General features: G+C 47.6%; 4 protein-coding genes across 4 annotated transcripts; 3 read left to right on the plus strand and 1 right to left on the minus strand.

Moving 5' to 3' along the window:
- The first annotated feature begins 19,605 nt into the window (after positions 1 to 19,605).
- On the plus strand, positions 19,606 to 86,788 carry Myo7b (myosin VIIB). Its single transcript, XM_035439059.1, has 46 exons — positions 19,606 to 19,623; positions 26,368 to 26,481; positions 27,327 to 27,479; positions 28,947 to 29,131; positions 31,919 to 32,040; positions 33,593 to 33,735; positions 35,422 to 35,535; positions 37,299 to 37,452; positions 39,770 to 39,846; positions 41,037 to 41,156; positions 41,323 to 41,465; positions 44,691 to 44,901; positions 45,290 to 45,425; positions 48,650 to 48,813; positions 49,652 to 49,789; positions 52,601 to 52,753; positions 53,311 to 53,409; positions 54,363 to 54,457; positions 60,772 to 60,856; positions 62,594 to 62,812; positions 64,341 to 64,511; positions 64,620 to 64,826; positions 64,979 to 65,134; positions 68,152 to 68,279; positions 71,084 to 71,210; positions 71,817 to 71,936; positions 73,013 to 73,186; positions 73,993 to 74,220; positions 75,178 to 75,345; positions 76,410 to 76,527; positions 76,619 to 76,745; positions 77,737 to 77,900; positions 78,782 to 78,963; positions 79,654 to 79,784; positions 79,940 to 80,097; positions 80,524 to 80,677; positions 81,157 to 81,312; positions 82,274 to 82,379; positions 83,616 to 83,729; positions 84,021 to 84,108; positions 84,396 to 84,502; positions 84,708 to 84,893; positions 85,136 to 85,252; positions 85,935 to 86,018; positions 86,138 to 86,257; positions 86,638 to 86,788. Exons 1-46 carry the CDS (start codon positions 19,606 to 19,608, stop codon positions 86,737 to 86,739), a joined length of 6,336 nt encoding a protein of 2,111 aa, XP_035294950.1. The 3' UTR covers positions 86,740 to 86,788.
- Positions 86,789 to 87,474: 686 nt separating this feature from the next.
- Positions 87,475 to 104,678, minus strand: Lims2 (LIM zinc finger domain containing 2). The gene is made up of 9 exons (XM_035439061.1): positions 104,508 to 104,678; positions 102,006 to 102,072; positions 101,644 to 101,764; positions 91,760 to 91,909; positions 91,017 to 91,167; positions 89,858 to 89,950; positions 89,138 to 89,186; positions 88,824 to 88,899; positions 87,475 to 88,269 (listed from the first exon to the last, which is right to left on the minus strand). The coding sequence occupies exons 1-9, from the start codon at positions 104,661 to 104,663 to the stop codon at positions 88,122 to 88,124; spliced, it is 1,011 nt and encodes a 336-aa protein (XP_035294952.1). The 5' UTR covers positions 104,664 to 104,678; the 3' UTR covers positions 87,475 to 88,121.
- On the plus strand, positions 98,074 to 99,093 carry Gpr17 (G protein-coupled receptor 17). Its single transcript, XM_035439060.1, has one exon. It carries the CDS (start codon positions 98,074 to 98,076, stop codon positions 99,091 to 99,093), a length of 1,020 nt encoding a protein of 339 aa, XP_035294951.1.
- A 26,203-nt stretch (positions 104,679 to 130,881) lies between the features above and the next one.
- LOC100753859 (small ubiquitin-related modifier 2) lies at positions 130,882 to 131,199 on the plus strand. The gene has a single exon (XM_027400526.2). The coding sequence runs from the start codon at positions 130,882 to 130,884 to the stop codon at positions 131,149 to 131,151; it is 270 nt and encodes an 89-aa protein (XP_027256327.1). The 3' UTR covers positions 131,152 to 131,199.
- The last annotated feature ends 6,424 nt before the right edge of the window (positions 131,200 to 137,623 follow it).

Here is a 137,623-nt window from a genome sequence, read left to right on the forward strand (position 1 = left end):
TACTCCTTAATTTTGCCAATATTTAAAGATGAACAGCCTGCTGTGGTGGCCCATGTCTCTAATTCCAGTACTCAGGAGGCATCAGTAGTTGGACCCCTGAGTTTGAGGCCAACCTGGTCCACAGAGCAAGTTTGAGGACAATCAGGACTATGCAGAGAAACCCTGTCTCAAAACAAAACAAAACTAAACAAAACCACATAAAAAACATTAAAAAAAGAATCACTACCAGTTTTCCTCAAATTGAAAGGAAAGAACCATTACAAGCTCATTTTACAAAGACAGTGTTACCCTTATTCCAGAACTGGATAAGGACATAATAAAAGAAAGCAAATTTAGAACAATTTCATTGATGAAAACCGATGCAAAATTCTCAATGAAATATTTGCAAATCAAATGGAAGATCACATTAAAAAAAAAAGTACACACCATGACCAAGTTAGCTTTATTCCAGGTATGCAAGGAAGGCTTAACACATGAAAATGAAAATCATAGTCGGAAGTACAGAACCACTGACCAGAAAGTGTAGTCAAAACATAGAGCTATAGATTCAGTAAAAGAGACTGTTACAAAACCAAGATGGAGGGCAAGTAAGATGGTTCAGTGGGTAAAGAAATGTCCCTGCCTTCAATGCTGACAACCTCAATTTAATCCCAGGGACCCACACAGTAGAAGAAGAGAAGTTACTCCTACATGTTGTTCTCTGACCTCCACACTCATACTGTGCCCTCTTTCTCAACAAATAAATAAATAAAATTAAAACAAAAGTATTAAGTTTAGTTCCTTGTGCATTAAGTTCTTTCAACCATGTTACAAATAACAATATTTTCATGACAGCTGCTATGATGATTAAGATGATATTAAAAGTGATTCATAGGATAAAGCATACATTGTCAACATTATTTAATTAGGTGCAATGAAGATACAAAAAAATCTAATTCATGATTCTTGTATTAGTATGTTTTTCTTTGCCATACTAAAATGCCTGAAGCTGGATGCTTTATTAAGGTAATTGTTTATATCCTAGGATAACCTCAATCATGTTATATGGCTAAAGACGATCTGATAATCTCCCAAGTGCTAGAACTAAAGCAGTATCATGTTTATTCAGTGCTGGGTATTGAACCCAGGCCTCATGCATGCCAGGCAAGCACTCTGCCAACTGTGCACGGGAGGTGAGATATCTGTCCTATAGTTACATTGTTGTGTTTACCAAAACCATGAGATTCAGTGACTTGTCATTAAAAGTTTAGTTCTTGCTCTTGTCACTAACATTAGTTTCACTAACAGGGTGGAAGTGACACTTGATTTTCTATAATCCAGTGGTCCTCAACCTTCCTAATGATGTGACCCTTTGATATAGTTCTTCATGTTATGGTGACCCCAACTATAAAATCATTTTGTTGCTACTTCATAATGGTAATTTGCTACTGTTATTAATTGTAATGTAAATATCAGATATGCAGGATATCTGCTATGCGGCTCTGTGAAAGGGTTGTTGTACTCCCAAAGGGGTCACAACACACAGGTTGAGAAACACTGGTATAATTAGTCAAAGGTTCCATTTCTTTCCAGTGGCTCTGCTATTTGCAAAGGAGGATTTGTCTCTACTACTGTATGCTAGCACATCAAGGAAGGGAGGGAGCAGGTTGGCACAGGTTTTAAATGAAGCTGCTGTGGCTTCAATCTGGTTTGTCCCCTCTGAGAGTAATGTTGAATTTTGATGGACACTGTGGCAGACTTGGGGGGTGGAGCCTTTAGAGACAATTAGGTCTATAAAAGAATTGTAAAAAAGCAAGGCCAAGTCAGGGCACGTCCCTCAGTCTGTGCTCCCTGCTGGTCCGAAGGACTTCCACCTTTGCCCCATCGTCTCAGTGGGTGTCTCTTTTTTCCAGCATGCCTTCTGTCAGAACACAGACCATAGTGTTGATGAGCATATCAACAAAGGGAGTCTTGAAACATATAAAGTACAAGTATGAGAACAAGAAACAATTCCTCACCTGGTAGGGGCCATTGGAGGTCCACTTACTAGCTGTTGACCTGGAGCTGGGGGCTCAGCCTGAGGCTAAGTCTCAAGTTACCCCTCATGGATGGCCTATAGCTATTGGCAAGCTATGGCTCCACCAGACAGACTCTTAGCTTCTGCTGGGTTTGACTAAAGTTATCAGCAGATACATGTACATTGCTCGTGATTTTTTTGAAAAAGACATGTCCAGGAGGGTAAGAGCACTGTGCAAGCATGAGGGTCAGAGTTTAGATCACAGCCCCACATAAAAACCTGGGTGTGGTGGCACAAACCTGTAACCTAAGTGAGGTGGGGGGCGAGGGAGGACAGGGCAGAAGGGTTGCTGGAGCTTGCTGGCTGTTAGCCTAGCTCCAGGTCTCAAGGGAATACCGTGGAGAGTGATAGAGCAGGGTACCTGATGGTCTCCTCTGGCCTCCACACCTGCCTCCCCATGAGCGTGTGCCAACATCACACACACACACAGCGACCCTCATGAATTGTGTGGTTCATCTCTTCCCATGCTTGCTTTCGCTTTCCCTTTCGCTTTCTGTCATGCTGTGGAGCTCCTGCCAAATGTCATGGTCATGCCCTTGAAATTCGCAGACTCCAGAACTGTCAATCAAGACCAGATTCTTTCCTTTCTGAATTCGGCGACAGAAAACAGAGCAGAAGACAGAGTGTGCTGCCTAAATGTGCTCTATGCCTGCTCCTCAGCATTCGAGAGGCTGGCAAAAGATTTACAGCTGTAGACCAGGAGGAACTGGAAATTGATCTTTTTGTATACAGCAAGTGCTCTAGGGAGGGGTAGGAAATCTATCCCAGGGCTTGGTGGCAACTCAGTGACAGTGCTTACCTAGCAAGTACAAAGTCTTAGGTTCTATCCCAGCACCACAGATGACTATGGTGACAAATTAATTAGTTACATGTAATCAACTCTCTCTTAGCAACAAGCCATGAGCACAGCAGTGACATTTGCCTCGTGTGGAGTTTTCACACCGCCAAGCTTGGTTCCTCTCTCCCAAGTCTTTCCAGCTCTTTGGAGCAATAAGATCAGACACGGGATGTGGCTTTGTTAAGTGCTTCCTGCCTAAGACTGGGAGCCTGAGTTCAGCTCCCCAGCATCCACGGCAGCGCTGGGGAGATTGAAATGGAGGGGTCTTGGGGGCTCTGTGTAGAGAAGAAAGTGATTCTTTCACACCGAGTACCTCTCCCCCACCCCCTGTTGTCCTGGATGACCCTCTGAGTGGGCATCTCAAAGATGTTTCGATACTAAACCACCATTAGCAAAGGGTTCTTTCACCCCAAGGATACTATCAGGACTTTCGTTCCCATGTCCATCCTTTCTAGAAGGGCTGTATCAGAGCTGCTGCGCTAGAAAGATATGTCCTGTGCATGAGTACTTCAAAGTCCTCTAGGAACATGGGTGATCCCCACCATTCCTATGCCATCCCTTCTTGATGAACTTTCCTACCTCCTAAGTCAGCTAAGGACAGGGTTCACATTCCAGAAAGACATTTACCTGACCCTGTTGGCCTCCTCCTTATCCTAGCCTTTATTGCACCTATGATCTATACATGGTTTCCAACTAGGTGTGCCTCTGTCATTCCAGAGATGCTTGGCAATCATGTCTGGAGACATTGTGATTTGTCACCACTGGGTAAGGCACACTAGTGGGTGTATTAGTTACTTTTCTTATTGCTGAGACAAAACAACCCAATAAAATATTTGACATCATATTTTAGAGACTTTCAGAGAAGGATATGATGGTCAATGTTTATTGTTAACTTGACTGGATATATCCAATCACTTAGACAAACTTCTGGGTATGTCTATGGGGGAATTTGTTGTTTGCTTTTTGTTTTTTGTTTTTCAAGACCGGGTTTCTCTGTGTAGCCCTGGATGTCCTAGAACTCTCTCTGTAGATCAGGCTGGCTTTGAACTCAGGGGTAAGGGATTTATTTTTAACTCCCAGTTGGAGGATGCAGTCCCTCAGTGGGAAGCTAATGGCAGCAGAGCATGAGCTAGCTAGTCATACTGTATCCCCAGTCAGGAAGCTGCTGCTCAACTTGCCTTTTCCCTTCTAGGAAGTCTGAGGCCCCACAGCATAGAATGGTTCTGCCTACAGCAAGGATGTGATTTCTCACCTCAACTAACCTAATCTACAGCTCCCTTACAGACATACCCAAGGTTTGTCTCCCAAGTAACTAGATCCAGTCAAGTTGATAGTCAATGATAACTGTCACAGTCTCTTCTAAAAGCCTCTGAAATAGGATATCTCAGGCTGGACCTGGTGGTACAGGCTTGTAGCCTTGGGAGGCTAAGACAGGATTGTAAGTTCAAGCCAGCCAGGGCTACAGAGTGAGTTCAAGGCAGATAAAACGATGCCTGGGGCTTTCAGTGAGAGAGTCTGTTTCAAAATATAAAATAGAAATGCATCTCCCAATCCCTTTAAAGTAAATTTCTACTAAATAATGCATACAACAAGCTCAGAACAGAAATGTCATACATATGCTTTTGTACCACACAGGTATATGTTGGCTTCTTGTTTATCTGAGTGCAGTGGAGGAGGGCCACGGAAGTCTAATCTATAGCAGGAAAGTAAGGGGTTCGTCATCTTTGGGAGCTCTGATGAAGGCAGCCATAATGCCAGAGGAATAAAATGGTCCCGTTGTAAACCAGAGAATCCCCCAAAAGTGAAACTGAGGGAAAACAATAAATCCTCTTGCCTTTACTCACTTTTGTCTTAGTTTTATTTTTGAGGCAGCCTCCAGCCAGGCCAGCCTCCAGCTCCCCATTGCAGTCAAGGATACCTTGAACTTTTGATCCCACTGCCTCCACTTTGCTGTGTGCTGGGATCACAAGCATATGTTACCATGCCTAGGTTATGGGATGTTAGGGATGGACCCTGGGTGCTCCCTGTACGCTGGGTAAGCATTCTGTCGACTTAGCCATATTCCAAGTTCTCATTCATTTAGTCACTTTTATTATCAAGTCTAGAGATTGTGAAGTGAAGCCTGGTGCTGTTAGAATCCAGATAGCATTGCTGAAGAAAATTGTAGTCAGACTTTCTTTTGGGACTGCCACTTCCCAAATAATAACACAGAGACTTATTATTATTTATGAAAGCTTGACCTTCAGCTTAGGCTTGTCTCCAACTAGCTCTTACAATTTAAATTAACATGTTTTTTTAAAGGTTTGTTTTATTTTATTTATTATGTATACAACATTCTGCTTCCATGTATATCTGTACACCAGAAGAGGGCACCAGATCTCATAACGGATGGTTGTGAGCCACCATGTGGTTGCTGGGAATTGAACTCAGGACCTCTGGAAGAGCAGTCAGTGCTCTTAACCTCTGAGCCATCTCTACAGCCCCAAATTAACATGTTTCTATTAATGTACGCCACATGGCTTTTTGACTTCTCCTCCTTCTCTTTATCCAACTTATTCTGTGTCTTGCTGGCATCTTTCCCACACCTAGAATCATCACACTGTATTCTTATCTCTGCCTGAAAGTCTCTCCTAACCTCTCCTGCCTCTTTATTGGTCATTCAGCTTTTTATTAAACATGCCAGGTGCTTTAGGCAGGCAAAGTAAAACAGAGACACATCTTCACACAGTGTGATCAATCTCTTGCAACAGAAAACACCTCTGCATGTGCTCATGGTGGGAATGGTTACTAGATGGCTTTCCAGGACTTGGAAGTCACTTCTGTCCATCTCAGTCAAAATGACTGCTCTTCACTTGGATCTTTGCAACTATCTGATAGGTGGATTCTTTGACATCAGAGTCCCAAAACAGCACTTTCAGAGCATACCAGCCCTTCCATCTTCTAGATATGGCACCATGAAGAGCCATGATGCTCATTAGATGGGTACACACCTGGGTACTTCATTTTCCCTTCCTACCAACCACCTCTCTCAACTCAGCTCACCTTGATTCTGCAGTGTTATACTTAGGACCCCAGGAATAAAAACGTCACTAAATATGGTTGCATCGTGCCTGAAATTTAAGCACTCAAGTATAGAGACAGAGACAAGACTAAAAGCTTGCCTTGCTTCATAGTGAGTTCAAGGACAGCTTGGACTACATATGACCCTGTCTCAAAACAGAAGTAAAAATGATTGGATAGGTTTTGTATGTAGTGTATTCCTGTAATCGATCTCATTGATTACAAGAGGTAAGAGGTAAGGCATCAGTACCTCAAGGTTATCCTTGGTCACACAGAAAGTTCAATACTTGTCTGGGCTTCAAGAAACTCTATCTGAATTTTTTTATTCTTCAGGAAATCTCATACTGGAGTGAGATTAGCCTGAGTCCCTGGTGCCTGGTGAGAAATGGCTGGGGTGGATCTGCAGAGGAGAAACTGTTTCCCAGGAATATATTTTGGGAAATAAGTCTTCATATGTGTATTTTCTGGGTTTTCTTTCATCATCTCTATAAATCATAGCACTGCTGCTGGCAAAGCAGAGAGAAACAGATTTCTTTCTTTCTCTAGCTCTGGCCCAAACTGGGACTAACCCTCGTTTCCCCTACTAATTCATAATTCCTAATGATTTTAGTAAAGTGAGGAACATCAGACTTCAGATTCAGGCTGCACTTCTTTACATCTTAGGGTCCCTGACCCCCACCCTGAGGAGGGAGATGGGGTGTTTCTCCTTTATCTATCCTTGTCTAATTTGTGGATAAACCCTTTGCAAAACCAATCAACTCAGTGCTTAGTATGGAGAGGGCTTGTGATGGACATAACAAAAGTGCAGTGCTGAGCCAGTAACCAGCCAGGAGTTTGGGTGGCTAAGGCCAACTCCAACTTATTCTGTGTCTTGCTGGCATCTTTCCCACACCTAGAATCATCACACAGTATTCTTATCTCTGCCTGAAAGTTTCTCCTAACCTCTGAAAGTCAGAGCAGTGGTGCACTCTGAAAGCACTGGCTGGGTGAACAGCTGACAGCTTTTTCCAAGTACTTGGGTCACTTACCAATTCCTTGTTCTGGCCGAGGGATGTCTGGTGGAAAGACCTGGACATACTTCTGAAATAGGAGCACTTTTTTGTTCTGTTTTTAGGGGTTTTGTTGTTATTTATATTTTGTTTTGTTTTGTTGAGGCAGGGTCTCGTGTAACTCAAACTGGTCTCAAACATACATTGTAGACAAGGATGACTTGCAACTCCCAATCTTCCCGACTCAGACTATAGAAATGAGTCAATATGCCCCATTTAGACAGGGCTTCATGCTTGCTAGGCAAGCACTCTAGCAACTCTACCAAACAAGTTACATACCCAACCCTTCAACAGGAATATTTAGATTTTTTTTTTTCAGAGTCTGCCCTGAGAGAGCACAGAAAGTTCTCTGGCTGTGGACTTCTGGCAAGTCTCCACCCAGAAGCCCATCCCTTTACCTTTTTCTTTCCTACTAAGGCTTAGCTTATGTTCTCAGTAAAGGTCAATGCAGTAGTTCTCTATTGCGGGGTTGCAACTCCTTTGGGGTTGAAAGAACCTTTCACAGGGGTTACATATCAGATACCCTGCATATTTGATATTTACATTATGATTCTTAATAGTAGCAAAATTACAGTTATGAAGTAGTAATGGAAATATTTTTATGGTTGAGAGTCACCACAACCTGAGGAACTGTATTAAAGGGTCACAGCATTAGGTAGGTTAGGAGCCACTGGGCTAATGGTTCTGGCTGCTACCCTGCCTTGACCTCAATTTTCTCTCAACTGTGACAGCTCATTTCCAAGTCTGTGCCTTCAGGACCAAGTGCCTTCAAAATCCTGAGAGAAAGTGGGGGAGGGAAGGAGGGAGGAAGGAAGAGAAGGAGAAAGAGAGGGAGGAAGGGAGGGAGGGAGAGAGAGAGAGAGAGAGAGAGAGAGAGAGAGAGAGAGAGAGAGAGAGAGAGAGAGAGATGATTGGCTCTGGTTCAGCCAACTACAATGACTACTGTGGCTTCTTGTTATCCAAGAAGCCTATGCCTTTATGCTGCCTGCCTGACTTTATAGATGTGCACAGCCACTTCTAGGGTCTGCCAGTCCTGTACTCTGGCCCCTTCCAGGAAACACTCCTCCATCCTCTTCCCTTCACAGTGTCTATATTTGGAAGCTATGGATGTGGCTCAGTTGGCAAGACTGGTGCCTGGCAACACTTTAATGATAGATGTCCAAGCAATTCTCTAACTGGGTCTCCTATAATACAGTTTAATTCTGTCACTACCTGGACTTCCTCCTAGTTTATTTTATCGTTGTAGTGTATGTCTGTGTGAGTGTGGTTGTGTGGGTGTGCCACAGCACATATGCTGAAGGTCAAAGGTCAGAGGACAATTTGCAAACGTTAAGTTCTTTCCTTCCACCACAGGTTCTGGAAATCAAACTGAGGATGCCAACCTTATGTAGCCATCTCTCCGGCCCCTTCCTCAGCTCTGTTAGAGGCGGACTCTCAGAACCAGGTAAATGCTTAGAGAGACAATTGTGTTATCAGAGTATGGAGACAAGGGTGGCCAGAATTAGAACTTCCTGGGGTATCTCATGCTAGGAGAAGGCTGAAGCACAGTGCCAATCAAAAGAGGAGCTTGTCTCCACAGGAGATTTCACTCAGAACTAATGAGTTCTGATAACTTGTTAGGCCACCTTGCAAGAGAGAATAGCTGAGACAATGGTGGGTCAGTAGTGGGCAGTACCACACCCTTGACCAGGACTGCTTAGCTATCCATACCCACCTCTTATCCTCTGTTTAAACCTAGACCCTATATCAGGATCTAGAAGGTGGACTTGGAAGGGTCACTAGATCTTTGTCCCTCTACACAGCATGGCTATAATGAATGTGGGGATTTGAGAATGCTGCCCCCATAGATTTGAATATTTGGTCACAAGGGAGTGACACTATTTGAAAGGAATAGGAGGTGTGGCTTTGTTGGAAGAAATGTGGTACTGGGGTGGGCTTTGGGTTTCAAAAAGCCCATTCCAAGCCAGATCCAGATATAGATCTCTTAGCTACTTCTCCCCACCATGCCGTGCTCCCCACCATGACGACAATGGACTAAACCTCTGAACTGTAAGCGAGCCTACAGTTAAATGCTTTCCTTTAAAGAATTGTTGTGATCATGATGACTTTTCACAGCAATAGAACACTGACTAAGGCAATAAATAAACCTCCTTTTTCTGTTTTTTGATTATTATTATTTTTTAATTGGCCTGTTGAGGATGAGTGGCTTAGCCAAGCTGCCTAGGGCTGCCAGGGCCCACCTAGGTTCTGGTTCCTTTTTTTAAAAAAACACTTTATTTTTATTTCATATTCATTCATGTTTTGCCTGCATGTATGTCTGTGTGAAGGTGTCGCATCCCCTGAAACTAGAGTTGCAGACAGGTCTGAGCTGCCATGTGGCTGCTGGGAATTGAACCGGGTCACCTGGAAGAGCATCGAGTGCTCTTAACCACTGAGCCATCTCTCCAGGTTCTGATACTTACAACTCCAGTATCACACTGTATCTCAGCTCCTAGTCAGTACTCAGATGCTTGAGAGCAGAGGCCTTGCCTGGCTGCCTTGGAACCTCTACCACCCTTTGAAGACACTGAACTGTCTGGACAGTCAGCTGATTGTCATCCAGGGCTTAGCAGGTGATAAGCAGAGCTCTTCAGAGGACAGACGCTGAGGCCCCCAAGAAGAGATCATCCACGGGGCTGCTGAGGAGCAGACAGTTTCCAGGCTGCGGGCTGGGGCTACAGGAGGCCTGTGGGAGTGGATGTTCCTGAGACAGAGGACAAAGTCCTGTAATAAATTACATATACCCACAGTGCTTAGCCACTTCCTCTTTGGGCCCTTCTACCTCTTCTGTCCTTTCTCCCTCGCACTGCCAGGAGCTCGGAACCTGTCTCCCTACCTGGCTCTTTCAGGTGCCCAGGGTGGAGGGACAGGGAGTCAATAAGACCCCCATACCTGGATCTTGACAAGGTAAGAGAGTCCTGGCGAATGGGAAGGAGGGGCTCCAGGCAGAAGGTGGGTCTGGAGACATAGATCTGGGAACAGGGTGGGGCATGCCTGTGGAGTAGAGGGCTGGAGCTGCCCCTTCGGACCTAGGAAACCCCAAACCTCTATCCAGAAGGTGAGGGGGGCGGTTGATTGGAGCAGCAGGCTTACTGTGGGAGGCTGAGAAGGGTGAAGAAGGGCTATCAAGTCCTATGCTACAGGAGGACCGGCACCACTCAGGGAAGCGGCCACTGCTGCCTCTCCCCTCTAGTCGTCTCTCTGATGGAAGACCTCCCACAAAATCCGAGGGGCTGAGGACAGCACAGGTACCATACTGGGTCTGTGTTGTACCGTATGAGAAGGCTCCAGTGTATTTATGAACCGCTCTGGTGATGTTATCTCCATTTTATAGGGCTGAGGTGATTCAGCAAGAGCACAGATGGTCTTGACTTCTACCTAGATACATCCTCTTGACCCGCAGAGGCAGGTTCCTCTGTTTAGTCAGCTCGGGGTGGGGGGCGGGGCGGGGGGCAGAGGCATTGGTTTGTGGCAGAACAGGCACTCACTGGCCTCAGAGTCTTCTCAAGTTTTGAGTGTTGGGTGAATGAGATGGTAAAAGAGACAGATACAAGGCTGTGAGTGCCCCAGTTTTGGGCTTGGTGTGTAACATCCCCATCCATGGAGGAGGAAATTGGAGACAGAAGTCAGTCAAGACCTGCTGAGGTTTGGTATCTTGTAGTGTGTGGGTCCCTACCCTGACTCTCCTAAGTTGGGTATGAGTGTTTCTTATTGCTAGGCCTCCACTTAGGATCTACTTTATATCTGTGGATGCCAACTTTGTTCTAATTCCTAAGACCTCTGAACTCTGTTCAGGATTGAAGCTTTTTTAAAAAAGAAAACCATGAGGATCGTGAAGTTCTCATACTTGTACAGTAAGCGCTTTACTGACTGAGTGGTCCCCCCACCCCTTCCTTGTGCTTGAGCCCTGATAAAGTTCATTCAGTTGGTATTGCTTATTCTTCTTGTTTCCTATTTCAACCCAGCAAAAGAACATTGAGACAAATGGCATCAGCATACCTGACGCATGCATCCGCCAGTCTCTTCTCTGACACAGTTTTTTGGTGTTTGTTTATTCCTCTAGAACTGTCTCTAGCTCCTAGAACAAAGCCAGCTGGGATTCAAACAGGAACTGTAATGAAAGTTTTCTGGTACTATCCTATTAACTTAATCTGCGTCCAGAGGTACCTACTGAGATTTCCAGGTTCTGTGTCCCAGAGCAAAGAGCTGGACCAGGAACACGTGGCTAATGATGGAAATGGAGACCATTTATTAAGAAAGAGAAAGACACTCTCATACAAACACCTTCATCATTGAAACAGGAAACAAAACGGAGGCTTTATGTAGCTTACATATACACAAATAATGGAACAGGATTAAAAATAAATGAGGGGGCAAGATGAAGAGAAAGTCAAGGTGGGAAAATACAGTGCAACTGGGAAAAGAGAATGGAAGTGGGTCAGAGAGCTAGGAAAGTTCCCAAGCTCCAAGGCCCCAGTCCACGAGTCTCCATCTTTCACAGGCCATTGATGTAGCCTCTGCCTTACCTGGGATATGGAGACCTCAGGGCCGTTCTTAGCATATTCTTCATTTTTCATTCTTCCCTCTTTTCTCCCTCCATCTCACTTTCTTCTGCCTTTGTCTGTTGGGCACACAGGCTCTGGTTTCTCACCAGTGTGTGATCTTGGGTAAATCTCTTTACTCTGCCAAGCTTCAGTTCTCTCAAGTATGAGTGATTATAAAAACATTTACATATAAATGATTATCTCACAACTAAAGGGAATATTGTATCTGCAACTCTTGAACTAATGAATTCCGTAGCTACAAAAACAACTGGGGTGTGGCTCAGTTGGTAGGCTGTTAGGCTAGTATGAACTGAGCCCTGGGTTCAGTCTCCCTCAATGTATAAACTAGATGTGGTGATGCATGCCTGTAATACAAGTACTTGAGAGAAGGAAGGAAGATCAGAGTTCAAAGTTATCATTGGATACAGAGTGAGTTTGAGGACAACCTAGGATACATGAGACCCTATCTCAAGATAGGTAGGTAGGTAGGTGGATAGATAGATAGGTAAACAGATAGACAGATAGAAGGGAAAGAAAGAAGAGGAAAGACCGGGAGGAAAGCAGGAAGACAGGAAACAAGTTTGCTCTTGTGTGAGAGAAGCATAACAGCTTTTGATTCTTGGACTCTGGCAGGCTCTTTCCTTAAGGCTGACCATTATAAGGTCACTATTTATAGTGGCCTACTCTGGGCTTCCTTGGGGCCACTGGCCAGACTGGGTTAGTCCAGAATGCAGGCTTGTCTGGCCTAAATCTATCACCTGCTGAAGTGGACTCCTTGATCTCCTGGTCTGCTTGTGGCTCTTCCTCCTGCATCAGTCTTCCTTTCCATTGGGTGGTGACTCCCATGTCCTGGACCCTGTCTCTGGGGCCATGTGGAGAATAGTCAATCTCTGGTGACCTAGGATAGCGTCTATGACTTACTCAAGTCTTGGCCAGTCACAGATGTCCTTTCTACCCAGAGAATACTCATATCCTTTTGGCAGGCAAAACTCTGATATCCTTGGGGCTGGCATTTCACAGGCTAGGGTCAATGCTGGATTTTCTCTTTGGAACCTACTTTCCTTGCCTATGAGGCAAGAGGTCTCCAAGAAGAGCATAGACTCTGTGGCTTACATGAGAGAATCTGTACAAAGTTCCCACATGCTCTGACACAAGCCCCCAGCAATACCCCCCCTTCCTTCATCACCTTGACCTCCTCCCAGCCCCATTTCACAAGTGTTTTTCTACTGTTCAAGTTCAGTGACACCTGGGAGAGGTACTAGTGTGGTAATTCTGTGAAAGCATTGAGAGCCAGAAGTTCATACTCCATCCCCTCAAGGACAGACACTCTAACAGTGATTCAGGTTATCTGGGATGCCTACCCTATGTGTTCAATTCCATTTTTTTTCAGAGTTTACAAGGGAGCCTAGACTAAGATGAAGGTCTCACATTCCCAAAGGGCAGAGACTTTCAAATATAATAGTGTTCCCTTCAGGACAGTGCCTCATCTGCCTTCCTGGGCAGATCTATCTATCTATTTACATATCTATCTATCTATCTATATCTATCTATCTATCCATCCATCCATTTGTTCATCCATTCACCCATCCATCCATCCACTAGTGTATTCATCAATCTGCTCTCATACTCTCCTCAATCCATTTGCCTATCCATCTATTCACTGGTCCATGCATTCATTTAGAAAGCTGAGTTCTGCACAGTGAGTTCTTAAGTCTCACACAGTTGTGGGAGAGCCATTCACAGTGCCATTTAAAAACAGGGCCAAGTGCTAAGGCAGAAAGTGGCATCTTCTGCATGTGATGGGACTAGGACTATGTGTATATGTAAATGAGTGTGTGTTCCAAAAGCAGATCAAATACACAGACACAAACGTAAGAGAGGGACAATAAGGTACTTCAAGGCCTGCATGAAATCCAGGGTATCCTGTGTATAGGGGTGGCATGTGAGATGGACTATAAAGTAAAAAAGCACGCAGGTTATGATACTGAAGAGTCTTAAAAGGCAGCTGGTGTATTCAAATCTATGAGTCTATGGGGGTCCTTCTTATTCAAACCTCCAGATTCCACTCCCTGGTCCCCATCAACTGGTTTCAGAGTTCTGCCTGTCTCAGCCTCCCCGTCTGGGATTACAAAGGCCATACAGTTTCCATCCCTGATACTAACAAACTGTGTTTTGTGCTTTTCATAATTTTATGTATTTTTGTTTTGTTTTGTTGTTGCTGGTGTTTTTGTTTGTTTGTTTGGTTTTTGTTTTTTTTTGGGGGGGGGATCAGGCTTCTGGTTGTATTGAGTTTTCTTTTTTAATTTCTTGGTGTATTTCTGACCTACTTCTTTCAAAAACTTACTTCTTTTCTCCTCTTACTTTAGGGTCGTATTCATCTTCTTTCCACAGCTTGCTAGTACAGATGCTCAGGTCATAGACCTCAGGCCTTCCTTCTTTTGTAGCTCTTAGTGACCTACATTTCCCGTGTGGATTTCCCTCTTTGGATTTCACAAAGTTTGGTCAGTTGAATTTAGTAGGCATTTATTTAGTTGACATTGTTTTACTTTTTTTCTTGGGACTTTTTTTTTGGCCAATGTGTCTAGAAGTATATTTATTAGTCTCTGAATATATTAGGATTTTTCATTTGTTTTTCCAAGACAGGGTTTCTCTGTGTAGTCCTGGATGTCCTGGAACTCGCTCTGTAGACCAGACTGGCCTTGAATGCTCAGAGATCCACCTGCCTCTGCCTCCCAAGTGCTTCGATTAAAGGCATGCACCACCACCACCCAGCAACTTTTCATTTGTTTGTTATTGATTTCTAGCTTAGTTGCATTGTAGTCTGAGGAGATGCTTTACATGATTTATTTTTAAAAATTTGGTAAGGTGTGCATTATGGCCCAGAATGGAACGTGATCTCTCTTACTGAATGTTCCATGCGAAACTGAAAAGAATGTCTATTCTGCCATTTGTGGACAAAATGATATATAAAAGTCACAATTTGCACAGGGGTGATGTCATATTTGGTTGGTGGTGGTGTTGCTTGTTTGTTAGCCATACTGACTTTCTGCACGTTGATTCTGACTGTTTCCAATAGAGCCACATCCAAGTCTCTGACTGCAATGGTGGATTATGTTACTTCCTCTTACAGTTCCATCTCCCCTTTGCCTTATTATTTTAGCACTCATGGCAGGGGTGAGTGTCAATGCAAGTGATTACATTTCATGTCAGGAAGCAAGGAGAGACTAGATGGATGAGACGAGGTTGCATATTTCCATTCAAGGTCATACTGCCCTCCGTGACCTAAAGTGACTGCCCCATGTCTTAAAGTCCACAGATGCTCTCAGTTCTACCACTGTGAGGATCAAGGTTTTCATTTGTACCTATGAGGGACACTCAAAACAGAGCAGTATGTCAAAGAATTGGTGAACTCTTTTAGACTACTGCAGTAGCTAATAAAACTAGAGTTCTCACCCGGGCGTTGGTGGCACACGCCTTTAATCCCAGCACTCGGGAGGCAGAGGCAGGTGGATCTCTGTGAGTTCGAGGCCAGCCTGGACTCCAGAGCAAGTGCCAGGATAGGCTCCAAAGCTACACAGAGAAACCCTGTCTCAAAAAGCCAAAAAAAAAAATCCCCCAAAATCTAGAGTTCTCATGTAGGAGGCCAGAAGGATGAATGTGGACCACTGAAGCCCCTTCATGTGGGATGTCACCTCAGCATGCAGAGAGTGGAAAGCAGGGAGTGGTGGAGCTGGAAGCTGAGGGTGTCTTCTCTCTGTTTTTGTTTGTTGGTTTGGTTTGGTTTTTGAGACAGGGTTTCTCTGTGTAGCTTTGTAGATCAGGCTGGTCTCGAACTCACAGAGATCTACCTGCCTCTGTTGGTATTAAAGGTGTGTGCCAACACCACCCAGCTTGACTGCTCTCTTTTTATATGTATTTATTTATTGTATATGGCAGGGAACATACGGTGCCACATGTAAAGGTTCAGAATAGCTTTCGGGAGTCCATTTTGTCATTCTACAGTGTGGGTCTCCAGGGATTGAACTCAGGTCACCAGGCTTTGTGGCAAACATCTTCACCCTTTAACTCACTAGTCCCTGTTGGTTTTCTTTTTGTAACACAAGTTATAATGTACAGATTAAATAGCAGGAAGGAGATCTGTAAACAAGACAGTTCTTATTTTGTTTATTGAAAAGGACTGACCAAGGCAGGGTCAGGTTCCTCTAAGTCTTTTCCTTCCATCATCTCCCTGGGTTTTGTGAGATGGAAAGGGGCCAGACTCCCTTCAAGACCTCGGATTTGTTGAAGGGCTTCTCAGCATTTTGACAGACATTTATCCCCATAGCAGAGGATATGGGAACAAGAGCTGATTTTAGGATGAGGGAGAAGATTCTCCTCCTTTGCTAATCAGATGAAAATCTTGGCAAGCAAGGGAACTCGGTAAAGAATTTGAAACATGAAGTAGACCCCCCCTTCCCTGTACCCAAATCCTGCATTACAAAGAAAATCTGGCAATTAACACTTGTAAATTCTGGGAAGCTAGAGCTCCAGGGGTCCCCGAGGCTCCCTTGCCAGCCAGTCTTACCTACTTGCCAAGTTGTTCCATGCCAATGAGAGACTCTGTCTCTCAAGCCCAAGATGGATGGTGCCTGAGGAACAACGTCTGAGATTGTCCTCTGGCTCCTGTTGTGAGACAAGCTTCCTGGGAAGATGTGAACAAACGTTCACTCACCCAAGAGAGAGAGAGCCCACAACAGACCAAACGAATGATGCCACCGAAATCCAGCTTGGTGACCAGTGAGTTTTATTGGGGTTACTTACAGAAGTAGAAATAACTCAAAGACAGCTGCATTGCCATAGCCTGTCCCAGCATGTGTGACAGCTCACAAAAGCTAGAAACTGGGAGCACACTGCACAGCCTGCAGGAACTTGACAAGTGGGAGTGTCTTTTCCAAGCAGCTCAGTTAGTCTGAGACTCTTCCTTCCTTCCTTCCTTCCTTCCTTCCTTCCTTCCTTCCTTCCTTCCTTCCTCCCTCCCTCCCTCGCTTTCTTCCTCCTTTCCTTCCTTCCTCTCTTTCTTATTTTAGATTTTATTTTTTGTGTGTATCAGTGTTTGCTTGAATGTATATCTGTGCACCCTGTGCTTGGAGTGCTCCCAGAGGGCAGAAGAGGGTGTCAGGTTCCCTGGGACGAGAATCACAGATAATTGTAGTGCTGGGAATTGAACCCAAGTACTTTTGAAAAGTCGCCCGTGCTCTTAACTACTAAACCATCTCTCCAAAGCCCGTGGTCTGGACTGCTCTCTGCCTCTTCTGGGTGGTTCAGTTGGCCTGAGCCTGCTCTAGGTATCTCAGTTTGTTGAAAGTCTCTCCTAGTAGCTCTTATTGTTTATATAAGTTGCAGGATCTAGTGAATCTGATGTGAGTGTCAAGGACTTCAAGAGGCTATGTATTGTTTGCTTTCTGTTTAGCAGGACAGAAGATGGAATGTTTCATCTCCCTTTAGAATGCCCTGCATCTTAGTGAGCTTCCCTCCAAAGATGAAATGTTTTTGTTGTTGTTGTTGTTTTTGAGGAAGTCATTAAACAACACCTTCACCACACACTTGCACACATACTCATACTTGCGCACACATACATGAACATACACGTGCCAAGCTTTGGGAAAGTCTCAGCATTCCTCAGCTCTCACGTTCTCCAGTAGAATGGTTGATGCCATTTATTTTCAGAGCTGCCCCACTACTGGGCATCCTTACCCAACCATATAAGCCATTATTGTAGCAATATCATTTTCAGGGGTTTCCTATGCTCCTTCAGTAGACAGCTAATGACTGTATCCTTTCTGGCACAGGTCTATGCTAGAGGCAGGCAAACAGGAAATGAGCACCACAGATTTAGCAACTGCCTTGCCTGCTAACATAACATAAAGGGAAAGACAATAGCACTCAAGTCAGAGCAGCAAGAAGGGCATCTCCATGAGTGGAAAGATTAGGGACCTGACTTCTCCTGTCCACCTGAGTGCTTCCATAGCGCTTGAGAGCAGCCAAAAAGCTGGGACAGTTTGGAACGTGGTTGACCTGGGCTTAATTCCCAACTATATTGTTCATTAACAAACTGACTTTTCCTTTTTTGAGCCCCAAGAAAAATCAAGTGGTCAGGCCTGTAATCCCAGCAATTGAGAGGCTGGAGGAATGATAGCTAGCTCAGGACCATTCTGAGCTACAGAGTGTGATGAAAAGGTTTAGTTAGATCAAGTACTGTCTTAGTCAATGTTCTATTGCTGTGAAGAGATGCCAAGACCACAGCAACTCTTATAAGAGAAAGCATTTAATTGAGGGCTTACTTACATTTACAGGGGTTTAATCCATTATCATCATGGCAGGATGCATGGCAGCAGGCAGACATGGGGCTGGAGAGGTAGTTGAGAACTACATCCTGATCCACAGGCAGAGAGAAAGCTTGACCTAGCAAGGGCTTTTGGAACCTCAATGTCCACACAGTGATACACTTCCTCTATACCTACTCCCACAAGGCTGCACTCCCTAATTCTTTAATCCTATCAAAGAGTTCTACTCCCTGATGATTAAGCATTCAAATATATGAGCCTATAGGGGTCATTCTTATTCAAACCACCACAAGTAAACAAACTGTGTATAGCTGAGCCCTTCCTGGGACATATAGTGAAGACTACTTTGCATAGATATGGGACCAGTTAGACTCCTGGATTAGGTGGGCATGGTAGCACATGCTTGTAATCCAGAACTGGGAGGCAGAGACAGGGGAATCTCAATGACTCACTGCTTTAGTCTACTTGACAACCTAGTCTACTTGGTGAGTTCCAAGTTCCAGTGAGAGACCTTGTCTCAAAAAGCTTGTCTCAAAAAACAAGGTGGGTACTGAAGAAGTAGCTAATTTGCTATACAAATATGACAACTGGAATTCAGGTACAAGTACCTACGTCTATACCACAAGTATAGGGCTGTCCACCTGTAACCTCAGTCCTTGAAGGTGGAGACAGGGATCCCCAGGAAAAATTGCCTAACTAACAATCTGAGTCAGTGAACTTTGAGTTCAGAGAGAGACCCTGCCTCAATACATAAAGTAGAGATGACCAAGGAAAACATCCAGCACAAACTTCTGGTCTCTACATGTATGTGGGCACATGTATGCACCCCTCATCACACACATATACCACAATACACAAAAGGAAGAAAGAGTGAAAGAGAAAGGGAAAGAAAGAAAGAAAGAAAGAAAGAAAGAAAGAAAGAATGTTGATGGATAGTGTCTTAGTGTTTCTGTTGCTGTGAAGAGACACCATGACAATGGCAACTCTTATAAAGGAAAACATTTAATTAGGATGGCTTACAGTTTCAGAGGTTTAGTCCATTATCATCATGGTAATGTGCAGGCAGACATGGTGCTGGAGAAGGAACTGAGAATCCTCTATCTTGATCTGCAGGCATCAGAGGAGTCTATGTCCACACTGAGGGTAGCTTGAGCATAGAAGACCTCAAAGCCCACCCCCATGGTGACATACTTCCTTCAAGACCACACTTACTCCAGCAAGGCCATACCTCCTAATAGTGCCACTTCCTATGAGTGTATTTACATTCATGCTACCACAGTTTGCTCCTGAGAAATAACTTCCAGGTTTGACTTCTATCTTCCACATGCATGCACATGCACACACCTGCACACTCAGGAATACTCTCTCTCCCCCTACCTCAAAACTTGTGCTTCTGGATGATAAGGCACTGCCAAACTCCCTGAATGGAATCCAGAGCCAAGAGCCAAGTGTTCTCTGAAGGGGACATAAGATGAAGAGGACAAGAAGCACCTTCTTGTACACAGGCTGGGAATGTGGCTCACACATCCAGCTATTCAGAGCTGTTTCTGGAGCCAAGCTCCAGTCAAGATACTTGGGGACAGGACAGGATGACAAACTCACACAGCTCCTGTTCTTCAGGGGATCCACAATGGCAGGCTGTGGGGCTGACATTCTTTTTTTTCTTCTACAGGCTACAGGGAGCTGCTGACCTGGGATGTCGGTGTTCCGGTTGGTAAGGATGGTACTTACTGTGGAAGTTTCCCAAGGCTCAGTCAATCATCACTTTCAAGGAAAGAAGAGAGTCAAAGAGACCCCAGAAGGCAACTGGGGACTGTGGTTGAGGACTAGGAAGGGTTCTAATACTGGAAGAAAGTAATCATGGCTAATATTTACATCTCTGCCAAGTGGCCACTTGTGCACAGAAATTCCTCACTTGTATTTTGGGATTTAGAAGGGAGGTTACTGAGATGGGAGACAGCTCAGTCAGTAAAATGTTTGCCTTGTAAGCATGAGTATCTGAGGTTGATACCCCAGAGCCTACCTTGAAAAAAAAGAAGAGAATAAAAGAAAGGGGGGGGGGAGCAAGGTATGTTTGGTATTTGCTTGTAATCCTAGCTCTGAGGCTGTTGTCAGCCAACCTAGTTGAGTCTGTTAGTACCAGTCTGTGAGAGATCTGAGCTCAAAAAATGTGGTGGACAGCCCTGAGGAGCAGCAGCTGAGATTCTCCTCTGGCCTCCACATGCATGCACGCACACATACATCCACCTCTGCCCATACACTTTACACGCTTGGGGCAGGAATGGGGAGTTCCCATTTGTTGTCTTGTATGGAGCTTCCAAGAGCTTGCTCCGGGATAACAGGGTAGGAATAAGCCTGGGCCTGGGTAACCCTTGTTCTGTCCACTCTGTAAATGTCTATGTTTGTGTGGCTTGGCTAGGTAATGACTCCGTGTGTAGGAGGTGGAGTGAGAGCTTGTTAATTGTTTGAATCCAGAAACACAGAAAATGCTAGAGCCTGAGAATAATTCAAAAGTAAAACAGAGAAGGAGTGTGCTTTTATTCTCAGGTACTGTGAAGTTCAGATCTCAAGTAAACTGTGTATAGCTGAGCCCCTCACGTGACATAGAGAGATGGCTTATTTTTTTTTATTTTTTATTTTTTTTGCCTCAGAGGACAGTGATATGCAATACTACCTTAATAAAAGAAAGCTTAATTCAAACTACATACTTAGGGCAATGTACTACATTAGTATTACCAGTGTACACACTGTTAAACTATATGGCTTTGTAAGTAACCAGGTAAACCTTTTAGAAAATACAAGGTACTCTTTATATGGTACAGAGTGGTGTCATTACCGTGCTTCTGGTTTTGAATGAGTGTAAGTAGCCAATAGAGAGAAGCAGCAGATACATAGCAAGCATCATCCAATTGATGGTTATAGCATCCAGAAGATTGCAGCTGAGGAAGCCCTGACAAAACCATGACTCTGGAGTTAAAAGAACTTAGAAAGGGATGACATTGTCCTGGGAGGGTCAAATAAAAGCCAAAGCACCCAGGACTCAATGGGGTAGGTGTAAGCAGACAGACAACATGGAGCAAAGGGACAGACTATTCTACCTAAGGGAGAGGTAAACAGGCTTAGAGGTAACAAGCAGACCAAGCAGGCACAAAGGGTGAGCATCTCCTGGATCTCCAGCTTTCCCATGCGGGCTGACTTCTTTTTGTACCCAGCTATTGTAGCTGCCCCTAGCAGCAGCTTGTCTGGCACCAGCAATCTCTTTTAGATTTTGGCTGGGCCTGTGCCTCCCCAAGTTTTTCCTGAGTTGCTCACAGAAACTTTCCAAGCCTGGACATCTCTAAGTGTCAGGTCCTGTTGGTGCTGGCTAGTGTTGAAAGCACGTGGCTAGGAACACTCTTAAATCCTCTCTAGAAACCAATAAATATGTGGTGTAAAATAATGCCTCATAATTAAAACAAACATAATCATCAACAAAAACAAAGAAAAGCCACCATGAAGGTCTGGCATTTCCTCTTTAGTCTGATATGAAAATACCTTGACTCTACCACTCTGGAATACAGCCTGTGTTGAAGTCTCCTCTGGGCCTCCCATTTCCTTGATCCCAGTAGTCATCAGAACAGTGAAAATCAAAAAGTAAAGAAAACAATTAGGGAAGAGCACTGGGATATGTGACTGAATGCCTGTGGTACAGGAAATTCTAGGGGTGTAGTGATCCCTGGAGGGCCATTGGTAACCAAGAAGCTTTATGGGTGCCACCCATGTGGTACATTAACCAAGATAGCAGTAAAGTCACATGGTGGTCAGCATCTTAATGATACCACTAACCAAGATGGTGACCAAGTCACATGGCTATCTCCATCTTGATGAGATCACCAGCCAAGATAGTGACAAAGGAACATGTTTGCTTTTTTCTTATGGTGCAATAGAGGTTTCTCCAACTCCAATAACCAATAAGACTCTCACCCCCCACTTGAACTGAAAAACTCACTGACTCAGCTAGTCTAGCTAGGCAGCTTGCTCTGGGATCACATGTCCTTGCCTCCTGAGCACTGAGATTATAGGCAGACTGCCATGTAGGCACTAAGGATTGGAACTACAGTACTCATGCTTGTGTGGCAAGCTCTTTGCCCATTGAACCATTGTCCCTGACCTCAACCCACTCTTATCAAAGTTTTCTGAGAAATTATTGCCAAACAATTTCGTTGGGTAAACATAATGGAGTGCATTTGTACAAATGAAGATAGCTACTATAACTAGATGGTATAATGGGACCACCATTGTGTATGTGTCCATTAGTGACCTAATTGTTCTTACGTTACCTAAGATCATATGTGAGATTTCCTTTGCTGTATTTTTTAATTGCCTTTTGTCTGTGTGATAGTTGATATTGGTTGTCAACTTGATAGGATCTATGCCCTAGTTTGCTTTTCTGTTGCTGAAATAGACATCATGACCCAAGCATGTTGGGGGAGAAAGGGTTTATTTGGCTTACAGGTTACAGTTTATCATCAAGGGAAAACATGACAGAAAGCTCAAGACAGGAACCTAAGGCAGAAACTGAACCAGAGACCATGGGAAATTTTTACTTAGGTCTTCCTCCCCATGTCTAACTAAATTGCTTTCATATACAACCCAACATAGGGCTAAACCCTCCCACATCAATCATTAGTTAGGAAAATACCCCATAGATAGTTCCACTGGCCAATTTGATGGAGGCAATTCCTCAAGTGGGTTCTCTCTTTCAAGATAATTAGTTTATGTCAAGTTGACAAAAATAACTGGTATAATTTAGAATCTAGAGACAAACCTGTGGGTTTTTGTTGTTGTTGTTGTTGTTGTTGTTGTTGTTATTGTTTCCGGATGTTTTATTTGAATTAGAAACAAGATTGTTTTACATGTCAATCCCCGTTCCCTCTCCCTCCCCTCCTCCCTTACCACCCCTGCAACTAAACCCTATCGTATATCCTTTCTGCTCCCCAGGAAGGGTGAGGCCTTCCATAGGGGGTCATCAGAGTCTGTCATATCCTTTGGGATAGGGCCTAGACCCACCCCCGTTTGTCTTGGCTCAGGGAGTGTCCCTCTATGTGGAATGGGATCCCAAAGTCCACACCTATGCTAGGGATAAGTACTGATCTACTACAGGAGGCCCCATAGATTTCTGAGGTCTCCTCACTGACATCCACATTCCTGGGGTCTGGATCAGTCCCATGCTGGTTTCCCAGCTATCAGTCTGGGGACCAAGAGCTCTCCGTTGTTCAGGTCAGCTGTTTCTGTGGGTTTCACCAGCCTGGTCTGGACCCCCTTGCTCATCAATTGTCCTTCTCTGCAACTGGATTCTAGTTCAGTTCAGTGATTAGTTGTGGGTGTTGGCTTCTACTTCCACCAGCTGCTGGATGAAAAGCCTGTGTTTTTGAGGAAGTTTCTAAACTGGGTTAACTGAATGTAGGTGGCAACACTCCTTGGGTTGGAGTCCCAGAATAAATAAAAAAGAGAAGTCGAGTTGAGCATCAGTATCCATTTTCTTGGCTCCCAGACTACAATCTTTCATTTTCTTGGTTTACTGCCTTGTTTTGATCTAGCATGCCCTGGAGTAGCTTTCTAGGAAAGGATGCATGTTTGAACAATTCCTGTGTTCTAATATAGTACAGGCATGTGAGGTCATTGGAACACAACTTTTCCTGAAAATTAGAAAGCCACTTACTGTTGTCTTCTGCCTTCTGACATTGCTGTTGTGAAGTTTGATACCATCCTGTCACCCAAATCTTGATCTCTTTCGTGAAATCGTTTTTCTCTCTTTAAATGCACCTTGTGATCTTCACATTGTCCCTAGGAACTTTGAAACGTCACTGTGATGTGTCATTGTTGACTCTGTTTCCACTCTGTGCTGTTTACTGAAGTTCTCCTTGAGTTGAGTTGTCTGTTTTAGAAAGCATATGGGAATAGCAGCGGCTCTTCAAAACTATTTGTCCTGATCAAACAAATTTTCTATACACACATAATTTCTTCCTTTCCTTTAAAAGTGCACTAAAATGTAAAACATTAAATTCATTATTGTAACCATTGTATCATACACAGAAGTGTTAAGTATCTTCACATTGTTGTGATTCAGATCTCTAGGAAAACCGAGACTCTAAACCCATTGAACACTAATTGCTTCTCTTCTAGTCCTTCAGACCATCTTAATTTCTGTTTCTATTATTTTGGCTCATTTATTTATTTCTTGAACAGAGTCATTTGGTATTTGTCTTTTTATGATTGGCTTTTTAAAAAAGATTTACTTACTTTCTGTGTGAGTGCCTGCACGTATGTACATGCACCACATGTATGCCTGGTACCTAAAGACAGAGAAGGTATTAGATTCCCTGGAACTGGAGTTACAGATAGTTGTGAGTTGCCATTTGGATTCTGGGAACCAAACCCTGGACCTCTGCAAGAGCAGCCAGTGCTCTAACTGCTGAGCCATCTCTCTGGCCCCATTGTTTTGCTTCCTCCATTCCCTCCTGAGCTCTGGCAGCTCATGTCTCGGCTTCTCGGTTGTCTCCTGACCCCTGAGCTCTTTTGTGTCTGACCTGCACCTTAGTACACTTTATAAATTACATTAAAACACTGGCTCACAGCATCCAATACTCAGCAGTGCTTTCCTCCTTTGCTGATCATTTCTTCCCTTTGACAACAGTGAAAGCGCTCGATGAGAACACATGAGGACCTGAGTTCCAAACCCTGGCACCCATGTCAAAAAGCCAGTGATCCCAGCCCTTGGAAGGCAGACATAGGATGGTCCCCAGAGCTTGCTGCCTAGCTAGCCTGTCCAAATCAGTGAGCTACAGATTCAATCAGAGATTCTGTCTCAAATAAAATAAACAGGGCAGAAAGCAATTGAGGAAGACATCTGATATTGATCCCTGGCCTTCACATACACACACACACACACACACACACACACACACATGAGCACACAGAGACATGTACACAACACCTTCCTATGTTGGCCCCTTTGGTATCATTTATGTTGCACCAAGTTTTCTTACATTAGAAGGAGGTTTCTATGGTGATGGTGGTGGTGGTGGGGTCAATGTGATATAGTGGACTAGCAATAAATCTGATGAGTCCTTTTCAGCCCATATTTTCCCAGCCAATGACTGCGGCTACAGGGAAGATTTCCACTAGGGGACGCTCCTCCTTTCCTGTCCACAGACAGATTGATTCATGCAAATATGGATCCACTCTTAAAATGAAGGCAGGCCAGGAAGCTTCAGCTGCTGTTTCTAGTCCTGGCCTGGCTGTTGCTGCTGCAATAAGATATGTGCCTGTCAGGACCTAGGCCCAGTGAACACTCTGGCTCTTTCTGGACTCTGGATGGCAGGGGATGGGGGGAGGTGTCAGTCTCCTCCTGCACTTTCCCTCCTGTCTGCTGTACTGCTCAGCCACCTCCCAGTATCACGAGGGATGGTTTATGTCTCTGATGCTCACCCTCCTAGTTGCTTATGGTGACTCCTGTGAGAATGCAAGTGGAAAAGCTGACTCCACTCTTGGTGCCATTTTCAAGATGATTTATTTTTACAGTTACTTTCACATTTTGTGAACATGCGTATGTCTGCGTGTTGAGGGGATACGTGTATGTGCTTGAGCGCATGCATAAGCACGGGTGTAGAGGCCAGGGCACTATCTTGAGCATCTCTGCTCAAGTGCCATCCATCTTTTTTTGTTTAGATTTGGTTTTTATTGCATTTATTTTGTTTATTTATTTGTGTGTGTGTGTGTGTGTGTGTGTGTGTGTGTGTGTGTGAGCTCACACATGAATGCACACATGCATGTGCATGGTGTATGTGGAGGTCAAAAGACATCTTTGGTTTTCTTCTTTGACCTGTGAGTCCTGGGGGTGGAACTTAGGTCACCAGGCTTGGCAGAAAACACCTTTATCTTGGTTTTTGCGATGGGGTCTCTTACCGGCCTGGGACTCACCAGCTTGACTAGGTTGGCTGACTAATGAACCCTATAGATCCTCCTATTTCCACTTCCCTAACACTGGGGTTATAAGCATACACCAGCATGCCCAGCTTTTTTTAAAAAGGTGGGAGCCAGGGATTGAACTAATCTCTCCAGGACTCCATTTTCAAGTTTGAAACAATCTATTCTTAGTCACCTTACCTCACTGCTTTCCATGATTATGTTAGGATGCTATTTGTTTCCTTTGATATTTCACCTCTTAGTAAGAGGTGCTATGGGCAAGGCTGAGCCCTGGCCCTGCTGAGTTTATTGGTCTAGACAGGATGGACATAGGCAAACTTGACTAGTACTGAGGAACCTTATGAGAACAGACGAGGGAGAGGACAAAGAGATGGAGCGAGCTCTAGCCACCTGGGGGCTTGGGGTTGCAGGTGACAGCCTGAAGACATGTAAGTCTCTAGTGGGAAAGGGAAGAATAGGACTCAGACCACTGTCCTTCTCTGCTTTATAGGGTGACCATGTGTGGCTGGACCCTCCCTCCACCAGCAAGACCACTGTGGCCATAGGGGGCATTGTCAAAGAAACAAAACCGGGAAAGGTCTTGATTGAAGATGATGAGGGCAAGGTTTGTATGGGGGTTCCTCTCCAAATCCCTCCCCACAGGGCTCAGGCATTTGCTCACTAATACTGTCAAGGAAATCCATTTATCCCTGGGGTGGGATAGACTGCGATGGAGTCCTGCCCTGTCTTGAAATGTTTGGAGAGTAACAGTTGAGAACTATTAGGGGAGTAGGAAGGAGTGAGGAAATGTTCTGAAGCATGGAGGATGTGCAGAGAGACCGGGTCAGGAGTGACATTTTGGTGAGAAAGGTGTGTGGAGGAGGAGGAAGGGACGAAGGTGTCCAGGTTAGAAGTGGGCATCTCAGAGTGGTCAAGCTAGAAGCTCATCCATCTGAGAAGACAGGGACAGCTAAGGACGGTGAGTGGACAAGCATCAGCCGTCACTTAACTTCTCCTTGGGCCAACTTCCCTGTCCCTGGGGGCCATCAGGAGAGACACTTGCAGACAATGGCCCACAAAGGAAGGTTATGACTGCCTAGGAACTCCAAAGATTGGAAGCCAATAAAATAATGTGTTCCTTCTACTTGAGTAGTGTTGTGGAATGCTAAAGTTATTCTTACTTGCACGATTCTACTCCAAGAACTCTCAAGGCTTCCAACTGCAACCTGATGCTGAAGCAAACCCCTCCCAGCTGCTAGCTCTCTATTCAAAGCTCAGGCCCTGCCCCAGCTCCACATGGACCCCAGTGCCTAGACAGGGGCTGAACAAAGACACAGATGGGTCTGACTTTGTCATAGGTATCTCTTGACCCAAACCAATATCAAGCTTGGCCAGAGACCTGAGAATATAGAAGAGAGAGCAGGGTTTAGAGGGCAGGTCTTTGTGGAGAGTTTATGCCTGTCATTACAGGAACACTGGATCCATACAGAGGACCTCAGCAACCTCAGGGCCATGCATACCAACTCAGCCCAAGGAGTGGATGACATGATCCGCCTGGGGGACCTGAACGAGGCAGGTGTGGTACACAACCTCCTGGTCCGATATAAGCAGCACAAGATCTATGTGAGTTCACTGGTGCGGTGTCCTTGGGGAAGGTGGGGGGGGGGTTCAAAGCTTGGCACAGCTCCCCTTATCCTTACTCAGAGAGGTGGGCCAGATGCTTGGGCTTCCTCAGACTGCTACCAATCCAAAGAAACAGGAACAAGGCTAGAGAGGTGGCTCAATGGGTGCTCTCCTAGAATGCATGAAGCCCTGGGATTCCATTCCTAGCACACAAACTAGGCATAGCCATGTGCACCTGTAATCTCTGCACAAGAGGTGTGCTGTGGGGAGGGTGGCAGCAGGAGGATTAAGTTAAAAGTCATCTTCAGCTACATGAGCTTGAGACTCAGGCAAACTGGGCTACATGAGACTGGAGAGGGAGAGAGAGAGAGAGAGAGAGAGAGAGAGAGAGAGAGAGAGAGAGAGAGAGAGAGACATCATACCATGGAGGACAGGAGGCTAGTGCAGAGAGATAGCACAGTGCCAGGCACACAGTAGAAGCCCAATAAGTGCTGTCCCTTCTGTAAGTGCCTGCTGAGTCTGCTCTTCTCTCTCTGTGCTGAGCAGGCCTGGGTGGATACTGGAGGATGGCGGGGTGGGCATAGCCTTCAGTCCCCTCAGACATGTTTCAGAGACAGTGTCATCAACAGATGACCTTAACCACTTGAAATAGAGTCTTGTGACAGTCCAAATCCAGGGTCCCTTCCACAGGTTGAGGGTCCTCTTTCAAACCTGGCAGTGGGTGGAGGCTGGAGCAGCTCTCATCCCACATCTGAAGTCTGAGATGGAGACTTGGTATCAGTGCCTCTTGGGGTGTTCAGGGCCCTGTCCAAGTGTATATGATCTGGAGAGTTACTGCCTGGGTCTCCTTCGTGGTTTGAGAAGGAAGTCTGGCTAGCCTGGGTTAAACTGGGGGACACAAGCCAAGGGAAGGAGGGAGTGAACTTTAGGGAAGAGTTGCTGAGGGCAGGCTGCTTCTTCTCTGGTCCAGGGTATGTCAAAGCTCCTAGGACTGTATGTTTGGAGCTCCTCCTCCTCCCCTGCATTCCTGCAGGAGTCCTTCATGGGTCCTCAGAAGGTTAATCCAGTGGCCTATTGGGACTCTCTGGTTTTGCCTCCACAGGGGTAGCTATGCCGAGTGGGGGCAGGGTACTTAAGAGCAGGCTATATCCTGGGCTGAAAGTAAATAGAAGATGTGATTGGGGTCAGTGGGGACAGCAGATGTCACCCAGCCTTCACAGAGACCTCTAAAAGAGGCAGGCAAAAACTCATTTATACAATCAACGTATTTTTATTGAGTCTTTTCTAAAACTAGGTAGGGTACAAGCCCCCCCAGAAGCTCACTGTCCTAGAAGATACCCCATGTTCCCAGAGGAAGGAGCTGAGCAGCTGAGAACAGCTCTGGAGGTGTTGCAGTCAAGGCTGGGGCCCAGCCAGCAGCTCCCTCCCAGGACTGGCAGGCGCTCACTAACCTACTTTCTCCCCCAGACCTACACAGGCTCCATCCTGGTGGCTGTGAACCCATTCCAGATGCTGCCCCTGTACACCCTGGAGCAGGTTCAAATCTACTACAGCCGCCACATGGGTGAACTGCCTCCCCACGTCTTTGCCATTGCCAACAGCTGTTACTTCAGCATGAAGAAGAACAAGAAGGACCAGTGCTGCATCATCAGGTGAGGCTTGGACCCCATTCCTGGGGCTGATGGTGAGCTATGGCCTCCAGGCTCCAGAGGATCCCAGAAAGAAGGAACGCCCCTATCCCTGAGGCTCTCATGGGGCATCTTCTTAACCATGGTTAAGCAGAGGCGTTTGCCCAGAGCTGCTTCTGCTGTCCTTCTCCCAATAGCATGTCCGTCACACCGCAACAACATGTCCTCCACACCCCAAGGACATGTTACTCCCCATCCTAAGGACATGTTTCTCACACCCTGAGGATACCGTCCTTGAAGACATGTCTTCCATACTCTGAGGGCTCTGAGGGCTAGGAGTGACATGTGCCCCTCTGCTTCCCCTCCTGGCCCGGCCTGGCCTCCCTATACACAGACCTTTCCCCTGCTGAAGTAAGGGACTGTGAATGGAAAGGGAAGGAGTAAGAATTCCAGGGTCCCTAACTTGGTATTGTAATCATCTCTCACTTATTCACGAGTTTTCTCATTCATTCATTCATTCATTCAAGATCTTTTTGCGCCCCAGGCTGGAGATGTAGCTTAGCTGCTAGCATGTTTCCCCGGCATGCTGACTACACCACATGAACCAGGTGCAGTTGTGCACACCTTTCATCCCAGCACTCAGAAGGTGGGGGCAGGAGGATCAGACACTCAAGTTCATCCTTGGATACATAACAAAATTTAGGCCAGCCTGGGTTACATGCAAATATAACCCTGTCTCAAAAAATGAAAAATAAGCAATAAACAAAAAAATCTTATTGGCCCCAATCTAACATAGGAAACAACAGCAGGTAAAAGAGACACCAACTTCTGCCCGAGGGCTCATGTCACAGAACAGTGACAGAACAGGACAGAAGGCGCAGTAGCATGTTTGGATGCAGATGATAAGAGCGTTGAAGGGAAGCATGACAGAGGAAAGAAGAAGGGGAGACTGCCTCTCAGAGCAGGGACACCAGCATGGTGTCCTGGCATAGACGCCATCTCATGCTTCAGCCCCCAAACCTCTGACTGGGGAGGCCGATGTTCTTGCCCAGTGATGTTACAGTAGTGGATCTAAGCCCCAGGCACATACACCTGCTGAAGTTTCTTGGCTCTCAGTCCCGGGTCACATGGTTAGAAACAGAGAGGAAATATGCTCCCTAGGGTGGGAGTGGGTTAGTAAGCTGGGAAAGGCATGTACTCTAAAAGTGCCAGGCCACCAGCCACAGAGGCTTTTGTAGGTGGTTTCCGTAGCACCTGCTCTCTCACTGTAGAATCATGAGCTTTTCTCACGTGTGCTCTACTCCGCACAACTCAGGTAGGAGGGGCTTCCAGTCTTCTCTGTCAATGGCTTCTCTCATATGTTAAGCCTGGTGTAGCTTTCTCCAATCCCTGTTTTCTGCTATAGGCTCATAGGTAGAGAATTTAAGTTCAGGGCTCCAGAGAAGGCAGGGAGGTGTTCTGGACCTACCTGTCTTTATCCTTCCTGCTTTGCTGCAAGAGGCCTCCCACACAGAGCCAGGCAGAAGGGCAGGCTCCCTGGTGCCTGACTCCTCAGGTAATCTTCCATGGCGTGAGCCTGGGTTCTCTTTTCGTCCTGGCTGCTGTCACGGAAAACCAAATGGTGCCTTATAGACAGCAGAATGGGTAGCTCTGGAGGGTGGGGACTCCCATTGGCATCAGGTTATCTTTTACCTAATCACTCTGTTTCTCAGAGACAGGGTCTTATTTAGCCCACCCAGGCTGACCTCAGCTTTGCTGTGTAGCCAAGAATGGCTTTGAATTTCTGATGCTCTTACCTCTAGTTCCTTTAGGCATGCAGCACGGTGTTTTGTTTAAGCAAAGCAGGATATTGAAGCAAAGCTGGCTCTCCAGGACAGTGAGAAAGTCCCAAGAGTCCACCACAGTACTCAGCGCCGGCTGCAACAAGACACCTAACAAAGCAGTGAAGGAGGAAAGCACTTACAGTTTCATCACGGCGGGTGGGGAGGGCACCGAGGCAAGGGTGTGAGGCAGCTGGTCACATGCCATCCTCAGTCAGGAAGCAGAGAGAGATGAATGCTGGTGCTCAAATTCTTGGTTCCTTTTTATTCTGTTCAGAACCTCAGTCCACGGGAAGATGCCAACCATGCTTAGGGTGGTTTTCCTGCTTCAAGCAACCAGTCTAGATAAGCTCTCACAGACATGCCCAGAAGCTTGTCTCTATTCGGTTCCAGAGCCTGTCTAGTTGGCAACCAATACCAACCATCACACAGAGCTCCTTACATAAAAATGCAGATTCTGATTGGGTCAGGCTGATGGAACCCAGGATTCTGGACTTCTGTCCAGGCAACAGATACCACTGCCTGGGAGCCACATTTTCATTAGAAAGACACTGAGTCACCTTACTTGTTCTAACAGGTAGCCCTCGGATAACCCCAGGTAGCCCTGGAATAAACCAGGTTATAGGGTGCCAAGACTCTTTCAGCCTAGCAGGAAAGAAAAGACAATGCACTAACTTCTACTAGGGGTGTTCAACTTGTTGACATTGTCTTCTACAACTGTACTGAATGACATCATAGTTATCCTGGAACACATGTGGCCCACAAGCCACAAGTTGGACATGCCTGAATCATAGATAGTCTGAGATGCCCCAAGGGAATTTCAGGGCAAATGCAGTGTGAGACTTTTTTCATGGGAAAGGGTGTCCCTGTCGGAATGTCCCAGATGTGGGCCTGAGGGACAGGGTGGGTGACATCATTTTTAGAGAGTGAAAAGGCACTAGATGGTGGTAAGTCTCTGTCTAAGGCCTCATTTCCCTGCTTTCTCTGGCAGCGGCGAGTCTGGGGCTGGGAAGACTGAAACCACTAAACTCATCCTTCAGTTCCTGGCCACAGTCAGTGGCCAGCACTCATGGATTGAGCAGCAGGTCCTGGAAGCCAACCCCATCCTGGAAGGTAAGTCATAATCCCGAGGACATAGACAGGAACAGCCCTCCCCATATGTGACAGCCATTATACAAGTCATGGCCTTCAAACAAGAGTGGGAAAACTGTGCTGTGTGGTCCCAAGGCAGCAGGTGGTTACTATAAACTTCCATGATGAGTCTTTGCTGCCAGATATACAGAGAATTTCAGCTAGATGTAGTAGCATATACCTGTAATCCCTGCTCTGGGAGGCCTCAGCTACATCACAAAACCCTACCTCAGAGAAAACCAAAAGGAGAGGCTGTAGGGACAGCTTATCTGGGAAAACGCTTGCCATATAAGCATGGGAACCTAAATTTAATCCCCAGAACCCATGTCAAAACCAGACATGGTGGCATTTGAAATCCTGGCATAGTAGAAACAGAGACACATAGATAGCCAGATAGCCAGACCAGCTTGATCGGCGAACCAAAGATCCCAGATCCCAGACCACAGTGAGAGATCCTCTCTCAAAAACAAAAGGTGGATGAAGAGTGACACCTGAGGTTGACCTCTGGCCATCCTGCACATGCACACACACACCCCAAAGCGGGGGAGAAGTTTGGTATCCCCTTTAAAATGGGGTCCCAAGATCAAGCCAGTTTGAGAAATGTCTGTGTGTTTTTGGATCACTGAGAAGTTGCTTCTAGGTTACATCCCATTAAGGCTGCAATGAGGAACCCTAGAGAAGACAAAAAGGAAGAAGCAAGAGTAGACGGAGCAAGGATTCAGGCTCAGATGCTGACTGGATAGTTTGGGAAGGGACAAGAGGAACCAGAATTGGGCAAGGTGGTCAAGCTAGATGCCTTACATCAGAGCTAATGCCCACAGCCACTGTCTCACTGATTACACCGAGTGGCCCTGCAGTCGCACCTTATAGTAAGCTCACAGGACCAACCTAATGACAGGCTCTGGATCAAACTCCCCCTTAGAAGAGTTGCTTTAGGTGCCAATGCCCGGCCCTTGTGTGTAGTCCCTGGTAGAGGCGGCCCAGACTCCTGTTAGTTGGCCCCGGATCTGGTAGCTGCTGGACACAGTTTATCTCTTTCTCTTCCCCCATCTCTGTGATTTTATTTTATTTTTTTTTATTGCATGGAGGGGTGAACATGCGTGTGCAGATGCACACATGCACAATATGTATAAGCATATGAAGGTCAGAAGTCAACCTTAGATGCGTTCCACCTTTGGTTTGGGACACTGACTTGAAACTTCACCAAAACAGGCTACTCTTCAACTATGTAGCAGGAAGACCCCCCCTTCCTCTGCGACCTATAAGGGACCCCTGCACCCACTCTGCCACATGGACCTGAACTCTCCTCAAGGCTTCAGACATGCTGTGTTAGGGTCATGCTGTCTGTCTGCCCAAAGCATTAACAACTCTAACAAAGAACTTCTTCCCCCAAAGGGCAGCCACCCCACTGTTGGTCTTTGAACCCTAGATTCCAGACTCTCCCATCTACCTCCCCCAAGACCTATCCAGATGACCCCTAAGTGGAGATTTTCTCCTTTCTGCTCCTGTGTGAGCACCTTCCTTTCGCCCTCAGCCTTTGGCAATGCTAAGACCATCCGCAACGACAACTCCAGTCGCTTTGGGAAATACATTGACATCTACTTCAACTCTAGCGGGGTGATCGAGGGCGCCAGCATTGAGCACTTCCTTCTGGAGAAGTCCAGAGTCTGCCGACAGGTGAGACTCTGCCACCCCCTGGGGCTTCTTCGCTGTCATGCTCCTGCCTCTGTCACCTCCCAGATTCCATGTGCTTCTCAATATTGCTGCAAAGGGAACAACTGAATTTCCTCAGCTTTGAATTTCTTGTCCATACAACTTGTACACATGCCTATGTGGTATGTGCATGTATACATGTTTGTGTGTGTGCAGATACACATGTGCGCACATTGGTGTGGTGGTTAGACAGTCGATGCTGGATGTCTTCCTCTATCACTCTCCACCTTATTTTTGGATACAGGTCACTCACTGATTCAATAAGACTAGCTGGCTGGCATGCCCCGGGGGTCCTGTTTCTGTCCCCCAGCACTAGCATTACCGGTGTACAACACCATAGTCAGTGTTTTACATGAGTCATGGGGATCTGAACTCATATCCTAGCACTTGCATGGCAAGTACCTTACCAACTGAGCCACATCCCTAGCCCCAACATATCTACCTTTCTTTCTTTCTTTCTTTCTTTCTTTCTTTCTTTCTTTCTTTCTTTCTTTCTTTCTTTCTTTTCTTTCTTTCTTTCTTTTCCTCCCTTCCTACCTTCCTTCCTCCCTTCCTTTCTTCCTTCCTTTCCTTCATTCCCTTCTTCCTTTCTTTGTTCCTAACTTGCTGTATAGGTGCAGGTAACTTTGAACTTCTAATACTCTTTTCATCCATGTATTTTTCTTCATTCTTTGGTGCCTACCATGCCTCACCTCTGGTGGAATTAACTCTGAGGACTGGCTAGACCAAATCTGAGTCAAGGCGCTTTGGAGGCTATGACAGAGGGACCCAGGACAGGAGGATCCCTGGGGTTTGCTGGCCTACCTTTCTGGTTCTAGGCCAGTGAGAGACCCTGCCTCAAAAAACAAGGTAGACTCCCAAGTAACTACATCCAAGATTGTCCTATGGTCTCTACACTCATGCTCATACATGCATACCTGTTCACACAAGAACATACACTCACACACAAACAAAACTATATATAGACATACTATATATATAAATTATATAAATGAATTTAAGGTCTAGAAGAAACACTTCTAACATAGAAAGGGCTTCTGTGGAGGGGAAAGTGGAGATTTAAGGAGGGGGAGAAGCAAAGTAGAAAGAAAGCTTATTTCATGACACTACACACTGACAACAGTCTGAATTTTCACAGTAAGGATGTGGTTATAAATAGTATTTACAAACCCCACAGCTAGCCGGTGGTGGTGATGTATGCTTTTTAATCCCAGCACTCAGAAGCAGAGACAGGTGGATTTTTGTGAGTTCTAGACCAGCCTGGTCTACAAAGCAAGTTTCAGGACAGCCAGAGCAGAGCTGCAATCTAGAGAAATCCTGTCTCAAAAACAGAAACAAACAAACAAAAATCCAAACAAATACACCAGCCCATGGCCATTGGCTCTCCAGAGAGTCATTGGGTGACTCTAAATCCCATGAAACAATGAGCTGCTAGGAAGGGACATCAAAATGAATCTAAGGTCAGGCTAGCCTTATTGGCTCCTCAGATAGTACCCAGATATTCCTCTTCTTGGAACACAGGTGACCTGGGGTGCAGGCTGGCCCTTGGGTACATGCCAGAGCCACACGTGGCTGGGAGTTCTTGAGGATGTAACTGGAGAAGTTCTGAGGGACTTGCTCACGAGTCCCTTCCCATGCCCCTCCTCCTAGGCTGCAGAGGAACGAAACTACCACATCTTCTATTGCATGCTGATGGGGATGAGCCTGGAAGATAAGAAACTGCTGGGTCTGGGCATGCCCTCTGAGTACCATTACCTGACCATGGTGAGCCCCCAGCTCCTTCTCCCAAGTTGATCCTCAGAAGCCATGGGGAGAGTGGGGGGAGGGCTAGCACATGTTCAAACCTCAATCTTGACTGCTGAGGTGCTTCTCCTCTAGCTGGGCCCTGAGGTGAATGCCAGGCCCCCTTTCCTTCCTGTTTGAAAACAATTTTATGACCGCCTTAGTGGCCCGCCACCTATTTCCCTTCTGCTCCATGTACTCCTGGAACCCAAGCTAAGGCTCTGGTCCTCTCCCTTATACTCCATCTTCTTCCGAAGCCCTCCAAGCCTACAAAAGGCTCCCAGAACAGTGGGTGGTAGAGATAGTTATCCACAGACTCTTGATCCCTTCCCTGTAGGTTCACCTAGACTACAGGCTCTTAGAACACGAGCCATTTTCTCCCTGACCCATGCTTTCCAGGACAGAGAGATTCAAGCAGCTATGGGTGACATGTTCTACCCCTTGGACCACTTTCCTGTATTACCCTTTTGGCTTTGAAGTAGTAGTCAAAGTCTTCATCAGTCCTTGCCTAGAACATGGCAGTAGTTGTCTTTTGGGGTGTCCCTGTGACCAGCTTTGATCTCTAATCTATCATCTACTTGCAGCTAGGGAGATCTCACAGTGCAAATCTCTTTCAAAACAATTAGTTACTAAACGTTCAAGACCATTGGCATAGCTTCATTCTCTGAGATCTGATCCTCCTTAAGCAGCCCTTGGACCCCACCTCCCATCTCTGTCCTATAAACCTCTGCCCTGTGAGAAGCCCAGCTCAGATACCTTTTTGGGGGTGCCTCTCCCTACCTCCCAGTAGAGCTAGGCTTGGCCTCTGGTCTTAGCACTGGTAAGAGGCTGTGGCAGGTCATTGGCTTCTCGTCTGCCCTTCTTAGATATACAGTAGCTGTGTAAGTACATAGTAAGAACTACAGGCCACTAGTTCATGACTCCTAGCAAGGAGCACAGGTCCTGATATGTTGTCAGAGTTGAGAAGTGCTTCTGAAGGGAAGGAGCCCTCTGTGTCCCCTAGAGACAGGTGGGCTTAAGATGGATGGATGACAAATAGAAGCCCAGAGGAGGGACCCACTCATGGTCACCCAGTCCTGCCAGCAAAGCCCAAATGTGCTTTAGCTGTGGTGCCAGCAGAGCTATCATGGTCAGAGCCTAGTCCCTAGTAACTCTAACAAGCTGGGCTCAGCCACCTATCCTCAATAAGCTAACTAAGCAGACAAGTGTTCAGGCACAGAGCAGAGAAAGATTTCTTTAATGTGGCTACACTGGGAAGAGGCACAAAGTCAAGCCTCCTCTAGGCTGTTATCTACGTGGGGTCCAGACATGAAATTTAGGTTTAAACGGAAGGCAAGAGTTATACATAACTAAGCAGCCTTGTCTCAGCTCTAGTCCCACTAAGAGGTGGTTTGACAAATTGTCATAACTGTGTGGAATCTCTCCCTCTGGCTGGTACTAGGCCCCCTTTCTTCTCACAGATGAAATTCCTGGGGAAATTCCAAATTCTTAGGGTCTGAAAGCCAAATGAATGGGCACATGTGTCTCCTTAGAATACCTCCATGTGATCTTGCCTCGGGAAATCCCTTGATTTTTTTTTTTCTTTTTGTTAAGCTTGGTTACGAGTAACCAGAGTCCACCCAGGGTTTATAAGTTGGTTTTTCAGGGACCTTTAAGTTCCTAAGCCATGATGGCCTTGCTGGCTCCTGGCTGGAGGAGGTGAAATCTGGGGTGGCTCTGTCAGCTGACATGTACTGTTCTGGTAGGGGAACTGCACATCCTACGAGGGCCTCAGTGACGCCAAGGACTACGCACATGTTCGCTCGGCCATGAAGATCCTCCATTTCTCAGACTCTGAGAACTGGGACATCAGCAAGCTGCTGGCAGCCATCCTCCACCTGGGAAATGTGGGGTTTATGGGTAATGCAGGTCTTGTCTTGATAACACCCCTGGGGAGGTTGAGTAGAGGGATAGGGACAGAGGAGAGAGAAGTCTCTGGGTCCTTGTGTCAGAAAGATCATGTGATCAAACCCAGCCTTGGAAAAAATATATCCTAAAAAAACATGGCTATGATTTTGCAATCCTCAGAGATCTGAGGAGAAGACATGAAAGCACCGGGCCTCTACAGGTAAAGAATAAGGCTGTGTGCTGAGGAGATAACTATCAGTAAGGCTGTTGACATGCAAACATAAGGACCTGAGTTTGGATTCCCCTGACCCGTGTAAAAAGCCAGGAATGTTGGCATGTGCCTGCAATCCCAGTGGTAGGGGGGCAGAGGCAGGAAGATCCTGGACCACCCTGACAGGTCAGTCTAGCTGAAACAGGGATCTCTAGAACAGCGAGAGATTCTATCTCAAAAAACAAAATGAAGATGTTTAAGGAAGACCTCCAGCATCAACCTCCAGCCTCCACATGAGCATACATGTGCACACATGTGCATACGTACCCACACAGACAATTGTTTAAAGGAATCAAGTCAGCCACTCCATGGTTAGTGGGGAGCCACAGAGAGTGACACACTTACTTTCAGGGTGAACCAAAGTACACAAACCCACTAATAAACCTACAAAACCAACTGGAAAGAAATCAAAGCGCTAGGAGGACTAAAGGCTGGTGGCATCCTGAGACACCTCATTATTGACAGTCCTGTCTGGAGGAAACTTCTGATAGCCTAGATCAGTAATAACTCTTCTAACAGTTTTTCAAACATAAATCCAGCATGTAGCTGGATACAAATACTAATGATGAAAAGAGTGGGCATGGCATGTGGAGGTAGACATGGTGGTGGGAAGATGTGCCCAGCTCAGAGCACCAGATAGAGAGATCATGCCAACATGAAACTTAGACACAGTAAAACTCAGGGCCTAGGGGCTGGGTCAGTAAACTGTCACACAAGCTTGAAGGATTGAGTTTGGATCTCTGGAACCCACAGGAAAGGCCTTAGTCCCAATGCTGGGGAGGCTGAGATGGGAGGATCCCTGAGGCTCACTAGCCAGTCAGCCTAGCTAAACTGGGTGACCTCTAGGTTCAGTGAGACCCTGGCTCAAAAAAGTAAGGTAGAGTTTGTGCGTGTTTGAAACTCCAGTGATGGAACTCCAGTGATGGTGAGAGGATGGTGGCCATGACAGGTAGGTCCCTAGAGCTACTGGCCAGCCGGTCAAATGAAATGGTGAGCCCTGGGTTCAGTGATAGACATTGTCTCAAAAAAGATAAGGTAGCCAGCAAGAGTGAAAGAGACCTAACATTGACGTCTGGCCTTCGTGCTTATACACATGCCTGTGTAAGTGCATCACGTCCACACACCAATGCATGTACACTACATATATTAATAATGTACACATACATGTATACTACACACATGTGCCTGCACAAAATCACAAAATATAAGGTGGTGAGTAATCAAGAAAGCCACCTGTTGACCTCTGGTCACACACATGGACATGTACACACACACACACACACACCTCCTAAGTGCCATATAGGGACATCATATAGGCAATGAAAAAGCAAAGAAATGGTTTTCAAGAAACTTAGAGAGTGGTGTATGTGTGTGTGTGTGTGTGTGTGTGTGTGTGTGTGTGTGTGTGTGTGTGTGTGTGATGCTTGAGATTAGACCCAGATTCCTATGCACAGTAGGCAGGCACTCTACCACTACGCTACATCCTCAGTTCTCACAGCTTTTTGAAAAATATTTTTTATTAGTTCAAATTAGGAACAAGCTTGTTTCACATGCCAATCCCTTCTCCCTCTCCCTCCTCTCACCCCCATCCCTCCTCCCCCACCCCCAACTTACCCCCCACCCCATCCACCCAGGCAGGATGGACAGTGGCTCAGATCTGAGGAACTAGAAGTAGAGATGAGGTCAAGAAACTGCTGCTTGCAGCTGGTGCTCCATCCATACACCATCTGACTTCGTAGATACACAAATGTCTTGGCTACTAAAGACAGCATAGTGAAGCAAACGAAGCTGACAGACCCCAGCCAGCCTCAGTATCCCAACCCAGTCTCCCACCCTCCACTAGGCTTCCTTGTCTCAGGGTCCTGTAGCCAGATAAACGGGACCATGACCTGTTTCACTGGTTCAGCTAAGTTGATAATGACTGGTGGTCAGTGGGGATAATCAGTTTCCTAGGAGAAGAGAGAGGTACCATTCTCTCCTGAGCACAGTGTTTGCCTGCCTGGGCCCTCTATGCATCACGTCAGATTTCTCTCTCAAGATTACTGCTTCTCTCCTCAGCTGCAGTCTTCGAGAACCTCGATTCCTCTGACGTGATGGAAACTCCAGCCTTCTCCTTTGCAATGAAATTGCTAGAGGTATTGGATCATCATATCAGCTAGTTCAGATTTTCATGAGAGACCTTGGGTGCTTTGGCTGACAGAGCCCAAAATCTGATTCTCATAACCCTGCCCAGTTCCCAACTTCTGTCTCCCACACTTTCCCAGGCTCTGAGCCTGCGTACTGTGGACTCCTGGAGGTAAGCACCAGGGCAGGATCGAGGTGAACTGATTATTAACAATTGAAGTGACCAATGTACTTCAATGAATATGTCTTCTCCCTCTTCTCTGTACCATCTCCTGCTTTTCAGTTGTTCAATACCCACCCACTGCCTATGGGCTCTTCTTGGGCTACACGCCTCATACCCATCAGAATGTCTGTTTTGTATTATCCGTATCAGCTGTGCCTTTTTCTGGTCAAAATTAGTCTATGGCTCAGCATAGAAGGTCCCAGAAAGCAAAAGAAATCCTCACAAACCAGTCACCTCCCAAAGTCCCACTTCCAAACATCATTGACACATAAATTTGGAGATCATGTATCATCTTAGTTAGGGTCTCTATTGCTGTGAAGAGACACCATGGCCACAGCACTTCTTAGGAAGAAAACAGTTCACTGGGGTGCTTGTTTACAATCGAAGAGGTTCAGTCCATTATCATCATGACGGGGAGCATTGTGGTGTGCAGGCAGACATGGTGCTGGAGCTGAGAATGCTATATCCTACAGACAACACAAAGTCAACTGACTGTCACACTAAATGAAGCTTGAGAAAAATACCGAAAAGCCTGCCCCCACAGTGACATACTTCCTCCAACAAGGCCACACCGCCTAACTCCCTTTAGGGGCCATTTTCTTTCAGACCACCACATGTGTCCAACATAGGAACTCAGGGACACACATTCAAACAATAGCAGGTGCTCCAAAACTTTGGCTCGTTTGCCAGCTTTGTCTTCTCTGCATAGTGGGAAGGGCTCGCACCCCTCCAACCTTCCCTTGGTCCTTTTCCTAGGCCCAGAAGACCAGCACATTCAGGTTCACCAATAGGCAATCTTCCATAAACATTGTAAAGGCACTCATGAGACCAAGGCTGTGACCCCCCACAGCCCTGGTTTTGGTCCAAGACATTTCCCCCGACCAAGGGGTCTTTAGTCACAATAGGGAACAGGAACAGGTGCGAGTCCTAAGCCAGGCTCTGCTGCACAGGTGTGACGCAGTCCCACTCCTTTCCCAGGTGCAGCACCAGGCTCTTCGAGACTGTTTGATCAAACACACAATCCCCATCCGTGGAGAGTTTGTCTCCAGGCCCTTGAACATTGCACAGGCTACAGACCGAAGGGATGCCTTTGTCAAGGTACAAAGCCATAGGGCAGGGCAGAACAGGGCAGATGGATGGGCAGGTCCCAGCTTGGGGGTAACATCCCTTGGGAGGCCAATGTCACCAATCTGCATGCAGCCTTTCTGGGTAGCGGCTTCTTCCTTTGTCTCAGAGACTAAATCTTCACCCTGTGTCTCCCCAGGGCATCTATGGGCACCTCTTCCTGTGGATTGTCAAGAAGATAAATGCTGCGATCTTCACACCACCAGCCCAGGATCCCCAAAGTGTGAGGAGGGCCATTGGTCTCCTGGACATCTTTGGCTTTGAAAACTTCCAGAACAATAGGTATAAAGGCCTTAACCTACATTATTTCCGAAAATAGTATATGAAGGGATAGGAATACAGCCCAGTCAGCAAAGTGTTTGCCATGAAAGCTTGAGTTTTCTCCCTCAGAGCTCATGGGGAAAGCTGGGCTTGGTGGTAGCACATGCTTGTAATGCCAGTGCTGGGGAGGTAAAGACAGGAGGACCCAGGTGGGTCCTGAAGATACCCTGACTCAAGAGGCAAAGAAGGATGGCATCAAGGACTAATATCTGAGGTTGAGTACACACACACCACACACACACACACACACACACACACACACACACACACACACACACACAACACACAGACACCACACACACAATCACCACACACAACACACAAACAACATCACAACACTACACACTCACACACACACACACACAGCACAACACACACACCAACACACACACACACACACACACACAGCACCCCAGCACACATCACACATCAACACACACACACACACATCACACACACACACCACACACATACACACACACCACACACACACACATACACACACATACACACACACACACACATCACACACACACACCACACACACACCACATACACACACCACACACCACACACATACACACACACACACACACACACACACCACACACACACCACACACACACACCACACACACACACACACACACACACACATCACACACACACACATCACACACATCACACACCACACACACACCACACACACACACCACACACACACACATCACACACCACACACACACACACACACATCACACACATCACACACACACACACACACACACATCACACACACACACACACACACACACACATCACACACACACACACATCACACACACACATCACACACACACACATCACACACACACACACCACATACACACACACCACACACACACACATCACACACACACACACATCACACACATCACACACATCACACACATCACATCATCACACACACACATCACACACACACACACACACACACACACACACACACACACACACACACACACACACACAACACACACACACACACACACACATCACACACCACACACATCACACACACACACATCACACACACATCACACACACACACACACACACCACACACACCACACACATCACACACCCCACACACATCACACACACACACCACACACATCACACACACACACATCACACACACACACACCACACACACACCACACACACACACACACACACATCACACACCGCACACACATCACACACACACACATCACACACATCACATATCACACACACACACACACATCACACACACACCACACCCACATACACACACACACACCCACACACCCCCCACACACATACACACACACACACACACACACACATCACACACACACACATCACACACACACACACACACACACACACACACACACACACATCACACACACACACACCACACACACACACACATCACACACCACACACATCACACACACACACATCACACACACATCACACACACACACACACACACACACACACATCACACACACACACATCACACACACACACATCACACACACCACACACACACACACACCAACACATCCACACACATCACACACACACACATCCACACACACACACACACACCACCACACACACACCACACATCACACACACAACACATCACACACACACACATCACACACACACACACACACACACACACACACACACACACACACACACACACCCACACACACACACACACACACCACACAACACCACACCACACACACACACACACACACCACACACACACACATCACACACACACACACCACACACACACAACACCACACACACACACACACACACACACACACACATACACACACACACACACACACACACACATCACACACACACACACATCACACACACACACACACACACACACACACACATCACACACACACACACACCACACACACACACACACACACATCACACACACACATCCACACACACACACACACACACACACACATCACACACACACCACACACACACACACACACCACATATCACACACACCACACACCACACACACATCACACACACACACACCACACACACACATACCACACACACCACACAGCACACACACACACACACACACACATACACACACACACACACACACACACACACACACACACACACACACACACACACCACACACACATCACACACACACACACACACACACACACACCACACACACCACACACACCACACACACACACATCACACACCACACACCACATACACACCACACACACACACACACACACACACACACACGTACATTACACACACTAGGCTGGAAGCAAGGACTTCACACTCCCAGTTCATAATACTGGGGTGTCTGCAAGCAAGTCTGGACCTTCCTTCAAATACAGCCTGCATACATCTTAACATCCCAGTGCCCAAAGAAGTCTGTGTAACTAAAGGTCATCCCCAAGGGTCAGCTTGCTTCCTAGTATCGCCCACCTGCCTCCACCCCCTGGGAACCACTGATTCTCTTCCTGATCTTACCACATGGGGTCAGGGTGGCAGCAGAAATCAATAGCACTGACCCATCTAGGAGCCTTTGTGGACCATTTCTGGCCTTAGACATGAGGAAGCGTATATGGGCTGGAGGGATAGCTCAGCCATTAAAGGTTAGGCTTACAACCAAAAAGTATAAGAAATGAGTAAGCTCAGGCAGAACTTCTCTGATCCAGTGTCCCAGAACAACTGGAAGCAGGTGTGGGCATTGCCACCAGACATCACTGTGATGAAGGCTGGGAAGGAAATGAGGTGGGCGGGGGGGGGGGGCAAATCTGGCAGGTGATATCCAGGGCAAAGTCATAGACAACAGGTGGCCAGAGGGGAAGTGAAGGTAGGGGTGCTGTTCCAGAGCTTTTAGGGTCAATGCCTGGGCCTTGATAGTCCCCTGGAGTCAGAGAAAAAGGAAGCATGTACTTAGAGGTGTGCACACATGAGGCTTTGTGTGTATACAGCATATGTCTACGGCAAAGATGCCTCATGACTCCAGGGCTCCACAGGCTGCAGTGGTACCCAGTTGACCCTGCACCACACCGAAATGATGGTGGTGGTGATTCCACAGCTTTGAACAACTCTGCATCAACTTCGCCAACGAGCACCTTCAGCAATTCTTTGTGAAGCATGTGTTCACAATGGAGCAGGAGGAGTACCTCTCTGAGAACATCACCTGGAACTACATCCACTACACCGACAACCAGACCATCCTAGACCTGCTGGCCCTCAAGCCCATGAGCATCATTTCCCTCCTAGATGAGGAGAGCCGCTTCCCACAGGTAGGTGTCTGCCTCTTCCTCAGAGTGGAGCCTGGATCCCGAGTCTCTTCTCTGAGGTCAAGCAACTCCAAGGTGTTGAGTGTGGAGGGTATGCTTGTGCACAGGGTTGTCACCACCTCTGCCTAACAAGCCCCAGCTCATCACACCTCCTGCAGGAAGGCTTCCCAGACTGCGAAGACCTGGATGATTGTCCAGTGGGTAGAGAAGGAGGGCTGGCAAAGGAACAGACCCTAGTCTCTGTCCCCAAGTCTTCACTACAAGTCACCAGCCAATGTGAGCTGGTTGTCCATCTAGAGTGAGCCCAGCTTGCTTTGCCTCCTGTGGGTTGGCCTCCTGACCTCCTCGTGATACTGGGGCCTCAGCCCATAGGGCATCTGGTTTCTTCCAGGGGACCGACGTCACTATGCTGCAGAAACTGAACAGTGTGCATGCCAACAACAAGTCCTTTCTGAAACCCAAGAACATCCACGACACCCGATTTGGGATTGTACATTTTGCGGGTGAAGTATACTACCAGGTAGAAGGTGAGCACAGCTTTGCGTATGACCCATCTGGGACCAACTCGGGATACCGTAGGAAGCAGGTAGTCAGGGAAGAGAGAAGGATGACTGCAGACTGCTGTTCAGCTCCCCTTCTCCACTTACACAGTCCAGGACCCCAGCCAGGGAATGGTTCCGCCCATTGTGGGCAGGGTTTTCTGCCTCGATAGAAGCAATCAAGATAGTCCCCCCATGTAGGCCCAGAGGCCTGTCTACCAGGTTGTGGCTGGTTTCTTTCACTTACTCTAGGGTTTTTGAGGTTTGTCTGTGTTAACTCCAAGCCCTCATGCTTGCACACTAAGTACTTTACCAACGGAGTCATCTCCCAGGCCCCTTTGTTTTTTTTTTTCATTGCAGAAGAATATTTGTTTCTCTCTTCAGTCAATGCGTATTTAAATTGTTTCCACTATGCAGTTGTAACACAGCTGTGAACATCCAGTGTGGGCTTTGGTGTGGACATAGATTTTAGATTTCTCAGCATATGTCCAGCAGTAGATTGCTATATCATGTGTAGTTTTTGAGACCCCACGAAACTCCTTCCAAAGTAGATGTGCTATTTTACCTTTTTAAATAAGTATGTAGGAGAGTCCCAGCTTTTCACATGCTTTTGAACTTGTGTTAGCAGAGCTTGACTTGCGCGAGTCTGTCCTCTCCTCCCACAGCTTGGATCCTGAGAATTGAACTCAGGTCTTCAGACTCGGCAACAGGTATCTTTACCTTCCTGGCCATTTCAGTGGCCTATAATAGTGTTTTCTATATTCTGGCTATAAGTACCTGGTCAGATATATGGTTTTTTAAATTTTTTTTCTCATCCTGAGGGGCTTGTCTTTTTCCTTTTGTTTTTGTGGCTGTGGATGGAGCTAAGGGCCTAACACACCATAGGCTAATGCTCTTTCTCTCCCACTAAGCTATATCCCAATTCCTTGTGTTTTGTTTTTGTTTGTTTGCTTGCTTGTTTTTTAGATAGGGCCACAATGCATAGCTCATCCTCGACCTCCAAAGTATCTGGCATTATATGTGTAGACCACCACACCTGGCTTCATACCACTTTATTATTGGTGTCAACGGTTTGTTTTAAAGAAGTCTGGTTTATCTCTTATCTTTTTGTTGCTTCTGTTACAGCTTATAGTCCACTGTAAGGTCTAGTGCCATGAAGGTTTTCTTTTTCTTTGTTTTTGTTTTGAGACAGGGTCTCACTATGGAGCCCTGCCTGCCCAGGAACTTGCTATGTAGCCAGGCTGGCTTCTAATACCCCTCCCTTCTGAGTGCTAGAATTTATATCCATGAGTCACTTCTCCTGCCTTTCTCCTACATGTTCTTTTGTTGTGGTTTATTTTTGTTTTGCTTATACAAAGCAGAGGATCTCCTGTCGTTCAGGCTGGCCTTCAACTCACTATGAAAACCACCTTGAACTCCTGATCCTCCTGCCTCCACCTCCCTAGTGCTGATATTTGCACCACCATGCCCAGTTTATGTGGTGCTGGGAATTGAACCCAGGGAATTATGCATGCTAGGCAAGCACTCTACCAGATGTGCCATATCCCCAGCTTTTCTCATCCACAGTCTTACTGTTTAGATTTTACTCTTAGACATTGGCTCCATGAGTTAACTTCACATCGTAGTCAGGTCACTCATGGTTTTGAGTAGAGAAACAAAGGGCTAAGGTGTCAGTCCGTTGTGCTTAGAAGAGTGGGAAGGTGGCCAGTGTGCCCTCATGGTCAGGACAACAGGGTAGGGGGCATCATCCGTAGAAGTCTTTGAGTAGAGATGCGAATCTAGGGGCAATCCTTGCATGCTTTTCCTTTAGGGAGACAGAGGAGCAGAAAGGCTGTTGTCTTACCCAGAGGAAGCAGGGTCTGGAGGTGGGGGAAAACTATGAAGATGGGGCTCCTTCACGGTCCCTGCAACACCCTGGCTTTAAGCTCTTGGAAAGGGAGATCCCCTGTGTTAGTCAGGGTTCTCTAGAAGAACAGAACTAATGGAATCAATCTATATTAAAAGGGCATCTATTAGAGGAGTTTACAGACTCTGAGCCAACAAAGGCTGTCTCCCAACAGAAAGGCCAAGGATCTGGTAGTTGTTCAGTCCATGAGGTTGACTGTCTCAGTCAGTCTTTGGTCTATGCTGGGATCCTGAAGCAAAGTCCTGAGCAGCAGGACTGATGAACTTGCCACAGAAAGAGAGGGCAAGCAAGCAAAAAACAAAAGCTTCCTTCTTCTGTGTCCTTTTATATAAGCTGCCACTGGAAGGTGTTATCAAGATAGGTCTTCTGACCTCAAATGATCCAGATTTAGGGTGGATCTTCCCTTCCTTTCTTCCTTCCTTCCTTCCTTCCTTCCTTCCTTCCTTCCTTCCTTCCTTTCCTTTCTTTCTTCCTTTCTTTCTCTCTTTCATGTGTTCTAAATATTTATTTATTTTTACATTCCAATCCCAGTTCCCTCTCCCTCCTCTTCTCCCACTTCCCTCTCTTCCCCCCTAATCCTCCTCCCATCTACTCCTCAGAGAGGGTAAGGCCTCCCCTAGGAAGTCTACAAAGTCTGTCCCATCATCTCATCCCATTTCAAATAACCCAGTTAAGCAAAATCCCTTGCAGGCATGTCCAACTGCTTGGGTTTTAATTGATGCCAGATGTAGTCAAGTTGAAAACCAATATTAGCCATCACAGTCCTGGAATCCAAAGAGGACATTGAGCCCATCCTCCAGCACCCCTAAATATTCAAGAGTGAGGTTTTTTTTGTTGTTTTGTTTTGGAGTGCATGAAACTTAAGAGTGAAGGGACCAGAGTTGGCACAGGACACATCAAGAGCAAGTTCTCAGCAGAAAGAAGATTTGTTTTCTCTAGCAGGACAAAGGGCAAGGAACAGGAGACTAGGGAAAATTTGGGTGGATACAATTCAACCCAGAACACTCTCTTCCCATTTCTGAAGGCTAGTTGGGTTGGGGAAACTAACCCTATCAGAATGCCCAAGACTCAGAAGCAGAGTAACTGTATTCATTTAGACAGCAGTGGGGAGTGGGACGGGGTTCAGGGGGTGAGAGTTTAGAGTTCAGAAGTGACTTAGTGCTGGGTGGAGACAAACGTTCGGTCTGAATGGAAGATAGTATGCTTCAGTGAGACACTCTGGAGTCCCTCCAGGCATTCTCATCTTACTCAAGGGGTGGGAGAGATGGCTCGATTGATCTGAGGGGTGACCATGCTGTCCCCACAGGCTTCCTGGAGAAGAACCGAGATACGCTAAGCACAGACATCCTCAGCCTGGTTCATTCCTCTAAAAACAAGTTCCTGAAGGAGATATTCAACCTGGAGTCACAACAGATAAAGCTGGGCCAAGGCACCATCCGCCAGATGAAGGCAGGAAGCCAGCACTTCAAGGTGGGCTCCTCACCTTCCACCCTCACTCTAAGGCACTGGCCCAGACATATATGACCAGGGGGAGTGAATACTAGGAATCCCCAGCATGCAGCATCCCAAGCATGCAGCATTCCAACATGTAGCATCCCCAGAATGCAGAACCCAGCACACAGCATCTCCAGTATGCTGCATCCCCAACATGCAGTATCCACAGTGGGCAGCATCCTAGTATGCAATATCCCCAGTTTGCAGCACCACAAGCATGTAGCTAGCACCCAAGAAGGCTTGAACTGGAGTGAAGGAGAGAAGAGGAGAGAAAGAGGGAATGAAAGAAAGAGAGAGAGAAGGAAGAGGAAAAGGAGAGGAAGAGAAAAAGAGGAGAGAGAAATAGAGAAGAAATAAGGAAGAAAGGAAAGTAGAAAAGAAGGGAAATGGGCTGGAGAGATGGCTCCATGGGGAAGAGCCCAAACTGCTCTTCCAGAGGACCTGGTTCAATTCCCAGCACCCACATGGCAGCTCACAACTGTCTGTAACTCCTGTTCCAGAGGATCTAACACACCCACACAGACATATATGCAGGAAAACCACCAATGCCATGAATTTTTTTAAAAAAATCATTTGTTAAAAGAATAGATGTAGAGAAGAAGAAAAGGGAGGGAAGAAATGAAGAGAAAGGAATGAAGATAGGACAGAGGGAAGGAGAGAGAAGGAAGTGAAAAGGAAAGGAAAGAAGGGATGGGGGAGGGGTGAAGGAAGAAGTGTGTACATTTGTCCTAGGTGGCGACCTTCACTGTGGCATGATCCCCAACTCCCCAGGCATAGCTCCCCTGTCCTTATGCCCCCTACTTTCTCTTTGCAGTCATCAGACTCCACCAAGCGCCCCCTCACCCTCACGGGCCAGTTCAAGCAGTCCCTGGACCAGCTGATGAAAATCCTGAGTCAATGCCAGCCCTACTTCATCCGCTGCATCAAACCCAATGAGTACAAGAAGCCACTGGTAACTAGGAGGGACTGGGGGTGTGCCAGGGTGGGAGATACTGAGGGGTGAGTTTGACACAGAGTTGACATCCAGGGCATGACCAGCATTACAGCAGTCCACTGTCCCCATATCACAGAAAACTGGTGCAAGTTGGTTGCAGCTCAGTGACTTGCTATGCTTCAGCTCACTCACACGCTAGCTTTTTAGTCCTTCCATCATCTGCTGTGTGTGCTTGGCCAGGCTCCTAGCCTCGTTTATCTTATCTTCCATAAAGTCAGACTTACGCTTGTCTATAGGATGTTAGTAATGAAGCTGTAGTCACAAGAATGTCCTCATAACCCAAAGTATCTTTGGGTAATCAGCAGTGACAAACTCCAGCAAGCAAGCTCACCTAGTGAGAAGTCTGCTGGGACTTTAGATTCAGGGTTGGTCCGAGTCTGGTCTCACATTCTTACGTGGTTGACTCATCTGTGTGGAACTGTGCAGTTTGGCCCTTGTGATCAAAGTTTATATTTGGGAAGGCAAAACTCAGGATAATCAAAACTTACATTTGGGAACTAGAAACTGTAAACGTATGTGGGGGTTTACAAAATGGCATTTTCTCAAAAGGGAATGTTCTTGTCTTAGCTAACCTTAGCTAATTCAGAGGTTCAGTCCATCATCATCATAGTGTAACATAGCAGCATGCAGGCAGACATGGTGCTGGAGAAGGAGCTGAGAGTCCTACATCTTGCTCAGGCAACAGGAAGTGGTCTGAGACACTGGGCGGTATCTTGAACATACGAGACCTTAAAGCCCACCCACTCAGTGACACACTTCTTCCAACAAGGCCACACCTACTTCAACAAGGTTATACCTCCCAATAGAACCACTCTCTATGAGCTTATGGGGGCTATTTACACTAGTATAGACAGCTTCTATAGCAGATAGACAACTTTGGTGGGGGTGGTTGTACTCATGGTAGCCACCAAGCCATCTGTTTTTTGTTTTGTTTTGTTTTGTTGTTTTGTTTTTTAAGACAGGGTTTCTCTGTATATCTCTGTAGACCAGCTCTGAAGACCAGGCTGGCCTTGAACTCATAGAGATCCACCTGCTCTGCCTCTGCCTCCCAAGAGCTGGGATTAAATGCATGTGCCACCACTGTCAGCTTAGACATCTCTTATTCCTCATGCTGGGAAAAATTGTGTTGCTCTGAGAGGACCTTCAGGTAGCCATGCTGCCTGTCCTAGGCTGAGGCTCATATTCTGTGGTTGTCTCTGGCCAGAATTCATCTCAGTGGCAGCAAATGCCTGCTATGAATTGTGGAGGAGAGGCCTAGGCTGAGGACCAGGCAGGCTCAGCCACTGAAGAGCGTGGCCCTGCCCTTCAGGTATCACATCTTTAAACCAGAGCCAATCATGCCCATCACGCACGTTGTTGTGGAGATAAAGTAAGAAAAACTATAGGCTCTCAGGACATGCTCAGTCATAACACCTGGGTACTTGCCCAGGGCTAACTAAGGTGACCCTCACCAACCTGTCCATAGACTTACCTATTTAACCAACCTGTCCATGGACTTACCTATTTAAAGGGTGTCATCTCCTCTAATACTTCATGTTGAGAGCACCCTCAGGAGTCTTGGAGACAGAAGAGAAGCTAAACACCATACCCAGATTCCTGACAGCCACATTAGCCTTTGACCTCAGCTCCCTCTGCTTCCATCCATCTGGAAGCTGTTTCTATCCATCCAGAGGAAGAGAGGACAAGCTAAACCTCAAGAGTCTCTGCCTCTTAGTAGATTGGCTTCCTCCTTCCACTGAGGAGGAGAGGCACTGCATCCATGCTGATATAAGCAAGGCCCACTTAAAGACATTGCATTTCTAAGGGAGGGAAACATGCAAATGACTGCCCCCTGGCTGCTTGTGGAGGGGTGGGGGCAGGGGTGCAGGCCTGAGGAAAACTTCTGGTGCTTTTCATCAGGCACTGTCTTAGATAGTTTCTATTGCTATGATAAAACACCATGACCAAAAACAACTTGAGGAGAAAAGGGTTTATTTCAGCTTACAGCTCCACCTTACAGTCCATCACTCAGGGAACGAACTAAAGACAAGGCAAGAATCTGGAGTCAGGGACTAGAGCAGAGGCCTATTGTGGCCTATTGGTTTGCTCCTCATGGCTCTCTCAACCTGCTTTGTTATACACTCAAAGACCACCAGCCTAGGGGTGACACTGTGCACACTGGGCTGGGTCCTCCTTCATTAACCACTAATTAAGAAGATTCACTACAGGCTTGCCCACAGGCCAATCTGGTGGGGGCATCCTCTCAACTCAGATTCCCTCTTCCCAAATGACACCAGCTTGTGTTTAGTTGACACAAAACTAAACCAGCATTCCCCACCACCACCCGATTCTTGTCTCACAATATAGCCAATACCAGCCTTATGGTCCTCCTGCTTCTTCCTCCCAGGTATTATATGTGTGGACCACCACAACTGACCTGGGTTCCAAGTTTTATGTCATTGTCTTTTATGTCCTTGGAGACTCTCACTGCTGTCTTCAGAAAGTCATTTGAAGTCTGGGTGCAGTATGACATGCTTGTAATTCTAGCACCTGAGAGACAAAGTAGAATGTCATTCATGTTCAGCATATACCAAATTCTGAGCAACACCCCCCCCAATAAAAACAGTCATTTTAGTTCAGCCATCCATTCATTAAATTTTTCTGGTCTTTAGGGAATGGCTGGATGGGTCCCTAGGCAAGTTGACCCCTGCCCCCTGCTGCAGTAGCAACAGTGAGTGATTTTGGAAGGTGGGATCCTTGGCTCCTCACCCCAGTCTTCTCTACCCACAGCTGTTTGACCGAGAGCTGTGCATTCGGCAGCTGCGTTACTCCGGCATGATGGAGACCGTGCAAATTCGCAAGTCAGGTTTTCCCATCCGCTACACATTTGAGGAGTTCTCACAGAGGTTCCGCATGCTGCTGCCCAGCCCTGAGCGTAAACAGGTGTGTGTCTAGCAACTGATAGAACATTGTGCCTCTCACTGAGTCCTCTCCACCTTCCTGATCTCCTGGACCCTCTGTGGATCCCCAGCCTCAACATGTCCTTCCTTTGGTCCTCCTATTCTATTCTATCTTTGTGCTGTATTGGCAAGGTGGCTGACTCATACTGGCTCCTAGTTGATGCTGGTGGCTGTGTGTGTACCTTTTAGATGTCTGCGGGTTTACTCTGCTCTCCTGATGACACCAGGTTCAGGATCTGAGGGGTGGCTAAGGAAGCTCTGTGGGATAGGGTGTTCTGCCATCCTTCTGCAGCCTGCAACCATCCTGAAGTTTGGATTGGTCTGAGGCTAAGTGCGCCCAAGCTACATGGAGGCCCCAAGCTCACCAAGTACCCCATGTGCCCCTCATCCACTCAATCTGGAGTGTAGACAAATACCTGAGTGTAGTCAGACAACCCTTGTCGGGAGGCCTCTTTGACAAAGGGACCTCAGCTTGAGCATGCCTGGAAGAGGCCCTCCCCCTTCTCCAGAGACCCTTGTCACCCTTCGTTTTCTCAACAGTTTCAAGACAAGCACCGCCAGATGACCTTGCGCATTGCTGACCGGTGCCTGGAGGCAGACAAAGACTGGAAAATGGGAAAGACCAAAATCTTCCTGAAGGTGAGATCCCCTGGCCTCCTGGGAACAATGGGGAGGGCAGGGGAAGAGCTCTGCCCTGCCTGCCCTGTCCCCAGCTGGACTATGTGTGGGTTTCTCTAACCATCCACTCAAGCACTGTTTGTCCCATAATGGGGATCCAGGATCCAAACAGGAAGGAAGTAGTAGAGAGACAGGGTAGCAGAGGGAATATCCCAAGGGAACTGCCCAGGAAGATGGAGTAGCCATGAAAGGCCACACAGAGCAGCACAAGGTGAAGTTGGTGATGGAGAAGGAATGAGAAGAGAAGGCTCATCCCTACATTCCTGGCTCCTGAGTCCATGCCCAAGGTCTGGTACAGTTCTATGTTCCCAAGCTCACCAGGGCACATGAGAGCCTCAATCCTCCTAATGCTAAACAGAAGAAAGAGGGGGGGGAATGGATGGAGGATGAGGGTGAGGAGGGGACGAATGGAGAACAGGTGAGCCACCAACCTCTTTCCCCCAGCCACAGGACCACTCCTCTCTGTTCTGTAGATACAATCCTTGCCTTCCTGGGGCTATGGTGACAGGCTTGTGCTCCCTGTCTCCGGCCTCAGGGAACTAGAAGGAGTAGGAGAGACACCCATGGGTGAGGACAACCCATCTCCTCATGCCAGCTCCCATGAACTCTGCTCATGGGCTTTGGGAACTATTTTCACGAAGAAATGAGCTCAGGTGTATTATACAGTCCACTGCAAATGTGTGGCTTTGGGAAATGAAGACTGACAAATTGAAAGAGCAAAAGAAGATGCTAAAATAAGTTTGGCGCTAGGATAGGATAAAGTTGTAGCTTCATTCTGATCCCCATCAGGGACCTTCCTTTGCCAGACTTGTAGGAGAGTCTGGGACATAACTGACTTCCAGAGACCAAAAGCTGGCACCAAGCAGGGCACTGGTGTGAGGGAGGGGTACCAACATGATATCACCCATCCTCAGGATCATCAGGACACAATGCTGGAGATCCAGAGGAGCCAGGCCCTGGACGGAGCAGCGGTCCGCATCCAGAGAGTCCTCCGGGGACACAAATACAGGTACCTGCCCCACGAATCATCCTAAAGTTTGGATTGGTCTGGTGCTAAGTGTTCTACAGCTCTTATGGAAACCCCAGGCCCACCAAGTACCCAATGTGCACTTCACCGCTTAACTTGGAGTTCAGGCAAGTCATCCAGCATACCATGTCCTTCAGGCAGGCCTGGGAGACTGAGGCACAAGACAATAGGGACACTCAGTTATGTTGTAATTCAGATGCATTATTGGAAAGACAATCGATAAGCAAAAGGTATCTGCCTCAATCTCATCTTAATGTGTGTCAATATATATTACACACACACACACACACAAACATGCAAGGGTGCACAGTTCCTCATGTCTACAAGGCAATCACTTTGCTTATGGAGCCATCTCCATCAGTAAACTGTTCTCTCCCTTCTTAGCATCTGGGTTTTTGAAGATACCACTCTTAGCTCCTTTGTCACGGTCTCTTTGGTCCCTGGGGCCCTGCTCACTTTCTTCAGCCCATTTCTTCTGTGTCCTACAGATTGAAAAATTCTTTTGTCCTGTCTTCAATCTTACTGACTTACTTCTGCTCTCTCCGTTCTGCTGCTCTCTCCATCCACTGAGGGTTTCTTTTCAGTTACAGTAATGTGTGTGTGTGTGTGTGTGTGTGTGTGTGTGTGTGTGTGTGTGTGTGTGTGTGTGTGTGTATGCCAGAGGTTCTACATGATATTGTCTGGTATGGTGGATGGAGCTGTTGTTGTTTCCATGGAAAACTGTGGTTACCACCCCAAAACTTACTGTCTTGTTAGGCTACTCTTTCCTGAGATTGTGGGTAAAGAGGAAGACTTTTCTTGAGACCTTTTAAATCTGTGCCTATTGGCATTTCTGTTTGTTCACTTGTTCAGCTCTTAAATTAGGTTAAATGAGACAAAAAGAAAATCCTGAGGTTGTCATTGTGTTGTTTCTTGGAGTCTATTGTTCCTGCCTATTTGCCTTCTTGCACAATTTAGAGTCTTCTTATATTTATGTAATACTCAAATGTTTTAGCTGTGCTGTGAAGACCACTGATACTTAACCAAGCTTTTGCTGTTCTAGCTAATGCCATTAGACAAGAAAATTAAACAAAAAATAGAAATTATGTTTTTCTTTTTCTAGAGCTGCTATATGTTTACTCCGATGATTAAATACACTCAACAAGTATGTTAGAATGAAAAAAATCAAGAAAAGTACTATAAATTATTGAGTGTATTTCAAAATTAACATGTAAACTTAAAAATAAATACCTGTTTTTTCCTGAAACACTGCCTCACTATGTAGCCCTGACAGGCTGAGAATGCAGTATATAACCAGGCTGGCCTCAGACTCACAGTGATCCACCTGCTTCTGCCTTCCAAGTGCTAGAATTAAAGTCGTGTGGCACCTGGACCATTTCTCTTTGTAAAATTTTCATGACTATCAAGTGGATGTTCCTCTAGAGAATCTTTTACTCTTGTTTATGTCATATAGTATACATGGTTTAGAATAACTAATTTCCTAAGATTTGTTTGTTGTTATTGAGAGAAAACATATACAATAAAATAATAAAATACATAAACAGAGACACCTCTAATACATGAAAAGAAACATAATCTGACTCATCACTACAAACTATTGGAAATTTTTTATCAAGTTTTGACATCAAACTAAAGAACTGTTTTTTCTAATTACAACCTTGGATGTACAGATTAACTGCATTACTCAATCTCCTTATGAAGTAATCTGCAAATGAGAAAAAAGGTCGTTGATAATCCCTCAGTGCTCCTTCCTGGACATGAGGAGCCCATGCTTAGCAGTAAAATGTGGGTGCTATGCTCTCTGATGAAGCTATGTCTGCATTCATACTCGATTTTTTTTCACTCCCTTCTTTCTTCCAGCATAGCAGAATTTCTTTCTCACTGACTAAAGTTTAAGTAAGCTCTGGTTGTATAGAAAGATCCATTTGGTGCCTAACACTTCCTGGTCCAAGGTTAGTGCACCATTTCATGTGTACTTTAAATTCTTGATGCTGTGACCTCTAGCTGAAAAGGTGAGTTTGGGGCTACACAGTATTGTGAACGCTGGCATGGAGAGATGGCTCATCCATTAAAGGCTAGGCTCACAACCAAAAATATAAGTAAGTGTGGATGCTATCCACACACTGCAGTGGCCAAGCCAGAGCTCACATTGTATTTTAAATGCATGTGGCAGTTACAGTCTCCTTGCCCTTTAGCTTTTGCTGAGTCTTATAAAGGACATATGGGCTTTATATTTCCAGATCACCTTTTTTGTTAACTAGTTTATACATATGATAATTCATCTGTTTTTACTATTATTTTATTCTATAATGCAGTATAATATAAGGAAAACTAACACATCAGAATAGGATAAAACAAACAAACAGAATGAAAAGAGCCTAAGACACAAGAATCAGAGACCCACTTATTCACACACTCAGGAATCCCATAAAAATACTAAATTGGAAACCATAATACATTCAGAAAGGACCTATAGAGTAAAGAAAGAGAAGAAAAATATATAAATGAAATAAAAAGAAAACCTAGTAAGATAAAATTAGTTGTGTGGGTTTTGTCATCAGCAATGGGAACTTAATATCAGTTTGCAGAGCAACCTATAGTCTTGGCCACAGCCTGAGTTGTCTGGGGGTTCCCATGGGACCCCTTGGGCTAACATCTCAATTAGGTATAACCCAATCCCAATACTGAAAATTCCATTTGGTAACAAGAGCCCACATGGGGCTCTGTCTTGCCCATTATTTGGTGATTTCAGGCAGATCACCTTCATATATGTTTATATTTAAAGAAGCTTCTACTGTATTGTATACAACCCCTCAAACGGCCTTTAATTTCAATTGTCTCTCTGTATTCCCTCCCTTGTCCCTATCTTCCCTTTGTCTCTCCACTTGGTCCTCGGGTTCCAGTCCTCCACCCATCTATCCATAACCATCTATTCTATTTCCTTTTCCTAAGGAGATTTATCTGCCCCCCTACACACATCAATTACTCTATACCTAATCTCTATGGTTATATGGACTGTAGCTTGGTTATCATTGACCTAACAGCTAATATCCACATATAATAACCCACATATAATACACACCATATTTGTCTTTCTGGGTCTAGGTTTCCTCACTCGGAATGATTTTTTTAGTTCCATCTATTTACTTGCAAATTTCATAATATATTTTTAATGACTAATATTTCATCGTGCAAATGTATCACATTTTCTTTTTTAATACATTTTAATTTAAATTAAAACCAATATTAATTTACATACCAATACCAGTTCTCTCTCCCTCTCGTCCTCCCATGCCCCCCACCAACCCTCCATCCCACCCCACATTCTCTTCCCAGGGAGGGTGAGGCCTCCCATGGGGGATCATTCAAGTCTGGTACCACATTTTCTTTATCCATTCTTCTAGGGTGTTTCCAATTTCTGGCTATTATAAATAGAGTAGCAATGAACATGATTGAGCAAGTGTCTCTATAATAGGAGTGAAGAATCCTTTGAGTATATGCCCAAGAGTGGTATAGCTGAATCTTGACTTAGATCTATTTGTAGCTTCCTGAGGAACTGCCACACTGATGTCCATAGTGGCTGTACAAGTTTGCACTCCTACCAGCAATAGATGAGTGTTCCCATAATTCCACACCCTCACCTGCATGAGCTGTCACTTGTTTTATTGATCTTGACATTTATTCCTGGAGCAAGATAAAATCTCAAAGTAGTTTTTATTTCCATTTCCTTCCTTACTAAGAATGTTGAAATTTTCTTTACCCACTCCCCAGGCATTTGGGTTTCCTCTTTAGAGAATTCTGTTTTCATCTGTACCCCATTTTCTAATTGGATTATTTACTTGCCATCCAGTTTTGGTGGTGTTTTGGGTTTTGTTTGTTTGTTTGTTTGTTTTTTCAGTTCTTTATATACTTTGAATATGAGACCTCTATTGTATGTGTAGTTGTTAAAAATCTTTTCCCATTCTGTAGGCTGCCACTTTGTCCAAATGATGGTGTCATTTGCCATAGAGAAGCATCTCAGTTTCATGGGTCCCATTTATTGATTGTTGATCTAAGTGCCTGTGCTATCAGTGTTCTGTCCAGAAAAATCTTTTCTTGTGCCGATGAGTTCAAGACTATTCCCCACTTTCTTTTCTGTCAGGTTCAGTGTATCTGTCCTTATGTTGAGGTCTTTAATCCATTTGGAGTTGAAGTTTTTTCAGGGTGATAAGTATGGATATATTTGCATTCTTTTACATATAGCGGTCCAGTTTGACTAGCACCATTTGTTAAAGATGCTGGCTTTTCCCTCCAGTGTATATCCCGGTCTTCTTTATAAAAAAAAAAAAAATCAGGTATCCATGGGTATGTGGATTTATGTCTGGGTCTTCAATTCAACTTCATTGGTCAACATGTCTTTTTATGCCAATATCATGTTTTGTTTTGTTTTTTACTATAGTTCTGTAGTACAACTTGAAATCAGGCATGATGATACATCCAACAGTTCTTTTATTATCCAGGATTATTTTGTGTTTCCAAATGAAGCTGAGAACTTTCCTTGCAAGATCTGTGAAAAACTGTATTGGAATTTCGACAGAGATTGCATTGAATTTGTAGATTACTTTTGGTAGGATGGACATTTTTACTGTGTTAATCTTAATGATCCATGAGCATAGGAGACCTTTCCACATTCTGATACCTTCTTCAATTTCTTTCTTCAATGTCTTAATGTTTTTCATCATGAAAGTCTTTCACTTGTTTGTTTGGTTCTTCTATCTAGGCACTATTGATGTAGACTAGTTGGATAGCTAGGTTTTTCTCTTTTTTTTTTTTTTTTTTTTTTTTGAGACAGGGTTTCTCTGTGAAGCTTGGGAGCCTGTCCTGCCACTCACTCTGGAGAATAGGCTGGCCTCAAACTCACAGAGATCCACCTGCCTCTGTCTCCCTGGTGCTGGGATTAAAGGTGTGTGCCACCAATGCCCAGCAGGTTTTTCATTTTTAAAATTGTACTTATTCACTTATTGCACATGTGTTTGTGTGGACACAACATGTGTGTGGAGGTCAGAGGACATCTTTCAGGAGTCATTTCCCTCCTTCCACTATGTGGGTCTTAGGGATTGAACTCATGTCATCAGGCCCCACAGGAAGCAACTCTACCTGCTGAATCATCTTGCTTGCCCAGTTAATTCTGATGCCTGAGACTTATTACAAATTCTCACACACTAAACTACACTCCCAAGCCCTTAGATAACTCTCTTTTGCCATGGAGACAGTACTGTGCATAGAATACTTAGCAGAAATCCTGATCTTTATATACTAGACATCAGTAGTATTCTTGCCCACTGCCCTGTTACAATAAATCTTTCCGCCAAAAGCCGCCTGAGCCCCACCGCCACGTGGGCGCTCTATGCCAGCCGTCCACCTGAGTTAGGGCCTCAATTAATGCACAGAGAGACTTGTATTAGGTACAATGCTGCTTGGCCAATGACTAGGATTCTCATCTGTTAGCTCAGTCTCAATTATCATAAATCTGTGTATTTTATAAGACTTATCTTATAGAGGATGCCTTTCGCTGGCACCCTCTCTTGCTGGTGGCTCACATGGCACCGCTGGAAGATGAAGGGAAAAAGGGGAACTCTTCTGTTTCCTTTGCTTAAATATGAGTCTCCTTGCTCTGTCACTTCCTGCCTGGATCACCACTTCTCTACTACATTTCCCAGAATCCTCTTTGACTCCTAGTCCCGTCTAACTTGTTGTCTCATTGGCCAAACAGAACTTTATTTAACAATCAATAAGATAAACATACACAGAAGTACTTTCCCCATCAGAGGGTAATTTCTATATCATCCTCAGGCCTCCACATATATGTCCACACAAGCACAAGTGCCTACACACATGCAAAACCACATGCACACATACACATGAAAACAGAAAACAAGAAATAAAAAGGTGGTAATAGATTGTGTCCCTTCATATAGCTCATCATTCAAAAGTGTGGGGAGTTTTTGTTTTGCTTTAGCTTTTGCCTGGGGGTTTTGTTTGTGATGCTTAGGACTGAACCTAAGGCCTTATACACTACCACTGAGCTACATTGTCAGCCCAGAGATGTGGGATGTTAATAGTAAATCTCATGACTCAAACCTGCATGTCCATCTTACAGTCTTGCAAAGGCTTCCAGGCGTGTATTATATAGATTCCTTCCTCCCTAATATTTTATTATCCACTTTTGTTTCTAAATCAACCCCTTGGCTCCTAAACACTTTGCAGAATGTAGAAGAAGAGTTATTTAATGCCTCTAATTTGCTTTTTCCCTCTAGGAAGGAGTTCCTGAGGCAGAGACGAGCAGCTGTGACTATCCAGGCTGCATGGAAAGGCCACTGCCAAAGAAAGAATTTTGAGCTGGTGAGAGAGAGCTTGGGAAGATGGGCCTTTGGGGGCAGCAGATGACTGACCCATGAAAGACCCGTCATTCACGATTGTTTCCCTGAATTAGAGCTCCCAGGCAGGAAGTGTTCCATTGCGAACTGACATAGAATACAGATTTTTAAACCACCAGACACCAGCCCTCCACCTATTTTTTCCCCCACATGATCTTTAAGCCTGCATTTGCGGCAGGGGGGGGCTCAGAATTTTGGGCACCCCCAGAGCTGGACTGTGTTACTGGCTTCTCTTCCCCCAGTGTGGAGTCAGTAGACTAACCAGCAGGGTGGACCTCACAATGCAAGTGCTCCTTCCTCCTTTTGCTTCCCATGACAGGCCCCAGAAGGTGATTCTGCTCTCTGTGTATCAGAGTGGCCGTCACTTCGTTCTCTTGGGTCTCACCTGACCCCTTGTTCTTGTTGTGACTAGACTGTAACTGCAGCATAAGAGGGTCACATCGGCAACTGGCCCTGACTTTCCTCACTCTGTCTAAAATAGCACTCGGTGGTAGCTGACAAGAACGGAGGAGCCCCTTGGGTACTTATACTGAGTATAGTAGTAAATTACCAATACGGAGTCAGGTAGAAATATAAGGGTATTTAATAGGGAAAAGCCTTACTTACAGAGCGAACCAGCCAGCCGGTGGTAGTCTGTACAGCAAGAAGCAAAGAGAGACCGAAACCGAAAACGCAGTCCCCCTACTCACTCTGACCATGCCCTCACAAGCCCTCAGGTACTCTTGTAGCCAGCCCCTAAGAAGGCGTGGCTACAGCTTTCCCTACAACTGAGAGCATTGTTTTATTTAATATTAATCACGCTGTAAGTAAAGGAACTGAAGCACAGAGGCTTAACTAGATTTGCTCAGAAGTGGTTACAGCTGGCATCTATGAGTCCATGTGACTTTCAAACCCTTAGGCTGGGCCACTGAATTTGTCTTTGATCAGCCAACAGGCTCATCCTGGAGACCCAGGGACCTCTGTGGCCTGGTATAGATTGGGTGTTCATCCATTTCTTACTCTCCCATTTTAAAGACACCCACCCCACCAGAGTGGGCTCCACACAGGAGCTCACTGCCCAGCAATGTGGCAAACTCGACTGGCTTCTGTAAAGCCCATGCCAGTCTGCTCTTATTCTGCATTAGATATTTTCCTTGTGGCAGCAACAAAATGCCTGATAAAAGTAACTTACAGAAGGAAGGACTCATTGTTTGTCATGGTAAGGAAATCATGGCAGCAGAAATATGAACCTGCTAATTGCATTGCTTCCAGTCAGGAAGCAGAGAGCAATGAGTTCCTATGCTCAGGTGGCTTCTCCTTTTTATACAATGCAGAAACCCAACTCATGAGATGGTGCTATCCATGTTTAAGGTAGATCTACTTACCTCAATTAGCCTTACCTTGGAAACTCTTCACAGACAAGCCCAGAGATCTGCCTCCCAGATGATTCTAGATCCTGCCAAGTTCAATATACACTTTACACCAGGGACTTATTTAGCACTTATTTGACTGATAGGCTCTGCTTCATCTTACAAGTAATTAATAGGTCCCTGCACATTAGCATGCATGGATACTTGCAATACCAGCACTGCACCAAAAAACAGGTGACTAAATTATATTGAGGATCTCTGCTCTCTCAGGAAAGTGGGGTCTCCCAGGGAGAGCCACTCTCTGCTGTCTCAGGAAAGTGTCTTGCAGTAAGTCTAACTACCTTCTCCCACAGATCCTAGTGGGCTTTAAGCGTCTGCAGGCCATTGCCCGGAGCCACCAGCTGATGAGACAGTTCCAGACCATGAGACAGAAGATAGTGCAGCTGCAGGCCCGTTGCAGGGGCTACCTGGTGCGACAGCAAGTCCAGGCCAAGAAGAGGGCGGTGGTGATCATTCAGGCACATGCCAGAGGCATGGCTGCCCGGAGGAGCTTCCAGCAACAGAAAACCATTGTAGGTGGCCACTTGGTGTGAAAGGGAGGTAGGGCTAGCTGGGCCAATAGGGAAATTGATGAGCAGCAATTAGGAGTACTTACAAGATGTATTTTAGAATATCTAACGTTCTCAGACAAAGATGATCATCCCCTTAAAGGGGCAGGGAATCTGGGCCAGATGTGCTGAGAAGCGCTGTCCCATGAAGAAGAGCAAACTGATCAGGAGGCAGGAAAGCACCAAGATTCATCTAACATGTAGGAGACTGAGAGAATTGGGACCACTAGATCAGCATCAAGATACCCCTGTATTCAGGGCTAGGGAGAGAGCTCTGTTGGGACAGTCCTTGTCTCACTAACTTGATGACATGAATTGGATCCCCCAGAACCCACATGAAAAGTCAGACATGGTGGTATGTATCTATAATCCCAATCCTGGGCATATGGAGACAGGCAGATCCCTGGAGGTCACTGACTAGCCAGCCTAGCCTACTGGGGGAGCTGTCAATGAGAAAACCTGTCTCAAAAACAAAACAAAAAGCTTACAATGCAGACAGCTCCTGAGGAACAACTCAATGGTTGTCCTCTGGCCTCTACACACATACACACAAACATGAACACCACACACACACACACACACACACACACACACAGAGAGAGAGAGAGAGAGAGAGAGAGAGAGAGAGAGAGAGAGAGAGATTTTAAAATCTCACTTTTGCAAGGTCTTATCACTTCCATGATGTATCTGAGAGCCAATCTCATCAACCTCGTTCTTTATTTCCTGATTCATTTGGAAAATATGATGAGGCACAGGGATGGGATAACATTGGCTTTGTCACAAACACATGTGGGTTCGACTGCACAAACTACTAAGACAACAAGCAGACCATGTGAGGGGACAGATCCTCAGGTCATCAGTGACTGCAAAGCACTTGATCCTGCTCATTAGTATAGGACCCAAGGTCTCCCCTGTGGTACTTTGATAGAATGAAGGGACTGAGGGGGCCTGGGTCCATGAAGTTTGTGGAATGCCTCAGTCGTTAAGCCAGTGACCACAACTCTGCTCCCTGATTAATACTGAGAAAGGAAGAGCCCTGGTGAATGGTCCCCACTCATTCTAGATGTTAAATTTTATTATTGGGCAGAGTATACGGCTCTGTTGATAAAGTGTCTGATGTAAGGACCTGAGTTTGAACCCCCAACGTGCATGAAAAAATCCAGCCACAGTGACTAACATTCACCTGCAACTCCAGCACTGCAGAGGCAGAGACAGGGCCCTCCCTGGACTAGATAGCCAGCCAGTCTCACCAAGTTAAATGGAGAACAATTGAAGAAGACACTTCTTCAGTGTTCCCCATACTCATGAACACACATATGCACATATACAAAATTATTCTTTTAGGGGGAAACATCTTGATTCAGGCCAATGATGGCAAGATGAGGGTCACTAGGCTTCTAGAGTGCTTTGCCCTATGGGGGTAGGCAGAGTTGTACCCTGGAGGCCAGCCCTGCTTGAAAGTGACCTATCTCTATGGTGTATGTATGTACAGGGACCTCAGGTTATTCTGGCTAATGAGCCAAAGGATCAAGGTGCTGTCCCTGACAGGAAGCGTAAGTCCATCTATGACACTGTCACTGACACAGAGATGGTGGAGAAAGTGTTTGGCTTCCTCCCAGCCATGATTGGAGGTCAGGAGGGCCCATCCCCAACACGCTTTGAGGTAAGAAAGCAGGGATGGGGGGGACCCTTCTTGGGATAACTGGGACTTGTGGTGAGCATTCCATTGAGTGAAAGGTTGGCCCATATCCTCTCTGTTTTGCCCTCCCAGGACCTGGAAGTAAAGACCCAGAAACTGCCCGAGATTGACCTGGATACGGTACCCATGATGGAGATGCCAGAGGATTTGGACGGTCTGGCTGAGTATACCTTCCCCAAGTTTGCTGCAACTTACTTCCAGAAATCAGCCAGCCACACCCACATCCAGAAGCTCCTCCGATACCCACTGCTCCACCATGAAAATAACACTGACCACATGGTACCAGCTGCTCACTGGTTCTATGAAGCCCAGACACACTTCCTGGCCCCAGGCCCAAAGTCTGAGCTATGGTTTAGGGGAAATAAGCAAAGAGTCCAGGTCACCATGGGTTCCAGTGCTGGAATCACCCACCCTTTCTGTTCATTCTCCAGGCAGCTCTAGCTGTATGGCCCATCATCCTGAGGTTCATGGGTGACCTCCCAGAGCCAGTGCTTCATGCCAGGAACAGCTCAGTGATGCAGCAGAACCATGACAGACTGGGAAAGGACAGTGGCACTCAGGGTCCACAGCACAACGGATATGCACAGGTATGTGGTGAAGGCAGCAGACAGGTGTCCACCAGAGAAGGACATAGGAAGCTGGGCAGAAGCATCGTCCACTGAGCCCAGTGTCTGAGACTTAAACTGCATCTGGAAAGTCACTAGTCAAGAACGGTACCAGGACTGTGGAGATTTCACAATCATGAATGGAGAGGGTCTCCTGAACTCCAGATATTGGCTTGACTCCAACCAAATTCAAAATAGCATTTAAAAACATTTTGAGGCTGGAGATCTGGCTCAGTTGGTAGAGTGTTTGCCTAGCATGAACAAAACCCTGAACTTGCTCCCTAAATGAGATGGGACATACTTGTTATTCCAGCACCCAAGTCCCAGAGGCAGGAGGAGCAGGATGCAAAGGTCATCCTTAGCTATATAGCAAGTTGGAGGCCAGAGAAAGATGAGGAGAAGGAAAATAAATAGGGCTGGGGAGATGACTCAGTGGGTAAGAGCATTTGCCATGAAAACCAATGCCAACTCCCCTGAAACCAAGCTAGGCACCGTAGCTTGATCATCTAAACCTCGCACTTATCTGAGGAAATGGGAAACAGTCAGAAGACCCCTGAAGCCTGAAGCCAGCCTAGTATGTACAGTAGTGATGAGGCCCTGTCTTAAAGAAGATAGGAGATGAGGACTGATGCCTGAGACTGTCCTGACCTCCACACATGTACTGGCCATGCACAGGTATGCCAGTCCTATAAAGTATCCATTATTATGTTTATCAATCACAGTGAACTTGTATGCAGGAGCTGGCTTTAAACCCACTCTGCTAAATTCAGAGAGCAAGCTCCTTTCTTATTCCTTCCTGTGCCTGGGATTGAACTCCAGCCCTGGTGCACGTTAGACATGCTGAGCTGCACCCCCAGTCCAAAGAGCAAGTTCTTGATCCATGATCTACCACGTCCTCTGATGAAACTCGGGGGATGGTAACATGCTGTTTCATGAGTGTGACAACCTGAGTTCAAGACACCTAGGACTCTCATGAGAAGCTGGTTATGACTGGGACTAGAGAGAGAGCTGAGCTGTTAAGAGCACATACTTCCAGAGCACACAAGTTCTAGATTCCCAGCACCCATATCAAGCAGCCCACAAATACCTGAAACTCCAGCTCCAGGTATCTAACACCTCTGTCCTCTATGGGTTTCTTCATTCATCTGTACATATTCACCCACAGACACACATGATTAAAAAGAATTAAAATAAAAGCTTTTGTTTAAGCTGTGTATGGCAACACGTGCCTGTAATCCTAACACTGGCAGGGTTATGAGCAGAGGACAAGAGAATTACTACATCTTACTGGCCAGCTATCCCAGCCAAGTCAGCGAGCTCTAGGATAGGGGAAAGACTGTCTCAAAAAGGAAAGTGGAAGGGCCTAGAGGGATGGCTCAGCAGTTAAGAGCACTTGTTGCTCTTCCAGAGTTTGGTTCCCAGCACCCACTACCTATAACCACTTCTATTTCCAGCTCCATGGAATTCAGGACCTTCTTCTGGCCTCTTTGCGCACATGCATATACGATTTTTTTTAATAATGTGGAGAGGAGATTGAAAAAGACATTGACCTCTGGCCTCCATATATACTCACATACATATCCATGTATACCTGTGCCCTCATCCACCAGCCCCATGAACACACGTGTATGTCTATACACGTATTTACATACACACAGCTTTAAAATAATTCACAAGACCTTTTGATCGAGGCCTCCTCAAGGCCCAGTTTCATGCAGTGAGCTAATATAAATCCAAAGGAATTACTTAAGCAGCAGTGACAGCAGGCAGGGGCCCTCTGGAGCAGTCCAGGAGTGCTCTGTACGCCAGGTCACCGACTCAGCATGGGTACCTATGAGGTACCATGTTCCGACTAGCCACAGAGGAGTCTAAATGCCTCTGCAGCCCTGGTTGCATGGACAATCCAGCGCCACTGAAGCTTCCCGATCTCTGGAGGCATGAGCCCCACCAGAGTGTGTTAGGTAGTGACTGCTATGTAACAGGTCACCTCGAAAACAGGACAGACTGGTTCTTTCTGAGAGTCGGGGGTGGCTTGACGATTGGTTCTGATTCAGAGTCTCTCTGGAAGATACTGCCAAACTGTCAACTTTCACTGGAGTAATCTAGAGGCTTGACGTGGGTCTACTCCCCAGATCATGGATGGTGCATCAGTTCCAGCTATATGGTGCCTTTCCTGAGCGATCTGAGAATCCTCACATGATTTTTCTTGACACTGAGTGATCCAAGAAGGAAGATGTAGTATCTAGTCTGGGAAGTCACACACTTTGTGAGGCAGGGGCATAGCCAGAACAGAAATGTCAGGAGTTCACATTGGAGACAGATGACCTTCCCAGGCAGGACTCCAGAAGGCAGTCTAGCTGGCCACTCTGTCCTCTAGAGGGTGGACATAGAGACATTGGCCTGGCTTTCCATGGCCAGATCTCAGTTTTCTTTCATGCACACGTTTGTTACATAGGCCAAGCAAGCCCTGCTCATACTCCAAGCCAATGTTTCACACTTAGTTCCTGTATCCAAAACCAGCTTTACCCAGGCAGAGCTGGTATCTGGTGCTGAGTTGACCTCAACCCAGGCTGAAACTCATACCAAGCTCTAATTTGGGCAGCAAATTCTCACAGTGATGCCATCATGGCAAGGTGGATCCTCTGTCCCCACCTGTGCTACTGGCTTTGTAATTGAGCCAGAAAGTTGCTGAGCATCAAAGACAAATGATCCAGCCCTGATGGCTACAGGGTCAACCACATGAGCACTAGCATTCCCTTGGTCCCCTGTCTGCTTCCACAGAAAATAAGCAGCTGGGACAAGGGACCAGTGGCATCTCTTCATAGAGCTGAAGTGGTCCTCATGGATCACTGGCCAGATGCGCCCAACTAGGTTTGTGTCCTGGCTCAGTATCGGATTGGTGCAAGGTTACAGGCCATTCCTTCCATTCCCATGCATGTTTCCTCCTTGGTAAATAGGGATGGTCACAGCTGTGCTAACAGCTGTCTGTGAACTTCTAGGTGGCCAGAAAGCTGAACATTGGTGAAGAGGCATTCAAGCCTGATGTCCCTGTCTCAGAAAGACCCATGTCTAACCTGGAGAAGGTGCACTTCATTGTGGGCTATGCCATCACGCGTCCTGGACTCAGGTCAGTGTCTATTCTGGCTTCTGTTCAGTGTTTCAGGCCACTTCACTGGCACTTAGCCTTATCATCTGCCTTGAGGGACCGGCTCTTCTACTCTCTGGCTGGGCCTCTAGGCTAGGTCTCAGCACAGCAGATGTTAGAGCTACCCAGGGCTCTCTGTTAAGAAAGCCATGAGAGGCTGCGGAGATGGTTCAGTTTGGTAAAGTCACCACAGTTGGCCACACCTGCATGCCAACCTGAGTTTGATCCCCCAGAGCCCATGGAGAGAGAGAGAGAGAGAGAGAGAGAGAGAGAGAGAGAGAGAGAGAGAGAGAAGCCAGGGAAAGCAGTGTGAGCTTGTAATTACTGTGCTGGGGAGATGAAGACAGGTGGGTCTCTGGGACTTGCTGGCCAAATAGTCCAGCCAAATCAGTGAATCCTGAGAGGCCCTGTCTCAAAACACAAATAAGTAATGTGGAGAGCCACCAAGGAAAAAGTCAAGCTCACACACATAGATGCACAACTTCCTGTGCGTGAGAGGGGAGTGGGCACAGTTCTTGGGGGGTTTTGTTTGCTTGTTTTGTTGTTGTTGTGCTGGAGAGAGGTTTAGTATAGAGTTTATTAATTTTTTATTGAAGATTTTTTTAACAAGGTTGAATTTTAGTATGATTCCTCCTATAAACCTTGGTGTCCATAACTAGTATGCCTGTAGAATATAGCAACTATTGGTTAAAGTTATTTTTCCCAAACATAATTATTTTTATTAATTATGGTCAAACACAGTTTTAAGATAGGTTCATCATGGACCAGAGGATAGTTCACTTTATTTTATTGTTTTGTTTTATTTTCTGAGGCAGTGTCCACTATGTAGCCTATGCTGGCCTGGCCATGATTTTCCTGCCTCAGCCTCCCAGGTGTTGGGATTGTTCTGGCTCTGGGTATGCATACTAGAACAGTCTAAAGGATCCTGTAAATGAGAAAGTTCATCATTATATTATATATGTTAAAATATATGTGTTTAAGCTGGGCTACCACCTAAAATCCCAGCACTTGAGAGGCAGAGGCAGGTGGATCCCTGTGAGTTCAAGGTCAGCCTGATCTACAAGAGCTGGTTCCAGGGCATCTAGGGCTACACAGAGAAACCCTGTCTCAAAAAGCAAAACAAAACAAATAAACAAACTATATGTGTGTGTTTATTATATACATATATGTATATAATATATATGCTGAGTGTGCAATTTGCTTTATAAGAATTAGGGGTCTGGGTTACCTCACTCAGGATGGTTTTTTTTTCTATTTCCATCCATTTACCTTCGAATTTCATGATAATTCTTCTTAACAACTGAGTGATACTGAATTTAATTGTACCGCATTTTCTTTATCTATTCTTCTTTGACAAAGATCTAGGTTGTTTCTGATTTCTGGCTTTTATGAAAAAGAGCAGCAATGAGCATGATTGAAAGTGTCTCTGTAGTAGGATGAAGCATCCTTTGGGTAGATGCCCAAGAGCAATACAGTTGAATCTTGAATTAGATCCGTTCCAAGCTTTCTGAGGAACTGCCACACTGATGTCCATAGTGACTGTACAAGTTTGCACTCCCACCACCAAGGGATGAGTGTTCCCTTTACTCCACATCCTCACCTGCATGAGCTGTCACTTGTGTTATTGATCTTAGCCATTCTGACTGGTGTGAGAGGAATCTCAAAGTAGTTTTGATCTGCCTTTCTGATAACTACGGATGTTGACCATTTTTAAAGTTATTCTAGTCATTTGTATTTCCTCTTATGAGAATTCTCCATTTAAATCTCTATTTCATTTTTAATTGGGTTGTTTTTTTCTTGATGTTCATTTGTTTAGTTTTTTTTATACATTTTAGATACAAACCCACTATCAGACGTATAAATGGTAAAAAGTCAAGAAAAGAAACGGAAGAAAGTACACAAACTCATGAAAGTTAAACAACTCATTACTAAATGAAAATTGAGTCAAGACAAAAATTGAAGAAGGGAATTAAAACTTTTCTAGAATTAAATTAAAATGAATATATATAACATACCTATACTTATGGGACATAATGAAGAGGCAATCTCATAGTATTAAGTGCCTATATTTTAAAAATTGCAGGGTTTCCATCCTAGGTGTTTCTTTTAAAAGATTTATTTATTATGTATACTGTGTTCTGCCCAGAAAAGGGCACCAGATCTCATTATAGATGGTTGTGAGCCACCATGTGGTTTCTGGGAATTGAACTCAGGTCCTTTGGAAGAGCAGACAGTGCTCTTAACCTCTGAACCATCTCTCTAGTCCTATCCTAGGTATGTCTTAATCTAATAAGTGACAAGCAAAAGTTGACAGCATATACCCTCTTTTTCTCACTGCTGGAGGAGGTGGCCATCTCCAGGGTATGGGACAGTGCCTTAAGGCAGAGGAGAAGAAAAATAATTGGAAGTAACTGTGAGGTTGGGGGAAGGAGCAGGTTGGCTTATACATGAACCAGGAAGAGAGGACCAAGGACAGCAGCAAGGGCAAGGAGGCCATGGCAGATGGGGGGGGGAGCAAAGATTCAAGGGAGGGGCTTCTTTGTAGGTTTTGGCAAAGAGTACTAGGGGTAGCAAAGACCCAAGGGAGGGGTTTCTTGGAAGGAGGACTGAAGGCAAGGCCTTGAACTAGGAACGGGAAGTTTAAAGGGGCATCTGGAAGACATCAGGTGATGGGCTATGCTAAGACTAGGTCAGGTGAGATCCTCTACTACCGTGTGCCTCCTGTCTCAGAGCCTATGGTACCCCATCATGTTCCTGTCTCAGAGCCTCTGGTCTGTGTCTTTCAGAGATGAAGTCTACTGCCAGATCTGCAAGCAGCTCTCTGAGAACAACAAGACAAGCAGCCTGGCCCGGGGCTGGATTCTACTCAGCCTCTGTCTGGGCTGCTTCCCACCCTCTGAGAGGTTCATGAAGGTGATAAGAGCTGCATATGGGTGGCACTGGACTGGGGACGGAGGCAGTTCACAGCAGGGACAAGCCCTAAGTCCTGAAACTTGGACCAAGTCCAGAAGTTACAGCTAATGAGCAGCAATACTACATTATTCTAGGCCTTTGTTTTCACATCTGAGAGGGTGCTTTACTTGACTTCTTCAAGCGCCTATCCAGCAGTGCAGGGTCACTGCCTCTGGTCCTGGGCACAGAAACACTCTTCAAGACTAAATTGGAGACAGACTGGGGATATAACTCAATTGGTAGCATGCTTGCCTAGCATGCATAAAGCTCTGGACCAGATCCCCAGCACCACATAAAAATGGAAATGGTGATACATGCCTGTACCAGTCCTTAGGAAGTAGAAGCAGGAGGAGAAGAGCTAACTGTCTCACAAGATGTCGAACACACTGATGAATGGTTAGGGTCTGTCTTAGTGTGACTAGAACCCAGGGCTTCATCTTTGCTAGGCAAGCACTGTCATCTGAGCTATACCTACAGCAATGACGAGCTTTAAATTGACTTGGGCAGAAAATAGAAAGAGCCTCCATTCTGAGTGTCTTCCTCTTCCCACCATTTTCTCACCGCCAGTATCTGCTGAATTTCCTTGGTCAAGGACCAGGCAGCTACGGGCCTTTCTGTGCTGAACGCCTACAACGCACCTTCACCAATGGGGTGCGTTCAGAACCTCCCACCTGGCTGGAGCTGCAGGTAGGTGCTGGCAGGGATGGGAGATGTGCAGTATAGGGTAGGACGTCCTGTCCAGGCCTTTGTCCGTGGCTCCTTCCACCCCACCTCTCTGTAGCATCTTCTTTTTTAAAAAAATCATTTATTTGTGTGTGTGTGTGTGTGTGTGTGTGTGTGTGTGTGTGTGTACATGTATATGTAAGTGTATACACACCTGCATACAGAGGTCAGAGAACAACTTGCTGGAGTTGGTTCTCTCCTATTGTGTGGGTACCAGGTTAAATTCAGGTCACCAGTGTTTCAAAAAAGTGCCTTTACTTGCTGAGCCATCTCATCTGCCCCTCTGTTGCAAGGCTTAACTTTCAAGGCCACCCTCCCCACCTCTCAATCCACAATCCTGTTTTGTTCCTGTCTCCTGCCTTCCTGGATGGACAGATAATAGCTGCTGTGCTCCATATAGAGAGCACAAACAGATTGCTTCCAGCTTCCAGAAGTCTGTTGCCTTTGTAGCTCTGCTATTTGTTGGGAGCTGGCACCACCTCTCTCTGCTTTGTCTCAGAGACCTTCAAGTTCTCAAGTCCTCAGAAAGGGTCACTGCAGACAACCAGGACAGAGGGAGTGCTCTGGCTTACGCCTGTGCCCTGTGCTACCACATACGGAGACAGTAGGCCTCTTCTGGCCACATTTCTTTCATGTCTCCTCAATTCCAAAATCCACAGAGCTTCCTACGCATATGCCCTGAACTGTTGGTGAAGGTGAAGCCACTCACATTCACACAGTGGCGTGTCTAGGACCCAATGTCTCAAACTATTGTCTGAGTCAACCTCAGATCCTTGGGTTTTCATCTGTGTGTGGCCAATTATGGCCTGCAGGCTGCACCCTGGGATACACAGCCTGTCTCTCAAAAGTCCAAGACTCACCTGCTATGTGTGGGCAATGCAGACCATTGGACATCGTGCCAAGTCTCAGCCAGACCCTGGATATGCTGAGGGGCTCACCCTCAGGACTCCACAGGGCCAAGCACACTTAGGGATGGGGAATCTCTAAAGTCTAGCAGTTCTGGGATCCAGGGCTACAAGGCACCATCTCTCTGTCCCCAGGCTGTCAAGTCCAAGAAGCATATCCCGATCCAGGTTGTCCTGGCAACTGGAGGGAGCCTGACTGTCTCTGTGGATTCTGCCTCCACATCACGAGAAATCTGCCAGCACATTGCTCAGAAACAGGGCCTCAGGGACCATCTGGGCTTCTCCCTCCAGATCGCTGTATATGACAAGGTATCAACTTACACATGCCTCCCGTACACACCTGAGCCAGAGCACCCTGAAGCTAGAGTCTATACCTTAACAACTTGCCCTAGCTGCATCCTCAGCCACCATACACACCCTCATGGGCATGCACATACATACACATGTGCACAGACATTCTATGTACACATGCACATGCATGCACACATCAGAAATGCCTCATAAAAGATGTCCAGCCCTCTTGCCTGCATATTCACAGGTTAGCAGCTGCATCTTTACCCTGACAGGGCCAGTTCACCCCCCGAAATCAAGAACACTCACACTTGCCTGTGAGAGTCTAACTCTACCTCCTTTGAGAGGATTTTGGGAAGTGATGGACAGACCATGATCCTTACACCTTTTGAGGGATGGGGAGACAGTTCAGCTGGAATCATGGACAGTAAACATGAGGACCTGAGCATGGTGGCATTTGCTACAGTCCTTCAAGAACGGTGACCAGAGGATCTGGGAGCTCATTGGCCAGCCAGTCTAACCAAATTAGTCAGCTCTACATTCCATGAGAGATGCTATCTCAAGAGCTAAGATGCAGAGCAATTAAGGAAGACTTGCTACTCACCCATGCCCTCCACAAGCATGCAAATGCACACATAAATACATGTGCATACAAAAAGAGGAAAAAAGAAGCTTTGGTGCCCAAGTGGACTTGGGAGTGGCTTCTTGGCCCACACAGGGCATCACCATTCCTGTCTTCCACATAGGGTGTTAAGGGTAGATGTCTGCATGGGTCATGGCACATACCAGCTGTTAACTCCATTTGCCCCCAATTCTGGCCTCAGTTCTGGTCCTTGGGCAGTGACTGTGACCATGTGATGGATGCTGTGGCCCAGTGTGAACAACTGGCCCAGGAGAGGGGAGAGAGCCAGCGCCAGGCCCCCTGGCGCATCTACTTCCGGAAGGAGTTCTTCACTCCCTGGCATGACTCCCGGGAGGATCCTGTGAGCACCGAACTCATTTACTGCCAAGTCCTCCGTGGAGTGTGGTCTGGCGAGTATAATTTTGAGAAGGTGAGGAGCCCTGAGAAGTAGCCCCATTCCTAGCCTGTGGCCATTGGGATGCTCCACAATAGGGGGACCCAGAGGCATTGGGAGTGATAAAGAATGTGGCAGATAGGAGGCAGAAGGATGAAGGATGGGAAGTAGTTACAGGGTACCGGTGTAGGGTCTATGCTCTGGGTACAGCCATCTCCCCCCAGGCCTGGCTTGTGTCTTCTTCCTGTGGGTTGCAGGTTGGTTTGGGCATCTGGGCTCCTTGGCACCCACAGAATCAGGCCTTCCTATCTGCCTAGGCTGTCTGGCCTCTCATAGCAGCTGCTCAGTGTAGCAGCAGGTCCTGGGAATCAGGAACATGGCCTCAGACCTGGAGCTGTAACTCAGCTGGTAGACTTGACTCCTGGCACTGCATAGACCGAGCATGATAGTGAACACCTGTAATCCCAGAAACTGGGAGGTGGAGGCAAGAGGAGCCCAAGTTCAAGGCTATCCTTGGACACATAGGGTGTTTGAGGCCAGCCTGAGATATGTGAGATATCCTGAGCTTGGGGGAGGGGGCTGGAAAGAGGGGGAAGAGGAGGGAGAAAATGTAGAAGAGGAAGATGAGAAAAAGAAGGGGAGGAGGGGGGTGGAGAAGAGGAGCCTTGGGTTCACATCTGGAATGGAGAAAATGCCAAGAGCGCTATCAATGGGGTGCACTGTGGCGATGTGGCAGCAGGTGCAAACACTGTGCCACATCAGGAGGCTAGTCTTGGGACCCAGCAGCCACAGCCATCCCAGACATCTGCCTGGAAAGGACGGCCACTGTGCTCTCTTGGCATGAGCGGACCATACCCACTTAGAGCAGCAGGTGGCTGCTCCTGCTTCCTACCTTGTATGAGTGGCTGGTGAGTCCCACCATGCTGAGGCAGGAGCAGCCTCGTGTGGGCCCTTACTCATGCTTCTCATGCTCCCGCTGTTGCTGGCACACAGGAGGAAGAACTGGTGGGGTTGCTGGCCCGGCACTGCTATGTGCAGCTTGGGGCCACGGTGAAGAGTGACGCTGTTCGGGAACTGCTGCCCAGCTGTGTTCCCTCCAAGCTGTACCGGACCAAGTCTCCAGAGAAGTGGGCTAGCATTGTCACCGCTGCCCATGCCAAGGTCAGCCTGTGGCAGGCTGGGCACTCTGGCCCTGAGCCTTTCTTTGAGAGATGAGAGGGATGAATCTCCTCCCCGCTTCCCACATTCCAGGGGTCAGGAAGCTTTAGCAGGCACAACCCTGACTCAAGGGACAAATGTCTCCTTAGGCTTAACACCTCACCACAGGTTCCTGCTGTCTGTCCCCCTCCCTTTTGGTCTTAAGTTTTTCTGCCCAGCAACACCTAGTTGGCCCTGTCTTCCAGGGCTAGAGATTCCACAGCCACTGAATGTTGACAATTCTGTGGCCGTGACATAGGCTCATCATTACCCCTCTTTGTGCTCACCTCCAAGCTTCTCAATGTCCCCTCACCTGGCACGTGGGAAATCTTAGGTCAGTGTGCAGACATCTTAAGTGTTTGGTATATGTGGCAAATGGCTAAAGCACTGCTCATATATGATGTGGCCATTAACATATGCCAAACGTCAGCACATGAATGTTGCAAAGTAAAAACAAGAACTGAAATTTGGTCCATTACAGACACAGCACAGTGGAACATGTTAGGAAGGGAAAAGACAAGCCAGATAAAGAAAGGAACTAGAAGGAAGATAGAAGCACAAAAAGAAAGCCAGAATGAGGTACCCAGGATCCAGGGACATACAGCAAGATGGTCACCATAGACATGCATTGGCAAGAGTAAAGCTATGGTTGTCAGTTTGCTGTTGCTGTGATGAAACAGCTGAGATGATGCTCTTAAAAAGAGGGAGGGGTATGTAAGATGGCTCAGTGGATAAAGAGCTTGCTGTGCAAGACTGACAACCCGAGTTCAGATCTACAAGCCTGTGAAAAGCTGGATGATGGAGCACAAGCATGTGCAATCCCAGTGTACACCTGCAGGGGGACAGGAGGCAGGGACATGAGAATTTCCAGAACCCTGGGGGCCAACAACCTAGCCCATGAAACAGTGAGCAGCAAGAGACCTTGTGTCAACTTGGTGGAAGGCGAGGACCAACACTGGAGGTTGTCCTCTTCCCTTCCACATGGCAGGGTGATGGAGACGGTATCTGGGGTTTTCCACTCCATATAGGCCCCGTATACCCAGTCAAAAGCCACACCACTGGCAGTGAAGGAGCAGACGGTGGAGGCTGCCCGTTTGCTGTGGCCCCTGCTCTTCTCCCGGCTGTTTGAAGTCACCACACTCTCTGGTAAGAGCGTCTGGTATGGTGGGGTTGGGGAGGATAGGGAGCTGCTCCTGATGGCCAGCATGGCCTTCACTCTGGGTTACCTTCTGGCCAGGCCCCCGCCTTCCCAAGACACAGCTGATTTTGGCCATTAACTGGAAGGGGATGTACTTCCTGGACCAAAAGGAAAGGACACTGTTGGAGTTGTCCTTCACCGAGGTCATGGGTCTGATCGCCAACAGGTAAACCTCAAGCCTGTTACTTCACAGCCTGAGTCCTTGGTTTAGATGTGTGTGGAACTCAAGAACAAATATGGAGAGGGGGAACTTTTGTCCTCAAGCGCCAGGCTGCAGTAGCAGGACAAGTATAACAACCACAGAACTTAGGGACCCTCCACTCCTAGGGTTCTCAACCCTAGAGATTCTTCTAAGCAGTCTGGGAAGTCCTCCCCAGGTTCCACTACAGCTCCTTGATCACAGTCTTGACAGGTGACCTATACCAGGTACACAGTACCACTGTTCCCTGGGGTCAACTGCCCAGTCCTTTCCTGGACTACTGAAGTCCTCACAGCACCCTTGTTGTATGAGTGAATTGTCTTGTTGCCATGCAAAACTATCTGGCATAAGCAACTTAAGGAAGGAAGGGTTCGCTCTGACTCACAGTTTGAGGGTACAGTCCATCATGGCAGGCGAGGCAGGCAGCTGGTCCCACTGTGTCCACAGTCAAGAAGCAGAGAGAGACAAAGGCTGCTACTTGGCTCACTTTCTCCTTTCTACTCAGTCAGAGATCTGAGCCTGTGTAATGCTCCACCCACACAGAAGGTGGGTCTTTCCACATCAGTTAATCTAGAAACCCTATCAGATATACCTAGACCTTTGTTACATAGATGATCTAGATGCTAACAAGGTGACAATCAGTATTAACTATCTCACCCATTCTATAGAGAAGTAAACTGAGACACACCAACTAGGTAACTGTCCCAAACTCCAGGGTAATCCTATAGCATTCTGTGTGATGTTCCTTACCATCTTCTCAGATGTACATTTGGGAGAGTGGTGCACCCCACTGCCTCCGAGACCCAAAGATCTGCTGATCACTTGTCCATCACCTAAGGTGCTCCCTTGTTTCCCCATATGTAGCAATGGATTTGTCACCGTCTCAAAGGCTTCTTGGGTTTGTGAACCATAAAGAGTAGGGCAGACCCCAGGTCACACTGCCACTTTGTGCCCTCAGGGAGGCCCCAGGTGGACAGAGAATGCTCCTGTCCACACTACATGAAGAGTACGAGTTTGTCTCCCCCAGCAGCGTGGCCATTGCAGAGATGGTGGCCTTGTTCCTAGGAGGCTTGAAGGAGAGGTCTGTGTTCGCCATGGCCCTGCAAGACAGGAAGGCCACAGGTGCCTATTGGGAAAGGGAAGGGGTGGCAGCTCATGGGTGGAGAAGGGTGGCTTTCTCATATCCACAAGGCACAAAGCAAGGCGTAGAGACACAGGCATCCATACTATAGGGTCAACAAGTCTCCATCTGAAGGAGCTAAAGGAGGGGAGGTCTTATACACACCCCACCAGGGCCACCAGTGCTTGCAATCACTGGCAAGGTTAACTCATACCTGGAGAGACTTACACACCATCCCCACAACCATCCTATTATCACATTTTACAGACACCAGACCAGAGGCTTAGGGGGGGAAATAGTTCACACAGCTTCCCTGAAAGCCCTTATTCCAACAGAGCTAGGCTGGAACCTATAGGCCATCATCAGGCTCCAGACCTCAGCCACAGAGACTGATTACATTGTAGGCAAACTGGCTGGAAATCAGAAGGGCTCTGTGGAAACCCTTCAGCTGGCGAGGAACATCAGACCAGAGAGGGTTTCCCTGTTATCCCTTTAGTCCTCACTCATGGTCATCTAGGAAATGCCATCAGAGGCTTACAGATCTGCACATGGGCTCAGAGGTCAGATCACAGAGCACTCCGGCCAGGCATGTAAACCACCAGCTGCCTCCTGCCCCACCCCTACCCAGCTCCTGGTCAGGCCCCAGAAGTCTATTATTAGGCTGGAGCCATCGTGAGAATTCCCATGCCCTGACTGCCCAGGGCACATTTCTACACCATCCTCTCAGAGTGGCTTTGGACCCATGATTATGTGTCTCAGTTTCTTCATATGCTAAAGAATACCATCTCTGAAATAAATGTCAGTGTAGTCTGACAAAGAGGGACTTTGGCGACCTCTCAGCAAATGTGGCATTCTTGTCTCTATCTGTGACCGGGACCTGCAGATGATGCTACCCTTCTGCCCTTCAAGAAAGGGGACTTGCTGATCCTGACCAAGAAACAGGGACTGTCGGCCTCAGAAAATTGGGTCCCAGGCCAGAATGACAGAACAGGCAAGACGGGGCTGGTACCTATGGCCTACCTGTACATCATCCCCTCGATCACCAAGCCCTCAGCCCAGCTGCTGGTATGTCACACGCACATCTCTGATCAGCTGGGGCACAGTGAGCAGGGTCCCTGGTATGCTTAGCCTGGGACCTCACTCACCGTCTTCCTTTTAGAGATCCAGAAGGGCCACCCATGTGGCCTTAGGGCAGCTCTGTCAATCCGTGTTGACCCCGAGTGATGGTGAAATTGGCATATTTATGCAGGCACTTAGTAGGTGTTCAGTGAAGGTTGTTCTCTTCCCCGAATATGGAAATGTCCTGGGGACAAACTCAACCTTCCTGATCCCAGAGTGTCCACATCATGTCCTCCACCAAGGACACCCCTTGCCAGCCAGCCCCAAGAACTGTGCTTTGGGAAGCCAGAGACTGGCCTGCAACTCAAGGCTGCCATCCACAGCAGCTCCCAAATCCCTGACCAGAGATGTCCTAGGGAAAGAGAGCCGTGGGTCATGAGACCCAGAGTTGCCACACCCTGAGAACAGGGTGGGACAGACTCCACAGCTAGTTGTTGCTAATCTAACTAAAGAAAAGGAACATCTTAGAGGGAGGGGTCCAATCAACTTGGTCACATAAACTGCGGGTGCCTATTGCCCCTGTGTTCTGACCTCTTGCAACTCACTGAGACAGCTAAAAAAGGAAAAGCCTAGGGGAAGAGCCTTGTGGACAGTGGCCCCCGGGTAACCTTGTCCCCTCCCTCCCCGCCCCCTCAGAGCTTGCTGGCTATGTCACCAGAGAAACGGAAGCTGGCAACCCAGGAGGTGCGGGCTGCAGAGCCACTGCTTGAGGAGCAGGCCACAGAGTCACCATACACCCTGGAGGAGTTCTCTTACCAGTTTTTCAGGTACACTTTTCCCACTCCAAAGGCTGCCAGAAGGCTGAGGTGGCAGGTGCATGGCCGTGGGTACAGGGAGAGGAAGGCAGCAGCCACTGTGAGGGACCAAACAGGGCCAGAGAAAGCCTCGGCACAGGCCCTTAAAACAGCTCTGTCTCTGGCAGGGCCCCAGACAAGGAGACCATCAGCAGGGCCGCAATGCCTATGGCGCGTAGCCGAGGCCATCTGTGGGCCTACTCCCCAGAGCCACTGCGCCAGCCGCTGCTCAAATGTGTCCATGAAAAAGCCAAACTTCGGGATGCAGCCTGCCAGATCTTCCTTGATATCCTTCCTACCAGCCTATCTATCCTAGATGCCGCAAGCCTACAGGTGTACCCACCTAGGTGTACTCCAGGCCCACAGCCACCTATGATGGGTCAGGCTTTATGTGAGAAAGCACCCTGCAGAGTCAATGCTCAGTTCCCTGCATGGATATCTGAGATTCCAGTAAAGGGCCTGGAGAAAATTTCCATATGGAGTGGGGCCCAACTTGGGGACCAGTGTGTGAGCATGGATCAGGATTTAGAGTATACACTGGTCTGGAGGTCAATTTGGGACTTGATTCAGGGGGTCAGTGTGAGCATGGTCTAGGGGTCAGTGAGTGGCTTGGTTCAGGGTTCAGCCTGGGCCCCTGGGGTAGCATTGGGCCAGGCTCTGGTGCAGGTTTAGCCTGAGGCTGCCTGGGTACTGTTCTCCTTCACAGTCACACCCATTCTCAAGTACACAGGCGACTACCCTTCCCGGCAGTCCTGGCACAGCCTGGAGCTCACAGATCAGATGTTCTCGTTAGCCCAGCAGGACACAGCCCTTCAGGATGAACTCTACTGCCAGATTCTGAAGCAGTTGACCCACAACTCCATCAGGTTTGCTGAGGAATAGCCTCCTGTCCTAGGCCCCAGACTAGGCCTCTGCTAGGGGCAAACAGCCACATGCAGGTCTGGATTCACACACAGCCGCCGAAGCAACCATGAGAAGTCCAGGGCCCTGTGTGCTCTGCTAGTATCTGAGGATGGCTGACAAAGGAGGGACAGCCCTGCTTTGTACCCTGCCCACTGCCATCCTCCTTCTATGTGACCTGGGCAGGCTGTGGCCTCTCCGAACCCATTTCCATAAAGTGGACTGTAGTGCCCGTCTTGTCACCAGGGCATGAAAGTGCCCTGCTGCATTGGGCAGCTGGATCGCAGGCTGGCATAATGTAACCTTGGTGTGTACTATGTCCCCTTCCCCCTTCCCATCCAAGCTCCCAAACCCACAGGCCCAAGTGTTCTGTCTCTGTTTCTGAAGTGTCTGGTTGCCCTTGGCACAGCATCGAGCTCTGCCACTGATGGGAGCTACTCCACAGGTACAGTGAAGAGCGAGCCTGGCAGCTACTATGGCTCTGCACAGGCCTCTTCCCGCCAGGCAAAACGCTGCTGCCCCATGCTCAGAAATTCATAGACTCCCGGAAGAAGAAACCACTGGCTCCTGACTGCAGCCGCAGGCTCCACAGGGTTCTGAAGTAAGTCTGCTGCCTTGCACCCTAGAGCACCAACCCTGGGCTGGCTCAGGGGGAGTAAAGAGGGACATGACTCTGCATGACCTCATATACCCTGCTGGGAAGATGGGACCAGATGGTGGGAGGGGCAGGAGGCTCAGGAGGGTCTCAGGGAGGCCTGGGTGGTCAGAAATGCTTCTATCAGGATTGATAGCCATCTTACCCATGGCTCCCTTGCCCCACGATGTCCCAGGCATCTTAATCCAGCCCAGGGTGGCTGAGGTTAGAGGCCTGTCTCTCTTAACCCGCCCCCCATACAATCTCCTTCCTCTCTACTGTCATCAAGAGGGTCTGCCCATGGAGCTCTGTCAATCCCCATTTACCCTAGAGTGACAGTGAATTTGGCATGTTTATGCAGGCACTTAGTAGGTGCTCGATAAAGGTGGCTCTCCTCCTTTCACCATGGGTATATCCCATAAACAAACCCAACCTTCCTTGGCCCGTTTTTCGTTTCAAACATGAGCCCAGAGTGTCCATATTTTCCCCTGTCCCCTCAAGTCTCCTGCCTTCTCTATCTTGGCCTTGACCATGATGAACATGGGCTGACAGTGAGTATGAGTGGCCACATATAACTGCAGTCACGGAGGAAGTAGCATCCTTTGAAGGGCCATTCTGCAGTCTCCACTCCCCCACTACTCAATCTCCTGATCTGTGAACACAAGAACATTCCTGTCCATAGTACCATAGCCAGCAATCCCTGGTATTGCTAGGGAGCCCGTGTCCCCAGTTTTCTTGAAGGTAGTTGGGACTGGACTCATCTTTATCCCAGGGTCATAGGCAGAGCTCACCAGGCAGAGACAAACCCACAATGGTCATTGAGAGTTCTTGTTTCCAGCACCAGGCTAAATGCCTGAATTGAGGCTGGCAGTTTGGGTGGGTATAGGAATGAAAGGAGTGGCACTGTGGCTCACTCTGTCCTCCTCAGGATGGGACCTCGGAAGCAGCCCCCACATCACGTAGAGGTGAAGGCTGCTGAACAGAATGTCTCTAAACTACGCCATGAGGTCTACCTCCCCAATGATACCAGTGAGGTGAGTGCCAAGCCTGGCATCTGTAGTAAGTCTCAGGCCTCAGGAGGTTGCAAGACACATCCTCACCATCCCAGTGTGCTCTTTGTTCATTTAAATAGATCCATAGTCTAGGTTCCAAATGGACTTTCTCACCCCCACTGCCCCTTCCCACATCTGTATCATAGCATGCCTGCCTCCATACTCCAAGTCAACATGGGGAGCAATGCACTGAGTTAAGGGACCATGGCAAGGTTACCAGTGAGATTAGAGGAGGAACTATTCCATAGGTATGAGTTAAGATTCTCCACCAAGGAGGAAAAAGAAAGTAAGCCAGAGGCTGGGCAGTAAGGCTGAGCCTGGGGCTTGTGGGCCCCTGGAGACATCTATGGTGAGCAATAGCAGGGGGCCTTTGGCCCAGAGCTTGCCCTGGAGGCTTGGTGGGGCAGAAGGGACAGGTAGGAGGTAGGTGACCACTGGGCCCTAATTGTGATAAAGAAGGAACAAAGTAGAATGTGACCAATGCCACCCTTACAGCCTCCCCTGTACCACAAGAGCATCTGTGGCTTGGATACAGGGTCACAAAGGGCCAGACCTCCTGGGTATAGCCTGGGCCCAGGACAGTAAGAGATGGTACCAAGCAGTATGATATGTGGATGATTTTCTGGGCCCTGCCATTCTCCAGACAGAACATGGCCAGCCCAAGGCTTATAGATGACAAAAACAAGTCCAGGGTGGGGGTTCAGTCTTTAAAGTGCTTGCACACAAACAGGAGGACTCTAGTTCAGATCCCTGGCCCTTGAGTAACAGCTGGGCTCTATGGCACTGGGGAGGTAGAGACTCCCTGGAACTTATAGTCACCCTAGCCAAATGGATGAGTTCCACATTCAGTGGAGACCCTGTCTTAAAAATCAATGTGGAAAGCAATTAAGAAAGACACTTGAGTAAGTTGTCTTTAAAGGTGTGGGTGGTGCACACTTTTAATCCCAGCACTTGGGAGGCAGAGGCAGGTAAATCTGAGTTGGAGGACAGCCTGGTCTACAGAGTTAGTTCTAGGACGGTCTGGGCTACACAGAGAACCCTGTCTCAATGAGGTTCACCTCTGGCCTTCACATTCATGTGTACTCATGTGTACATACCTACATGTGCACATACCCACATGAATATGGACATATACACACATGTAAAGGAGGGTGTAGGCTTGGGAAACCTTCTTGCCTACACTGGGACCTGGGCCTCACCCACTATCTCCCTGTGCAGACAATGGAGGTGAACAGCAGTAGCCGGGTTCGAGACCTGTGTGAGGGCATTGCCACTAGGCTGAAGCTGGCCTCCTTGGATGGCTGTAGTCTCTTCATCAAGATCACAGACAAGGTGAGCAACTTGCTAGGCCAAGGAGTAGAGCAAGATCCTCTTGCCTGAGGAGGCCTCCCATGACCAGTAGACCTCAACTTACTCAGAACACTGTGCTAGCCAGGCCCTTCAGTGCACAGGTGGGCCGATTGGGATGAAGGCGGTGGAGTCTTGCAGTCAGCCCTCTTCTGGTCAACCCCAGTGAGCCTCCAGCCCACCCAGCCAAAACATGGTTTCTGGATCCAGCTCCACTGGGTCTCCTTGGAGGATACTCCTCAGAAACTGCCATACCTGCCTCTGCGTCTTCCCTAGGTCATCAGCCTGAAGGAAGGAGAGTTCTTTTTTGACAGCCTGAGGCAGGTATCTGACTGGGTGAAGAAGAACAGGCCCCAGAAAGAAGGTGAGGGGCATCTCTGTGGAAGGGGGTGATGGCTAACCCCCTGCAGGGTGAGAGAGAGGTAGCCAGGGCCCCACTTCATGGCGGGCGGGGGAGGGGATGTCCAGGGATATGTCTGATGGTAGCTCCTACATTGCTTGATGAAGATGAGTCAGGGAGGAGGAAGGACACAGACCTCCTCCAGGCAGAAAGCAGCAGGAGTCATGTGAAGGCCAGGAGTGTTTTCTTCAGGATTGAGTCTTTGGAGCCTGCTGGGATAGGCTTGGTGCCCACTGCCGCCCCTCTTCTAGGGGCCCCCATAACACTTCCCTACCAGGTGTTCTTCATGCGGAAATTGTGGCTCAACGTGACCCCCGGGAAGGATATGAATGCAGACACCATACTCCACTACCACCAGGTACCATCAGGGGCCCTCTTGGAGTCACAAGAGCCATTGCCATCCTATCCCAAACCAGTTCTGAGACATGGGAGAGAAGGGGGCCATGCTAGTCAGAAACTCTCCCCCAAGGTCCTCTGCCTTTGTTGCTAGTTAGTGAATGGGAAGGATAAGACACCACCCCCCAGGCTCCTGTCACCTAAGGCCCAGCACGTCTGCCACTCAGGAGTTACCCAAGTACCTTCGAGGATTTCACAAGTGCTCCCGGGAAGACGTCATCCACCTAGCAGGTCTCATCTATAGAGTCCAGTTTGGCTGTGACCAGTCTCAACTGGCTAGTGTCTCAAAGATCCTGAAGGAACTGGTACCTCAGAACCTCACACGACTGATGTCCTCCGAGGAGTGGAAAAAGGTCTTTAAGAGGGACTGAGTGGATGGGCAAGCTGCTTGGCTTGGGATGCGGGCTGCTTGCGCCTGGTCTTTCCCTGCCCTGTCCTTAGTACTTCTGAGGCCCTGCCCCTATGATGACTTCCAGATAGGTGGGCATTGCTCTGGCCTGAGTCTCAGAGCCCCTGGGTGTCCATGCCCTGTGTGTTGGGCTCCATCTGGGCAGGGCAGCCTGCCCAGGTTCTCAGTGGCCCTCTTTTCCATCAGAGCCTCCTTCTGGAATGTGACAAACACAAAAACAAGACCGTGGCAGAGGCCAAAGTGGAATTCCTGAAGTGGATCTGCCGCTGGCCTACCTTTGGGTCTGCCTTCTTTGAGGTGAAGGTAGGCTTTAATCCATGCCCAGCTCCTGCCCCTAAGCAGGCCCCATTCAGTTGAGCCCTCAGTGCCTATGACCCGAGTGTGTGTGTTCTAACTGCAGAAAAAGTGCCCCCCGGGGGGGGGGCTGAGGAGATGTCTGGATTGAGAAAGTGCTTGCCTTGCAAGCATAAGGACCTGAGTTTGAACCTCAGAACTCATGTGGAAACACAGTAACAAAGCTGGCTATAGTGTTGCCTGCTAGTAATGCTAGTGTTAGGGGGATGGAGATTGACTGCCAGCCAGCCTAGCCTATTTGGTGAGCTCCAGGACTGTGAGAGACTTTGTTTCAAAAATACATCGATACATGCAATACTTTCATACATATATACTTAATACATGCAACCCGTGAGATTGCTCTGTGGGCTAAGGCACTTGAACCCAAGTCTGATGACCTGAGTTCAAGCCTTAGGACCCACATTGGCTCCTGCACTTGTCCACTGACCTCTACTCATACATGCTATGTACACACACACACACAATAAATCCGTGTTTGACAAACAAAGGCGATTGGCACCTGAAGAATGACACCCAAGATTGAATTCCAACCTCTACACACCCTGTATATACATGGACACACATACAGATAGGAAGTAATTCCCTGACCCCCCTGGGCTTGTCTATAATCATTGTGTCTCTCCCTCCTCAGCAAACCTCTGAGCCTTCCTACCCAGACATTCTCCTCATCGCCATCAACAGACACGGGTTGCTACTCATCCACCCCAAGACCAAGGTAGAGCATCAGGGGCTGTGCAGGCAGCACAGCAGTCATCCAGTCTAGGGTGGACGTCTTTCTTCCTGTTTGTCCCTCCCCTGCAGCTAGCCTCCTGCCAATTGCCTCTCTGTCCACAGGAACTGCTGAACACCTACACTTTCACCAAGATCTCCAGCTGGAGTAGTGGCAGCACTTACTTCCACATGGCATTGGGGAGCCTGGGCCAGGGCAGCCGTTTGCTGTGTGAGACCTCTCTGGTGAGCACAGGCCCCCATCTCCCACCCCTCCACAGCATCCAGAGATGCTGGGGTGTTTTCATTACTCACTTCCACATGGAAGTTGCTCACTTTGAGAGGCTGCTTGCCCGGGACCAGGCTAAGCCAGCCAAGGCCTGTCAGGAAGTTAGACACTTCCCCAAGGCTGGCAGCCAGTGGTCATGTCCAAAGACAAAGATGATTCTGGGCCATGCCAGCCCATTCTGGGGAGAGGGAGAGTCCCCCATTCTGGGGACTCAGGTCCACTAGAACAAGCAGCAGCAAAGCCAAGGAGGGAGTTTGCTTTCCTCCTTCAGTTCTACCATGTGGCCTCAGGGCTCTCTCTGCACCCACAGCCTCTGACCCCACCCTGTCCTGCCTAGGGTTACAAGATGGATGACCTGCTGACTTCGTATGTACAGCAGATCATGAATGCAGTGAACAAACAGCGTGGCTTCAGGGCTCCAGCCCTGGCCAACCCCTAACAGGTCCCATCTGCACTCAGCCTTCCATGCCCGGCTTCCATCCTCTTCTCAGCACACCAGAGGCCAGCGAAGGTCTCAAGCCTCCTGGAAGATGATGAGTAACTCCCCTGAGTTCACAATAAAAACTCACGTACTAGGAGGGAGTGTGTGTCTCTGAGGGGAGGGGTGGGTGCCAGGCGGGCAGCCTCCAGTCTGGGAAGCTCTCCACCTACCAGAGGGTCTCATCCAGATAAAGCAAAGGGCACTGTGACTTTCCCCAAAGCCAGGTGACAACCATATTCTCCGGGAGTGACTTCATTTGCCCTTCTCCCTCCCCTCCCTCTGCCACCTCTCTCTTCTCTCTTGTCCTCAGAGGGTGTCCCTGGAGACCCTGCTTCCTGGGCCCTCTGCACCAGGATGCCTGCTGGGCTCCCAGGAGGGCCTGGTAGAAAGGACATGTCCGTGGCAGTGAACAGGGCTTTGGAGACCTATCCAACTGATAGGCCTTGAGGGATACACCACCACCATCATACACTTACCAAGCCAGCCCACATGGCCACTGACACCTAGGCCTGAGGGGTCCTGGCTGATTTTTGTCTATAAATCCTGGTGGCAGCCAACCTGGGAAACCTGAAACTCTCTGGGCTGCCTGTCTGGGGGTGTCTCTTGAGTGTTGATCATTCCCAGCAAGGATAGCTAGCTCTACAGCACCATCCTCCTCCATCCCTTCCACAAACCACACCAGCACTCCCAGTGTGTGAATCAACCTTCATTGTGCAAGCATGTAACCACTGCAGGTCTGAGCTGGCTGGGGCAATGTGCCCCCACCCCCAGGAAGTGGGACTCCAGCTTTGGTGGGCAGCTGAGAGGCTTTCTGCAAACTCTCCTGAGTAGTGAAGGCAATGGGAATCTCAGCCCTCCAGCTGGCTCACCCCGGAGGTGGCTGGATTTGCTGATGCAGTGTAAGCATAGGGACCTATTAGGGCTGAGCAACTGAAGGATTCCCTCTCTACCAGAAGCCTTCATCTGCATGGTGCTGGCTCTGGGGCCGGGACAGATTCCCAGTCAAGCCCAAGGGTCTCTGAGACTGAAACTTTCCCAGAAGAGTGGAATGGACAGGTGTCAGGCTGGGATCTGTGGGCCAAGCAAATGGCAAATAATCCTAGCCCATTTGCTCCTGTCCCTGGAGATTGTAGACACAGGAAGAAATGCTGACAAGGCTGGGCCAGGTCTCAGTGTAGAAGAGAGTACTATGTAGCCCAAGGTAGACTGGGAACAGAAAGGGTGACATTACCAGAGGGAGGGACCTGGGATGGAGCAGAAGTGGGAGGCAGCCAGCAGGAATTGGGGCGGGACGGTGAGGGCAAAGGTCCTGCAGGCAGGCACATGGAGGCCAAGGCCCTTCAGACTGAGTTGATGTCCACAGACTTGGGCTGGGCCTTGCGTGAGGTCATGTCTGACAGCTTCTTCAGCCTCTTCTTCAGCTCCAGGGGGAACCTTTCATAGCACCTCTTACACACAGGCTTCATATCGAACTCCACAAACTTGTTCCTGCAGACAGAGCCCCAGTAGTCTATGCCCTACCAACCCTGACTCCAAACAGGAGCCCAGAGGCAGAGAAGCAAGTTTCCCTCAGCTGCCAACCCTCTGCCCTCCTACCCAGCCTGCCACAGCCAGCAGACCAGGCTCCAGGGTAAGATGCTGGCCAAAGGGCACTGGGGAAGAAGAGACAAGTCTCTATTCTCCCTTCCCACATAGAGGTGTCTCTCCAGAACCCTCTAGGGTTCTCTGCTGCTCTTAGAAGCTTGAGCCCCACCCCACCTCACAGTTCAGGTCACCCCATACCCTTACAGTCTTCAGGAGAGAGCCAGCCACCTGACAGTTTGCCTTTACATACACTGTTCCCTGAGCCAGAATGTCCTTCCCCCAAAGCCCATGTTCTTGTAAGTGTGTAACTGCCTCCTTCATCGTTCTCTGGGGTCCCTGGGCTCCCTCATCTGCCCAGCTGGCTCCTGCCACACACATGCCCAGGGCATGCCTGTGGCTGGAGTTCAGGGAAAGCAGGCTGGAAAGTCGGGGTTACAGGGTGCCCACCCATCACTCACTTCAGAGTGAGCTTCATGTTGCAGGTGGAACAGGAGAAGCAGTTCACGCACCAGGCTTTGCTGAGGGCTGACACCACTGTGAGGCCAGATGTGGGGTTAGCAAGCCCCACCCAGGCCAGCTGCAGGCCCAACTATGCACAGGCAGAGCCAGATGGACCTGCAGCTGCGTGACAACCTTCCCTCCAACCACCACCACCACCATGCTCCAACCTACAACCTCTCCCACCCACCACCACCCCACCAGCCCTCCACCACCAGGAGAACAGGCTGGTTGGGAAAAAGCAAGATGGGGGGGTTGGGGACAGAGGCCTCACCATCACCCTCAATCACATGACTGCAGTTGTAGCAGACATCCCCAAAGAGCTGTGGACAAAGCAAGCCATCAGTTCAGCCCATAGACATAACAACCCCCTGAGTCATTTCTGGGGACATTGAGCCCACTAGAAGCACTCCTTGGGAAGAGCCACAAGTTGAGACACTGTCCCCCAAGGCCCCCATTGCTCCCCACTGATGTATCCTACTGAAGTCCTCCTGCAAGAATGAGGGCCAGGGTGGGGCCTCATTCCATTAGACTCTGGGGCCACAATGGCATTCTATCAAATGAAGACACTGTGAGGACAACTGCTTACATCTCTTACACATGGGCTTCAAGACTAAGCCAGAACCCAGTGCCTGAGCACACAATCCTGGCTTCTGGTGCATATAATGGGCTTTCAGGAGCCTACAGCACCTGGGCAAACTCAAAGACCCTAGGAAGCATCTTGCTGTGCTTTTCATCATGTGGGGACACATTGTCCCCCAAAGACAGGGCAGCAGAACCCATAACCTTTCCCAGGACCTTCTCCAGCAGGTCACCCAAGCACCACTTCTGCACATGGAGATGTCTGAACACAGCCCCAGCCCTGCTCTCTCAAGGTCCTGACCACCCTCCAGCCCCAGGTCCTGTGGCTTCTGACCACCCTCCAGCCCTGGATCCTGCAGCCCTCGACCATACTCCAGCCCTGTGTCTTTTCAGGATCCATCCCAGACCATACCTGGTTGTAGTGGGTCTCGCAGTAGGCTAGGCCTTTCTTCTCATAATGCCGGTGCCCCAGGAACGGCTTCTCACACTTGGCACAGACAAAGTGCTGAAAGAAAGAGTGAGTGGCTGGGCAACATCAGGGCTGCCCCAGGGACCCCCAGAAGACAAAGAAAGGGGACAAGGCTCACAGCTGGGCAGAACTGACACCAGGGTGGATGCTGTAGGAACCAGCTGCCCCTTCTGTTTTTACTTTTCTCAAGGCAGGGTCTCAAGTAGCCTGGGATGTTTTCAAACTCACTGGGTAGTCAAGGATGAAATTGAACTTCTGATCCTCCCAAGTGGTAGGATTACAGGCATGCTCTACCATGCCTGCCTTGATACAATACTGAAGACTCAACTCAGGTCTTTGTGTGCATAATATAAGCACTCTACCAGCTGAGCTGCATTGCCAGCCCTCCTCCTCGTCCTTGAACATATCACAATGTTATCCTTTGTCACTGGGATCCTGCTTAGCAAGCAGATTGTAAGCCAACATAGGTGGAGCTGCCCTGATATTAATAGGTGCCTCCTGTGCCACATATACCTCCGACACAAACACACACACACACACACACACACACACACACACACACACACACACACATGCCTGGAGAGTCTAAGGACAACCTGCCATCCTTTTGAGCATGTGAGGACCCACAATACACCACACAGGGCTGCACATTCCATAGCCTTTGCTAGTAGGCCACCCAAGCACTGTGTATGGACATAGAGCTGGCCAGCCCACTGGAACTGCAAGCATTCTCTCCAAGTGAATTCATAAGAGAGTAATGGTGCTCAGGGAAAAGGCCCACCAGCTCTGTGTCTGTGTGGGGCTGTGCACCTAACAGGTCCTGTCATCCACAGCCCCACGGTTGCTCTGGGCAGACTGTGCCTAAGTTTTACTCCAGATTGCAAAGATAGATAAGAGGTAAGGTGAGTGTGACTGTCTGATCATGGCCTGTGGGCTCTGGTCTCCTGGCTCCCATAGAGTTCCTGGCCAGAACAAGGAGAGGCTGCCCTCAGAGAAATGTTCTCACAGGGAACCAGCAGGTGCACAACCTGGGATGAGGTTCAGAGAGGCTGTTAACCAGGCCACTTCTTAACATGAATTTGTGTCCCATTTACGGGCTTACCTCCACATGCCACTGCTTGCCCAATGCGTTGACCACACGGCCCTCAATTGGCCGGCGACAGGCCCCACAGATGGGGACGCCCATCTTGTCATGGCAAGGCAAGCAGTAGAGCTCACCCTTCAGCTCTCGGGCATCAGAGGTCAGCTCCTTCCTAAAAGACAGCACAGAGTGTCCTCAGGGGCAGACTTGACCTCCTTCAGGTCCAGGGAACTTTGTCTGAGGTTCCTGCTCTGGCTGAGCAAGCTTGCACTGATCTCTGGAGACTTCCTATGTGCACCCCAGACAGGCCCCAGGGCACAGAATCCCCGCCCAGGCCTGCAGAAAGTGCCTGTGTACTGTCCAGCTAGCTTCTTGAGAGAAAGGTCTGTTTCTTCCCACCCCCCTCCCCTGTAAACCAGACTGGGTGTCTGGGGCAAGCACGGAAGGGATACTAGGGAACTGTAGGATCGTCAGCTTTTCTGTCCTCTTTCCCCTTTCTTCAACACCAATGCCAGCCTTACACACTCCACTCTTTCTTCTGTTTTATCTCGACCAGAGTCCTGCAGTCCAGGGGCCCCTGGACAAGGAGCCCTGGAGAGAGGGGCTTCCCACCTCATCCTACCTTTACCCTGCAGCTCTGTTCCTCATGAGTGCCCTCTATGCCAGCCTTGTTTGCCCCTGTCCTGGGTGGGAATCCCAGCAGCCCTGCTCTGTGACAGCCAGGATTGCCCTTGCCACATACAGGGCCAGGACTGGGCACCTACCCACAGTGGGAACAGCTGAAGTGGTCCGGGTGGTAGGGATCATTCTTGAACATGAGGGCCTGTTCATCGATGGCTAGGTGACATCGCTGGCAGATGAATTTGCCCAGGCCCTTGGCCTTCTCACGGCTGTGGCAAGGCCGGCAGAGGTGCCTATAAGAGGTAAGAGCCGTGTCAGGGAGAACAATCCCCCCTCTACCTCTTCCCAGAACTGCCTGACCGTCTCCTAGGAAAAGATGTCTAGAGCCCTGTCTATAGCCTCAGCGACAGCTGGATAATTCAAAGTGAATAAACCCAAGTTTGAGAAAGTTTTTCTGTCACAAGGCATGGAAATCCATAGGTATCGATTCTGGAAGGGATGCCCTCCCACACCCTGCAAAAGACAGGGGTCAGGTAAGCTAGCTTGGCAGATAAAGACACTCGTCAACAAACCTAACAACCTGAGTTTGAACCCCAACACTTATATACTGGAAACTACACACATACACTAGAATGCCTGTGTTTGCTGTCTTTGGAAAGTGTGCTTCTTTGCCAAGGCTTCCTGAGCCTAGAACACTGTGTAATACAGAAGAGATATTTAGCTGCCATTTGCTGAGATGTTTTACTTTTCACATGTCTCTTAGTGCAAGTGACAGTGAATGTGAGGCATAGAATGTCACAGTGCATGGCAGGGAGGCCAAATCCAAGCAGGGCTCATTCACCCCTTCCTTGGGAATCTGCTGGATGCTCACAAGTGCTTTCTGTCCCCAGAGACAAGTAAAGCTGTGTCACATGGAGGCTCCTGAACCCAGCCACTGTCATCACAGAGTCTTTTTTGTGAAGACTTCAGTCATTTCTGATTCTGCTCCTTGCCCTGAGCAACAGCTGTGGTCTTAACAGAGAAGGAAATCAACACGGGTTCTGTTTCCTCATCATTGAGGGTGCAAAGAATTTAGATCCAGGGCCCTCAGGCAAAGAATGCACAAAAACCCCAATCCAACACCCCTCGACCTCTATTGCCCACTTGTCACCCCAATAGGGTAATCCTGCTGGGACCTGGCCCTCCTTCCCAGGCTCCAAAATCCACAGAGGCAATTCTCCACCTGTCACTAGCCTCCACAGCCAACCAACCATTAGCCCTGTGTGTGTGTGTTGGCGGGGGGGGGGGGGCACAATATATACATATTTCTGTGAGCTGTGCACCTGTGCATGCAGATGTGTGTACAGGTGTGTGCACATGTGTGCAAGTGAGAGGTCAATCTCAGGTCAACCTTCAATTGTTCTCCATCTTTTTTTTTGACACTCATTACCCCATTTCACAGGCTTGTCACAGAGATTGACTCAAGACCCCTGCCCCTGGGATCCTGATACCTCTGTATTCTTTGGAATTATGCCACAGAGCATTACTCTCTACATGCCCTGAGGTCTTCTGAGACCAAGACAGTGCTAGGGGCCCAAGCAAGGTGTGTGTTGCTACTTGCTGAGCTACTGACTGTACCTCCACGGGTCCATAGACACCCATCATTAAGGAGTAACTCAGAGTTAGTGTATTGAATATGTGCGTGGAGGCATGAATATGCATGAGGGGAAGAGAGAGACAGTGGACATAGTCTTGTGACAACAACCAAGCTGAGATGGGGCCAGTGTCCAAGCACAGGTGACCTCGGCTCCTCCTACCACACAATAGGCAGCAGATGTGGCCGTGGCTACAGCCTTCACTTCTGTGATCCCTCACCCTCCCCCGGGCATCTGTGCTCTGACCTCACCCAAGACATTTACACAGCAGCCAAGGACTCTGGTGCCATGCCCAATCACCCACTGTAGTCAGCTCCTTCTCTTTACCTGTGTCTCTGTCATAGTCATGGCCTCACCCCCCATGACTCCCTTCTAAATTTGGCAGCTCCTCCTTAGAATCAATGCAGCACTCAACCAATACAGAATCATGCTTCAAATCTGTTGCTCTCAGACCACAATTAAGGAAGCTAAGGACAGTGAGTTAGACCCAGCCTCATCTACACAGTGAGGCACTGTCAAAATCACCAAACCCAGGGGCTAGAGAGATAGACCTGTTGGTGAAGAACTTATTTTTGCCAGCATAAAGTCCTGAGCTCGATCTTCAGAATCCACACTTTAAGAAACTGGACATGGGCCATTGAGATGGCTCAGCAGGTAAAGGTGCTTGCTACCAAGCCTAATGATCTGGCTTCCATCCCTAGGACCTACATGGTGGAAGAGGAGAACCAACTCTTATAAGTTGTCCTCTGACTTCTATCACATGCCATGGCACATATATACCCACATAGATAAACAATCATAGTAAGTTGTTTTTAAAGGCTGGGCATGGTAGTATACATTTATAACCTCAGTGTTGGGGGAAGGAAACAGGTGGGTCCTTGGGGTTCACCAATCAGCCACTGTAGCCTAATTGGCAAGCTACAGGCCAGTGAGAGACCCTGTTTCAAACAACAATAACAAAAGATGGGTGCCAGTTAGGCACTGGTGGTGCATGCCTTTAGTCCCACCACTCAGGAGACAGAAGCAGGTGGATTTCTGTGAGTTCAAAATCAGTCTGGTCTACAAAGTGAGTTCCAGGATGGCCAGTGCTGGAACACAGAGAAACCCTGTCAAGAAAAAAAAAAAGGCAGGTGGCATCTAAGGAACAAATCTAAGGTTTATCTCTGGCCTACACACACACACTGCACACACACACACACAGCTCAGCTCCCTAAAATTGTAAAAGTTCCAATGTCCTTAAAGCTACCTCAGTAACAGAAAACCTTTGATGAGCTGAAGGAATATCTCAAGTCCCAGCATGCACAAGGCCCTCTATTCAATCCTTCGCCTCAGAAAAAAATGAAAAAACAATGTGAGTCCAAGAATGCTCTGCTCAAGGCAGCCAATTGCATGTCTAGCCAGTGTGAGTGTGCTGTCCTTGCAGAAGAACTGGGTACTCACTCACACTGGAAGTACCCAGTTCCTCTGCAAGGACAGTAAGTGCTCTTAACTATTGAGCCATCTCTCCAACCCCTGACCTTGTTTTCAGTGACAGGGTCTCTCCCTGGCTTAGAACTTGCTCATCTACCACACCAAGGTTTTTTTTCACATTGGTTTTGGGGATCAAATTCAGGTTTTCTTGCTTCCATGGAAAACTCTTGGTGAGCTATACCCCCAACTCCTTAGGTGCCACTTTAATTTTCTCCCTAAGAGGCCTTTAGAACTTGGTGAAGTCACCACCTAGACACTCAGTTGGGTTTCCTGTTTTATATATGTGTGTGTGCACAGAGAGAGAGAGAGAGAGAGAGAGAGAGAGAGAGAGAGAGAGAGAGAGGAGTGTAAGAATTCTCACATCCTTTAATCCCAGCACTTGGGAGGCAGAGGCAAGATATCTCTGTGAGTTTGAGGCCAGCCTGGCCTATAGAGTGAATTCCAGGATAGCCAGGGTTACACAGAGAAACCCTGTCTCAACTCTTCTCTCCCCGAAAAAAAAGAATTCTTATGTTAAGATGCACCAGGCAAACAGAAAGGAGCAAATGCACATAAAGCCTTACTTCTGCAGTGACATGTGCTGGGGTGTAGAGCCAGGCTCTGCCACTTGCTAGAGTTTGCCACAGGGTGAATGACTCAGTTCTCTGAGCTTTGATTTCCTCAACTGCCAAAGGGGGCACAGTCCCCAGCTGCACAGTGTTGTGTGAAAAGACAAACTGAAGATAGATGCCATTGGGTAGTAGGGCCTTTCCAGATGTTAAGCACAAATAATTGCAAATATTTTGTTTGTTTATTTTTGAGACAAGATCTCATGTAACTCCGGCTGGCTTCAAACTCACTATGTAGCCAAAGATGACCTTGAACTTCTCATCTTCCTGCCTCTGCTTCTGAAGTGCAGGGAACACAGGTTTATGCAGCCTTGAGGATGGAACCCTGTGCTGGCTGGGCTATATTCTCAGCCTTAATTTCAAATACTTCAACTGAAAACTTTAAGTGTTTTGAAACTAAAGATGCTGATTTAGCTGTGCTGTATGGCTGCCGAATTAGTGATATCAGTCTTGATGAACTTGGATGAGTCACAGGCAACGCCCAACACATCTCTGCTTTGAGCCACCCCAGAAGAGCAAGCCATGGTGGTAGAGCCACTGAGGCCCTCCTGCTGGCTATGCTCTGCGGAGAAGCCCTCCCAGGCAGAATTCAGGCCTGCCCAGCTGAGCTGCAGCCCCACAGCACAGACAGCACCCCCTTTATAAAGCGCCTGCAGCTGTACTGGGCTCCGCATGAAGGCCGTGATTTATTCCGCATACCCGAACGGGGCCTAATTATACAGGACAGGACACAAGGACCCTACAGCAAGTGTCTGAAAGAATCCCCTCTCATCTGGCCCGAGACTCCTCAGCTCCAACCCTGGCATGTATAACAACACCCCCCACCCCTCCTACCCCACCACCAGCCCAGTAAGCTTGGGATCCTGGACCGTTGCCATGGTAGCTGGCCCCTCCCTCGCCCCCCACTAGTAGAAAATCGTGCCCTTCTGAAATGTTCTGTTGTGTCTGTCAATTCCAGCCAAAGACCCCTACCCGGCCCAGCCCTTGCCCACTCCCAGGCTCCCAGGACGGTCACACACTTGGCCTCTGTGATGCTCTGTGGCCTGGCTGGGGGATGGGGGTACGCACAATCTGAGGACACACTGGAATATTCAGTGCATGCTCCCTGGAATCAGACCCAGCTGGAAAAGCAGCCTAACCCACAAAGGACCCCTCAAGAATGAAGCAGCTTTTCGGGTTCAGAGGCACTGTGGGCTCTCCTTAAATAGTCAAGCCTCCCTCCTACGGCTACAAGGAGTCCACCTGGAGCACCACCCACGGTCCGCTCACAGCTTACCTGCTTCCTATCCTTTTCCTCCTGGGTCCTCTGCAAGAGGTAAGGGGCGGGGGTGGGCAGGGAGGGCTGGGGAGCCTCTGGAGACCGAGTGGAAGTGACAGAGTGGAGACACCACGCAGTTACATGGGGCCCTGAGCTGTTTAGCAATGTCCAGGATCCTGAAATTCTTACTTTTTAGAATTATCATTATTTGTTAAAGCCATGGCTTAGGCTGGTCTTGAACTCTCTATATAATGGAGGATGACTCTGACCTCTTGCCCACCTTCCAAGTGTTGGGATTACAACTACTTGCCACCATGCCCAGTTTATGTGCTGGGAATCAAACCCAAGGCCTCATGTATACCAGGCAAGCACTCTCTCACCTAAGCTACATACCCAGCCCAAATTCTTCTTTTTGAGCCAGGGGTTGTGCATTTTCATTTTACACTGAGCCCCCAAAGTTAGGTAGCCAGTCCTGGAAATGCCCCACAAAGGACAATGGGCAACCCCAGAGCACATTATGTGATGAGCCACTCCCAGCTCTGGCCACAGGGTCCCCTTGGCCCCCAGAGGTGAAACAGTATCCTGGAAGATGCAGGACTCTCCCATACCCTAGCTTGGGCTGTGGAATACCTCGGCTTGGAAGGGACTCCCTGCTGGCCTGAGACCCTGGCAAAGGTTTCCTAAACCCAGCTCTCACCCAAAAAACCGGACAAAGTGGAGTTGACCAGCTAAGTGTGGAAAACTCGGGAGATACTGGGGTTCTCGGGTGCCGTGACAGAAAGTGTGCCCAGTGCAGCCCTGATGGAGTCCTGCTAGCAAGTATAGGAGGAGCCAAAAAGTAGTGGGGCAAAAAGTAGTGACCTATTGCTCATTGCAGACCAGGTCAGAGTTCAGGGAGGTCATGGGACTCAGAGTGAGCAGGCGCGCCAGGCAAGCCAACACGAAAGGACTAGTGGGTGTCAAACACCAGGCTCTTAGCAACAGATCCTACTTACTCACCTATGGGGAGGATACTCACCTATGGGGTTACTAACCCCACCCCAACACACACAATGCTACCCCTGCCTTGGGGTGGGGTTAGTAACAAAAATAATGGCTCTCTCTGTCCTCACAAGCCCAGACTATCAAGCTGGTTCTCTTTCCCTCCAGGACTCACTCCACCCTATAGGCCTGAGGGAGCAGATAATAGGCACAGTGCAGAAGGTAGATTCCAGGTGCTGGGTCTTCCAGCAATTACCCCAGGTCCTCCTTACTCACAGGAGGAACCATGCCTAAGATTCAACTAGCTCCAACAGACACAGAAAATCCTGTCACGAGAGTTCAGCAGCTATGCCAAGCTTAGAATAGCTCCGCTCCTCTCAAGTTAGTGCCAGGAGAGTCTGAAGGCATCAGAGACCTTGCCTCTGACCTTGGAGTGCATCCTGGGATCCCATAACTGGTTCTGTATTCCCTCCAACTCTGTTCCCTGTTCTGCCTTTAGCCACACCATGAACGGCCTGGAGGCAGCCCTACCAAGTCTGACTGACAACTCCTCCCTGGCTTACTCTGAGCAATGTGGACAGGAGACGCCCCTAGAGAACATGATCTTTGCTTGCTTCTACCTTCTGGATTTCATCCTAGCTTTTGTAGGCAATTCTCTGGCTCTGTGGCTTTTCATATGGGACCAGAAGTCAGGCACCCCGGCCAACGTGTTCCTGATGCACCTGGCTGTGGCCGATTTGTCCTGTGTGCTGGTCCTGCCTACCCGGCTGGTTTATCACTTCTCTGGAAATCACTGGCCATTTGGGGAAATCCCATGCCGACTCACTGGCTTCCTCTTCTACCTCAATATGTATGCCAGCATCTACTTCCTCACCTGCATCAGCGCTGACCGGTTCCTGGCCATTGTGCACCCAGTCAAGTCCCTCAAGCTCCGAAGACCTCTCTATGCCCACCTGGCCTGTGCCTTCCTGTGGGTGGTGGTGGCTGTGGCTATGGCCCCACTGCTAGTCAGCCCACAGACAGTGCAGACCAACCACACGGTTGTCTGCCTGCAACTGTACCGGGAGAAGGCTTCCCATCATGCCCTGGCATCTCTGGCTGTGGCTTTTACCTTCCCATTCATCACCACAGTCACCTGCTACCTGCTGATCATCCGCAGCCTGCGCCAGGGTCCCCGTATAGAGAAGCACCTCAAGAACAAAGCCGTGCGCATGATTGCTATAGTTCTGGCCATCTTCCTCATCTGCTTTGTGCCCTACCACATCCACCGTTCAGTCTACGTGCTTCACTATCACGGTGGTGGAATTTCATGCACTGCTCAGCGGGCCCTGGCCCTAGGGAATCGTATCACCTCGTGTCTCACCAGCCTCAACGGGGCCCTGGACCCTGTCATGTACTTCTTTGTGGCTGAGAAGTTCCGCCATGCCTTGTGCAACTTGCTCTGCAGCAAACGGCTCACAGGACCACCTCCTAGCTTTGAAGGAAAAACCAATGAGAGCTCCCTAAGTGCCCGATCCGAGCTGTGAGCCTGGAGCTGTGAGCCTCAAGTAGGCCCTGTCACCAGGCCAGCTGTAGACTGTTGTAGGAGGAGCAGCTATCCAATGGCACACATGCCACCAGAACCAGCTAAAGAAGCCTATCTTCCCTTGCCACTTCCTGAGCAAACAAACTGAAATGTCAGCACTTCCCACCCTGCTCCAAAGTCTTAACTGCAAGGCCATCCAGTCTGAAAACCCATCAAGAGGGAGTACTAACTACAGGATGCCCTGCCCACCCTTCTACGCACTGGGTTAGCTGCCTTATTTACAGCTCCCAGACACTCAGTGACTTCACTGGTGCTAAATGGGGAAGAGAGCCACAGGGACATTTCTGGAACAATGGGAACCTTTCTTTCCTACTGAACTTCCATCTTCTTTCATACCACAGACGCCCACAGCAACAAAGCCCTACAGAGGAACCCAGAGAGCAAGCGGCCCAAGATCCAGAAAAAGAGGCAGCACAGATCTCATTGGAACTAGAGGGGTGTCTAATTTTCCTTTGAAGTGCATGGTATGCCGTGTGTTCCTTACAGTGCCCTTGCTAGCCTTGGGAGATGATCTCTTTCAAAGTTTAGGGGACACAGACTCTATGATAGTCACACATGAGTACATTTCTGACTGGTTGCATGTGAACCCAGCAAACACAGCTCTGGCCTCTCCTGCTGTAACCATGTCCCATGCCTGCCTCTCTCCTGACAATGTCTAGAGTTTCTCAGTAGAAGGTGGCCTGGATAGGCATATGGCATAGACGGACAGCCATTAGCACCTGCTCAGGGCAGGGAGCCAGGTGTGTAAACCTGCCTCCAGCTCACTCAAGCCCAGAAGGGGCATCTCCACTCCCTCCCAAGAGGCTTCTGCCAGCCTCAGCTGCCTGGCTTTGAACTGTTAGACTTGTCAGCATGTGTTGACCAAACTAATGTATCCTTTTTTTGTACTTGTTTGTACTACTCTTAAACATAATCAAGCCTTAAAATGAAGGAAAATTTTGTGCTAGTTCAGCAAGACACATGACAGTCCTCCCCCTGAAATTCTCTTCCCTTCCACCCAAGAATGACCAAGGAAGGCAATGCTTCCCTTATTGTTGGTTCTAGTGGCCCCATGGCATGTCTGCCCCAGGCAGACCTGAAGCTATGCATCATGGAGTTCCAGGCCACTCTAGGTTAGAAGGATTCTCCAACTTAACCCCCCAACTGTATCCTGCCCATCAATGGAAAAGCCCTATATCTGTCTATTATATTTTGAGTTCCAAAGCATGGGGTAGTGGCCCGTTCATGGCTCATCTCAGAAAGAGCACAGCCCAGACTGCTGCCCCTGATGTTCAACATCGCTTCACGCCAGTACAGGTCAGTCCACCCTTGTGGTCCCTCACCAAGACAGCTTGCTGAATATAAGACCATGCCTTACAGATGCCAGGACCAGAGCGAGGTCATGTGCCTCCCCAGTGGCATAGCAAAGGAATAAGATCACTGTGGGCTGAGATAAAGGTCACAGAGGGGCTTTGACAGAGAACCAAGTACCCAGACAAGAAGGATAGTCTTGTGGGGGAGCTGGAGAGTTTCTGGAAGACAGCAACGCCTTTTCTGGAACAGGAGATGCAGAAGCAGACTTGGGTCAGAGGAGGAGAAACTTGCAGCTCTATTTTTGGACCTGTTGTGTCGGAATCTCAAATGGAGATGCCACACAGGCATGGGAATTGAGCAAAGGAGAGACGTGAGGAAGGTCCCTATATTGTCCAGATGTGCTGTTGAGAAGACTTATCTTCAAGGTCAGGTATGAGCATGGGCCCAAAGAGAACCTCTGTGCAGAGAAAAGCTGGAGGAAGAGCACAGAACAGAGGCCTTACAGGGAGAGGAAATGGTTAGTCAAGCTGTGAGGCCGCTGGAGGTCAAGGAGAGGACCTGGTGATATCTAAGCTTGACCTGAGGTGTAGAGGCCAACAGCTTTGTTTAGAAGGACTTCAGGGCACAAAGGTGTTCCTGGGAGGTCCCCCAACGCTGTCCCACACAGGTGGGAGATGAGGTCATGGCTGCAGGGGAGATGTAGAACCCACAGTGAGGGAGGCAGGGGTGAGAAGAAAGAGTAAAGCTTCTTGGACGGGAACTGCCAGAGTAGCAATGAGGTTTACAATTCTGAATTTAGGGTAAATTGGGCAACCTGGTTAAGGGCTATCTGTCCAGCATTCTCCAGCCATGTGTGTACAGGGGGGAAGATAGACATCTGGGGTCAGCACGGTGCGTTAGCAGCAGGTAGGATGACAGGGGTAATAGGGATTTGCCAACTTAAAACTCCACATCCTCCATGGCCACTCATGGCTGCTATTCCCAAAGAAGCATCTCTTGCCCGGAGGAAGCCCTGTCTGTTGTCACTCTCCTGCCCCCATCCTTATACATACCCTGGAGACTGTGTTCTCCACCTAGTAAGGGTAGAACAAGGACGTTGCTGGCAGAGCCTGGAAGGCGCCTGGTACTTAACTGGACCGTGGAACTTAGAGTGGGGGCAAGAGACCCTCCTCCCTGTCCACAACTGCAGCTGCCTCACCTGCCTGCATTCTTCACAAAGCCCAGGTCAGCCAGCTCCACGTCACACAGCTCACAGCGGAAGCAGCCTGGATGCCAGTTGGTGTTCATGGCCTTGATCACGCGTCCAATGACAAACTCACCTAGAAGAGGAGAGATCTCAGATGTCAGTCACAGCACACCCCACCCTTCAGCACCTCCCAAGTCCTATGTAGCCTGGTGCTCCCCCCAGTACAGCCTTGTCCAAGCACCCCTCTTTTAGGGACCTGAAGAGCAATGCTCAGAATGTAGAATGAGGTGATGGGTAAGAATACCAGTGTGCCAGTATTGCCTGTTCCCTACTTGACCCCTCCCCACTTCCTAAGTGCTGTCACCAGCTCTTACCGCAGAATCCACAGCATGGAGCAAACAGCATTTGGAAGTCATGTTCGCAGTACTTCCGGCCCTCAAACTGCAAATGGGGCCACAGACAAAAGACAAGCAAGTCATTCATCATCGACACAGCCCTTGCCCCTAATAAATAACAGGGGCCTGGGGCCTGGGGAAGAGCCTTCTAAAACTAGCTGGAGCAGGGGACTAGCCCATGCAGTTTATCAGAATGCAAAATGAGGGTTTCACAGAGATGCTGAGGGTCGAAGGCCAACTCTTGGGCATTCTGCGGTCTGCTGAGGACCGTGACAGTAGGCCAAACTGAGGTGGGAGCTGGGCTGAGGAAGAATGAGTCAAATCTGCATCACTTGTGCCACTTTGTCCTCCATGTCTGACCAGATCGGTGTCCCCAGAGATGACAGAAGACCCACAGAGGGAAGCGGGAAGAAAGAACACAGGCAGGGCCTGGGGAATTGGGTTGACAAAGAAAAGCACCGGAGTGCTGCAGTCAGCCACTGCCGTGTGTTATCCCCAAGCATGACCAAAGCTTGCCTCTGCCTTCCTCTCCCTTAACAATTTGCTTCTTTAAAAAAGAAAAAAAAAAAAACCTGTCTGGGGATGTACTCAGTTTGTAGAGTACTTGTGTAACATGTAGCAAGCCCTTGTTTCAGGCCACAGACTTACACAAACAGGCTGTGGTAGTGCACTTGGGAGATGGAGGCAGGAGTGAGCAGAAGTTCAAAGTCATCCTCCATAACTCCCTAAAAAAAAAGCCACATACAGCTTCCCCCAGTGAGCCAGGGAGACGGCAGAGGCTTGACCTTCCTGAGCAGCAATATCTCCCAGACACCCACTCTGTGCTTTGCTTGGTTCTGGTCTAAAACCCCTCGCAGAGCTCTCCCCAACACTCTGCTGCCTCTGCAGCCACCCAGCAGCTCTCGGAAGCCTGGAGAGCAATAGGAGATCCTCATCTGACATGTGAGACACGTACTCACACCAGCCATCAGCTGCTCCCTCCACCAGAGAGGACAGTCCCCTCTGAGCTCTGGTCCTCCCTCCACTGCAGCCCAGTGGAGTGCAGTCAGTGTTTAACCAACTCTGGGGGGAGGCAACAGAGGCCCTGACTTTGGGTCTGCCAGATGCTGTGGTGTAAATCTTACTGCCAGACTGGTACTATGCTGAAGTCACAAATGGCACCACACAGACTGAAATAATCTCAGACACACAAAGGACATGGAAATCTAATGAAACAATGAGAAGTAGGACATTTTAAGTATCTTTTGTATCGTATCTCTGTTATCTTCATTTTAATAAAGTACTATACTCCTGTATGTTGATATGGTTTACTATTTATGTGTATATAAGTGCCTCTCTCCCTTGGGGACAGGGTCTCTCATCAGCCTATGGCTCACAGAGAGGCTGGACTGACTGACTGGCCTGTGAGCCTCAAGGATCCACCTGTCTTTGCTTTCCCAGTGCTGGGACTACAGCACAAACCAGTACGCCCTGTTTTTTTTACATCGCTTCTGGGGATTAAACTGATTGCCAGGCGAGCACTCTAATGATGGAGGCATTTCCTCCACCCATGCATGAGTTACTTTGTAACAACAGCTGTGTTTAGAAAGGACTTAGCTACTTGTTCTTGAGAGCTAGTGTGGGCAACTCCGGGCCCTTAAGTTTTATCTGGACTGTCTCAAGACTCAAGAGCCCCACTCCTGGTCCCACCTGGTTTCCCAGTTTCTCTCCCAACTGGCTCACAGCCTCCATATGGCACAGTGCCTGGAGCCTCCCTTTCTCTTCCACTTTGTTTTCGAGACAGTCTTATTGCATAGCCTCCCTCTATCTGGTGTGTCGGGCAGGCACATGTCACATGCCTTGAATCAGAGGGGTTTTCTTCACATGTGGGACCATGGTGTGACTCCTCTGTTCCAAACCCAAGTGGCTCCAATCTGTCACAGAAAAGCTCAACATCCCAAAGGAGAACCACTAGGATAGAAGATGGAGAGTCCCTGTCTACCTCCTGACAGTCTCCGTCTTGTTTCCTGCTTCTGTTTGCACCACACCAGCCTCTCCCCAAATACCCCATGTGCTTCTACTTCAGTACCTTTACATATGCCATGCCCTCTGCCAAGATCTTTTCCTGCAGAGGGGTGTGTGTGTATGTGTGTGTGTGTGTCTGTCTGTCTGTCTGTCCCTCTCTGCTGGCCTCATCAAACATCACCTGCTCACCCAACTCCAACCATGAAACGCCCTCACCAGAGATGGAATCACTCAGCCATTGCATTTGCTGTCTGACCCAAAGGAGGGCAAGCATGATGACGGGGTTCTTTTTACCCCAGGTTCTGCCCAGAACCTGTCTAGGGGTGGCAGCTGAAGAAGAGTGACTCCAGAAGTTCCCAGGTGAGGGATGGGCCAACACAGTTCGAGAAACTCTGCTTTGCTGCCTCATAGCCTGCCTGGCCGGGTCACACAGCAGCCACAGGCTCAAGAACAGGCTACTGCCCAGAGCCTCCTCACCTCATAGAAGAGCCCCTCGGGGAAAGGCCGGAAGCACTGTGCACACACGAAGCAGTGCTCATGATAGAGTTCCCCATTGCTGTTGACGATGCGCTCTGTGGGGGCGAATCGGGCCTGGCAGCGCTGGCACATGGCATCGGCCAAGCATTCAGACATGTTGCTAGAGGGGGGCAGAAGGAGAAGAAGGTCAGCATTGGCCAGTAGACTTACAGGGCTGGCCCAGGAACATGTCCCTGCTTAAACGGTTCAGGAGGATCCAACCTTTAATGGTGACAAACATGGCACAAAGTTGTAAACTTCCTTAAAACATGAAATTTTGTGTGTGTAGGGACACATGTATGGGGGATGGAGGGCTGCAGGGCTGCAAGCCGGAGGGCAATCCCAGCTGTCATTCCTCAGGCACCATCCACATTTTTTTTGCGGCAGCATCTCTCACTGACCTGGAACTCAACAAGTAGACTAAGCTGGCTGACTAGCAGGCACCAAGGGTCTGTCTACCTGCCTCTTTCTGTGTGCTCCTCCCCACCATGCTGGGACATAAGGGCATGTCTTCTCGTGACTGCGCCACCATTACCTCCTACCATGATGACTGACACATCTGAAGCTAAAGTCATGTGCTGGTTAGTTTTTCTCAATTTGACACAAACTAGCACCCCCTGGGAAGAGGGATGCTCAACTGAGGAATGTCTCCATCAGACTGGCCTTGGGCATGTGTAGGCAGCATTTTCTTAACTAACCGTTTCTGCAGGAGGGCCCAGTTCATGGTAGGTAGTCCTGGCTTTAAGAAAGCAGCTGAACCAACAACCATGGGCAACAAGTCAGTGAGCTGCTTTCCTCTGTGGTTTCTGCCTCAGCTCCTGCTTGAGTTCCTACCCTGACTTTCCTCAAGACAGATGGGGATCCAGTGTGTCAAAGCAGTCTATCACAGCAACAGAAAGAAACTATGACACACTGTGAGCAAAGTAAATCCTTCCACTCTTGAGTAGTATTTTCGTCACAGGGACAGAAAGCTAACACACAAAGGAGCAAAGACTTTTGCAAGGAAGGAGAGATGAGGGCACAGCCAGGGAGGCAAGGAAGGAGAGACCAGGTCACAGCCAGTAAGGAAAGGACTCTATGCTTACTCCACACACAGTACAGTCTGACAGCTCCAGCCAACATCTGCTGGATCTGGAAGAAAGTAGAGCCCTCTCTGTGCTCAGTCAGTGAGGTGTTTGCCACAAGCATGAAGAACTGAGTTCCAGACTCACAGCAACCCACCCCCCACACACAAAGCCAAGCATACTGACACCCACTTATAGTCCCAGTGCCAGGGAAACAGAGACAAGCACATCTCTGGGACTCACTAGCCTGTCAACTTAGCCTATGTGGGTGATTTGGGGAGACGGCTCAGATGCCATGCAAGTGTGAGGACCTGAGTTTGAGTACCGAGAACCCATGTAAAAGACAAGGACAATATCACGTGTGTCTGTAGCCCCTAAGAGGATGTGGGAGACAGGGACAGGAGAATGCCCAGATGCTTGCAGGCCAGCTAGGGTTATGTGCCCAAAGTGGAAGGTGAGAACCTATACCCAAGGTTAAGGGTGTAGCTCATCTGCACACAGTTGAGGGCTAAGCAGAACGCAACTGCATAAAGAGAACTGTTGTTGTCCTGTAGCCTTGGATGTTTTTCAGAGTTCCCTGGCTGTGACCAGTCCAGAGAAGGCCCATGGCCTCCTGCATCCCTGCCAGAGGGCAGAGAGTCAGAGATGGATGGACATTCCATGCTGTCCTTCACAAAGTCAGCCCTAGGGCAGACAGCAGCCTCTGAGGAGACATCAGGTCCCCACCCTCAGAGCACAGCACTGCACAGTTCTGAGAGCCAAACCCAGAGTTGAGCTTGCGTACCACCCTGCTCCCTTTCCTCAACCTTCACCCCCACAACTCCAAGCATGCATAGTCTGGACAGATGACACAAGCTAAATTACCACAAGACATCCCTAAGCTTGATAATAATAGGGCAGTCTGGGATGGGATGGGGGATTCTTTCTGCTCCAAAGACACAAAACTCAGGGATAGGGGATCCTGTTGAGGACTAGACTCATGTCTCTTCCTGTCCCCTTGTCTCCCAGGGCACCACACAGGTCTGGCCATCTAGACAGTTTCTTTCTCCACTCCAAAAAGGGTTTTTTTTTCTACTTATTTATTTATAATGTGTGTGTGTGTGTGTGTGAGAGAGAGAGAGAGAGAGAGAGAGAGAGAGAGAGAAAGAGAGAGAGAGCCCACTCGAGAGCACATGTGCACCTGTGTGTGTACCTTGTCACCATGTATAGGGGTAACAGGACAACTGGCAAGAGTTGGTATTCTCCTTCCACCATATGGGACCCAGGGATTGAACTCAGGTCATTAGGCTTGGTGGCAAATGCCTTAGCCTGATCTTGAACCTGACCTTCTGCCTTCTGAGCACTGGGGAATCAACCCAGGGTTTCATGTATGCTAGGAAAGCACTCTACCAACTACATCCCTAGCCCATGCATCAAAGTCCTGTGAACTTTAGTACCCTCATCCATAAAGCAAGTCCAGCATCAGCTGTCAATAAAAGGCAATGCCTGCAAGAGAACCTGTGTTACTTCCCACCTCCATCATTGGGTCTTTGCCGAGTGTCTGCACTGCTTCAAGCACTAGCCAGGTTCGGAGTAAAGAGAGGCTCTCTGTTCAGCAAGCACAGTTTCTAAAGTTCCAGTGGAAGTTTCCTTCAGCCAGCAGCTTCCACCCTGGAACAATTTGGCCTGTCTCCCTAGCCACATCAGCATCAGAGGCCTCCTGCACACATAAACAGGGTTAGACACAAAGACAGCCCTATTCCACGTTGTGTGAGTACCAGGCAATGAACACGCTGTCTTGGACAGCTGGACACAGGATGCATCTGACCATCAGAAACACCTTCCAGGAGCCGAGGATGTGGTTTTACTGGCAGAATGCTTGCCTTGCATGCAAGAAAGTCGTGGACTGGCTCCAGAGCACTGCATAAAGCTGGGTGCTCACTCCTGTAATCCTAGCACTGGGGAAGTGGAGGCAGGAGGGACAAGGTCATCATTGGCTACATAGCACGTTGGGGACCGACCTGAACTACATGAGGACCTGTCCAAATAGCAAACAAAGAAAAAGAAAAGCAGAGAGCCGAGAAGAGGGAAAGGGTAAGGGGACATATTCCTATCCAAATCTCCAAATCCATCCAAAACCTGTCGTAGGTAACAGCTTCTGGGAAGCCTTAGTTATACCCCGTGATCCAGCTGCTTGGCTTCCTTTTATCAAGAACATTTCAAGTATGTCACACCTGTCACAACAGAGAACTGGCATGAGGTATGTACCAGAAGTTCAAAGAAAGCCAAAATCAGGCATTGCATAAACACGAGTATGCACATTCCTGGGACCTTGCTGGAGCTTAAGTTTCTTTACAGTGCCCACATCCCTCCTTGTGCCTTGGTCATATTGTTTGTTATATCCACCCCGAGGCCACTCTCAGTTCCTTGGTCACCTGTACCCTGTCACCACAGTTCATACCAGACACAACCAAAGTTGACCAGGGAGGGCTCCACTCCAGCTGGGCACCTGCAGATGAACCACCGGTCCCACCCTACATGAGCAATGGGATTGCCTAGGACTGTGCCAGCCACTGCTGGGCCCCCGAAGAAGAACCAGCATATGGCAGTGAGGATGCCGATAATCACTGATAGCAGATTGCAGCTGAGTCAGTGCTGCCTCCCCAATACCTCCCCTCTCTCTGTTATCGGACAAAGATGATGTGTGTGCACACACAGGCATGCACACTAGTGTCTGGAGGTCAGAGGCTGAGGTCACATGTTTTCCTTAACTGCTTCTCCACCTTGTATTTTAGACAGGCTCTCTTCCTGTTCAGTGAGGCTGGCCAGTGAGCTCCAGGCATCTGCTTGTCTCTGCCTCCCTGGTGCTGGGGCTACAGACAAGAGGCCAGCTTTCTTTCTTTCTTTCTTTCTTTCTTCCTTTCTTTCTTTTTTTTTTTTTTTAAGATGGGTGCTGGGATCTGAACTCTGGTCCTCCTGCTTGCACACTAAGCACTGTATCAACTGAGTCATTTCCTCAGCCACACAAAGACCTTTTCGAGGGCTTTACCTTCCGCTGTCAAACTTCCCTGTCATCAGCAGGAAGTTCAGAAGAACCTGAGTGATTTCAGCCTCAGGGTGTCTTTCCCTCTCACCCTGCCCACCTGTGACTTTGGCTCCCTGGCCCTCCTCCCCCATACTTCTTCTCCACCTCCTCCTCTGGGGCGATTTGTTCCTTAATGCCAATGACCCTATGTCCACTGCCCCATTGTTCTCGATTCCTAGCTTTTTACAGGTCTTTTCCAGCCAAATAGCCCTGGGGCAACATGTATAGAAGCCATATCCTCTGGTCTCTCTCCTCAGGGACTCCCAGAATCCTCCTAACCCCAGGTTAACCCCCCCCCAGTTACTGTGGGGACTACCTCAAACCCTGCTGTCCCCATCTCCCTTCTCTGCCTTGTCAAGTTTCTAGGGGATCAAGCAGTTTCAGCTCTAGGGTCAGTCTAACCTGTTCTGGAATCGCAGTAGTATTTGACTAGTGATGTCCTTGACCACCAGAGCCAGGTTTGTGCCTCTATAAAGTGACAAAAACCATCCATTCTGTAGCTGAGAATGTGGTTCAGTTGATGGAATAGTTACCTAACATACCCAAACCCTGTGGGTTTCACTTCTCAGCATGGCATAAAACCAAGTCTGTAATCCCAGACTTAGGAAATGGAGGCTGGATCAAAAGCCCAAAATCATCCTTGGCTGGCTATTGTTAGCCAAGGCTAGTTTAGGTCACATGAGACCTTATCTCACAAAATAATCTCAATCTGAAAGTCACCGAAGGGTTGACGTGGCACAACTGGTCTCTGGTGCCTATTTTCAGTGCTTAACCTCCTTAAGCATTCGAATCTCAGACTACAACAAAACCAACTCCAACAGTGGCGCCTGCTCCCCCACCCTGTCTCTTGCCCTGTTCCTGTGCCTTGGGTAGCCAGCCTCTCAGAAGGTCCAGGAAGGGTTTCCTATGCAAGTCCTGCAGGCAAATAGTAGCTTTTCCTGCCATTGTTGTCTGAAACCCCGCCCAGACTCTCACTGTTTACCTGAACGCTTCGCACGCCTTGCTTGGCCGGAGTGGGGCGCTGTAGGTACAGCCCCCCCCTCCCCCCCCCCCCCCCCCCGCCCCCACCCCACCACCACCACCACCACCAAGCTACAACGCCTGCAGTCGCCCAGATGAGACTGTCAGCGGCATCCCCCTGGTAAGGCATGGCAATGGGAGCCTCTTCCACAGGACAGGAGTTGAGTTACTGGATGTATCGCTAAAGGGCAGCAGGGTCAGATCTGAACAGAAATCCTGTCCCTGCTGAGCTGCGCTGCAGGGCCTGAGGAAGTGCCTGGGCCTTGGCAAGTTTCAAAACGGGGCTGGGTTCTATACAGTAGGAGCCTGATCTCTGTTCAGTGAGCACTGGGATGGGGAGTACGAACCAACCCTTGGTACGGTTAAGAAACTGCCAGCCAAGCAGGACTTGGTAGCTTGTGCCTTTAATGCTAGCACCCCGGAGGCTGAGACAAAAGGATTTCTGTGAGTCCGATGCCAGCCTGATCTACATAGTTCCAGGCCAGCCAGGACTATAAAATGAAGCCCTGTCTAAAAGTTGAAGAATAAGAATAAGAAGACTAATAATAAATAACAATAATAATAAAAGAAACCAGCTGTGGTCCCACACACATTCACATGCCACCTTGCTTCCTTCTCTGAGAGCTTGAAGCTTGGATGCCAGCTTCAGAGCCCAACCCCTGGGCTCCCCTCTGCTAGGACCTTGGCTAACCAAGAGCTGAGTGTCCATGCTTGAGGATGCCTCAGCTGGTAAAGTGCTTGCTTTGCTAGTGTGAGGACCTGAGTTCAGACCCCAAAACCAATTTAAAAAGCCGAGTGCATTCGTTTACCACTTGGAATTCCACAGTGGTAATATGAGGAGTGGGTGGGCCAAGCAAAGCAGGGAGGATCTCTGAAAGCTCCCTGGACAATGTGGTGAACTTCCAGGTAAATAAGAGAGCCTGTATCAGGAAAAAAAAAAAAAGTACCTGAGAAATGACATCCAAGGGTGTCATGTTCTATGTTCTGTGCATACTTACCCCATATATTCAATTGCCCATGAGTGTACATATGCAAAAGAGCCAAGCATTCCAAAAAGAAGTCCACACTGTCAATATTTAGAGAAGCCCTCATGATTTTTACTTGCAGAGAGTGACACAGTGACTTGCCACCCAAAGACACCTGCCCTAAGGGATTAGGGGACTATGGGAGCCATGGCCACTGTGGTCTGAGCTATCACTGTAGTCACTAAGGCAGAGGCAGAGCAAGGAACCCTGGGCTGTCGCTATGAGTCTTCCGGGTAAGATCAGAATGCCTGAGTAGCATCTTCCCAAGCCATCCTAAAGAAACATTCACCATTGCTCTTGACAACCAAGGGTCAACAGACAACCGAGTCTAGGGCCTGTCTTCTGTACTCAGGTTCGGAGAGCACACATCAGCAAATCCAGAGACAGAGTGCTACTCATTAACAGAATATCATTTGTAAGGGCAGCCAGCTCCAAAGTTGCCCAACAATCATTGATTCAACAAATATTTTTAAAGGCCATTTAGAGGCTGAGTCCAGAGAAGACAAAAGGTTCCCAGATGCCCACACACCCACTTTCTGATGTAGATAGCTGAAGGCATACAGATAGTTAGGCAGAGAGTTTTGGTAGGCAGCATTAAGTTCATACATCTGAAGTATCTCAGCCTCTCCCATACAGAAGTCTTAAATGCTAGAACCCAGGACTCTTGACAATGTGCCCATTTTAAAGACACACAAGTGTGGTGGTTCACACCTGTAATCCCAGCACTTCAGAGGTAGAGTTCAAGGTTGTTATCTCCAGTTACATATTGAATAGGAAGCTGGTCTGTCTTTAACATTTATTTGTTTATTTGTGTGTGTGTGTGTGTGTGTGTGTGTGTGTGTGTGTGTGTGTGTGTATGGTGTGTGTATGTTTGGTTCTGGTAAGATCAGGGTGGATGCAACTGAAGACGACCAGTGGAACATCTGCAGAAGCAACCCCTCTTTCTTGTAATGGCAGTTGCATGCTCCCTGCAATGGGCAATAAAGCATGCAAACAAAGCCATACCATCTGAAAGCAGAACATCCTTGGGGGAAATCCCAAAGAAACCATCTTCCTCTGTTTGATATGGGGTGGTAGTCCTTGATAAATGGAGTCTACCATGCAAGTATGGAAATGCCCCTCCCCCCCACAACATGTGATGAATCAGAAAATGCACTTTGATCTATGGAAGTACTAAGTGTGGGACAGACTGTGGTAGTTGCTACATGGTCTTTTTTTTTTGGGGGGGGGGATGATAAAACATGTGTCATGTGATCTTCCCAGAAAGAAAGAAAGGAAACTTGCTCCTTGTAAGAGAGGAGCCACAGTGGGGAAGAGACATGCACTGTCCTCTACCATAGCCTCTGTTGGAAAAGTGGGAAGTAGGGTGGTGAGATTAGGGTGCTGGCTAATCCTTCTTATAGCTTTCAGAACTGAGGCAAAAAGAATGTCAATTATAGCTATGATAAAAATCTCTTCCAAGAATCCAAAACACAGAACCCTTGGGGAGAACCAGAGAGAGGAGGAAGAGAATATGATAGAAACTGTAAAAGAGACCCTTGTTTGATCTTAGGAGAGAATGGAGAATGATTCAGCACGCAGATGGGGACATTAATGAAGGACCAGCACAGGAAACTGTGGTGATGAGGGAATGCTCTGTTTGATCTGAATGAATTGGGGAAGCCTTTTAAACAAGAAACGAAACTTTGGACCTGAGCTGGGCAAGACAGTGCAAAGGGGTGAGACCAGTCTGAGTGAGGAGTCACACAGTGACACTGTGGCGGCAGCAGCACACTAAGATAAAACCGTGAGATGGTTTGTGGGGAGTGGCTGTGGATTATGGAGGGTTACATGGAGTAGGGTTTCCCACACAAACACTATACTGCACACAACTGTAATTGTTAATATTGACAGTTGCATTAATCACATCTAGAATCACCAGACTGGCCTCTGGGGTCCTGAGCCAGGGAGAAGGTTAGCTGAGAACCAGCAGACATCCGACTGCTTCCTGAATGCACACACAGCTTCCTGCTGCCATATCTTCCCTGCCAGGGCGGACTGACTGTATCTTCTCAAACTGTGAGCCACAGTAAATGCCTCCTTCCTCAGGTGGCTTCTTGTTGAGTATTTGATTACATCAAATTTGTTAACAGCATCGTTCTTTTAAAGAAACAATTGATATGGAATAGAATTTGGGCTTGGGGTGGGAGACTTGCTAATGTTTCTTTTTAAGCATTCCTTTAGCTGTCCAAGACTAACTGATACTTGCTTGCAGTGGATGATGGTAGGCCTTGAGAGATCCTGCCTACCCTCTATAAAAGGTTTGTTTATGTAATGCTAACCCCGGCCTGTCTTGCAGATCTCTAAATGTATCTAAAAGAATGGTACAGCCAGAAGTTTAGGACTTTACATTAACACATCCTCCATTGATACTACTTCCAGTTCTTTGAAGAACATATATCACACTTTAGAAATGATCATTTTAGCCAGAGAAGCCACTTACTTGGTCCTGGGCTTTTCTTGAGAGCTTGCTTAGAGATTTTAAAAGGGGAGCACAGCTGTGACTGTCATAGAACCTGGCTTTGAAGTCCCAAGGTCATTACACTGCCCACTGGTTGGATCCTTCTCTCACCATGGCACCTTCTCTTCCTCCGTCATACACATAGCTCCTGACCTCTCCAGCCCTCTTTTCCTAGCCCAGCCCTTTCCTGGACCTCACTGCTCATGCCCCACTGCTCTCCCTCCTTAGACTGGCCCACACCTAGAGTTCCCTTTCTCCCTCTCTTCTCTGCTGAAAACAAGGTGTTCACCAATGACCCCTGCTGAACATCCCACAGCAAGCTATTTGTGACCTGTTCTTGTAACTGAGATGAAGATGTTCTCAAGAGACATTTGTGTCTCTCTCTTTGGCTATCAGACTTTTTGTTTTTGTTTTTGTTTTAGTTTTTTGAGACAGGGTTTTCTGTGTAACAGCCCTGGCTGTCCTAGAACTCACAGAGATGCCCGTGCCTCTGCCTCCCGAGTTCTGGGATTAAAGGTCTGTGACACCACACCTGGCTTGGCTCTCTGACAATGATGCCCAAGAAATCAGAATTGCCCCAGGATTCTCATCATGGGGAAGAAAGATTCTGAAGCCTGGGGCCAGCCAGAAGAGGGGCTTGTTCCCTGGAAGAGATTCCACATAATTCTGACAACTGTCAAGCTGTCTTTCAGGAGAGACTGGAGCTGAGACCTTGACAGGTCAGTGATGGACAGCAACACACCCTGACCAGAACCTATTATTCATACATACATTCCTCTTGCCTTCTTTTAAACCTGAACTTCCTGTCAGGACCCTGAAGATGGATTGGGGTGGGAGACAACTTAGGCAGTCACAGAGTCCCTACTTCTCTTCCCGATGTGACCACAATAAATAACTTTCCTTTCTCTGTTTTCCATTATTACTGTCTATTTAATTGGCCTGTTGAGGCAGTGGCTGACAGAGCCTAGGCCCTGGCTCTAACAGCTCTGATGATGTCCTGTCCACTCCACCTCCAGGAGGCCCTGACCCTGCCTCCCAACTCCATTCCCTCAGCATTCCTGGCTGCTGGCCTCCTGCTTGTCTTCCCTGCTTCCTTTCAGCCCTCTCTCTGCACAGCACCAATGGATGCATTTACAAAGGATGCTACTCCAGCTCTTCTTTGGTGGCTCCCCAAAGCCCTTCCTCTACTTCTGCCCACCATTGCCTAGGGAAGAGGTGACAAGGAGGACCCTGAGGGCTATGAGCAGAGAATGTGTAACCTTGCAGCCTGGCTCCAAGCAGCATGAAGGACTGGACTGGTAGGGGGCCCAGGATCCAAGCGTGAAGACCTGCCCCACCTCAATGAGGCGATGGACACAGAGCACATGATGGAGGGATAAAGAACCCCCACAGTTCCTAGGACAAGAAGAAACTCACCCACTCCAAAGTCTGAGTCAGATGTCTGCTCCTCCCAGAAAAGCCTGGCTAGGCTCTCTGTGTGTACAAGGGAGGGAAGCCAAGCCTGGAACCTGTGGTGGACACAGTGTCATCTCACAGCTACTTAAACCACATGAACAGGGAAATACTTGAAGGCAAGAACTGAAGAGAGCCACCAAAATGTTCAAAGAGGCCATCACTGAAGAGGGGCACTGCGAATGTCTCCTGTGCTGATGTCCGGTGACTAGGGGTTTCTCTGTTCTCTAGGATGAGCAATAGTACCCATAGTAGAAAAAAGTGTGTTGTCCCATGACCCATGGCCAACAGATCTCCTGATCTCTGTTCCCACCACCAAAAACCTTCCTCAATTTTCCTTACTGGTTGTCCATGGCCGATCAATCCAGAGAGGGCTGAGGGACCCAGGTTTAACCCATGTCTCTACTCCGAATCCCACTTCCAGCTTAAAATATAGTTGGGTGCCTGGCTCTGTGGCTGCTTTTCTTTCAAAGCTGAGGGCTGAGGACAGAGAGCCAAGAAATTGGTAAGGATTTCTGCCAGGAACTGGGGAGGCGTGGGGAGCAAGCTGAGACACACAGAGAAGTGACCACAGCAGTCTGTGGGAAGACCTTTACCACCCTCCCAGGGTGGGGCAGGTCCTTGTAGTGCACTGTGTAAAGCAGCTGTTTATATGCTCGGGGAGTACACAGAACTGAGGCAGGGGAGGAAGCACTGGGAAGCAAGAGGGCAGGGCCGGTCTCACTCCATGACAGGCTACATAGTGTTCCAAATCCAGGACTAACCTAGGACTCCCAGCCACAGCTTCCGTGGTCAGCAGCAGTGTGTCCCTGAGGCAGATGTCCTGTGCCTCAAGGGATCTTCAGGTTACTAGCTGGCAGTGCTGGGTGTTGCCCTGATCCCAGGACCCTTTACCAAAGATTGCAAAGGGGACAGGGCTCCCCAGAAGCTCCAGTGTAGCAAGGCATGGTGCAAAAAAAAAAAGCACCCCTGCCAGCTCTTGGCTACAAGAGGGCCCTCAGCCTCAGCACCCAGACTTTCCATCCCAGCTTTGAACAGCACACTTGTACTCAGCCATACGCCAAAAGTAACTGCATAAGCCACCACTGGCTGGACCCTTGTGGACACGTGACCCACCTCTCGAACCTCTGGAACCTGGATTATCTGTGAAATGGTTCAAAGAGACCTGAGAGCCTTGCCCAGGGCAGACTGGAGGGATATTGCCTGCCCCTCACATAGCTGCTACACTTAGGGTTTAGAGACAGACCCCACAGGTCTCTAAGCACCCTTTACCTCCACCCTGTTTTACAGAGGAGGCAATGGAAGGCTCTAGAGTGGCTATCACCCAGGATCATGCAGAGAGTTGCCAGCAAAATCCATGGCTCTCAGCCACATTTTAATGCTTTAGTTGGCTGGTGACCTTGGACAAGTCCCTGATCTGGGTCACCCCAAGGGTAGAACTACACCAGCCATTGTCCACACATGCCTGCAAGGAAAAGAGTGGGACCCCCTGCCTGACCCTCAGTACCAGAGGGTTTGCAGCCTGGGAACAGCAGGACCGCCAGGACTTCCCACCACAATTCAATCCACAGTCCCTCATCCATCCTGGCCCATGTCACCCTCCGCCTGTAACCTAAAGCATCTGTTACCTTCCCGTCATGGTGGCCACACGCTTGCCTAGCAGCCTAGCACCGGTCGGTTGGCAATCCACTGGCTGTGTCCCTGACAGAGGAGTCACCGTCCAGCTGAAGGAGGAACACACCCAAAGCACTAGGGCAGCTCCGCCCAGCCCGCAGCTGGCAGCCTGGATGAGGGGTGCAGGGGACTGTCTCAAGGGGCACAGGGGATGCCGGTGCTAGTGTCAACCCTGGAAACACTAGAGACTGACACTAGAGACACCCAACTTGAGTGGGTCGGTCACGTCCTCTCCAAGCCGGACTCCGTTGCCACCTCCCGGATTCCGGGCATACTTTTCCTTTTAAAGGGAATGAAGTTATAATAAACAGGCACAAGTTCGCACCCCACCCCACCCCCATTCACCCTCCTCCCAACGCATCCACCCTCCCCCACCATGCCTTCCCCCACCCCATCCCAAGACACTTTTAAGGGATGTGGTAGGAAAGCAAAACAGGGAGAGAGAGAGAGAGAGAGAGAGAGAGAGAGAGAGAGAGAGAGAGAGAGAGAGAGAGAGAGTTTGAATGAGAGAGCGCACTTCCTTGGAGTTCCCACTGCTGCCCCAGGCAGGAAAAAACAGTCCGAACTTATGCCTCCAAGACATTTCTGGGCACCAACTGCCTCCGTGAGCACTGACTGAGGGACTCCACTAGTCTGTACAGTCTCCCATCAGAGACGGCAAGGTCCAGGGTATCCTTCTTGCATAGTGAGCTTAACCAGCCCTTAAGACCCAGCACCAGTGCTTTCCTGAGAAACACACCGTTTATTGTTTGTTTGTTTTTGACAAGGTTTCCTGTAATCTGTGCTGTCCTCAAACTCCCTTTTATGTAGCCAAGAATGACCTGAGCTCCTGGTCCTCCTGCCACTGCCTCCCACTGCTGGGATACAGAAACTCAGTTGATATGATGTTGAGGGTGGAACTCAGGACTTTGTGCATCCTAACTAAGCACTCTGCCCACTGAGCCAGCCAAGTGGTATATGGTATAGACTCCTGTCCATAGTCTATAAATCAAGGAAAATTACCCACCCTAAAATGAGCTGATGATATAAAAGCATTTAGGAAATCATTTTCTCATCGCTTGCTGAGGAAAACCTGTTCTCACGCAGCTGGCATCACCAAAGAGCAGGATCTATAGGTGTTGTTATTATTACTTTTTTGCAGGTGTCTTGGCCCTTCCTGTCAAGTTGTAATTTGAGGGTTGGTTATACACAAAGTGTGAAATATTCTGCAGTTCTCTGCCAATATCAGGAGAAATGTTTCCACAGTTGCCAACACAGAAATAGGCATGCAAAGCCGAGCAGAAATTGCTTGCCAAGTAGTTTAATTAAGCAAGGGAACCAAAGAGAATGAAAAGTCAAAGGCAGGGGCTGGGAAGATGGTTCATGGCAAAAGCATGAGGACTGAGGTTCAAATCCCCACTGCATAAAAAAGTTGGATTTGGTTGGTCCTATATGCCTGAAACCCCAGCTGTTGAGGGCAGAGGTAGGAGGACCAATGGGTTTCACAGGCTGCGTGTCTAGCTCTGGGATCCTGTATCAAAGGAATATAGAATCCAGGAGGACACACAATGTCTTCCTCTGGCCTCTGTATGCATTCACCTGCCCACTCAGCATGCTCACACACCACACACGCTCACACGGGGACATTGTATGACTGTTGCATGATTGTGGACATGCATGGATCTGCCTATGGACTTAGGATCATTTGTTCATCTTATACTCAAATGGACATTGCTTAGCCCCACTAGAGATGCAGAACTTCCAAACAAGACCAGCCCCTACCATGGGCTGTACATTGGACACTACAACATTCCAGTTAATGGCTACTGAGTACATCCTGCAAGGAATTTGTGTTGCCTTGATTGAGCCAGGCAGCAAAGGGGTCAGGCACTGTGTCTTTTGCAACTGTGGCCCTTGCTAGACTCCCACAGATGTGGGAGGTTTGATCTGTGTACAAGTTAAACCTTAGAGTTAAATGGGTCCCTGAGGATGTCTGTGTGAGCAGAGAGCCCGCCATGAGAAGGGAAGAAGCAGAAGAGGTCCTGGCTGAATAGGGCAGGCCTGGTAAGGAGGAGAGCCTGAGGAGACCATTCTGTCAGTTAAGTTCTTACCTTGTAAGCTCGAGGCCAGAACACTTAGAAAAAAACGCCAGGTGTGGTGGTATATGAGGTTATAATCCTAATACAGGGGAAGCAGAAACATGCTGATTTCTGGAGGTTTGTGGCCAGCCAACCTAGCCTATTTGATGAGTTCTTGGCCAGTGAGAGATCCTGTCTTTGAAAAACCAAGGAAGACAGCACCTTAGGAACAACAGCTGAAGTTGACATTCTGGCCTCTACACATACAGGCACACACATGCACCTGCATCCATTCAAATACATACAAAGAAAGATGTTCAGAATGCCTTGGAAGCCAGAAGAGCTCTAAGGAGCCAGGGAACAGTGGCCCCTATCGCCACAGATGGGGGTCACTGTTCCCTGACTTCTTAGAGTTCTTGGGGGGTGTCTGGGATTGGTAAAGGCAGGCCCACAGAAGTGGGGACTCCACATCCAGCCCTATCAGAGGAAGGGGAGCAGGCACCTTAGACAGAGATTGAACCCAGGAGGCAGTAGGGGTATTATAACTACCCTAAAAGGAAGAAGAGAAACACACAGATCTGTGAGACCAAGGTGGAGGGAGTGGTGTCGCCTTGTGTCTGGGCTAAGGTTGGTAAGATGGAGACGATGGGCACTCAGACAGAGGCTTGAATCTCATACTGAGTGCTGTGACTTGGGGAGGGGAGTAGCTGATGGGCTCTGAGACATCTGAGGTCAAGGACAGGACATAGAGAGACACAAGGGTTTGTCCCAGAAGGAAATGGAGGTACAGAAGCTCACCATGGGCAGAGCTGAGGCTTAAAGCAGATGAACCCCCAGAGAAGACAGCTGATGCCCTGATTATCCCTCAGTGTGTCTTCTCTCCAGGCCTGAACCCCGTGCTGTTCAAGGATGGTCATGAACTCACGGATGAAGCAGCATATGGGGCTTCTTCTAGTCGCCATGCCAGACCAATAAGATGAGGGTGAAGAGAACTCAAGAGGTCTCCAAGTGCCTCAGTTGCCTTCCTCCAGCCGTTATCTAGAGCCAAAACCTAGTCCCACTTGAAGACCAGAATGAGCAGGGGCTTGCAGCCCTTTCAAAGTGTGATGATTGTCAACGTGTTAGGATTTTAGAATCACCATGGAAACAAATATCTGGCCACATCCGTGGTTATCTAAAGTGGGTTAATTGAGGGAGGAGACTCTGAATGTAGCACCATTCCATGGATGAGTTTCCGGACTGAACTAAAAGGGAAAAAACGAGTGGCCAGTAAAACGGTGCAAGTGAGGAAAGGCGCCTGATGAGCTGAGTTCTGATCCAGTGTCCACATGGCAGAAGAACTAACTCCTACAAGTTGTTCCGACCTCTGCAAGGGAGCTATGGCATGTACATACCCAAACACATGTACATAATGTGATGACCAACCTTGGTTGTCAACTTGGCCATGGAATCAACTACAACCTAAGTCTCTGGGAGAACTTAGGAAGAATTTTCTTGACTGGATCATCTGAGGTGGGAAGGTTCACCCTTAATCTGGATTTATTTTTAAATGTCTGAAGGCCCACCCTAAATCTGAGCCACACCATTAAGTGGCAGAATACATAAAAAGATATGCAAGAAGGAATCTTGCTTTTCGCCTGCTTGCTTTCACTCTGGATGGCAAGTTCATCAGTCCTGCTGCTGAGACATTCCATCACAGACATTAGGAACTACTTCTTCAGAACTCATAGTCTGAAGACCAGCTGAGACATTTAGCCTCATGGAGTGAATAACTACTGGATTCTTGGCCTTTCTATCAGGAGACAACCATAGCTGGACTAGTCAAACAACAGTCTATAAGCCACTCCAATAAAAACCTTTTAATATAGACCTACTCTGTCCTGTTCCTCCAGAGAACACTGACCAACACATCCACAGAAATAAATGAATGTAGCAACTTTTCATAATCAAAAAATAATAATAATAGTAAAGTAGTTGAGTATTCATCTGCTTCCTGAATGTGGATAAAATGTGACCAGCAGTCACCTGCTGCTACTGCTGCCTTGCCTGTCCTGTCACGATGGACTGTATGTATTGGGACTGTGAAACACATTACAGTTGTTTGTCTCTACAACAAAGCAAGCAACTAATCCACATAACCGCTATAGACAGGCTCTGTAGAGGAGGCCATGTGCCTTCCCCAGCAGACAGGAGAGAGTGTGGAGTGTAGTTATAGACAGCCATATGGGATATGCTGGCTCCCTGATACGTAAGCTCTCTCCCCTGCTTCCAGGCTGTGACTGGTCTCTGTGAGGAGTCAGAAAGGGGGTAAGCAGTGAGGGTAGTGGTAGAGGAAACAACTTTCCTACCTGGGCAGGAGACAATCTCACATAACATCTGGAAAGTGCTTAACCAACTTCCATTAACCTGGGCCATCTACCAAACCAAAACCATCCACTGGATAGCACCACATGTTTCTGGCTATAAACAATACCATCCATTGGAGGGTGTTTTCTGTTTGTGAGGAGAAGGCTCAAGGGGGAAAGGTCCAGGAAGCCTATAAGGACTGGCTCAGAGAGCACCTGGCTCTGGAGACCCCACCTCCTTAACAGTGTGCTTTCTGCTTCAATAATTGCCCACTTTTACTCCTTCTGAATCTTTACTTCCTCTGTCTGTGGCCATTTGGTTCTCTGTCCCTCTGGGAAGAACCCGGACAACTAGGCAGCCGGCCCATGGCACTGACACTCCCATCGCATTTCCCTCTCAGGACATCAGTAGGTAAAACACCAGGCCTCTGTGGAGCAACACAAATCCGCATTGCTGGGGAGTGGTCACTCACATATATCCCAGAAGAAACCTTGTCTTTTATTCCTTTGAGGTAAATTACATTTCTTTATTTGTTTCTTTCTACAGCAGTGGGCAACACAGTGAGTTCTAGGTGAGCTAAGGCTACATAGTAAGACCCTGTCCCACCCACCAAAAAACGTGGTGGCATACTTTAAAAGAGCATCAGTCACATCTTCCAGGTGACCTAGTTATCATTCAGTCTTGTTCCAGCTGTTTAGACTCACAACTGACTTGGGACATAAAATTGATGGATTTTCAGTATGTCTCTCTGGTGATTTGATTTAGTTTCTCCTCTTGGGGGAGAGAGGGGAGTGCTTTGCAGAAGCTCCATTTCTAGTTCTCAAAAAGAACATGAGACACCTCATGGTTGGAGGACTTATTTGCTTTACAACAGAAAACTTCCCTAATCTCTTTATCTCAGTTAAATGAGTTTTAGTTACATTGTTTATAGAAGGCTGTGTTCAGGTCTTAGTCCTCGAATAGTTTCTAAGTCAAATATTAACTGCTGAAAGCCAAAGGGTGATTTTGTGCATGAGTTGTGTTGTCTGGTAGTATCCAAATTGACGCACTTGCTCCAGGAGGGAGTAGGCTCATGGGCCTCAGGAGGTAAACAAGAATGTCACGTGTCTGGGAGGACAAAAATTTAGAAGATACTCCCAGCTCCCTCCTGGAGAAGAGAATTTGTGGATGGTCATATGTCAGCAGGCTTCCCAAAAAGCTCTAGGGCTACAACTGAGGTGGGCTTTTGAGTGGTCCCTATTCTGTGTAAGTAACCTCAGCCATTTCTAACCCAATAAAAGCCATTGGTTCAGCAAGGTAGTCATTGGGATCGTTGTTACTTTGGTCTGTCATGAGTTCCCTTCCTTGGGTGACCAGTCATTATGTGATTATGTGTTGCATCTTTCCAAGGAAAATCTATCACACAACACCATGTGTATATGTTCATGCATTTCCTGATGATGATGATGATGATGATGATGTGAGTGTGTGTGTGTGTGTGTGTGTGTGTGTGTGTGTGTGTGTGTGTGTGTACATATACAAGCATATGGAGGCCGGAGGACAAGCTTTGGAGTCATCTGACTTTTCTTTTTGTTTTTTTTAGACCCCAAGGATCTTGCTGCTTCCTTAGCACTGGAATTGCACTGTGCCTCAGTTTTTCACAAATCCTAGGGATGAAACTCAGGCCCTCCTGCTTGCAAGACAGGAAGCTTATTGACTGAGCCATGTCCCCAATCCTCCTTCTTTCTTTAGAGTCTCATTGTTGTCTAGTCTCAGACTAGAGTTGGACCAAGGAGCTTCCAAGTTCCCAAAAACTCTGAGGAGGGAAATCCCATTCCATCTGTACTTCTGACCTGAAACAGATGCCACTCAACAAAAGCAATTGCAAATGACCCTTAATATTCAGAAGTGTCACATCTTGACATCTCTGACCCTCTCAACCTTGGTCCCTGGAAGCCACTTTGGGACTGGGGATGTGGCTAAGTGGCAAAGCCTTTGTCCAGCATACACAAGGCTCTGGGCTCCATCTCCAGCACAAAGGGATAAAACTAGCGCCAAAAGAGTTCCCCCTGCAGGGCCACAACCACTCACTGTCTCTGAGACCACATCACCTACAAATCAAGATATATTTTGCTTCTTCTTTTCCCATGTGACAACCAACCCTAATGGGCAGCCATTCCATCAGAGCTTCCCCAAACCCTTTCCCAAAATGGTTAGCAACCCACGCAACCATCCCCCAAACCCAACATGTCTCCAGAGGAGGCCCAGTGTGCAGCCAAGGCGTGATTTCACACGGACCAGCGCTAAGAGGGCAGGAGGTCCAGGGCTGCTCCCTTCCCCACCTACTTGCATGATCACAAGTACTAAGGACATAAAGGGTGGCGGGGAGATTCAGAGTTGGAGCAGAGGACCAGAGTTGGCTATTAGCCAGACCCTCCCAGGTCTAGCACTCCCTCGTCACAGCTGTGTTTCTTTACCTTGGTGGCTGAGATGATGCTCTGCCTCCCTGGGGCCCTCTTCCCTGAGGCTACCAGCTGTTCCTCTGGGGGCAGTAGCCGCTGCCCAGCCTGTTTGGCACAGCCACTCGGAGAAAGACTGGGTGGGCGGTAACCAAAGTGTCCCACGGCTGCAGCTCCCAAGCTCTCCAGTCTCACCTCTGCCTAGGCAGGAGACTTGGCCTGAGGTCCAAGCCTAGAAGGTGTGGCCGGAAGCACTTTGGGGTCAGATAAGGACAAGCTAGGACAGAAGAAATTTAGGAAGGAAAAGCCTGCCTCCCTAGAGATCCAGGATGACAGGACAAAAGTAGTGAGAGCCGCCCTCTGACTTCAGAGGGACTGGCAAAGACAGCTGTCAACGTGAATTCTTCTTGGGGTAAAGAGGTCATAAACCTTTGTAAAGTCAATGTTCACAGGGCGGATGGCCAAGAAAATGGAGCCCATGGTGCCTAGGGAAATGAACACATGCCCTCAGACTCATTTACCAAGGTTGGTAAATGCCTTTTTTTTTTTTTTAAACCAAAATGTCTCTGGATAAATATTGCTTCCCTTGAAAAGAGGAAAGTCTCTGGACCACTTATTTTATCTGAATTATTTTCTTTACTAATTTTCTGCTGTGAAACTCCTACTGCATTGGAAAAGGTGCAAGGATAGGAAGAAGAAAAGTTACCCCCAGTGTCACCACCCAGGCAGGTGTTCACTGGCTAGTGTTGTTTACTATTTTGTTTTAAATATTATTTATATTTATTTTATGTGTATGAGTGTTTTTCCTGCATGCATATATGTGCACTATGGGTGTGCCTGGTGTCCTCAGATGCCAGAACAGGACACCAGGTTCCCTGGAACTGGAGTTAGAGATAGTTGTGAAACACCATGTGGGTGCTGGGAACTGAACTCGGGTCCTCTGCAAAAGCAGCAATTGTTCTTAATCACTGAGACACCTCTTCAGCCCTTTTGGTTTTGTATTTTGAAACAGAGTCTCCTTTTAGCCCAGGCTGGTCTTGAACTCACTATGTAGCCAAGGATGACCCTGACTTTCTAATTCCCCTGCCTCCATCTTCCTAGTGTTGGGATTACAGCTGTGCACCACCATTCCTGTCTTATCCTTCTCTGGGGGATGGAACCCAGACATTCATTATTCACCGTGGTCAAGCACTCTGCCAGCCAAGACACATCCCTAGCCTAGGTGACAGTTTTGTGTTTGCATTGTCACAGTCTCTTCATGGCAATGAGAAGTTTGTCACTCTCTTGGTTCTGATCTAGGTTTCCCTGACCCTACAGCTTCACCTGGTGCTATCAGATACAATTCCCAGGAGCTACTGGGAAGAGATTCCAGGAGTCACATGCACTCTTAGGGACAAATAGCTAACTGAGTGGCCTATTAACATCTCAAATCAGCTGGCCCTAGGCTCTCAGTGAGCACCTGTTACAGAGTCCTGTCTCCTCAGCACCTCTCACCCTTGCCAGAGGTAGAGACCCTAAACCTCTGCAGCCTGAGCTCTGCTTCCCTTCCCCTACCTTCTGATTTCTATATAACTCAGCCATTGGCTCTTGGTTCCCATGAGCTCTCTTGGTTCTGCTCTTGACCTCTCGGTTCTCCTCACCCCTTCTCTCCCCTCTCTCTGTTTCTCCTCTCTGTCTCTCTCTCTCTCTCTCTCTCTCTCTCTCTCTCTCTCTCTCTCTCTCTCTCTCTCTCTCTCTCTCTCTCTCTCTCCTCTCATGGCCCAGTCTATTCTGCTGGCCTGCTTCAGTCTGAAGTCTTCCAAATGCCTCTGGCCATGCTCTCCCTCATATCTACAATAAAAGTCTTCACCATACCTAGGAGCCATCATGTCCTGGTTTTCACCGTGTTCTGCATACAATTCATATATCCAGCATTTATTAGCACAACCAGTTGACAGGTTTTGGGGGGACTGTGTTTTGAGATGGGGTCTTGCATATCCTCAGCTGGCCTCCAACTCCCTAAATAGTCAAGGATGACCTTGAACTTCTCATGTTTCTAAGATTACAGGTAGGGGTGTGCCTACAGGTAGGGTAGGCCATGTTTCTAAGGGTTGAGAACCACTCAGGTCTCAGCATGTGGGGCAGGCACTCTACCGAATGAGCCACATTTCTATCCCCTGGGTGATGTTTTTCAATCAAATCTTAAACCCCTTCAGAATGGGACTGTTCACTGTCGTACAATGCAGAACCCAGCTAAACCCCTTCAGAGTGGGACTGCTCACTGTCGTACAATGCAGAACCCAGCAAAGAGCTGGGTAGAGATACTGAAAGCTCAGGATTGTTATCAAAATAGAGAGGTGATACTGTGTTGTCATGCTGTTTAAAACAACCAGCCAGCAAGTTATAAATAAGTTTTGGGCCAAAATAGAAACTTTCTATCCTCTTGCTGACTCTACTCTCTAGACCAAAAACAGGACTCCATTCAGAAAAGCTAGCTGCCCAGTAAATATTTGTCAAAAGCAAGTTGTTTTAAACATTTTGGAATGTTTCCTGTTCCTGTGCTAGTCACCTATGTTTACAGTGAATATCACACACCGGGGTTTCAAAGAAATTCAAATGTCATTCTCCACAACACTTCTACTCTCGAATTGAATTCATATGTGTGGGGAAACTTTAGCAAGTTTTAACATCTAGGATCTTTTAAAAGAAATTTGTATTTGCTGCTTTATTTTTATTTTATATGTTTGTGTGTATCTGAGTGTATGTTTATGCACTGTGTGTATGTCAGAGTCTTTGGAGCTCAATTTGGCTAATCCCCTGGAACTAAAGAGCTACAGATAGAAACTAGAGTTTGAGACAAGGTCTCACTCTAGCCCAGACTGGACTGAGATTCACTGTGTATCTCAGGTTGGCCACATCTCAAGTCACCTCCTGCTTTAGCCTCTCTCACGACAAAATCACAGCAGTGAACCACCATGCCCAGCTGGACATTTTAGCTACCTTAACAACTCTAAAACACTGATCCCCATGGCAGCTGGTGGCAAGGATCTGCTTTGTCATTTATCGATTTTGTTGGCGATTTGATTAACTCATTTTATGAAGGTTGCTTTTTCTAAAGGGGACAGCCTCTGAAGCCCATGTTGCATTCATATTTTTAGCCTGGCTACATAGAGTTTATCAAAGACAATTTATGCTATTTATTGGCCAAAAGTTGTGCGTAAGACCTCTTGTACAGTTTGGGCGGTTTTGTGTGTGTGCATGTGTGATCGCATGTGTGCATGTAGAGGACAGAGGACAACCTCTGCTTTGCTCCTCAGAAGTCATCTACCTTTATTTTTGTTGTTGTTGTTGTTTTGAGGATGTCTCTCGCTGGCCTATAACTCCCAGAGTAGTTATAGGCCTGCAAGCCCCAGGCTCTCTGCCTGTCCCTATCTCTTTGGTATTGGGGTTATCATTGCACATTACTCTCATGGGTTTTAGGGATCTAACTCAGGTCTTCATGATTACAAGGCAAGCATTCTACTGACCGAGCCATCTCCCGAGCCCCCAAAGTAAGGGTTGTGCTGTTGTTGTTGTTTTGTGTGTATGTGTGGTGTGTGATGCTTTTTTAAAATTGGTTTTGTTTTGTTTTTTACCCTTACTACTGATATACATATATAGCTCAAATGCTGCTACCATGGTTGTTTTGTTCTATTTTGTTATTTCCCTTATGTTCAACCACCACCAAATTCCAGGCTTCCTCATCTTGATCACTTCTCAGAATGTTGCCTTGGCTGTGCACGTGGCTTCCAGCCCTGCAGGGATGCATGTGATTTGTTTTAAAGTCTGGCTCCCTTAAGGATCTTTGGCATTTGAGTACCTTATTGTTCAGAAGGATCTTTGGCACTGGAGTAGCTTATTGTTCAGGGAATGTTTAGTCCAAGAGTGTGGGTCTCTGGTATTATGGTTAACCTTGGCTGTCAACTTGACTAAATCTGGAATCACCTAAAAGGCAAGCTGCTAGACACTCCTGTGAGGGATTTTTCTTGGTCAGATTATTTGAGGCAGGGAGGCCCATCCTAAATGTAGGTGGCACCTTCTGGTGGCAGCCCAGATAATAGGACATAGAAGAAGGAAACTCTGGTTTTGCTAGCTTGGCCCCACTCCTAGAATAAAATTCTTCACTGATACTAGAACCAACGTCTTTGAGCTTCTGGTGTAGACCGAAGTAAAGCCCCTGTCAGGAAACCTCAAGGCCTTCAGACAAAATTAGGACTACTGAGGCCCCCTGCTCTGGGGACTGAGAAACATACTGGATTCTTAGTCTCTTCTATTCAGCCATTGTAGTGCAGCCCAGATTCACCATGCATGGGAATTCAACAAAATCCCATTTAAGGTGTAGTCAGTCTTCTACCAGTTCTATTCCTTTTAAAACCTTTTTTTTATTTCCTTTTATTTCATGTGCATTGATGTGTGAGTGTAGAGGGACACTGTAGCCCCGCCTCCTAGTAGCCCTGACAGGTGTGCTGGGACACGCCCATCTGCCCGTGAGGGCGTGGTCAGGGGAGGTCTAAGGTGCCTCGGGAATGCGGGAACGATTCTTAAGGGACCGTGCACATGTGAATAGCCCCTTCTTTCTGGCCCCTCTCTCTGGCCTGGCTGCCCTGCTGCCCCTGGCATGCTCTGGCTTGCATTTGGGCTGGTGTTTATCTGAATAAAGAAATCTTAGCCTTCCGGACTATGGACCATCTTTGAGCGCACGCTGCACGCAATAATCATCAGTGTGTGTAGGATTCCTTGGAACTGGAGTTAGACAGTTGTGAGCCACCATGTGGTTGCTGGGAATTGAACTCAGGATCTCTGGAAGAGAAACCAGGGGGGTCTTAACCTCTGAGCCATTTCTCCAGACCCTACCAGTTCCATTCTTACAGAGAACCCTGGCTAATACAGATTGTGGCACCAGAAAGTTGGTTTTAAAGAAACAGAATTGTAAGGATGAATTTCTCGACTTGGTGATATCTTGAGCTAGCGCCCCACCTCAATAAAACATGAAGTTACTAAAGGCTCCCTTGGTAGCATAGAGAACACTGCAATCCCATGGTGTGAACTATTTAAAGAAAATGCAGGATAAATGCATTTGATATTCCTGGTCCACCTCTTGTGAGGAGCAAAGAATTTGGTGACTCTCTATATAAAACTTTTAGAAGTAAAGAAAGCAATGATGCTGACTAGTTACTTCTAGCATCTCTGAATAAAGTAAAAAGGGAAAAGAAAAAGCTCAGGGATACGAATTAACTGTCCCTGTCTAAGGATTTCTAAGGGCACCCTGGAAAAGGGTCTTCCCACTTCCAGCAGCCATAGCACTCAAGTTGCCAAAAATCAAACTGAAACCCTCACCATACAATTGGCCAACTTAGAACAAAGCTGAGTCCAGCCTTAGAGGGTGTCAGCAGTTACACTGGAACACTGGTTAGAAAAGAGTGGAGCCCTCTAGCTTCTGTGGGAGACTGCTGAAAAGGTCATAGCTCTTGAGCTCTCAGGTTCTGGTGGGTTTGCTTTGGTTGAGGAAATAGTCTTGATGTAGGAGAAATGTGATTGCTTGTTGATTAATGGGCTGCTGATGTAAAAACCACTGATGTCATCCTAATGGGAACAAGAGATAGTTTATTCTGGAGCTATTTGGAGTGCCCATGACCTGAGAACACAGATTTGTGTTACACCAAATTCCATGTTCCAATGTGGAAGCAGTTTCACAGGGTTTTTGTTTTGTTTTATAGATTTACAGAACAAAGAAAATAATGAAAGAAAATCAACTTTAAATATATTGGTGGGTTCTCCAGAGAGATGGGTACAACAAGATGAGGACAGCTATTTTATAGGCTCACAATGCTATGTGATGAATTTTTCGCTCTTGGGTTGGTGGAAGTCAGTGACCTGCCCAGTTTAATAACTTCTAAGCGGGTTTAGTTTATTATCACTAGGTATAGTTCAGACACAGAGTGAGGCAAGGAATGGATGTCCCAGAAGACTAACACTAGCCCAAAATAAAGCAATTAGTTTCTAAACCTAGAAAATTCCAATCTCTCCACAGTACTGAAATCCATTCAGTCCATGAGACTCTTCAGACACAATGCCTTCCAGGAGGTTTTGTTTTTGTTGTTTGTGTTCAGTTGTTTGTCTCCTCACAGTCAGGTACAGCTTCTTTTCAGAAGTGCTCTCATTCACAGGCTGTAGCAATGGGACTTGAAAAGAGCATGGCTGGAAAATTGGTAAGAAAGACATTTGGGGAAGAAGTTTTTAGGTAGCTCTCTCTGGATTGACAAAGGATGGGAAGATACTTGTGTTCATCAAAAGGTGACTTCTACAGAAGAGGAGTTCAGTGATCAAGTAGATAGGATGGCCCACTCTGTGAAGAGGCAGATTCCTAGTTACTTTTCTATTACTTTGACAAAACACCATGACCAAGGCAACCTATAAAAGAAAGAATTTAATTGGGGCTCACTTATAGTTCCACAGGGTGAGTCCATGACCATTATGATGGGAACAAAGCAGGCCTGGTGCTGGAGTGGTAGCTCAGATCTTATGTATGAGCCACAAACAGGCTGCAAGGAGAGCTAACGTGAATGGTAGGGGTGTTTGAAACCCCCCAAATACATCTCCTCCAACAAGGGCACATCTCCTAATCCTTATCAAATAGTTCCATCAACTGGAGAGCAAGCATTGAAACATAGGAGCTTGTCAGGGCCATTCTCATTGAACTGTCACTGCATTTTTCTCAGGTCATCCTTGTCATTGCCCAATGGGCTCATGAACAAAGAGTCAATGATGGCAGAGGTGGAGGCTTTACATGTGCCCAACAACATGGACTTCCACTCACAAGGCTGACCTGGATATGGCTACTGCTGAATGGCAGATCTGCCAGCAGCAGAGATCAACAGTGAAGCCTCTATATGATACCTGGGACAGTTAGAAGGGTGTGGGTAGACAGGGAAAGCAAGAATGGGCTCCATAAGGAGGCGGCTTCTATTTCAGAAGCCATTTCAAGAAGAGAGACAATAGGAAGGCCCAGGGCAGATAGTAGAAACATTTTATGAAACTTAAAAACTATTTTGTATGACTTGGAATAATGTAATGCCTGTAAGATAGGAGCATGCTACCAGCTAGCTCTGGTAAAAGCTAGGCCTCAGAAGCAACCTCTGATGGACACATGCAGCTCAGATACAGCCAAGCCCAAGACAGGACTCGATACACTAATCAACTAACTGCAAGACAGTCAGCTTACCATCAGGTCCCTAGAGGATCACCCTGGGGAATAGTCCTCTAACTGGAGTGCTAGTGTTCATCTAGGAGACCACTGATTTTGTTTTGTGGGACAAAGAATGAATGTCTAGGAAAGAAAGAATACTGAGACACAGAGAAAGTGAAAGCTACGGTTTTACTGAAGCAAACAAACAACTCCTTTTGGGGTGGGAGGGATTCCAGAGCTGAGAGTTTGCTAACAGGACTTTGGATTGGGTGTTTTATAGGGCATCTATGTTCTCCCCTTTTGTATACTGGTCCTTTTAAGACACCTGCCTTGGAGAGCATGGCCTGTGGGCTATGAGGCACTTGGCAATTAGAATATCCACACGAAGCCACCTCCTTCTTCTGCTGCTCCTAATGCTGCCTGTGTGCTCCTTCAATGCAGACCAGTGCCTCTTTTGTGAAGCTGCAGCTGAGGAGACTCCGGAGCTCGCCATGGCCAACAAGAAACCCAAGGAAGGAGTCAAGACTGAGAACAACGATCATATTAATTTGAAGGTGGCGGTGCAGTTTAAGATTAAGAGGCATACACCACTCAGTAAACTAATGAAAGCCTATTGTGAACGACAGGGATTGTCAATGAGGCAGATCAGATTCAGGTTTAATGGACAACCAATCAATGAAACAGACACACCTGCACAGTTGAAAATGGAGGATGAAGATACGATTGATGTGTTCCAGCAGAAGACAGGAGGTGTCTATTAAAAAGGGAACCTGCTACTTTAATCCAGAATTTTGTTATAGACCAAGAATACATTCACAATTAGAAAGCTGCAATTTGCTTCCACCACATCCTGACTATTACAATATAGTTTTCTCTATTCTTTCATTTCCCTGTCCCCATTTCTTTTCTTTTCTTTTCTGTTTTTGTTTTTTTGGTTTTTTGTTGTTGTTGTTTTTCAAGACAGGGTTTCTCTGTGTAGTTTTGGAGCCTATCCTTGCACTCGCTCTGGAGACCAGGCTGGCCTCGAACTCACAGAGATCTGCCTGTCTCTGCCTCCTGAGTGCTGGGATTAAAGGCATGTGCTACCAAATGCCCGGCAGTCCCCATTTCTTTATTGGTGTATGTGCACAAGCATATTGCACTTTTTTTTTCTTTTTAAAACTAAATGGCCAATGTTCTGTTTTGATTCACATCAGATAGAGATGGTCTGAGGGGAAGTACTGGTTCTGTAAAAATATCCCCCTTTCTCCATTAGTGGCATGCTTGTTCAGGTCTTATCTTTATTTTCCAGTAAGTTATTTTGCTCTCAATGTTTTAACAAAAGAACCCAACAACAAAATCCTTGCATACCTTGTTCGATTGGAGAATTTTAATGTTTTTCATTTTCATTGTAAAACCAAGGACAATTTTATAACTTTTTTGTACGTAGCTGTTACATGTAGGGCAATCTGTCTTTAAGTAGGGGTAAATTACTCTTGAACACAGTGATCCTAGATAGTTTTCCCTTCAAGTCAAGCGTCTTGTTGTTTAAATAAACTTCTTGTTTAAAATCAGCTGTTCTCTTTATTCTGAGGAATATTAAAAAGGAAAATGTTTAATACCAAAAAAAAGAATATCCACATGAGATGTGTCTTCTGAATATGCTCAGTTTATTCACACAAACATTCATTATAATGAGAACAGCCCCACCCTTACTGTCACTTCTAGAGATCTACCAGCAAAATCTGTCCTTCCTGTCCCCATGACTTTGTGCTCTGTGTGCCAGAAGCGTTGGTTCCATAAAGGGTGAGTGCTTCTGCCAGGAGGCACTACAAATGTTCCATTAAACTGGAAGCTAAGACTCCTCCTCTTCCTGGCCACTTAGGCTCCCAATGCCCTTGGGTCAATGGGATAAGGAGCAACAGGACAAATGACTTATCCAGACTTCCAGGAAGAACTAGGATGCTTCTCCACCATGGAGGGAGAAAGAGTATGTCTGGAGTGCGGGAGATCCTTTAGGAAGCCTCTTGGCATTACCATGTCAATGAAAACAACCCAGTAACCCAATTCAGACTGAATGGTAAATGGCCTAAACCCCTCAGGAATGAAGGTGCTGGTCACCCCTCCATGCAATGAACCAAAATCTGCTGAGATGCCCACCTAGGGTAGGTGAACAAGTTAGGTATGTCCACACACAGGATCAGTTACAGTGATGAAGACTGTAATTGCCATAAATATGTCTGTCCATATCTTAGTTTGCTTTACATTGCTGTGATAAAAACACCATGACCAAAAGCAACTTGTGGAGGAAAGCATTTATTTTATCTTGTAGTCTGTAGTCCATCATCCAGGGACGTCAGGGTAGGAATTCCAGACAGGAACCTGGAGACAGGAGCTGATGCAAAGACCATGAGGAGTGCTGCTTACTGGCTTGTTCCTCATGGCTTGCTCTCTTATACTATCCACAACCACCTGCACAGGTAGGGACTGCCCTAAGTGAGCTGGGCCCACCCACATCAATCATTATTTAAGAAAATGCCTCCACAGGCTTGTCCACTGGCCAATTTTGTGGGGACATGTTCTCAATTGAGGTCCCCTTCTCTCTATGACTTTAGCTTGTGTGTCAAGTTTACAAAACACTAACCAGTACAATCCTGTTCTGTTAAGACTGTGAAGATGTACACACATATACATTAACGAAATATTTCTGTTTTCTTACCTCTATTTATTTATAATGTAATATAACACTAATTGAAATAATATCAGTGGTTAAGTGTTGCAAATCTATATTACTATATTAAGTTATGGGACACTGAAAGAAGAATCATTCGGCAAGGGAATTTACTACCTGTTTGGAAGAAATAATATATTTGAGGTTGTACATGAGATCACTGTATCATGTTAGGCAGAATTATGACCTCATAATATATTGTCTTTGGAAATGAAACCTGACATAAGGAGAAGTGATCAGGTGTCAAGTTGACAAGAGGTAGACTTGTCAACTGAATCAGAAATCAGTAAAAGGCAAGCTGCAGGACACTCTTCTGAGGGATTTTTCTTGATCAGATTCTTTGAGGCAGGGAGGCTGACCCTTACATGTGGGTGGCGCCTCCTGGTGGCAGCCCTTATAAAAGAACCCAGAAGAGATAAAATCAGCTTTTGCCTGCACTCTATCAAGGTGGTTTCTGCTGCTCTGCCGATTCCTGCACTAATACCAGAACCAATGTCTTCAGGCTGAGACAACCAGCCTCTGGACTCAGCGACTACACAGTTTTCTGCCTCTCCAATATGGATCAGCTATTGTCGACTACCTAGAATACAGCATGTAATCCAATCTAATAAATCCCTCCTTACTATACATTCATTCTGTCTGTTCTGTTCCCCCTGAGAACCTGAGGCACTGAAAACTGTTTCCAATACTGCCTAGCATCTTGTGACTGTCCATGTGTACAGGGGGCCCAATGTTTATGCACAGATTTCTGCCTCACAGGAGGGCTCTTCCTAGACTCACTTCTTCTAGACCTGTTATATTTCTAGTGCTTTGCCATTTTTCTTGTTGTTATCATGTAGCCATCAAGTTCTCTCTTTGTATATGTGCTCACATATACGTACGTGTGTGTGTGTGTGTGTGTGTGTGTGTGTGTGTGTGTGTAGGAGCAATCTCAGATATTGCCCCTCAGACAATGTCCACCATTTTTTGTTCTTGCTTATTTTGGGTTGTTTGTTTGTTTGTTTGTTTGGGGTTTCTTTGTTTGTTTGTTTGTTTGTTTTAAGACCTGTTTTTCACTGCCCTGGCTAGCAAACCTCAGGGATCTACCTGGTCCTACCTCCTCAGCACTGGTGTGAAAACATATGGCACCACACCTGCCTTACTGTACTTGGGTCTTGGGGATTGAACTCAGGTCCTCATGCTTGCAAAGCAAACATTTTGGCAATTGAATCATCTTCTTAGCTTCCTTTAATCTCTTACCCAAAACAAAAAATCTTTCATTATCAGTAACACTTTTAGGAATAGAATTTTCCACCCTCTGAAACAAAATAGGTCTCCTCAGACATAACTAAGAGTTTCTTCATCGGACAGGCTGATCCTTCTCCAGGAAGGACCATTGTGCCACTGAACAGAACAGGACTTAAGCTGGTGACTGTATTAATCATAGAGTTCTCTAAGGAACTCTCTCTCTCTCTCTCTCTCTCTCTCTCACACACACACACACACACACACACACACACACACACACACACACACACACACACGATTTATTAGAATGGCTTACAGGCTGTAGTCCAGCTAGTCCAACAATGGCTGTCTCCTAATGGAATGTCAAAAATCCAGTTCAGTCCACAAAGATGGCTGTCTCAGTCTCAGCTAGTCTTCGGGCTACGATGGAATCCCAAAGAAGCAGGTTCTAACACCAGCAAGGGAATGCTTCAGGAACAGCATGGATGAACTTACCAGCCAGAGTGATGGTAAGCAGGCAAAATGCCAAGCTCTCTTCTTCAACATCTTTTCAAGTGGGCTGTCGCCACAAGGATTGGAATACGTGATGTGAAATTCACAAAGAATCAATAAAAAGTTTTTTTTTAAAAAAAAATCTCTCAACTCAAACAGCAAGGGCCAGTTGAATTCAGTGCAGAATTCTACTACACTTTCAAAGAATTAATAATACTCCTCAAATTATGTGTAAAGTACAAAAGGAAGGAATGCCCCAAATTCCTTTTACAAAGCCACTATTGACATAATACCAAAACCAGACAAAGATACAACAACAAAAGAAAGAAAATCATAGGCCAGTATTTCTGATGAACATGGATGCAAAAAAAAAATTTCAATAAAATACTCGTAGACTGAATTCAAGAAAAATCAAACAGATTACCACCATGATCAAATCAGTTTCATCCCAGAGGTTCTAGGATGGTTTAACATATGCAAGGCAATAAATGTAATCCACCACATAAAAGATAGAAAGCATATGATCATCTCATGAATTGTAGAAAAGGCCTTTGACAAAATCTAACTTCCCTTCATGATGAAAGGCCTAGAGAATGTGTAACACATCTCCACATAATAGAGGCAACACACAGCAGTTCCTCAACCAACATCTGGCTAAACGGGGAGACCCTCAAAGCATGTCCACTAAAATCAGGAACAAGACAAGAATCACTCTCTCACCTCCTGTTTAATATATACATAAAATCTTAGCTGTAGCAATGAGTGAAGGAGATGATTGAGAAGGAAGAAGTCAGAGTATCTTTATTTGCAGATGTGATTCTATTGCATTTTAGTTGCCTGTAGTTCAAAAGTATTTTAAGGACTAGCAAGATGGCTCAGAGGGTAAAATTGCTTGCTGCCAAGTCTGATGACTGATTGCAATCTCCCAAAACTCACATGGTATAAGAAGATTAACTCCTGCATGTTGCTCCACTTGCATGATTCCCACAGCCAAAAATAATATTAAAAAAAAACTAAAATATTTTTGTTAGTCCCTTTGTGTGTGGGAGGAGTAAAGTAGATTTGTTCATACAGCAGAAAAGTGTCTACTCAGATTAGTTTCATAATATCATTGGCGTACTATGACACTGGTCCTGCATCTGTTTCTAAAAAGCCTATTTATTTAAGTGTATGTATGAGCATATGTGTTCAGGTGCCTGTGAGGGCCAGAAGAGGGAGTTAGACTCTGGGGCTGGAATATCAGGTAGTTGTGAGCAGCCAGTGTGTCTGCTGGGAACTGGACTCTTCAATAACATGCACACAGGTGGAGCCATGGGGCTAAGGGTATTTTGTTTGTTTGTTTGTTTGTTTGTTTCAAGATTGGGTTTCTCTGTCTAGCCTTGGTTGTCCTAGAACTAACTCTGTAGACCAAGCTAGCCTCAAACTCAAAGATCCACCTGCCTCTGCCTTGCAAGCGCTGGGATTAAAGGTTTGTGCCACCGCTACCCAAGAAGAAGAAGAAGAAGAAGAAGAAGAAAAGAAGAAGAAGAAGAAGAAGAAGAAGAAGAAGAAGAAGAAGAAGAAGAAGAAGAAGAAGAAGAAGAAGAAGAAGAAGAAGAAGAAGAAGAAGAAGAAGAAGAAGAAGAAGAAGAAGAAGAAGAAGAAGAAGAAGAAGAAGAAGAAGAAGAAGAAGAAGAAGAAGAAGAAGAAGAAGAAGAAGAAGAAGAAGAAGAAGAAGAAGAAGAAGAAGAAGAAGAAGAAGAAGAAGAAGAAGAAGAAGAAGAAGAAGAAGAAAGAAAGAAAGAAAGAAAGAAAGAAAGAAAGAAAGAAAGAAAGACATCATTGTTACAGAGCATTTTCAGTATGAGTGTGCTTAGAATCCATCAAAGAGTCAGACAAGCAGGAAGCACAAGGCACCAGCTGGTGGCTGGTCACTGCTTGTCTCAGAACCCTGAGAGTTAGAGAGTTACCAGCAGTCTATGTGACTGGGCCCACCATGAGAAGGGGCAGTTTCAAGTTCCATACTATTCATTAGAGAAGCCAACAGGATGGGAAATTTGGAAAGGGGGCAAGCCTTGGCCTATGGGAAGGAGGATGGGACTTTCCCAAGACGGGGGTCTTTATAATCAACTGTCTGTAGCTGACCGACTGGCAGACCTGCCGTTTTCACTTTTTCTCTGGGCTGCATCCCATTCTGAACTCATATCTTAGATTTGCTACTATAGATGAACCATCTTATTTCCCACACAAGGGAACTCTACGCAGCACATCTTCAATTGACCACAGCCATCCACACTCCAACAACTTGGCTGGAGCTTTCAATGGCTTCAGGGACTTCTACTAAGCTTTTCGAGCACATTTGCTGCACTGACAAGACAGCTGTGCTGATTTATCCCACACACGTTCGTTTACATCTTTGTTCCAGGCTTGTTGGGCCCTAGAAAAGGTGTCACAGGAAAGACCCCGTCCTAACATGGCGACTCACAATTCCCACTATGAGAACACAGAAAGTGTGCACAGTGGTAACAGGAGGTAGTAGCAACCCGGGGAAGCCTGGTGGTGTGGTCTCTGAGTCGCAGGCTGACACATCTCCAGAAAGGAGTGAGAGAGAATGGCACACACAAGTCACCTCAGAACAGATAGGGAATTGACTGGAATGACGTGAGTTTGATGGAGGAGTCAAAATAATATTCCCGGGTCATGGAAAGATAAACCAAAGACTCATGGGGGGGGGGGGCATTTGCACATCCTGGACTGGATAGAGTCAAGAAATGGAAACCATCACACTCAGGGAACACTGCAAGAGAGGGAGCTGAAAGATGGGA

The sequence above is a fragment of the Cricetulus griseus genome, chromosome 2 (assembly GCF_003668045.3).
Source record: "Cricetulus griseus strain 17A/GY chromosome 2, alternate assembly CriGri-PICRH-1.0, whole genome shotgun sequence".
In the NCBI taxonomy this organism is placed as follows: Eukaryota; Metazoa; Chordata; class Mammalia; order Rodentia; family Cricetidae; genus Cricetulus; species Cricetulus griseus.

Coding starts and splice junctions, on each gene's coding strand:
- Gpr17 (XM_035439060.1), top strand. CDS start 98,074: ATGAACGGCCTGGAGGCAGCCCTACCAAGTCTGACTGACAACTCCTCC.
- Lims2 (XM_035439061.1), bottom strand. CDS start 104,663: ATGTCTGAATGCTTGGCCGATGCCATGTGCCAGCGCTGCCAGGCCCGA. Junction 102,073..104,507: donor CCGAGGGGCTCTTCTATGAG/GTGAGGAGGCTC, acceptor CCCCATTTGCAG/TTTGAGGGCCGGAAGTACTG. Junction 89,187..89,857: donor GCGAGACCCACTACAACCAG/GTATGGTCTGGG, acceptor CTTTGTCCACAG/CTCTTTGGGGATGTCTGCTA.
- LOC100753859 (XM_027400526.2), top strand. CDS start 130,882: ATGGCCAACAAGAAACCCAAGGAAGGAGTCAAGACTGAGAACAACGAT.
- Myo7b (XM_035439059.1), top strand. Junction 64,512..64,619: donor CATCCCCAACACGCTTTGAG/GTAAGAAAGCAG, acceptor TTGCCCTCCCAG/GACCTGGAAGTAAAGACCCA. Junction 79,785..79,939: donor TTCTCTTACCAGTTTTTCAG/GTACACTTTTCC, acceptor TGTCTCTGGCAG/GGCCCCAGACAAGGAGACCA.